At 39.9% G+C, this 144,179-nt stretch overlaps 4 protein-coding genes across 12 annotated transcripts; 3 read left to right on the top strand and 1 right to left on the bottom strand.

The window, feature by feature from the left end:
- The first annotated feature begins 7,695 nt into the window (after positions 1–7,695).
- Positions 7,696–19,940, top strand: rlig1 (RNA 5'-phosphate and 3'-OH ligase 1). 2 transcript variants are annotated; one of them, XM_088340452.1, is made up of 8 exons: positions 7,696–8,115; positions 9,346–9,463; positions 9,535–9,630; positions 12,434–12,550; positions 14,103–14,303; positions 17,714–17,883; positions 18,363–18,444; positions 19,373–19,502. In XM_088340452.1, exons 1-7 carry the CDS (start codon positions 8,026–8,028, stop codon positions 18,408–18,410), a joined length of 840 nt encoding a protein of 279 aa, XP_088196578.1. In that variant the 5' UTR covers positions 7,696–8,025; the 3' UTR covers positions 18,411–18,444; positions 19,373–19,502. The 2 variants fall into 2 exon arrangements, with proteins under 2 accessions (XP_088196578.1, XP_088196577.1); XM_088340451.1 differs by lacking the exon at positions 18,363–18,444 and having other exon boundaries at positions 7,698–8,115; positions 19,373–19,940.
- A 5,818-nt stretch (positions 19,941–25,758) lies between these two features.
- Positions 25,759–58,607, top strand: LOC148362866 (uncharacterized). The gene is made up of 36 exons (XM_088340447.1): positions 25,759–25,834; positions 26,920–27,041; positions 27,409–27,486; positions 28,488–28,545; positions 28,605–28,651; positions 28,722–28,856; positions 29,515–29,568; positions 29,768–29,914; positions 29,984–30,166; positions 30,944–31,036; positions 31,111–31,233; positions 31,324–31,447; positions 31,526–31,710; positions 31,841–32,003; positions 32,091–32,191; positions 32,249–32,315; positions 33,178–33,302; positions 33,374–33,581; positions 33,660–33,772; positions 33,918–34,091; positions 35,076–35,222; positions 35,814–35,918; positions 35,994–36,190; positions 37,768–37,981; positions 39,397–39,534; positions 42,313–42,525; positions 42,656–42,798; positions 42,870–42,968; positions 45,083–45,158; positions 45,218–45,373; positions 46,131–46,196; positions 46,324–46,385; positions 49,493–49,578; positions 49,653–50,112; positions 53,092–53,238; positions 58,453–58,607. Exons 2-34 carry the CDS (start codon positions 26,937–26,939, stop codon positions 49,730–49,732), a joined length of 4,065 nt encoding a protein of 1,354 aa, XP_088196573.1. The 5' UTR covers positions 25,759–25,834; positions 26,920–26,936; the 3' UTR covers positions 49,733–50,112; positions 53,092–53,238; positions 58,453–58,607.
- On the bottom strand, positions 52,746–96,920 carry cep290 (centrosomal protein 290). 6 transcript variants are annotated; one of them, XM_088340441.1, is made up of 53 exons: positions 96,811–96,920; positions 96,411–96,545; positions 85,124–85,201; positions 84,994–85,051; positions 84,866–84,912; positions 83,808–83,957; positions 82,990–83,043; positions 82,777–82,797; positions 80,695–80,841; positions 79,519–79,701; positions 79,362–79,451; positions 77,517–77,639; positions 77,311–77,434; positions 75,619–75,782; positions 75,296–75,458; positions 75,051–75,151; positions 74,919–74,985; positions 74,738–74,826; positions 74,167–74,245; positions 73,980–74,089; positions 73,649–73,801; positions 73,373–73,516; positions 73,184–73,299; positions 73,006–73,108; positions 72,345–72,575; positions 72,049–72,222; positions 71,653–71,955; positions 71,361–71,512; positions 71,177–71,288; positions 70,245–70,700; positions 70,004–70,168; positions 69,834–69,941; positions 68,571–68,705; positions 68,241–68,495; positions 64,779–64,886; positions 61,254–61,453; positions 60,135–60,348; positions 59,933–60,070; positions 59,638–59,850; positions 59,454–59,570; positions 59,225–59,367; positions 58,736–58,891; positions 58,463–58,577; positions 57,766–58,320; positions 56,449–56,577; positions 56,271–56,354; positions 55,973–56,131; positions 55,793–55,912; positions 55,422–55,591; positions 55,211–55,352; positions 55,062–55,123; positions 53,300–53,385; positions 52,746–53,233 (listed from the first exon to the last, which is right to left on the bottom strand). In XM_088340441.1, exons 2-53 carry the CDS (start codon positions 96,525–96,527, stop codon positions 53,004–53,006), a joined length of 7,713 nt encoding a protein of 2,570 aa, XP_088196567.1. In that variant the 5' UTR covers positions 96,528–96,545; positions 96,811–96,920; the 3' UTR covers positions 52,746–53,003. The 6 variants fall into 6 exon arrangements, 5 of the variants coding, with proteins under 5 accessions (XP_088196567.1, XP_088196568.1, XP_088196571.1 ...); XM_088340442.1 differs by having other exon boundaries at positions 74,167–74,242; XM_088340445.1 differs by lacking the exon at positions 57,766–58,320.
- tmtc3 (transmembrane O-mannosyltransferase targeting cadherins 3) lies at positions 57,494–136,831 on the top strand. Of its 3 annotated transcripts, XM_088340449.1 has the most exons (17): positions 57,494–58,416; positions 58,482–58,594; positions 72,360–72,568; positions 73,361–73,507; positions 99,342–99,554; positions 107,219–107,437; positions 112,087–112,186; positions 113,836–113,951; positions 115,224–115,396; positions 118,697–118,949; positions 121,338–121,486; positions 124,165–124,285; positions 124,345–124,456; positions 125,827–125,930; positions 125,995–126,164; positions 129,057–129,283; positions 133,905–136,831. In XM_088340449.1, the coding sequence occupies exons 5-17, from the start codon at positions 99,366–99,368 to the stop codon at positions 134,669–134,671; spliced, it is 2,700 nt and encodes an 899-aa protein (XP_088196575.1). In that variant the 5' UTR covers positions 57,494–58,416; positions 58,482–58,594; positions 72,360–72,568; positions 73,361–73,507; positions 99,342–99,365; the 3' UTR covers positions 134,672–136,831. The 3 variants fall into 3 exon arrangements, with proteins under 3 accessions (XP_088196575.1, XP_088196576.1, XP_088196574.1); XM_088340450.1 differs by lacking the exons at positions 57,494–58,416; positions 58,482–58,594 and adding an exon at positions 70,835–70,939; XM_088340448.1 differs by lacking the exons at positions 57,494–58,416; positions 58,482–58,594; positions 72,360–72,568; positions 73,361–73,507 and adding an exon at positions 97,173–97,304.
- The last annotated feature ends 7,348 nt before the right edge of the window (positions 136,832–144,179 follow it).

The raw sequence follows: 144,179 nt of genomic DNA, 5'->3' as shown, positions 1-144,179 counted from the left end.
AGAATCTGTCCATAGGACAACAATCAGTCATATACTGCACAAATCTGACCTTTGTGGAAGAGTGGCAAGAAGGAAGCCATTTCTTAAAATATCCATAAAAGGTGTCGTTTAAAGTTTTCCACAAGCCACCTTGGAGACACACCAAACATGTGGAAGAAGGTGCTCTGTTCATATGAGACCAAAATCGAACTTTTTTTGCAATATTGCAAGACGTTACGTTAGGCGTAAAAACAGCAAAGCTCATCACCCTCAACACACCATTCCCGCAGTCAAACATGGTGGTGGCAGCATCATGGTTTGGGCCTTCTTTTCTTTAGCAGAGACAGGCAATATGGTTGAAATTGATGGGAAGATGGATGGAGCCAAATACAGGACCATTCTGGCGGCAGTAGCTCAGGAGGTAGAGCGCTCGTCTTGGGATCAAGGGATCCCAGTTCGAATCCCGGCTTGTCCGTGTTACATGTCGAAGTGTCCTTGGGTAAGACACTGAACCCCTAATACCCCCAATAAGCAGGTTAGCGTCTTACATGGCTGCAATACAGGGCCGCTATTGGGAAATGTGAAGCAGACTGTAAAGCGCTCTGGGAAGTCATTGACTTGAAAAGCGCTATATAAATGCAGATCATTTAATTTCATTTCAATACCTGATGGAGTCCGCAAAAGACCTGAGACTGGGACGGAGTTTTGTCTTTCAACAAGAAATTGATCCAAAACATAAAGCAAAAGCTGCAATGGGATGGTTCACCAAAAAACATATCAAGGTGTTAGAATGGCCAAGTCAAAGTCCAGACCTCAATCCAATTGAGAGTCTGTGGAAAGAACTGAAAACTGCTGTTCACAAACGCTTTTCATTTAACCTAACTGAGCTCGGGCTGTTTTGCAAGGAGGAATGGGCAAAAATATCAGTTTCTCAATGTGCAAAACTTATAGAGACATACCCCAAGCGCTACAAAGTATTAACTCAATGGGGCTGAAACATTTTGCACACCCACTTTTTCATTTTTTATTTGTTAAAAAGGTTTAAAATATCTAATAAAGTGTGTTCCACTTCATGATTGTGTCCCACTTATTGTTGATTTGATTCTTCACAAGAAATTACAGTTTTATAACTTATATTTGAAGTCTGATATGTGGCAAAAGGTCACAAAGTTCAAGGGGGCCAAATAGTTTCTCAAGCCACTGTATAAATGACCTTAAAAGTTCAAATATTTGGAAATTTCTAACATTTTTCTTATTTTGCCTTGTACTCCATTTCAATATATATGTTTTTTTCAATTGCTATATTACTATATATTATTTTGTTTTATAATCTTCTGTCCTATGACTATCAATTTTAATATATTTTTGGGTGGATATAATATTGTTGGGCAGCACGGCGGCGCAGTGGTTAGCGCATGTTCATGTCTTGGGAACCTCCTGCTTGGGTTCAAATCCAGCTCCAGACTTCCTGTGCGGAGTTTGTATGTTCTCCCCGTGCTTGCGTGGGTTTCCTCCGGGCACTCCAGTTTCCTCCCACATTCCAAAAACATGCATTTCAGGTGAATTGGCCGGTCCAAATTGTCCCTAGGTGTGAATGAGCGAATGAGTTGCCTGTCCCTGTGTGCCCTGCGATTGGCTGGCAACCAGTTCAGGGTGTCCCCTGCCCACTGCCCAATGACTGCTGGGATGGGCTCCAGCACCCCCGCGACCCTACTGAGGAGAAGCGGTGCAGCTGATGAGATGAGACGAGATAATATTGTTGTTTTTTTTAAAATATTTTTATTAGAATTAAATTAAATTCTGCTGTGGAAAAGATGGACGAACCATAACTGAGATGCATTTGTAGTTAATGTAGTGCATTCTTTTCAATGCATCTCCACTCCCGTTGTCAACATCCACAGCATTTCAGCAAATAACTACAAGAAGAAATTTACCCCCATCCTCGATGTCTCGACGTATCGTTGCTTCTTCTCCACCTCTGCCTAACCATCACTCTTCCTCTCCCTCGTTGTCTTCATACCATGCTCTCACTTCTCATGTCATCACTTCATCATCTTATTTTCTTGTTCTCTATCTCTTACAATTACCTCACTCTCACCCTTGCTCATGGTTTGAATCAGCAGTGTGAGAGGCCCGCCAAGGCCCCTTTGAGAGGTACGGTATGGCCAAGAGAGAATCCATTTATGGCCAACTTTTATTGATAGGTGCGTGTCATATTCAAGTTTCAGTCATGCAGGTGACCCCAAAACGCTAGTGATTCGGCGATTGTTGGGCGGAAGACGTAAGGCAGCAGTCTGACGTCGAATGACAGGAAGCCAGAGATCAATACCAGTTGCACGAGCAGATATCGGACAGATGGGGTCGATACCGGACAGGACGGGACAGACAGGATTGATATCAGGCACTGGAGACCGATAAGAAGCTGGACAAGATAGACAGAAATGATACCAGACACTGGAGATCAAAATTAAACAGGACAAACTAGACGGGAACGCTACCAGACACTGGAGATTGATAACAAACAGAACAAAATAGCCGGGAAAGAAACTGGAGATCGATATTAAACAGGACAAAAAAAAGACGGTAACGATACTGGACAAGAAACACAGGCAGGAAACCGGACAGAGTCAAAACCCACGTCTTGCGGGTGCAGAAGTTCGTTGATGGATTGACAAAGCGTGAGTGAGAGCACTGATCTTAAAAAGGAGGAAGGCCAATCAGTCAAGCTGCAGCTGGCGCCAAATGGGCGGGGCCCATTGGTAACTGTGACAGTTTTCTATCATTTTCCTTCAAGGTTGGGTGCGTCATTTGAAGACTTAATGCTGCAATCATGACTTTAAGCCAGGGGATGGCGGCAGAGAATAACCCATTATTACATATTAATTGTTTGTGGATGAAAACGTTTCTTAGATGCGCTCAAATTAACTCTTACTTTTTTTTTCTTTTAGGGGGGTTGGGTTGGTGTTTGGACTCTACTAGAAGTGGGCCTTTTCTTACCTTTACCATTTTTGTGCTCCACTGACAAATCGGAAGAAAAAAAAATCGGCAGGAACGAGCATGACGTCTCTCTCCAGCACTCCACCAGCCCCCTTTCTTCAAACCTAATGTGTTCCGACCCGGACAAGGCTGATAAAAGTAAAATAAAATCAAATAGGAGCAAAACTAAGCATAAGGGCTCTTTGAACTCAGTTGGGCATTGTTAACAAATACTTAATAGAGAAAATATTTAGCTTTCGACTTTTTAAGGACACCTTAAACGATGCACTCCACCTTTAAAGCCCCAGTGTTTAATATTTGAACACTAGATGGTACTGCATTTGTCTAATGCGAACAAAAATCAGTGCCACATTGCACAGCATAGCAGCAAGTTGCCAGACAAACAGGGCGGCTGTCCTAGGTAGGGATTCTACTACGTGAAAGCAATACAAATTTCTCGAACTATATCTTTTCAAAATTAATAATTATATGATAGTACTGTTTTTTTTCCAAATACAGTGGAACCTCGGTTCTCGACCATATTCCGTTCCAGAACCCTGTTCGAGAACCGATTTGTTTAATCACCGAAATCATTTTTCCCATTAAAAATAATGTAAATCGTTTTAATCCGTTCCAACACCCTGAATGTTTACCATGAATGTTTACCATGAATGTTTAACGTAAACATGAAGCTAACCCAGGCTAATCGTACGTTCGCATTATCGTAATCTTCCGCACAAAAGATTACGCTAACATGAACGTGTAAAAATAAAAAAATCAGGTCGTTTGCAAGTCATTTAGCACCACAAGTGGCTAGCGCTTCATTGGAAAGAGGGCTCTGTTCCAACACCCTGAATTTTGGGCTCAGTTCCAACACCCTGAATGTTTACTTCGAATCATAAAGCTAACCCAGGTTAATCGTACGTTCGCGTTATTGTAATCTTCCGTACGAAAGATTACGCTAACATGAATGTGTAAAAATAAAAAAATCAGGTAGTTAACAAGTCATTTAGCACCACAAGTGGCTAGCGCTTCATTGGAAAGGGGGCTCCGTTCCAACACTCTGAATTTTGGGCTCAGTTCCAACACCCTGAGTGTTTACCTGAATGTTCAACGTAATCATAAAGCCAACCCAGGCTAATCGTACGTTCGCGTTATCGTAATCTTCCGTACGAAAGATTACGCTAACACAAAAGTGTAAAAAAAAAAGATAAAGAAAATAATTATGAATAGGATTTCTTACCTTTGTGGTGGTCAGCAGAATGCGCATGCTGTATTCCATAGCAAGATCGGAAACTCGCACACTTCTTTCATAGTTAGCTATTATGTCTTCCTTAAAGGTAATAGTTCTACGAACAACTTTTCTTTTTTGACCAGTCCTGCTTGCACCGACCTTCTTCGGAGGCATAGTTAGGGGCTAAAACACTCCGTTCACCGATATTAAAAGCGAAAGCAAAAAGAGGCAAGTGCGCACGTGATAACAGTTGGTCACGAGGGGTGGGGGCGATCTACACGATCTACACTCGTACGCCGCTCAGCATCGCACTCTAGCGTATGCACTCACGCATTACCGGCGTTCGAACTCCGAATTTTTGACCGAACAGCGAAGCAAGAATTTCTTGAAATTTTTGGTCGAACACCGATTTGTTCGAACTGAGAGGCGTTCGAAAACTGAGGTTCCACTGTACAATATTCCATTTTTTTTTTTTTTTTAATGAACAAGTTTTTTTTTACTACTGGGAGGCACTACACACTGTCTCTTTAATGACATTTGATGATATACTCACCTTTTCATCACAAACTGTCACAACCAGAACGGAATCAGGACCCAGAAAGAGGAAGGGCTGCGCCCACGATCCGGTGTTCGCTGGACACGGGGAGCAGGTCGCTCTCGCACTCGGATTGTGATCCGAATACGGAAGTGGATCTTCCGTAGCGAGCGATGGCGGTGTCAGGGACGGAAAAACAGGTCGGCAGCAAGGACTGGGAGAGCAAAACCGTGGTCGGATCGGAAACGAGTCATAAGCCATGACAGGAAAGTAGATGTAGCTGGGATCAAAAATGGGTCATAAGACGGGACGGGAGAGCAGACGTGGTCGTGATCAAAACAGGTTGTAGCCGGGGACAAACGGGGCCGGCGGGAGTCAGGGTCAAAAAAAGGCTTGCCTTGTACAAACAGAGATTTGCAGACGGACTGACAACAGGGGAGTGACAGGACTGGGTTTAAATAGGCTCAGGGAGCCAATCAGAACCCGCAGCGGTTGGCGCCAAATGAGCGGGCACAGGTGATTCACATCGGTAATCATGACACAAACAATAAACAATCAATTTTCTTTTTAATCATAGTGACAAAAACTGACAGATTTACCCTCAAGATGCTCAGTAGGTAGAAGATTTGAATTTTTTTCCAACAGTTTGGATGACACTTATTGTCTTCCTCATGGCAACCGCATCTGTTGTACTATGTTATCACTACAAATTGTAAGATTTTTTACTTTTATCATCTTGTAGGCATGTCAATTGTAAAAAAGAACATGTTGATATAGGCCAAAGGTAACCAACATAGTGGTAGCTTTTTTAAGTGGTTCTGAAAAGAACTCACCAGTGATGGGTCATTTAGGTTTTCTAGAAAATTTGATTTCTTACTGATTACTTACTTGCATGAATAATCATTGAATACATGGATCAATTCCAAATGTATTTTTTTAAACTATTTTATAATTTAAACAGGTAAAAAACTCACTGCCCTTATACCGTGTCACGACCAGCACACAGGGTAGACCCAATCGCGGGACGTTTTCTCACAATTTGTATTGAAGGAAAGAGGAAGGGCTGCGCCCACGATCCGGTGTTCGCTGGATGCGGGAAGCAAGTCGATCTCGTACTCAGATTATGATCCGAACACGGAAGTTGCGCTTCCGTCGCAACCGATGGCGGTGTCAGGGACGGGAAAATGCGTTGGTAGCCGGGACTGGGAGAGCAAGGCATGATCGGGGTCGGAAACGAGTCGTAAGCCAGAACGGTGGAGTAGACGTAGTCGGGAACAAAAATGGGTCATAAGCCGGGACGGGAGAGCAGAGGTGGTCGGGATCAAAACAGGTCGTAGCGGGAGACAAACAAGAGCAAAACGGGACATGTGGGAGTCAGGGTCGAAAAAGGTTAGCCTTGTACACACAGAGGTTCACAGACGGACTGACAACAGGGGACTGACAGGACTGGGTTTAACTAGGGACAGGGAGCCAATCAGAACCCGCGGCATTTGGCGCTAAATGAGCGGGCACAGGTGAATCACATCAGTAATCATGACATACTAATCAGAAACAAAACAGTAATTCTCAGCTTTAAAAAAGGGTAGGTTACTTCTGAGCAATATGAACAATTTATTTAGCATTGATTTTGGTGGTTGTCCTTCATCCATCTATCCGTTATCTGCACTGCTTATCCTCAGTAGGGTCACGGGGGAGCCGGAGCCACTCCCATCTATCTTGGGCAGGGGAGGCCCTAAACTGGCTGCCAGCCAATCCTAGGGAACTTCCTTTGTATGGACACATATTTTATAAATAACAATAAGGAATGACGTAATTGTAAAGTTATTAATAAGTTCCCCCCAAAAAAACCTTACCACTTGCTATTTTGTAACGTTTTAACCTTTAATTGCATTGTTTTTTTTGATTTTTTAAAAATGCTGTTATCAGATTTTTGTTTTTAAATTGTATGTAATACAAAAAATATATATTCATCTGGGGCAAAAATTGTGCCCTGTGTGTCACAGGCCACACTGATGTGGAGACTGAGATGTGAAAGCCCACCTACAGCAAGGTGGACCTGCATGGAGAAAAGGCAAGAGACGCAAAGCACTCAAATGACACCATGTTTTGTAAAAAAAAACGAATATGAGAAACAACACAATTTCATGAAAGAAAAGTTGGAAAGGTAAAATAGTGCATGTTGTTTAACTGTCACTGTCAAATAACTTTAACATCTGTATATGTTAAAAAAAACTTGTTTTCAATATGCATTTGCACATACTGTTATGTGATCTTATTTCTGTTCTATTTTTCTGTAATATTAAGTTTATTTTTCAAAAGAAACCGAATCAATTTAAATTCACTGCTTATGTCCTTACAGCTAATTTTGTTTGACTTTTCTGCAGCACTTTTTTGCAGCATTTTTTTTTTTTTGGTTTGAACAAATTTATTGACACTAATAACAGAAAACAATCATGACAATCTCAACAGCGATTAAGCACATTCACGATATTATATTTCAATATGACGTTTTTAACAGCAAACACAATGTGAGGTTTGAAAAACCCTTCTCGAAAATCTTAATAGCAATCAAGCATATTCACAATTTCATTATATAACATCTTTGTTAGTATCAATAGATCCGTCCAGGCCAAAGTCGATTGTCTTTGGTCCGAACAAATCCACCGACACCAACAGCAGCAAAACACAGCCATCAAGCATATTCACAATTTTGTTATATCTGACAATATGACGTGACGATATGACGTTTTAACATTTTTTCCTGACATTTTCAACATCAATATGTCGTTTCAAAGTGCTTCATAAAGAAAATGTGACTGTGTTGATTGCTGCTACGAATTAAATGCCAACCATATTTTTTTTAAAGCAATAAAGAGATGAAAACACATCACTGTTACGTTAATTTACTGCCCTAAATATGCTTTGACGTGTCCTGGGAGGGGGCGTGTCACTGTAAAATATGTGTGACGTGCAGGAAAGCGTACGTCATACTGTCTTAATATACAACACGATATTCGTGCTTCTTTGCTGCTGCACGTGTAAATGATTTCGTAAACAGTTTTTTTACAATTATTTTCAAATTTGTGAATATTGTACAAACAAACAAAAACTACCAAAAAACAATTATTCGCGAGAAGAAAGAACACTTTGAATCGTAGAAGAAGGAAAAGAACCACGTCACGTGTCCGGATATACAACACGCGTCGGCTTTAAATGAGCCCACGAAAATCATCCTCTCCTCTTATTTACTTTTCGTTCAAATATTACATTTCCATTTTTATTTATTAACAAATAAAGCAACATGAGACGGCTCGGCTCGGTCCAACAAAAGGTGTCGTGTGTTTTTATAACGGAAGTCAAGGAAGAACCGTCCAGAAAACGTGACTGCCAAGTGAGTGTGCACCACAAGAACGATCAATAGATTAAGCTGCTGTTAGTGGTTTCATTTCATTTGTCACTTATTCGCCAAAAATTTCCACTTTGATTACGTCTGATTTGAAAGCTGAATTTGCGTGTGGTTTCTGTAAATCGTTATGTGGCGACTCACGATTAACTGTGACAAGGTAACCTGCAAGCTAAGTAAAGTGTTTTATATTCCACCTATGTTCCCATCTATGCATCTAATGCAGCCAGGTCACTGGCTGGCACGCGGTAAACTTGTATCCTCTTAACATACTGAGGCTTTGGTTAAAGATTAAGCCTCTTTATGGTGCAATTTTTTTGATAAATATGTATAGTCAAGTCACATTTATTTGTATGGCCCTTAATCGCAAAAATGTCTCAAATGACTGCACAGGATTACAATGGCACCATCGCAAGGAAATACTTTAAACCTCAGCGTGAGGGAAAAATGAAACCTTGAGAAGGGGCCTCACAAGTGGCAATTCCCCCTTCCAGGATTACCAGGCTGGAATAGATTTATCATTGAGTCACAGTACACAAACATAGTAAACATCAATTTAAAAATTGTAAATGGTCTGCATTTATATAGCGCTTTAAGTCAATGAAGTAAAGCACTTTACCATTAACTTCTCCCTTTCACACACTAACTAACCGATAGCAGCGTCAGCCATACAAGGCAACTACTTGTTATCGAGGACATTAGGGATTCATTCTTTTGCCCAAAGACACTTTGGCATATAACTTGGAGGAGCTGGGAATCGTACCTGCGACCTTTTGATTCCAAGACCTCCTGAGCTAATGCCGCCCAAATATATTACACCTAACCCAGTAAAGTGGACTATAGTAAAATATCCCATATATATGTAGAATATCCTAATTGATGGTCACATCTCGATCCCATGTAATTCCACTTAGAATTAGAATTTTCTATTGTCATTGATAACAACATGATGAACATTGTTTACAATGGGAGTGTCACACTCCAGGCTAAACGTGTGTTAAAACTCGTAAGAGGGGAATAAGATTGAATAAACTATATAAAATGAGACAAGTAAAATTTACCGGGAAATGCTTGTAGACTGGCGGAAGCTTTAAGTCAATGATATTAGCAGCAACAAACTTCCCAAATAAATGTCTTAGCATTGTGGAAAGCGAAGGTTTGCATATTAAACCAATTGTCACTGCTCAAATGTTTTTGCGGTTGCTGTTGTCTTTTTAGCCATATAACATGGTTGCTACCCCCATTCTGAATCCTGCCGCGCTCGACGCGGACATAAACACCGCACTGGCCACTGAGAAACTGGACGGCACCTGCTGCTACATTACGCACTACAAAGGTGATAAATCACCACAACATATCTCAATTTAATATCGGTAAAATAACTTTTCCTTGCTTCCACCTTTTTAGGGAAATTGCACCTCTGGGCTCGACTGGACAGGAAACCTAATAAACAGGCAGAGAAGAGATTCAAGAAATACCAATACTTGCACAGGACCTCCAAAGGTAATTCAATAAGAAACACAAGTAAATGCTAATACTGGCATCGCCTTGCAACATAAAACAGATAATTTTGTAGTCGGGTTGTGTTGATTTAAAAGCGCTTCTTGCTCGGCCTGATCCGTCATAATCCGATTTGGAAAGAAGTCTAGAAATTGACAGAGGGAGCCACTTAGGATTGCCAAAGAGCTATTAAGCTCCAGCTCACAGCTAATATCCTTTAGCACAGGAGTCACTAACTCGATACCTGGGGGGGCCTCTCCAGCTAGGGCCTGGGTTAGGTTGGGCCCAATCTCGTTTTCCTCAAGAAAAGCTCCGATCAAAGAATTCCACTCCTTTTCTACAAAAAATGAGGTCTCCAAATAAAAAAAACATACTGAAATCAATAATTAATACACCAAATACTAAAAACTTACTAAACCAAATATTTTAATGTGTATATTAACAGTGTTTATTAACTTTCTGAACATGGCTGGAACTTTTAACATGAAAAGTGATGCACATTGCTTCTCGGAAAATAATTTGTCACATAAAATTATATCTGCTCTTTCGTGACTGAAGGCAAGTCAGACCCCTGTTTTCAATTCAATTCAAAGTGTTTATTGTCATATGCACAGCAAAGAACCACGTTTCCCTGCACAATGATATTCTTACTTTGCAGTCCACACAGTTTGCCACCTTAAAAATAGAAACCAAGAAACTATACATGTATACATGAAAAAATATTACGAATATTAAATAGATAAAAATACAAGATTAACTCAAGATGAGTTAAGGCAATAAGAGAAAAATAAGGTAAAACACAGTTGAAAGTGACTGTAGTGTTAGGTATAACGATACAACAGAAGTAAATACATGCAATTCCTGTTTTTTAACCATCGTCAAGAAGATAAAACATGTTCAACAAACTTTGTTAAAAGGAAGAAACTTACCAAAACTACTTTACAAGTTGCATCCACTGTTCGTTTAGCTTGAATTCAGCCTCCCCTACCCTGGCCCCGGCAGTCCTTGATCTGCTCATTTTTAATAAAATATTTTGTGATTATATTGCAAAAAAAATATTTATCAAATCCTCTTCTTTGTTAAGACTTTTAGCCTGTGGTGTGTACACACTGACATGGGTCAGACCAGGAAGTAGCTAGTGAATATTGCAGGGAGATGTGGATCGATCTCCAAGATTATCATGTGCTTACGGATCCCTGAACTGCATGGGTCATCACAGGTCCGCTTCCCGTGGTATGTTTTCGACAAGTACAGGGTTGTTGCACCCTCTCCAGGCTGTTTTTAGTTAAAACAGATAGTACTGGTTTTATCATCTGGCCACTGTTGTTTTTGTTGTAAAGCGGAGTCCTGCTCTGCAGAGATGAGTACCTTGCAACACACTTTACCCCCAAAGCTTCCTGGCACTGGTATGACGATACATGATAACCGATCCTTTTCCATTATCTCTGCAACTGGTTTAACAGAGCCGCACCCTGGCAATCGATTAAGCCAAAACTTTTGAACCATGCATGCTAGAATCATGATTCCGTTAGACTTCTTGGTCCGTGTTTCAAGACGCATAACTTTTGAACCATGCATGCTAGAATCATAATTTGCGGTATTTTGAAGTCAAGGTCAAAGTAAAACGTAAAAAAGTAACAAAGAAAAAAATTCAGTAAATGTCAATTGTGAGTTCAAATTCAAATTCAGTTTGCATTAACTTAAGTTAAAGTATTAACTTTCACAGCAGTACTTTACAAGGGGAAGTTGACCTCAAAATTGTCTTTACTGTTGGGAAGTTCTGCGTATTCTCGCCATGTTCTGGTTACTATTGCCCTTATTGCTTGTAGAATTCAAAAGAAAAACGTGTCAGCTACTTTTACAATATTGTGAAATTAAAACCCACATCCTTTGGGTAATGTCCACAGAAAAAAGTGCATTTTGGTGTCCTCCCAAATGCCTCATCAGTCCCTTGCTCTTGCATGTACAGACACTCCCCTACTTACGAACATTCGAGTTACGAACAACGGTAGATATGAACATTTTTTTCGGGATGTCAAAAATATCTGGACATTGCTGTAAGTTAGATTTTGTATTGTGTGCACCTTTTTCCGAGTAGAGGACAGTACTGTAATTCTTCTTTCCGCCACGTGGCGCTGTGAGAGGTCACCCAGCATTCACCACAAAGAAGAAATCCGGCTTCCTCTTCCTAGTTCGTGTGTAAACATTTTATACTGTATTCCCAGCGGGCTAAAAACTTTGAAGTTTTTATTTATTTTATTTATGTAGCACTGTTTAAATACTCTGTACAACACGCTACAGTGGGTATTAGCATGTCACATTGGGTATTTGTATATTGTATTCCTTTTGCTTTATTATTGTATTGTTCTCAGCGAAGGGATGCTGCTGGAGGACCTCCTCCAAAAGTAAGTTAAACTAAGCTTTATTTACCCCTATAGAGCATATTATTTTATGAAATGTTTTTTTTTGTACAATACAGGTTACTTATACAAGCTTTACACTCTTACAAAAATCTTAAACATACAAAATACAGCACTGAAGCAACTTACAAACAAATTAATCTTAGAAACGATTGTAAGTAGGGCAGCGTCTGTAGCGACATCAGGTAGCTGGTTTCAAGCATGCGACACTGGCTCAGTGTGTCCAGTTGGTGGGGCTCTGTACTCATCTCAAATTTGAACCCTAACAAACTTGCAGGGAGGGAGCATCCATATCAACAACGCCCAAAACTATAGTCTTGTAGGCCGCAATTGGACCATGATTCCTTAGCACCTTAATCACATTGTTGTTGTCAATGTGGCTTTAGGTTTCACATGGAATGTGGAAGAGGACTTTAAGACTGTGCCGGACTCGTGGATTCCGGCTCACCGTGTCAAATATCACAACGGTCATCCTGTACCTGATGAACACGGACACATTCCAGGTCTGATGATATTACAAACTGTAGAAGAAGAAGCTTTCACTTGTGTTTATTCTAAATTTATAGAAACAAAATTGTGCTCTAGAAGCTCCATGCTCCAAATCAGTTTTGTTTGTTTTTGATGAGCATGTATTTTCTTACAATTTCTTACATTATTTGAGCGCAGTAATCCCTCTGTTTATTTTTCACAGTTTCTCTACTTGACGGATTTGCTTCGTGCATTGTGTTGTGCATTCCGATTAGCTAGATAGTCGCCTGGCTACTCATTACTTGACGGTGCAGTAGTATCGTAAATTCTGGACTATAAGCCGCGCCGGAGTACAAGTCAGACCAGCCCAAAAAATGCATTGTTATGAAGGAAATAAACATAATAAGTTGAACCTGGGGTACAAGTTGAACCTGGGGTACAAGTTGGATTTGTGGAAGAAATGTATTTAATAAAATCTAACATCAAAAACATACATGTCATCTTGAAAGGCAATATAAAATTAGAATAAAATAGAGCACAAGAGGCATAATAATTTTACGGTATACGAACGTTAAATGATTGACGTGCCTGGTAATATCAGTAATGTCATAACATACTAAGAGTAATTGAAATAACGGTACCATAAAGAACATGCTTACCAACGTATCAGTTTTGCTCCAAATCACTAAATCCAGTGAAATGTTTTTGGCTGCATAATGCACCATTTGCAACTTGTAGTTTGCCAAATATAATTTTCTTTTCTGTGGATTTTTTTCCATCTCTTCTCATTTCTTTTTATGAATTACTAGTGTTGTTTTGCCTACAGAAAATTATTTTACAAGTCTGTTTATTTGTAAACGGGAACAATGGGGCTAAACGGACAGCTAACAACAAGCAACGTCCATCAATCAAAATTTCTTTTCAGCAGATTTTTTTGGTCTGCAATATCGCGTATTTTAGAGTACGTAAACATTTTACACGGTTGGATTCACGACACTTAGGGATGTAAGGGGACCATGGTTGCGTATTATCATTGAACGTGATGGCTGAAGGACGACATCGGCTATATTCTATTCGGGTATCTTGTTTCAGACTGAATGTAATGTTTCTGTGATGACCATATTTTTAAATGGTCAGCATATCTTGAATCCCAAGTGTTTAAGTTTACCAATGACATGTGGCATGACATATTTCAGTGACTGGTGACATCATACAGTCAGCGTGTCTGTATGTGTCTGAGAAACGTATTTGCTTCTCAACAGTCCGATAGGGTTTAATAAGTTTGACTGACCTACAGTATCTGACTGTAGCGACTTATAGTCCTTATGTATGGAAAATATGACAAAAGACCATTTTTGGGGGGTGCGCCTTATAGTGCAAAAAATATGATATTTAATTGTAAAGAAATAAGGGTTTCAACTTGAAAGATTTTGCCTGTCAAAGGTTCTTTATCGAGTGTAATCCCTACGATCAATGAGGGATTACTGTATTTACAGAAAAAGGAGGAACCCAAAGGAACTTATTTTAGGCTTTGACTCCACTAAGGATTTACTAAAGTTCAACACAATATTTTCCTTTGTATTTTAGGTTGGGTTCCAGTGGAGGATGGTAACAAGCAATACTGTTGGCACTCAAGTGCTGTGGATTATGGAACAGGAACCGTTCTACTTCTCCAACCCGTGGTGAATGACGACCACGAGTTGTTAGAAATTGCTGCTGTGCCTCTTAAGGAGCTCCAGGAACAAACGTTGGAGCTGATCGGGACAAACATCAATGGGAACCCTTACGGTAGTCCTTGGTTTAATAATGTTAAGTGTTACTGTCTTGGCCTGGGGTGGGCAACTATTTGAAGTAAGGGGCCGGATTGGGTTAAAGGATTTGGCCAAGAGGCCTTCAATCATAGAGACCAATCCAATGTTTTTATTTATAAATATACACACATACATCTCCATGTTATATTTCTTTTGAAATCGATTAATCTCATCAAATTGGTTTTGAAACGATCACAATTAAAGCAAAATAGTGTATTTAGGTCCCTGTTTTAGAGCCCCAGTGTATAATGTCTGACCAGCAGATGGCACTGTGTTGTCTGGTACGAGAAAGGGCCAGTGCAACAGTGCACAGCACTGCGGCTGGATGCCAGCCAAACATTGCGGCAATCTAAGTATAAATTCCACTGTGTAAAATAAATGTATTTATGTATTTATTTATTTATTTTTAAATAAAAATTAACATTGGTATAATAGTTCATGTGTTTTTTTCCTAGTATTCATGTTTCTTTTCTGAAAACTTTTTTTTGTAACACTAGGAAGCACTAAATATTACAAACTGTCCCTTTAAGTAATTGGTTCATTCAGTTTTCTACTATATCAATGATTTCCCGTGTCAGTTAGAAATCAAATTTCCTAGTAAATACAATGACCCATCATCGGTGAGCTATTTTTAGAACCGGTCCCTGGGCTACACATGTGTTTTTTTAAGAGTACTACCCGTTGGTGACCTCCTGATCTAAAGTTTGCTTTTCCTTGGGCAAGACACTGAATCCCTAATGACCATAATAAACACGTAGGCCTTGCATGGCTGACTCCCTATTGGTGTGTGTGTGTGTGAATGGGTAAGTGTGAAGCGCATTGTAAAGCGCTTTGGGAGGTCTTAATTGACTTGAAAAGCGCTATATAAATGCAGACCATATTATGGTATTTGTATTTTTTAGTATTTTTGTAGTATTCCTGAAGTTGTATTTTTTTCATACTTCTGTAGTATTACTGTAGTTTTATATTTGTAGCATGTTGTAATATTTCTGCAGTAGCATTTGCATAATATTTTTGTAGTATTTGGATAGTACATTTTTGTTGTATATCTGTAGTTATTTTGTAGCAATACCGTAGTTTTATTTTTGTTGTATTTATGTGGTAGTATTTTTCTTGCAGTAGAAATCTTTTTATATTTTTGTAGCATTTCTATTATAGAACTTTTGTTGTATATCAGTTGTATTTTTTGTGTTACAGTAGTTGTATTGTTGCAGTAATTCTGGCGTAATACTTCTGTAGTGATATTTTAGTTTTTCTGTTGTAACAGTTCTCTAGTGGTGTTTATTTTTCATTATAATATTAGTGAAATGGTATTTGTGTAGTATTTCAGTGGAATTATTTCCAAAGTAGTATTTTGGTATTCTCCATCCATTTGTACCGCTTCTTTCTGTAGAATTTTCATAGTAGTGTTTTGTCGTATTTCTTCAGTATTTTGAAATATTATTGTAGTTGTGTTTTTGTTGGATTTCTGGGGTAATATATCTGTAGGATACTTTGTGTTATACTATTACTGTTGAAGTATTTTTCTAGTATTCCTATAGTATTTTTTTTCTTTTTAGAATGAAAGCAAGACAATATATGTTTTTTTTTTTTTAACACTAAATTTGATAGTTTTGTCATTTTGTAGTATTTCTGTTTCTGTCGTTTTTTTGTAGACGCACAAAGGGATAATAAGGACAAAGTTCCATAGAGAAAACTAGTACTTTATTCTATTGGTGTGATATGTTATGTGGTCCACAGGCTGTAGTTTTCCCACCCTTTGTCTAGGCCAAGGGTCTCAAACTCAATTTAAGTGTGGGCCATCGGAGCTAGGGTCCAGGTGAGGCTGAGTCGCTTTAGGTTTTCCACAACATAAAAACATTTCACTCGCATAGGTAACTATTTCCCACACAAATACTCAACAGATATAAAAATAAATATTTTATTATAATTCACTATATACTAATATATACTAATAATAAGCAACATAAATAAGACGTATGAAACCAAAAAAAAACACTGGTGCGGGTTTGCACTAACATTCAACTTTCATATTGAGCAGCAAACTATTGAAACCACGAGTTTGACACCACTGCTGTAGGCCCGGAGACATTGTTATTGCTTTTGGAAAGCAGCATATAGTCTTTTAAAATAATCACTGATTTAAGACCAAATTCTGGCTATAGTAACTTAAGGGTTTGGAAATATGATCTGTAGCCCTGTATGGTAATATTCTACAGTATCAGAATTGTACAGATGGTCCTTGATTATTGGCATTTTATAAGGCATTCCAACTTTGATTTCCCTCTAAATTGTTGACATTTTATGCAACACCCATATGCAAAGAGCTTCAATCAATTTTAGTCATTTATGACACGACATGGACTTGTCTGTTTGCATCAAAGTTTAAATTTTCCAATTTTGTCTTATCTATATCTGTAAACAATTTCTGGCCACACTTTTGGACCCATAAACCACAATATTTTACTGATTTATGACCAAGGTAAATATGTTAATCCTGATTTAATTTCATTTGTCTCAGTACTATCAAATAATAACTGGCATTTCTTCGTAGTTTTGAAAGTAATCGATCACTTTTTTGGGAAGATGGTCATTAGTTTTTGACCACCTTCCCTAAGAACACTCGGTTCCATCCATTATCTGCACCGCTTATTCTCAGTAGGGTTGCGGGGGGTGCTGGTGCCCATCCCAGCTATCTTGGAGCAGGGGACACCCTGAACTGGTTGCCAGCCAGTCACAGGGCACACAGGGACAGACAATTCGCTCGCTCAGTCACACCTAGGGACAATTTGGACCGGCCAATTAACCTTTTTGGAATGTGGGAGGAAACCGGAATGCCCGGAGGAAACCCACGCAAGCACGGGGAGAACATGCAAACTCCACACAGGAGGTTTGATCTCACGACCTCAGAACTGTGCCGCACACGCGCTAACCACTGCCCGGCCGTGCTGCCCAACAATCTGTTCCATCAATCCATTTTTCAAATCCCTAATCTTCACAAGAGTGCTGGAGCCCACCCCAGCTGTCTTTGAGGATCTGGTTGAGTCAATTGGCACCCCAGATAATAACCAAATGATTTATTGGGAATATTTTGATTGAATTAAGCTCAGAAACAGTCATCGGCGAACATTTATTTTATTTTAGTATTCGATTTTTGAATGAATTTAGTGGGGGGGAAAAAAACATCTTTCATTTTTTAGTTTTAGGGACATGTAATGTTTTTCTCAATGCCTTGCTAATAATAAATGTTGCTGTTTTATCATTCCAATCAGATATTGATTTTTTTGAAAACCCCAAATCTTTACACTTTAATCTGATAAAATATGAGTAATTTTAACACTTATGTTTGAGCGGAGCAGTTTTAAATTTATGACCTCTTTATGACAGGCCTTGGAGGCAAGAAGCAACCCATCCACTTTCTGGTTTCACACGGAATTGTCCGCATCCAATACCCGCCACCAGTGGACTTCCAGCAAATCTACTCGTGGTTCCGCGGCAGCAGCGAGGGCCTTGTGGAGGGGATCGTCTGGCACTGCAGTGACGGATCTCTCTTCAAGGTGAGGCGACAAATTAAAAAATAAAAAATCTGTCCTGACCCGATCCCATGGGTTTTAAAGCCAGACCCATAAGCTTGATTTGCAGGACTGAGCCCCAAGAAATCCCCAAATTTGATCATTTATTTGTGAGAACTCAGGAGGAGGCGGGATGATTTAGATCATGTATGGTAACAAATTAAAGCTTGTCTTTTGTAACAAAAAAGTTAAACAAGACTGTATAAACAACTACATATTTATTTATATTTCTGGGTTACAGGGGTTACGTTAATTGACAATTTTCCATCACCGACGTTTTTTCAAGAGTTGACTGAAAAATTTTAATCCTTTTTTTTTTAAAATGTTTCTTTTAAAAAAAACTCATCCAAAGGCTTTGGAACTGCTGATCACTAAGTATCAAGCCTTTGGGAATGATTTCAGTCTGATAAATCACCTCTAGATAGCAGGAATGGCATTGATTCGGATCTTTTTTACACATCTAGGAGTTCCCACTTCCGCGTGTTGCTTTGCTTCCTCTATTCAGCAATTGAGAGAGTATGTGTGGCCCCCAGTGATCGAAATCAGGTGATTACTTCACTAGAAACATTGGGCACTGAAAGTTTCTTTCAAAGTCCATGAATAATTTCGGTGTTCTTCCAATAGAATGTTATTTTGCAGGCAAAGTTCCCTTGTGTTCATCATAAATGCAAAAAAACGCGCACAAAAAAAGATCTGCTTGAAATGCATCCTTTTACAAAAAGATGTTTTTTCCAGACTTTTTCTTTGAGATGAGTATTTTGAAGAAACTTGGCATTGTTCAACTGTTGTTTGCTAGACAACGATGAATGCTAAAATCATACTTTTTCCCTAATGAAAGATGAGGGTTCAAGTTTTCATTTGACATGTCCTATATAGCCAGAGCACTAAATCTTCTGTAGGCCTTCTAAAATGAGTAAAATTGGCAAAAAATGGCTAGCACCCTTCCCATTTGAAATATCTGGCATTGAATGAGTCTGTTGAGAATCCAGTGTGGGACTTTGAAGAGAGAGAGAGTGAGGCAGACAAAGAAGAACAATGACAGCCTGTTTAAAGTTTAGTAACCACTCATCATTTTTTTTTAACATAAATATAATTTACTTTTCAAAAAGTCAGCAAGAGAGAAACCCGGCCTATCCTGAATGTAACTCATACCATTTTAGGCCCGACTCGGTCCTGTTTAGGGCTATACAACCCCTAGTACGACAAATCCCAGGAAGCTAAGCAGGGTCCGGCCTGGTTACACAGATGGGAGACCGCCTGGGAATACCAGGTGCTATAAATAGGTCATCTGGTGCACTCTCTGCTGTGACAGCACTGACAGTACCTCCCTGGTACAGTCTGTGAAAATTAATCTCTTTAAGGGGACCAAATAAACTGAATTATTATAAATTATTACAGGTCTGACTCGGGGTTGGGCTTAAGAGGTTTCCTCTATTCAGTGCGCCATTTTATTTTGATGGCTTTTGTGTCTCAGATTCACCGCCACCACTTGGGCCTGCAGTGGCCAGCAGAGGGGACTCACCTGGGCAACAAGCCGGTAGTGGTCCGTGTAGGAGGGACAGCCGTTGCCGGGGGTGACAACAACAAAAGTCTATTTGTGTCCTTATCCCACATCAATGGACATCATTTCAACCGCCTGCAGGACATCCACTTTGACTTGTGATTGTCGTCTGTAACCTGTTCAAAGGTTTTGAAAACCTTAAAAAACATGTAAATACAATCCTTTTTTTGTAATGGCTAACCTTTGGTATTTTTGAGGAAATTTTTATTTGTGTACAGTATTTACGACTATTCCGCTATATGCTTGATGACATTGGGTTTGTTTGCATGCAGGAAATGACCCTATTGGAATATTGCTTGTATTGCGATTATGCAATGCTATTTAAACGCACACGATAACTTAATTAAAGGGACAGTGTTTATTATTTGACCACCAGATGACTCTAGTGAAGTGCAACCAAAAACGAGTGCTAAAAATCACAAGGAAGAAGAATGCAAACCACGGAGACTCATTGTGACCAAATAAACCATTTTACTTCTCATTTTTTTGCCTAGCCTTTTTTAGGAAAAAATAAAAATGCCCCAAAAAGCTAATTCAGTGCATTGTACTTCACTGGGGATGATTTGATGAAATCTATGAAATGATAATTATGCCAGAACCTGTGTCCCTTATCAATATAAATATACCACTTGAATTTTGTCTCCACTGTTACTTCAGAGTCCTTTTTCTAGGCAGCAGCTACTTATTAAGGAATGTACTAGTGCCAACTTTGCCAAGACCCAAGAACAGGCCAGGGACATTAAACAGTGGAGAAAGCTGTCCAGAGTTGCGTCCTAATTGGTGCCCCAAAAACTAGTTAAGTCATCCGTAAATCGTGAATGGTTTCAAAACTAGGTGCAAGCAAAGTTATTTGGTTTAAATGCCACAAAATATTGCAAAAGAGGATACAAACATATTTACCTACAGTGCAGAAAAAGCGTGTATGCAATGTGTATAGTTCCGCCCATTCATACCGCTCACCCAATCATATTGCTCTCATGTTTTTTGCTTGAGCTTCTGGGTAAAACAGTTGTTTGGGGTTAAGGCTTGTTCTGTGGCTTTTCATCATACAGTGTCTCAACAATTAACCTAGATTGTTTAAATAGATTCCATAAAAAGGATTATTTAGTGATTTATTGGTCTGTTGGTGTGACACCTCAACTGTAAGCTGTATTTCAAATTGTGTCCTATATATCCAGGACAGAACCCATTAATTTATGATAAAGTCTTGGCTTAGCACGAGTGTCGAAATGGCTTTATTTTAAGAATCATAATATAATCAAATTAGTATCAATTTTATTTCATAGCCATCTCAGTAGCCTAGATGGTAAGGCGCCCGCTTTGAGACTGGGAGGTTCGGGTTCGCGCCCCGGCCGAGTCATTCCTAAGACTTAAAAAGTGGTCGGCGGCGCCCTCTGTTGGCTGCGGCTGCATCGGCTCGCTACAACGGGTCAGGTGCAATCGACATTTCGTTCTGTGTACATTGTTACACAGAATGACAATACAAGGAAATTATTATTATTATTATTATTATATGGCTCACCAGCCTTCGATCCCCGACCCCGGGCTAAATAATTGTAAAGTAAGCTACTTTTAGTTATTGTGTATTTCTCAGACTCCTATGTTACAAATTAACTTGCTATGAAATAAACTTGTTTAACCTGTGTTTCTATTTTAATACACAAGTAATCATTCACACACACACACACACACACACATATATAGCCTCACTCAAAGATCCACGCATTTCAGTACTTTTCCATTGTATGTAATGCGCATGCGTAACTCTACAATAAATGCGCTACTGCACCCGGAAGTAGTTAGAAGGATCCGGACAGCCAAACGTGCCACGTTGCATCTCTGACGAATCTTTTTCCTACTGCAGTAGCAAAAACTTTATTTCTTGCCTTTGCCTGGATTCCTTGGTCAGCAGTTGGGCCGGGTCTGCCTCTTTTAGACCCGACAATAATACACACTGTCTTTTTATGGTCTAAGTCTGACTGGATATTTAGATTTCAATAAGAGGCTTAGTCCTTTCATTTTGCAATAAGTCCTGCAGGTACTGTATACGCATTCCAGTAATCTGTGCGCAGAAGCAGTTTCCTTCAAAGCACTGTGGACTTTGTAGTACGGAGACGAATGGTCGAGTCAAATTTCAGTTTCCCTACTAAAATAGCCTCATGTTTATTGGTTGACATCTCTTGGACATTTCCATCTATATAGTGGATGTCACACCAGCATCCACCCATGTATAGTGTCAGGTTTTTAGCTAACAAGGTACAAGCACATCTTGTAAACACACGCAATAAAGCTCACTTTTGGAACCACTGTACTTTGTTGAATTCTGTAAGCAACATAAATTAAATAATCTTTTATTTAATTTTAATGCAGAAACAATGCCGCTCCTGATATCAGAATACCTGCAAACTCCGGGCCCATTTGTTTGTTTCTAGGCATAAAAAGATTCATTCGGAATGCTCCAGAAATCAGATATTCTATTTCGGATTGAAATATCGCCCGCATTTAAATGCGGGTTATGTTTAAATGTATAGCCTACCTGTAGTGTACTTGCGGTAAAGAACAGTTTCTCAAACAAAGCAAGACATTCTTTTAGTTCAGCCTACTTCACTCCTGGATAACGTCTTTCAACACTTGGTGAACGCTTCAATGGATTTAAATTTTATCGGAATGAAAAATGAAGACAAATTCCCTCAAATCTGGTGATAAATTCTCTTTGGCCTTGCCAGATTTGAATTAAATCAGGTCTTTTTTTAAAGGTCAACTTGGATCATCTTGCCTTGGGAAAAATGTTAATGATCACTTGACATACACAGTTTTGATAAATCGCTACTTTGACAGGATCAGATAAAAGTGTGCCCCGGAGGCTTTAAAAATCTCTTTAGTGTAAAACCTTTGATATATTACCTCAAAAATCAGATACTGTGACTAATCCATCTGTCGGACTTCAGTATTACTTCTTGACCAAAAATATATTTTATGGACTGTGTTATAAAGGTGGGAAATCGATTACCAAGCTTGATGATCGCCTTGGAAACATCAAACTACCAAGTTAAAGCTGTTACTTCTCTGTTGGCAACTTTATTTAACGTTTGGATTGAGCTATATTTCGATTTGATTTAGAACTATGATCTTAAGATTGACTCTCTAGGGGGAAATTCTCCATACACACGCAAACTACTTTACCAAGTTTGCTTCAGAATATGCTTCCACAGTTTTCATTATACTACAAATATTTTTATAAAATGAAAAATATTTTCAATGTTAATTGCTAGGATTGTGCTAGGTAGTGATGTGTTCCTCTGTTCGAATCCTTGAAGCGTTGTCATGATTACCAATGTGATGCACCTGTTCCCGCTCCTTTGGCGCCAACTGCCTCGGACTCTGATAATAATAATAACAATAATAATAATTTCCTTGTATTGTCATTCTGTGTAACAATGTACACAGAACGAAATGTCGATTGCACCTGACCCGTTGTAGCGAGCCGATGCAGCCGCAGCCAACAGAGGGCGGCGCCGACCACTTTTTAAGTCTCAGGAATGACTCGGCCGGGGCGCGAACCACCGACCTCCCAGTCTCAAAGCGGGCGCCTTACCATCTAGGCTACTGAGCTGGTTGGCTCCCTGTCCCTATTTAAACCCTCGTCTTTCTGTCACCTGTTATCAGTCCGTCTGCAAACCTCAGTTTACTCTAGGCAAGCATTTCGACCCTGACTTCCTCCTGTTTTTGCTCCCTTCTGTTTCCCGGCTTCGACCCGTTTTTTTTTTTTTTTATCTTGACCACATCTACTCTCCTCTTCGGGCTTTCGACTCGTTGCTGATCCCGACCACGTTTTTTGCTCTCCTGTCACGGCTAATGACCTGTTTTTTCCGTTCCCGACAACGCCATTGCTCGCCATTGAAGTGCCACTTCCGCGTTCAGAGCCACCTGCTTCCCGCGACCAGCGATCACCGGATCATGTGTGCAATCCTTTCCTTTTTTCCCAATAAATTTGTGAGTCCTGTCTCCATTCTGGTCCTGACAAGCGTGGGACGAGTATGAACCCATATTAAATTAAACCTGTTTAAGATCAGGTAATTGTAATTATAATTGTGTGATTGTTATCATTTTTGTGATTGAGGGCTATACTGTAGTGCATAATGTAACAGAATAATTGGTGATGTGGGGATTGAAGCAAGAAAAACAACCTGGAGAGCTGTTTGGGACCAGAAAGAGTGTCTCTTTTTAGTAAGTCGAATTGAAAAGAAATGGTTCTCTATAAATAGTCGCAATTTTCCCATCTCTACAAGTAAACCCCAGTCAAAGACGTCACTGCGGTGTTTCATTTTTGCTCTGAAAATTTTGGATTCTTTGACATACAAAGTAAGGAAAACAGTTACTTGCTGTAGTAACTAGTTACTTTTATTATAGAGTACTTCAGTTACTAACTCAAATACCTTTTGGGTGAAGTAGTGAGTACTCTTCAAACCCTTCAAATATATATGTTATGAATGCACTGGAGGAAAGAGGTCTAAACGTAGTGGAAGCTCGAGCTCCTGTTGGCGTTAGGAATGAGTGGAGAGGTGTTGTGAAAGGATAGTAAGATGTTTGGACGCGTTCTAAGGGATGGGCAGGGCACCTGTATGATGCGACAGGGGTAAACCAGTGAAAGCTGTCGGGCCCTGCTGTTGAACAGAAGAGTGTGTTGTGTCACCCTGACCCGAGTGACACGGCCGCTTTCTTGTGTCCCGTTTCATCTGGAGGGACAAAAGCATGACCAACTTAGGTGCCGAGGTCCTTCACTTGTTTGGGTGTTTGAGTTGGTCATGGTAACATTTTTTGTGTTTTTGCCACTTTTTCCGTTTTAATTTTCTTTGTTTTTGTTTATGTGTTTGCTTTGCTGTCGTGTGCGTGGAGCACTTCCCTGCAGGGCTTTATTACTTAATGGGGCTTCATTTTCCCATCACTAATGATAGGCAGCAGCACGGCAGCGCAGTGGTGAGCGCTTGTGCGGCACAGTTCTGAGTTAATGAGATTGAAACTTCCTGTGTGGAGATTGCATGCTCTCCCAGTGCTTGCGTGGGTTTACTCCTGGCACTCCGGTTTCCTCCCACATCCCAAAAACATGCATGTAAGATAAATTGGCTGGTCTGAATGGTACTTAGGTATGAATGAGCAATTGTCTGACTCCTTTTCACCTGCCCACTGCCTGAGGATAGCTGGGATGGGCTCCAGCACCCCCGAGACCCTACTGAGGATAAACGGTGCACATGATGGATGAATATTGGTAGGCAAAAGCTTATCCCACCCAGAACATTTTTGGGACTGAAGGATTTTATACATTTAACTATAAAAGATTTTTATACGATTGAACACAAGTTACATTTATTGAGTGCAATGAAGATTTTCACCGAGTAGGCTTAAGTTCAATGAGCAGTGAAAGTTCCGGGCACCCTGGCCTGGTACGAAATGTTGTTTACAGGAGTGGCGGGAGCTGACGTAAGACTGATAAGATAATCAGCGTATCCAGACGCAGAAAAGGCCCTGATGACGGAGGACGGCAGGCATTGTTTTGATAAACGCTCTGCTGTTATGAGTTTTCCAGACATCGAGGCGAGGTGGTGGAGCCCACGTGGGGGCTTCCCTGGCACGCCCATGGGAGGAGCCGGCACACCAGCTTGCGGAAAAACGTGGGCCGAGAGGAGGAAGCGGGAGAACGAGAGAGAGGAGGCTTGACAGATACTAATTTGGCCATATTCGATGGAGTTCACTTGGTTAAATTGTTTAAGAAATGAAATCTGCCCCCGTGTGGAAATGCCGGTCTCTTGTCCATCTTTTCCACGAGCGCGCATTGTTATGGTGAATGTAGGTTGTTTTTGGTTAATGGAGTCAGATAACTAATTCGAACAATTAGGTAAACGGTACATTTTCATATTAAATTCCTAACAGGACACAGGATTTTGGGTCAAATATGTTTTAATAGTTTACTGGGACGTTTCTTTAAAAAGAAAGCTTCGCAATTCATTAGAGATGTCTTTTGGGCAGAACCATTGTCTTTTAAACGTCGTTTTGACCATTTTTTGTGATTGTGTTTCTTGGCTTTTTTTTGGTGCTAGTTGTGCATAATCACCCAGAGTTCCAAATACTTTGGAATTTTAAAGTTAAAAAATGTATTTAATTTCGGCTCTCAAGCAGCCGAGCTAGCCGAAAGTCTGCGCGCCCTTACATAATTTGAGGTGTAGTATGACTTGCTGTGATTGGTTATTCCGAATCGACCAATCTTCACGCATGTTAGTAGATCGTATACTGTATATATATCCTTTTTTTTTACATGTATATAAATCATTTGCTCTGATGAATTACCAGTTAGTTTCGCTAATGACTCTCTATTAAAAGGTACAGTAGTACATTTTTCATTACGGCTCGGTAATAAATATAACCAGTAAATATGTACATAATTTGAGTGAATCTTGGGCTTGAAAATATTATTTATTCTTTGTTTTTTTTTAATGGGAGGTAGGTGACGGGTTTTTGCGATTTACGAGAGCTCTCATTAGCTCTTCAAGTCGGTTATCGTTTTAATACATAATACTAATTATTTTAGTCCTCAAATTGACACTTTCATTATTATTATTGATTAATATTAATAATGACTATGACAGTGTGGCTTGTGAGATTTAACCTTGCACAAAACCAACAATAAGTGAGTGAGCTATAGGACTTCTTTATAAAAGCACTATTTGAAAGTCTAATAGTGTCAAACCCCAAAAAAACCCCATTCATAAATTTGTGGAATATACTAATTAAATTATTGCTTGATAATTCGCTCCATTAAATCAAAATAGTCTTTATTGTCATTGATTACAACGTAGTCGTGGTGTAAGGGATATACAAATAAACTTTGACTATATTGCTCACAACGAGATTTTGACGAGGTACTCCAGATAAACATGTAATAATGGCTTTGTACAAATTTGATACAATGTGACAGGATACACACATAAAATTATGATAGTTAGGCACTATTTACAAAAGAATTTTGAAGACTGGCCTAATTTATAGGCCAGCCTTCAAAATTCTTTTCGATAAAATAGTCCAAGGAAAAATAGTGCTAAACCGTAGCAGGAACATTGTGCAAAAATAAGAATAGATAGGAAGGCTAATTTCTGCACTAGCAATTTTGTAACTCCCCTCAACAATAACTACATGCTTGTAATAAGACATCCATAAGTATGAAAACTTGCAGGTCAAGTTACAATTGTACTTACAAAAAGGAGGCCGTTATTACTCAAGAGGAAGGGCATCCATTTTACCTACAAACCTCATTTCTATGACGTCATAAAGACAAAGACTCAATAACACAGGCACTACATTAGTGCTTACTGGGATTAATCAAAATTCAGAGCCCAAGTGAACAACAATTCAACAATGTAAAGAATATTTTAAAGTGGAATTTCATTTTCATTCATTCTCATTATCAGTGTTTCCAGGGCTCAAGATGCCCGCTGCTGTCGAATGGGGTTATATAAAGAAGCTTGTCCCCGAGACACTTCATGAACAATTTAGAGAGGAATTGGACGGTGTCATCGACCTTCTCACGTCGGTAACCGAACACACCCATGATTTGACAAATTTGCAATCGCACACACATCAACCACCATATTAAGGTGTGTACTTGCTCGCTGATAGCTGAGAACGCAATTAAAAGGTCAAAGCGATTCTGTGTGTTCATCTTGTCTCCAAGCTTACTTTTTTTACAAGTCTGCAGGAATTAAAAGGGCCATAAAAGTTTTTGTGGATCTGTGTGTTCATCTTGTCTCCAAGCTTACTTTTTTTACAAGTCTGCAGGAATTAAAAGGGCCATAAAAGTTTTTGTGGCATGTCGGTTCACCGGACATTAGCTTCTTTGGAAGCTTGATATGTGACCCTGAGCTTTCCTTATCTGGGCCTGTGTTGTGTTTGTGTTGCAGCCAGCAGAATGGGAGGTGGAGCGCCAAAATCAGGATGACATTGTCCACATTCTGCGAGTGTTTCAGTCCTTGCTGAAGGTCTTTTATCTCATGTCTCTTATTTATTGTGTGAACGCCTCATTCACACAGATTCCGGATTTTCATCTGCTGTGATACACTCCTAGCCTTGTTGTGTCATGTCTAATAGAATATAATTATCTTTATCGTTGTCAACTACAGCGTAGTTTACATTGTTTACAATGAGATTTGATATTGAAATCCAGGATAACATGTAATAAAAGACTTAAAAGATAAAAAATGCGGTATAAGAAGGATATTAGGATAGTTCGGTAATATTTACAGAGTAGTGCTTTTAGCATGGCCTGAATTGTATGTGCATCATAAAGCAGTGCATTGACATTAGCAGAAACATTCCACAAAAATAGGAATAAAGAAAGAATTATTTTATATGTAAAGATACAGTAATTTTCTTTTATGTCTAGGTCCTTGTCAAGGGCAATCTAAAGAAGAAACTCTCAGAGCCTGTTAGTCTTTGATTTAAGGGACCAAAAGCGTCTGCAAGAGGGCAGATGTTTAGGGACCAAAAGCGTCTGCAAGCGGGCAGATGGTCAAAGAGGTTGTGACTTGGGTGATAGGAATCCCTAATGTCCTCAATACAGAGCAAAGAGCAGCCGATGATTTTCTTGCCTGTGTTGATGAATCTCTGTAAGGTTCTCGTGTTTGCTGCTGTCGTCCCAGCATACCACACTGTGATGCCGTATGTCAATATGCGCTTCACTGTGGCTCTCTTGACGGTTACAAAAAACTTCTTTACCAGATGTTGTTTTCCTGAGCACTCTTGGGAAAGAAAGCCGCTGCTTGAGCTTTCCTCCTAGCGGCAGGGATAGAAAAACAGAACAAAACGAAGCTTATTAATGGGGTTATACCTTGACAAACAGGAATAATCAATTATTACAAAAAAAATTCCTAAACACAACTTCCTTTTTTCTTAGTTTCTTGTACTGTACATGGTTTTGAAAAGTGTATAAATAGGGTTTAATATTTTTTTCTTGTGCGTGCACACTTTTCTGTCTCCCCAGATCAAACAGCAGGAAGCAAATTTGGCTGAACAATTAGTTGAAGAACAAGAAAAAAATGGTTTGTATGCATGTTATCCGTACGGTCCTTTATCCTTACCGGTACTTTGTTTCTTGAAGAGAACGCGCTTCTTGCCAAAGTGTCCAGACTAGAGGAGGAATTGACGGTGAGCGTCATGAGGACTCCATTCGCCACCCATTCAGTTAATTTACGTGATGATGCTCTGTTCGACACAGTACGCTGGCACGGGCCCAGAAAACCGATTTCTCAGGGATGAGATCCGGCAGCTGAAGGGTCAGCTGGTGCGCAGGGAGGAGATGGTCAACCAACTGAAGAAGGAAATAAAGAGGGAAAAAAAAACAACGGAGAAGGTCGGGACAAAACTAATAAAACATTGATAGCACCTATATGTGTTCGTCCGAAGTTAACATTCCTGTTTGAAAAACTAGTAACTAGAAGACCTGGTAGAACGCATTAAACAGCTGAGTAGCCTGCAGACCTGTTCTAAAAACAGCTCACCAGTGGTTCATTGTGATTTTCCAGGAAACTCGATTTCTAACTGGTATAAGAAATAATTTAGATAATCAATGTCTTTAAAACCATGATAATGTATTCCCAATTTTTAAAATTAGCCTATAATGTATACACCAGTACATAAATCATCCATTGCTATTATACAACACAGATGTATGTATGAGTGGTTGATTTTGCCTATTTTAACCAACTCTACTTCTAGTAATAACAACATTGCAATGACATAATAACAATAGAACAACATAGTAATAACATACATAAAAGGTTATTTTAGAAATGCATATAAAACTGGAAGGTTTGATGCTAATCAGTCACCAAAAAATAGCCCTCAGCTTCAAAAAGGTTGCTGACCCCTGGTCTAGATATATTCTACTGTGTTGCTGTATGTGTCACCTCAAGTTGTTTTTCCCCCCACATTAAAAATAATATAATCATAGGAATCACAAAACACAATAAAACTGATATCCACCCTTTTCTTTATAACACCCTCTTCAGTTGTTTTTACGAGCCGAGGCTGCTGACGAGGACTTGAAGACGCTGAGAAGAGAGGTACAGCATACAGCATGGTTTACCTGTAACCCAATTCAATGAATGCCTTTTGTGAGTTAGAAAAACTTTACTAATAAAGTCATTGAAATGTTGGAATACAAAAGCCCCAGAAATACTTAACAATAAAAAAATGCAAGATTCATAAAAAGTGTTTTAGAATGTCACAATGTTATCTAAAATTAAATTTGTGCTGAGTCAGAACACACAGCTCCACCAGGATGTGGACTTTTATCACGGGGAGTTGGAACTTAAGGAGACCGATGTATCCAAAGAAGAGAACGCCGAGATTCAGAGAAAGCTCGTCTCAGCCAACCGCCAACTCTCGCAGTGCATGGATGACCTGCAGGTATCCCACCAATTTCTTTGAACTGCATTCTTTGCTGTTCGTTATTTATTCATTTTTTACTTTTTGTAGCAAGCAGAGGACGAAATTTCGCGCCTGAAAGAGGACAATCTCCACATGCAGAAATGTGTGATAGAGTCAACCAAGGAAATGGAGAAGATGACTGAACAGTATAACCAGATCAAAATGGCACTTCACCAAAACGACACTGAGGTGGACCAGCTGAGGAAAGAGAGGGATCGCGCCAACCTACAGGTAAAAAACCTCAAGTGCTTCACTGTATGTATTCCCTCACTTTTTATATTAATCCGTTTCATAATCACCCATGATAAATGAATTTCCGGAAAGTAGGAACCATATTTGTTCTTATGGGTAACAATGAATCTTTGTATTTGTGCGCGGGTATTTCGACACTCAAAGCACTGTGGAATTGAAGAACAGAGACGAATGATAAACACAAACACTGGCTTACTTGCTAAAAAGCCTCAAGTGTTATTGGTTGATTCCTTTGGGATATTTCCATTGTTTATTTTGCCCTTATAGCAAAAATGCCAAAGTTGTATACATCCATATATAGTGTAAGTCCATGCGTCTAGCAAGCCAAGTACTGGCACAATTTGCAAACAGACTGGATGACCCAATGGAGCAGACTTTTGAAGCGAGGACCAAACAAGCAAGGTACTTGTGGATTTTGGTGAGTGACACAAATGAAATGATTTAATGAAAAATGCAGAAACAACATCCATTTGCGTAGTGATGTCACTCATGCTTTCCACCCTGATCTCTTGCAAACCCTTCGCATACTGGCATTGGTTTGTCACTAGACATCGTTTCATTTGGATTTTTCCAATCCAGGCCCAGGAAACAATAAATAGTTCTCTTAAAATGCCGCCAAAATTTCGCAAAGTATATATAAATCCACAAAACTAATTTATATAAATAAACCTGCATTTAATCGAGGAGGAGAGATGAGCCATTATATAGCAAGGAAACACTATGTGCGTATTAATTTATTTCAATGATAACGTGTAGGTCAGAGAGCTAACGCAAAAGATGAAAAACTACATCACGGAAGAAGACGACCCAATCATGGCTGAAGTGGATGCTAAAGTGCAAGAATGGAAGGTTTGTTATTAACTCTTTTCAATCTGCATTGTGAAAGGTCGTTGACATGTTGACAACTTAATTTATATTGGCAGAAAGTGTTGGTTGAAAGGGATGAGGAGATACTGGTCTACCAACAAATGATCCGTGACCTTCAGCAGAAGTTGCGCTTGGCCAAATTGGACATGGACAAAAACAGCATTCTTGACTTGGAGCAGGTTTGCTACACACTAACTGTTGTGATGTTTTCTCTTGATTGTTTGATTCATAATTAAAAAGCCAAACCTTGGCAAATTAATCATTTCAAGGCTTTAGAGGAGAGAGAAAATCAAATCAAAATTCTGAGAGAGCAAGTGGAGCAGTATACATCTGAAATGGAGAAGCAAACGTTGCTAATGGAAAGTCTGAAGGTGCCCAAAAAGGAAAATATAAGTGAGTCATGCTATGATCTATACACCCATGTTTGAACATTAGATCCTAAGTAACTCATTATGATAACAATCAACGTAGGTGCCTTTCTGGACACTCAAGCAATGGCCCAGCACAGAAAGTTGGAGGAGCTCGTATCCAAGTGGGACTCTGCCGAGATGAGAGCAAGAGAAGCAGAGGAGGCTCTCAAACTAGCCGAAACTCACGCAGAAGAAAAAGATCGAGAGCTCATTGGCATGTCGAAGCGTCTCAAAGAGTACGAGCAAGTAAGTGGATAATGCCATGAGTCATGTAAGGCCATTGGCGTTTCCAATTTTCTTCGCGTTCGTGGAAGGCTCAAGATGTGTCGTTAATGTCTTATGACCATCATGGAGATTTTTTTTTTATGTTTTCCAGGGCATTTATGGCCTGGAGGAAGCCATTAATGATATGAAGGAGTGTAAAATCGAAATCCGAAGGAGAAAGTTGGAGTTGGAGGCTGTGACCAAAGATATCAACCAAGCGTATTTAATCATCAACCAGCTATCAGACGAAAACGAAGACTTCCGGGAAAGACTGGGTGATTTTTTTTTCTTTTTCTTCTTAAATATGATTTCAACAACACAGTTATGCAACTCTTCCGACTTGTGTTGTTTTCCCCACAAAGGTTACGAACCCACCCAAGATGTTAATCTCATAGAGTTCAGGCGAGCCAGAGGCCTTAAACAACGGCAGTACAAAGCTGAAAATCAAATCCTCACCAAAGAGGTAAAGCTACTTTTTTTGTATTAATTTTTTCCTCATTCAAGCTTACTCCCTGCTCAGATTGAACGGCTGGAAGAGGAACGACTGGAAATGAAGAAACAAGTCAGACAATTTGCCAAGCAGAAAGGTAAAAAAAAAAAAAAAAAGTACGTAACACATTTTCTGGGCTATGATTCGCGTTTTTTCTTATAGTTCTGCCGAGGTGCACCTTATACTCTAGTCTAGAGCGATTTATGTGTGACACATTTTTATTGGTAGATTATATCTTTTTACGCGTCATTTTCAGACAGCAAGAGGGCACTGTCTACTTTGTGTTCAACATTGACAGTATATTTTTAAGATAACTAAGAAGGTCTTAACAAAAATGGCATTGAAAATAAAATATTTTTCTGTAGATTACAAGTGGTAAAATGTATAGCCAAAAACAGTAATTGAGCAACACGAAGAAGTAGGTGTTTGGTGTGACACGGTTTTCGTAAACTTATTATGTTAACTATGCTATAGTTATCTGACTAACTCTTAATAAGTCATTTTAACATATCAGGTGTTCTCAGTGTTGTCATGTAATGTAAGCATACCATATCTGTTATTGTCTCTTTTCTGTTTATATTAATTGTCATTATAAATTAAATTATATGTCTGTTCTTGGTGTTGGATTTTAACTAATACAGTCACCCCCAAAATCTTATTTATTCTCCAATGCTACTTTTACTTTCTTTAATGACCATTGTATGGCTGATGTGATGTGAAATCCAAAGTGAATTATAGTCCGCCGGTTCGGGTACATTATAGAGTTAAACGTGAAACTTATTGTCCCTAATAATGTATATAAATATACTTTACATAAATGGATTACTGGATCCTACTCACTACCCCCTCAAATAGACACCTTTACAGTGTAACTAGCAAAATATACACTATTGATGTGCCAATGTGTGGTTTTAGTTTCTAAATAGTTTTATGTTCAGTTCTAATGTGTCCCTTTCCAGTGTTGCCACCATCCGTGTTGGAGGAAAATGTCATACGTAATGTAAAATGGCCAGTAACGCCATCTCAAAACAGCAAGGAGCACAAAAACATCCACACACAAACAGATAAAGAGCCCCAAGCTAAGGTTGGAACATGAAATGTAAATTTTTCTCCTATGTTTAAATCTGGAAAAATGAAACGATCTGGCGTTATCAGGTTGAACTAAAGAAAGAAGCCGTGACGACATCGAAAGTGAAAGACGCAGTGATTACTTCGAACTCGAAAGAAGAAGTGATACAGTTGAAGACAGAAGAAGTGAAGGTGCCAAACACGGAGAAAACTGTGACACTGTCAAAAATGGAAGAAGTTGTGGCGAATTTGAAGAGAGAGTCACAACTCAATATTAACCAGTTCCAGTTGAAATGTGATTACAACAATTTCCTTCTGTTTTCGCTTCTCTTGCTATCCTCTGTTTTATTCACGAATGTGGTCGTCTCCCCAGTGGAGAAGCTGTCCAAAGACAAAGAAGACCTGGAAGTTGCACTGAGAGACATCCTGCTGGCTTTGAAGGCTAAAGAGACCTCAAATATTCCCAGTCTGAAAAACCTGACTGACGTAAGCACCAAAATGACATGGGGCAAATACGACCTTATATTGTATAATGAATAACTCCCAATCTAACATAATTAAACAAGACTTTTAAAGTACAAAATTGACCAATGAGCTTCAGCTCTTTGAGGGGTTCCTATTCATTTTTTAGCAAAACCTAAAAGTCTTTGTTGCTGACATGTTGGCGAGTCTCCAAGAGGAACATACAATAGCCCTTCAGAAAAAGACACATGCTGAGCAGGAGAGCATGATGACCAAGAAGAATGTGGACAGTCAGGAGCAGAGGCTTCGAGAGATGACTGACATCTGCAGATCTCTGGAGGAGGTACAACTTTCACAGCCAGCTCCCATTTGTATTGATCAGGACAGAGGAAATTGTTTTCTTTTTTGAACAGTTGTCCAAAGGTCAAATACAACACAGAATTTTTTTGTGCTCAGATTTGCTCAGCTAAGTGTTTTACAGCTCAGTTAAAAAAAAGGCACCATTCACTTTTTCTATGCAAAACACAGAATTAAATAAACAACCAGAACATTGCACACTAAAAATAATCTCACTCTGTTGACATAAACTGTTGCTTATTTTAAGTGTAATTTTTGTATTATTTACCAGATTTTTAACCCGTTATTTTTCAAAAGAAGTACTTCAAAGTCTGCAAAAGTGGCCTCCAAAGTGTTTGGATTGTTTTGTTCATTTTGTGTATTTCTTCTATATTTTTAGGAAATAAATGCATTCTCTTATTGGAGAAACTAAACTAATGGAAGCTTAACATATCTTTTGAAAATTGTCTGCCAGTACAGTGGGACCTCGGTTATCGCAGTTAATGGGGACCAAAACCACCCGCGAAAGTGAAAATCTGCGAAGTAGCGACGCCCCTTCAAAAACGCTTTTTTAAATTATTTTATTCTATCAAATAGACCTGCGAAGCTCTGAACCACGAAGTAGCGACGCCCCTTCAAAAATGCTTTTTTTTTTTTTTTTTCAATTATTTTAATATTATTATTTTTTAGACCTGCGAAGCTCTGAACCGGCGAACATGGAACCACGAAGTAGCGACGCCCCTTCAAAAATTCTTTAAAAAAAACAATTAAAAAAAAAAAATTATTTGATTTTATTATTTTTTTTTAGGCCCGCGAAGCTCTGAATCCGCGAACGTCGAAGCGCGAAGTAGCGAGGTCCCACTGTAGATTGTTTTTACTACTTGTGACAAATTGATAATGAATAAAAATGTGTACTACAATGTAGTAAATGAATAACACTGTGTATTTTTAGCAAATAAGTAAGCCATTTGAATGAGAAATTTCTCTTCAGAAACTAAAAGACAAGTCCAGCTGTGAGGCAGACGTCCAGGATGCTCTAAATATGGCCCACAAGAGCGTCAAAGATCTACAAAGTCGACTCAACAATAAAGAACTCATGATTAAAAAGTATCAGACCCAGCTGACACAAATGGAAACGGTATTTTTAACACAAATATCATCCATGCCACATAAGACTACTTTTAAACAGTTTATTGGCAATTTCAAAATATTATTTGTTGAGGGCCCACCAAATGAATGCAAATTGACTTTAATAATGGTTAGAAAAAGTAAAATGACAGTGTCTCATAATTCACAGCTAGAGGTCGTTCTAGCTTAGAATGGAGCATGTGCATTTGAAGAAACACAACAGAAGCCCAAAAGATACCATTTGGCTAAGGTCGGGATTCTACCCACATGAGCAAAGTTTACCTCTAGTGAGCGACATTATACAAAAGCTGGTGTTAATCCCTGTGTGTGACAATAAACGACCGAGTGATCTGGATACACCCTAAGCAGCCGAGTGATTGTGAGGGACGAGCTGGAGTGGATCAGACCATGTATAATGGATGAACTTTACCAGCTAGCTTGATAAGATACTAAAAAGGCCAGTAAATGACTGAATTTGTCAGGTGCAGAGACCCCGAATTCACATTAATCAGCTGTTTTGTGGCGGACAATAAACTCTGAGCATCATATCTAGCTTGTTGAATTTGAATCTGTGTTCAATTTCTTATTTTTACATCAACAGGATCAAGAACAATTAATCCAGAAACACAATGAGGAATTGACGGTGTTGTATCAGAAGTTGGACTCCAACAACAACATGGCTTTAGATCGTCTCAAACAAGCAGCGGTACTCGTTACTACAGAACTGCAGTAGACCCATACTTGATGTGCCGGTAAATAGCAATTACACTTCAATTGGTAGGAAACCATGAATAATCCAGGCAGCGGCCCCACATCCCAAAAAGTGGACCGCTTGAGCGAGCTGGAGCAGCTGGTGGTCGAACAGGACGTGTCGCTGACGTCCGTCATGAAGAAACTAAAAATGGCCACCGCCGAGTGTGAGCGCCAAAAGGCGGCTATGGAAATGCAGGCCAAAAAACATGCTGAGGACATCTCCAGGTGATTGTCTGCACTAGTCTCCAAAAATAGCTTGCACCACTTATGGGTAATTGCAATTCTATATGAAATTTGATTTCTAACTGCCATGCAAAATCATTGACACGATCAGTGTCTTTAAAGGTGGGGTGCGGGATTTGAATAAGTATGTTACTCTCTCGGGCAGCACGGCGGCACAGTGGTTAGCGTGCGTGCGGCACAGTTCTGAGGTCATGAGATCGAACTTTCCTGTATGGAGTTTGCATGTTCTCACCGTGCGTGCAATGGTTTCCTCCAGGCACTCCGGTTTCCACCCACATTCCAAAAACATGCATGTCGGATTAATTGGCTGGTCCAAATTGTCCCTAGGTGTGAATGAGCAAGCGAGTTGTCTGTCCCTGTGTGCCCTGCGACTGGCTGGCAACCAGTTCAGAGTGTCCCCTGCCTACTGCCCGAAGATGGCTGGGATGGGCTCCAGCAACCCCGCGACCCTACTGAGGATAAGCGGTGCAGATAATGAATGGATAGATGCTACTCTCTTCCACCCTCTCTTGGGTATAAGTCATTAGGCCGCCTGTTCATGATGATAAACTCTTCTTTTTTACGTCTTATTTGGGGTTTGAGTTGGCATTTGGACTTAACTAGGAGCAGGCCTTTTTCTTCGTCTCCCCATTTTATGCCTCACTGACAATTAAAAAGGGAGGAACATGGCGTCTCCCGGCAAGCCCTCATTCCTCGAACCTAATGTGTTCCGCTCTGAAGAGGTCTGATAAAAGTAAGATAAAAAAAAGATAGGCACAATGGCATAAGGGCTCTTTGAATTCTGTTGGGCGTTAGTCACGTACACTTAATGGAGAAAATGTTTAACTTTTAACCTTTTAAGGACACCTCAAACGAAGCACCCTATCTTTAAATACCTTATCAATCCTTCCTAATTTATTTTTAAAATTAGCTTATCATTTATATATGTAAATAACTAATAACTTAGGCAGTTTTTTTAGTCATTGTCCAACCTAGTTACTATTATTGTACCATAATAATAATATGATAAGTTGTGATTTTACAGATGTGTATTCAATTAGTAGCCCTTAGATCTGCGTTCAGTTCCAAACCTATATATAAGTATAAGCCTCTCCCAATACAATTTTTAAAGTAAAATAAATATTGCACACACGTAAAACATGCTTGACTAGAGAAAGACCATACACAGAAAGAGTTTTCAAAGTTTTAATAACAAAAACCCACGTGGAAATGGCACCGGGACACATCAATAAAAGTAACACAGCAATAACACATCAGCTATATAACACAGCGCTAACAGGGCTGGTTAAAAAAACAACACTCACTTGTAAAAATTACTGAGATTCAGCAACACAAGTACCGTAACACATCAAAAACAGCAGCAACACAGCGCTAACAAAGCTGGTACCAAGTTTTTCTTCTATGGTGTTTTTTTGTGGTTGTGACTTGGTAGATCTCCATATAAACTGCAGGGTTGAAATTATGTGACAGAAGTTGCAGCTTATTGTTCGGAAATTCTGGTAATTGGTAACAAAAAAGTAGCTCCTTCTGTAGATGCTATCTTGTAAGATTTGTTCCAGGCTGAAGCGGTCACACGCGGCACAGTTGACAAACGTTAATTTTGGGAGCAAAGACCAGAGGAATGAAATTGAAGAGTTGAAGAAAGAGATTGACTCCCTCCAAAACGACCTGGAAAGTCAAAACGGGGCCGATGGTTCGTCGGCAAGCATCACCTTGAAGAGCACGGTGGAGCGCTTGAAAGCACAACTAGTCTACAAAGAGAAACAGATCAAGGTAGCTCTGTGAATTTGTTTATTGAATTGGGTTCTTGGATTTGGATTCAGGCTACATGATACAAAGTGACACTTTAGGAAAATAGCAAGGCAACTCAAAGAATAAATAAAGAAAATTAAAACTAAAAATTGGTTACGGTTGTCTAATTAATTCATGTCTTTGTTTTTTCGTCAATCCGTTCATTTCAATTTCCTGCTCAAGATTGAAAAATATATCTTATACATTCTCAAAGAAAATGTTTGCTGTTTTTAAGGACAAATATCTACTGTTGGAGAAAGAATTGCCAGCATTTTGATGATAAAATAATTATGCAGACAATTTGTTGATTGCCAAAAATAATTAAAGTCATTAACAACATACTGTACTCTAAAAACAGATTCTTGTTTTACTTGTAAATAATATTTTCCAATTTGTCTTATTTTGCTGATTTTTTTATTTGTATGCCTACCGTTACTTTCTTAGTTTTTTTAAAAACTAATTTAAATGAAATAAAAATAAACATTTTATGGAAGATCATTTAAGTATCCTTTTCATGATTTAATAAAAACATTTAATAGAAATCATCAAATAAGAAATGGTATATTTAAAATATGCAAAATAAGTATTTAACGTTTTTCACTATCACAAATCATTTTGTCCAATTTAAGTATACTTTTCTAATTTTGTTTTATTTTAAATTTGAATGACTAGCATTATTCTGTTAAAGCCCTGGATTTTTTAAAAATTTATATTTGATAAAATAAGCAATATGATTCAGCAGATCGTTTTTCTCATTCTAAGTATATTTTTTTTATTTTAAAAACTAATTTTAAAATAAATCTTCAAAGAATATAAACTATATTTGAAATGAGCTAAATTAATTGCCATTCGAACAATTATTATTTATATTTAACTTCACCCACCCCCCCCTCAATTTAATTACTGGTACTATAACTTTCTTGTGCTAAACTGCTAAAAATAATAAAATAAAAATGTAATTGATTATAACGTTCTGGATGTTTTTATTTAATGCTTAAATTCTTGAAATTACAACCTTAAGTCTGATGAAATAAATTGAAGTCAACTGATGCATACTATAATTATTCATGCTTTCGGGAAATTTGGTTGGAAAAAGCTTTTAGTGTCTTTCATTAGGCCAAATCCCCAATGTCATAATTTCATATATTTGTGTCTTTTTCCCATCCAATTTCTACTGGTGTTCCGTCCATGTTACTTATGGCATTGCATTGTTATTTTACAATTCAAAGTAACCAAAATACTTTATGATGACTCTTGTAATGTCTTGGAGTCATGTGGATTCACCTTAACACCGGCGATCCATTTTCTGCAACGAGTGAGGAGAAATTTTCAGCCAATTTGGCCTGGATTCTGACACATGCATTTGAAATTGTCCGCCACGATGCTTGTTTTCTTAGGCTCTCAGCAAACTTCTCATAGGAATACGAGCCCAGATGACTTCTGCTGCAGAACAACAAGTATTGGCCAACAGCACGTTGACTCAGGAGAAACTTAACATTCAGAAAGTGGTTGACAAGCACACAAAAGAGCTCCAGGTGATGTCATCAAATTGGGTTAGTTTGATTGTGTTTTTGAATAGTCCCTCTGGATGAAGGTCAATTTTATTCTCAGGGATATCAACTCATTCAATGCCAGACGTATCTCAAATGGGATGTGCGGGTGCCAGCCAATTTTTGCCGTTTTGACTCATTTTTGAAGGTCTACAGAAAATTTAGTTCCGTAGCTTGCAAAATAACAATTTATTGCAAGACAACTGAGCTTATTCATAGACTTTTTAGTGCCCAATGTTTCTGGTGGCGTGATCGCATGATTTTGATCACTGGGAGTCGCCCCACCATCTCAATTGCTGGATATAGGAAGTAAAACAACAGACGGAAGTGGGGGCTCCTCAATGTGTGGACAAAGATCTTATCAACGCCATTCTTGCCATCTAATGGTTGTTGATCATACTGAGACCATTCCCAGGGTCTCAATACTAACTGATCAGCAGGGCCAAAGTTTTTATAATAGTTTTTTTTTTTTTAAATGCAATAACATATTTATACGTTATGGCACTGGATGAGTTAATCAAACAGCAAGCTAACACTCCTCTTTTGTCCGAATGATGACATTATGTGATTTACTCACATTAGGAAATTATCATTCTGACTCATGTGATGCCACTCAGTTTGAGTAGGGGGACACTTTGTACCCAACACCTGAACAGTCACTAACACCTAGCAGTACTGCCATTATTAGTCCTTTCAGTCTTAAAATGTTCTTCCCAAAAAAGTAAGAGGTAATTTTAAAGAATCATTTACGCAACCCATAATGTAATTTTTGCATTTACCGTCACGGCATGGAATAATAAATACCGAGTGGAGGTGTCCCCAAAGTGGTGCCCACGGGCACCAGGAGGCCTCCCAAAGACACCTCAGTTGCCTGCGCAATGGTTCTGAAAAAAGCTCACCAGCAATGGGTCAATGTGATTTTATAGGAAATTTGATTTCTCTCTTGCATAATGCATTGGTTCAGTGTTTATAGTTGGGCGGGCCCCCCTGAGGGGCCACGAGGCCCCGTCAAGGGTGGTCTTTGGGCTTTTGACCTTGGGGAACTTTTTTTTTTTTCAACTTTCCAAAGAATCAAGTGCAATTGGATAGGCGGTGCAGATACTAGGGAGCAGGTGCACACTTATTTGCATTGTTTTGTTTACATTTAACCTCCACGCCATGCATATAGCACAGAGTATAAGCCCTGAGTATGAAGTGTAGATACAAAGTGGAGCAGAGCCTCAAGTGACCCCATAAAAAAGAATTAACCTGGATGAGGAGACAGACTTCTTGGGTGGGACCGAAAGAAAATAATTGAGAAGCACTGCTTTAGTGGTTGACTGACCCTTTTTTTAACCTATTTAAAAAAATAAAAATAAACCTGGTAATAACATAGTAACATAACATGATAATTGTTTTTTGTTTTACAAATACATCTCACACTGATATGTTGCATAAAAGTAGCTCTCAGCTTCAACAAAGTTGGTGAACACTGACCTGGGGATACCACTTATTTTCTCAACGACAACATAATAGTCAGTGATCCCAAATGCCTAAACTACTACTTTCTCACACATAAATCACCCCTACCTAAAAAAGATGATTCTGAAGAACTTTTAAGTTTTCCCCACAACGGCGGTCACGAACATTTTTGAATCTAAGAGCTACTTTTTCATTCATGATTAGAGCAAAGAGCTAACCGTTTCATATGAATTTGTTTAAAAAAAGAAGTTATTTCTATGTTATTACCAGGTTGAAATTATTCAAAGTAAGGTTTAAATGACACTAAAACATTTGCCTTGTATACAGGCACTTAGTGTTGTACATATATTAATTATATTTAGTATATAATCCATCCATCCATCCATTATCTGCACCGCTTATCCTCAGTAGGGTCGTGGGGGTGCTGGAGCCCATCCCAACTATCTTCGGGCAGTGGGCAGTGGATACCCTCAACTGGTTGCCAGCCAATCGTAGGGCACACAAGGACAGACAATTCGCTTGCTCATTCACACCTAGGGACAATTTGTACCGGCTAATTAACCTGACATGCATGTTTATGAGATGTGGGAGGAAACTGGAGTGCCCGGAGGAAACCCACGCAAGAACGGGGTGAACATGCAAACGCCACACAGGAGGATTGATCTCATGACCTCAGAACTGTGCTGCACACGTGCTAACCACCTCGCCGCCGTGCTGCCCCTTAGTGTGTAATGTATAAACTAATTTTAAAAATAATTATGAAAGAAATGATCATCTATTTAAAGAAACTGATTAGACCAGGCAGATATCAAATTCTTTAAAAATTGGCAACAAGCCATCATTAGTTATCTATTTTTAGGCCTAATCCTTGGGCTACTCGGGTGTTCTGAGGGGCTACCTAATGCACTCAGGCACCCTGTTGCCGACCGCTGCTATAAAACATGATTAAATAATTCCAATGCTTTTATTCTTCTGATATTGGAAGATATCAGCCCAATACACAGTCCCAGTACTTGCTCGTCCTCAATTTAAAAATAAATGTATATAGAATTAATGATTCACTTGACAATATTTTAGGAAATTATTTGAAGAGATTGTCTTCTATTAAATTTTAATATAGTTTTTTTTCGACATTTTGGCACAAAAAGTAATCGAGACTTTTACATTTCATTTGTCTTATTTTACTGTTTCCGTAATTGTTAAAGTCAGCATAATCTACACTTTAGAGTTGAAATTTTGTTTTAATCCAATCTAAATCCTGTAGTCTTACAAATCAACTAACAGTGTGCATGTCGCATATAGGTCCAGGTGCAGACGCTCACCGATGAACTGCAAAAGGCGAACGATTCTTCTCGAACAATCATATGCAAACTGAGGGCTCAGGTGGAGGTTCTTAACAAGCGGCTGCAAAACAGTCTCATGATTCAAAAGTCGCTCCGTGCTCAACTGGAGGAGAAAAAAGTGGAGTTGAACCACCTGGAGAAACAACTCAAGAACCGTGTTGACCCTGCTCAGGTTAGATTGTTACACTATTGTGGAATTGTACAGAATTTTGGATGAGTCCAAATCCATCTTCACACGAGTGCTTATGTTCCTCGGAACATTTTTGGGCTTTTATCTTTCTTCAAATGCTTTCATTTTTCAGAGCAAGGAAAAAGTAGTTCAATGGGAGGAATCTAAAAAGTGGCAGGCTAGATTGGACAAGCTGAAGAGCAATCTGAAGGACAAGGAGCAACAAAACTACTACCTGTCAAGGCAGCTCACTTCTATTAAAGAACTCTATGCCAAGTGAGTGTGGGAAGCGGCTGACAAGAGAAAGATTTATCCAAATAGTTACTAACTATTCAACCTCCGTTTAGGATCAGGCAAGAGCAAGAGAAGACCAATATCCACAGAAGGGCAAAAGCTAAGCCAGTGGCAGCTGAGCGAGTAGTGGAGACTCAGTTGATTGCCACAAAGTAGGTGTTAGTTAATAGTTACTGGTTAAGTGGGGACTGTCAAACTAATTTTAAAGTTCCTGTCCATTTTCTTCTTGGTGTTTTTCCTCTCTATTGCAGGAGTCACCAACCTTTTTGAAGATGAGAGCTACTTTTTTGGTTACTGACAAGCGTAAATTGCTGCTAGTTTGATACGTAATTCTAAAAAAGCTTTCTAAAAAAGCAACTTACAATGTTATTACTATGTTGTTACCATGTTATTACTGTGTTATTACCAGGTTTTAGTTATTAAAAGTAGGGCTCTAAAAGGCCCAGTCAACCACTAAAACATAATTCCAGTTTGAAATTATATTTCCTAGAAAATCACAAAGATCCATCAAGCTCTATTGGGTTAAGGTCTGGTGATTGATTTGTCCAGTCCTTAAACCTCTTTTCCCCCCTTCTAATTCCTTGATGTGGTGTTGTCACCAATGTGGTGCCCATGGGCAGTAAGTATCCTCTCAAGAACACCTCACTAGTGATGGGTCATTGTGATTTTCTAGGAAATTTGATTTGTAACTGGCATGATGTTTAAGGGGTTAACTGAACCTATTTTAAACGTACTTCAAAAATAACCCGGTTACAACATAGTAATAACAACATAGTAATAACACGATAACTGTTTTGGAGATAACTTTCAAACTGCGCAATAAAAACATAGCTCCAAGTTTCATAAAAGGTTGCGGTGACCCCTGGGTTAGAGCATTAAAAGATTTGAAAAGACAATACCAAAAAACACTGCTGATAAATATTGGTTTGGTCAGTTTTGTTGGTGTTGCTTGGTAATGTAATGTTTTGTATTTTCTTTTAATTATGATTAAGATCAGAATCCCCTTTTTCATCATTGTATTGCTACAACAAAATTACGGTTGCTCTCCATGTCACGATGACTGATTTGGATCACCTATGCCCGCTGGTTTGGATCCAGCCGCTGTAGGCTACCTGATTGCTTCCCTGTCCTTTTTAAGTCCTTTCCTATCATTTGCCTGCTGTCAGTCCGTTAGCGATCCTCTGTTTCTACAAGACAAGCATTTTTGACTCAAACTCCCGTCGGCCCCGCTTTTTGCACCCATTTTTCCACCCGTCCGTTCCTGATCTCCCCGTTTGTCTCCGGTTACGACCTGTTTTTGACCCTGACCACGTTTGCTCTCCTGTCCCGGCTATCGACCTGTCTTTTCTGTCCTTGACACCGCCATCTCCCGCTTCGGAAGTTCCACTAGCGTATTCGGATCACGATCCGATTGTGTGAGCGGCTTGCTTCCAGCGAGCACCGTAGCGTGGGCGCTGCCCTTTCTCTTTCTATCAATAAACTTATGGTTAATGCTATGCATTTGGGTCCTGATTCCGTTCTATTCGTGACACTCCAGTTGGCCAAAATATACAATATAAAGACTATTAAATGGAAAGAAGTATTCACCTCTAATATGCAGTGTTAACGACTAAATAAAAACTATACACAACCGGGTATTGCACTTAGAAACAGGACATTGCACTTTAAAATTCTTTTTCACAACTGCGGTTGTGCGTTAATAGCTTTGGGGAAGGAGCGATCCCTCAGTCTGTTCGTTTGGGTCTTGTGGGATTGGAACGGTCAGCCCAATGGTAGTAGTTCGTAAAGACAGTTGCCATGGTGTGAAGAGTCTTTCGGAATGTGTTTAGCTCTGCTGAGGTAGCCTGAGCTGGCAATGTCCTACTGGCTGGGCAGTGGGCAGCTGGTGATCTTTTGGGCCATGTTTATAACCCTAGGGCTTTCCTGTCCGCTGCAGAGCATCCTGCATAACACCTCGTGATGCGTGATGCATTATGTCAGGATGCTCTCTGCAATGGCGCTGTAGAAGTTCACCCGCAGCTTCTCCTTCTGGTTTTGTCGGTCTTTGACAATAACAATAAATATTCTAAACGAAATCATTGGTAGTAGAAAACGTATACAAATCTATTTTTCAGCTGGATGTCTGCTTTGTGGTTTCCTGTATTGCCTTTCAGTTCCTAATTAATTTCATGCTTGCAATTGATAAAACGATTGAAAATCCTTCAACTAGTGCTCATCTTTAATTCTATGCCCAATAGATGATCCATATTTTATGATAAACATTCAGGCAACAACCCTCTGTGAAGTCTGAGGTCGCCGAAGAGAAGAGCCATGAGGAGCAACTCATGCCCGACACATCGCCTGTGAGTTGTTGTTTTTTTCTTTTGGGGGGAATTTCATTTCCAAGTATTTGTGCATTTAGATGCTGCACCAGCCTCAGGTGCCAAAGAAAGTCACATTTAAGACTACACCGCAAAGTGAGCAGAAACTCAAGAAAGAAAACCTCAAGCTGGCCTCAGAGAATCTAGAACTGCGTCTCAAGCTTGCACAGGCCAACATAGAGTTGCCCATTTTTAAGGTACACTTAACAAATAGTCAACAAATCTACACGCTGTCATGATTACCGATGTGAATCACCTGTGCCCGCCCCTTTGGCGCCAACTGTCTCGGACTCTGATTGGCTCCCTGTCCCTATTTGAACCCACTCCTATCTGTCCCCTGTTGTCAGTCCGTCTGCGTACCTCAGTTAACACTAGGCAAGCCTTTTTCGACCCTGACTCCCACCTGTTTTTTGCTCCTGTCTGTCCCCCGGCTTCGACCCGTTTTGATCCTGACCACGTCTACTCTCCCATCCCGGCTTTCGACCTCTTTTTGTCCCCGGCCACGTCTACTCTCCTTTCCTGGCTTCCGACTGGCTTCCGACCCCGACTACAGTTTGCTCTCCTCTACTGACCTGTTTTCCATTCCCAACACTGCCATCGCTCGCCACGAAAGATCCACTTCTGCGTTCAGAGCGACCTGCATCCCGCGTCCAGCAATCACAGGATCGTGTGCGCAACCCTTTCTCTTTTTTCCAATTAAACCTGTGAGAAACGCAACGCAAGTGGGTCCTGTCTCCGTTCTGGTCTCGACACACGTAAAACAAAAACAACGTGAATTAGCTATTAAAATTCTAGATTTTTTTATTTCAGCAGCAATGTGAAATGTGAGCCAATGTGATTTATTCAATCCACCTGAAATGTAACACAAGGGCCAATTAATTGTTCTCATTTTGCAATTCACTCATAAATATGCACAAAAAAATTATCTTAGCTTTGTTCTTTTTGTTTTCTCAGCGTAAAGTTGCCAATCTGGAGGAGGAGTGCAGTGCGCTGAAGACTTCTGAAAGTTATTCATTTGAGGTACGTGGGAACAACTCGTGAAACATGATTTGGAGCATGATAAAGTTGTGATTACATTACCTCTCTTCACCTCCTCAACTCCAAATTTCCGAAGTGAGTAATGTGTTTTGTCTTATTTCACTTGCAGGCAGACACATTTAACCATGCTTACAATGTGGAATCAGAAGCAGACCTCATCGAAGGAAGCAAGTATGGAAATTATATTTTTGGAGGAAAATAACCACTCGTCGCCCTTCTTTTTTGCTTTCGATAAATGATGGATTTGTTACTACAATTTTGAGGAAACTAAGAGATTTCCACTGTAAATAAAATGTCCTCAGGCCTTCTTTTAGAATGCTAATTTATGACAAAGAAGAAACCCAAAATACTGGAATCAGGTTTTAGCCAAGAGGGAATGTGGCGGTGGTCAGTCTGTGTCATGGCATCTCCACAAACACTTTCTAGGACAAGGGTTACCAACCTTTTTGATATTGATTAGCACAAAAATGTATTTCTAAATTAACATATCATGTTATAATTATGCTGTCATTTTGTTATTATCAGGTTTTATTGATCACAAGTGGATTAAAAATAGCCAAAGTGAACCTCTATAACATCTTCATTGTTTTAGTGGTTGACTTCATTGTTTTAGTGGTCTTCATTGGGTACCTTAAAAAAAGTAGTGGGTCTCCACAAACTTTTTGACGGATGGCCATATTTTAGGCTTCAAACTTCAAGATGAAAAACTCTAAATATATTTTTAAAAATCAACAACATGTGAGACACAAACATGAATAGAAACCCAATTGATTCAACATTTTATATTGTCATGAGAAATATTTAAAAAGTCGGTGATTCAAAAATATTGTCCCCCTTTGAATTCAAACTATTTACAACCTCCTTTTGCTGCGATCACAGCCACAAGTTTTTTTAGGGATGTCTCTATAGGTTTCTCACGTCTACAGATATATTTTGCCTGTTCTCTCTTACAAAAAAATACTGCTTAGAAAACCGCTCAAGTTCCTCAAGGTTTGATGGTGATGGTTTGGTCACAGCATTTTTCAGATTTTTCCACTAATGCTCTACAGAATTGAGGTCTGCACTTTGTCTTGGCCATTATAACACCTTTATATTGTTAGTTTAAAACAATTTCATTCTAGATTTTGCTCTATTTTAAGGGTCGCTGTTGTGTTGGAAGGTGAACGTGTGCCCCATTTTCATGTCTCCTGCAGACTCCAACAGATCACCCTGTATTTGGCTCCATCCCATTAACTCTAACAATCTTCCCAGTACCGACTAAAGAAAATCCAGATTAAATCACGATGCTGAACCACCATGTTTGACATTGGGGATGGTGTTTTTAGGTTGATGTGTAGTGTTAATCTTACGCCAAATGTAATGCTTTGCAATCATCCCAAAAAGATCAATTTTGGTCTCATCTGACCAAAGCACCTGCTTCCACATGTTTTGTCTCTCCTATGTGGCTTTTTGTAAACGCCAAATGGGCCTTTTTATTGTATTTTTTCAAAAAGGGCTTTCTCCCATAATTGGCAGATTATCGCAGAGTATGACATTTAGTCGTCTTATGCACAGATTGTCCTAGCTCAGCTGTGTATTCCTGCAAGCCATCGAATGTGAACATGGGCTTCTTAGTTGCTTGCCTGTTTAGTTTTCTCCTTGTTTGGGCCTAAGTATGTTATTTCTCATCTCATCTCTCATCTCATTAGCTGCACCGCTTATCCTCGGTAGGGTCGCGGGGGTGCAGGAGCCCATCCCAGCAATCATCGGGCAGTGGGCAGGGAACACCCTGAACTGGTTGCCAGCCAATCTCAGGGCACACAGGGACAGATAACTCACTTGCTCATTTACATTTTTATTTTGTTTTGTTCTACTTTAACCAATGTGTCGGTATCACATGATTTTGGGTAGTTGGGCGGAGATAAGGAAGGGGATTTTATTGTCTTACTGTACACAGTTTTTATACAACAATTTATTGCCTAAAACAGTGCTTTACAAATAAACTTGTTTAAAGTTTAGAGGGACAGCCAGGCTTTGGTAGGTTTGAAGTGGTTTTATCATCGGGAGGTGTTTACTACTTTATCCCGGACCTGTGTTCTTTTATTCAAAGATATGCCAAAAAAAGAGAAAATCTTAGCTTTTTTTGTTTTTGATTTCTCAGTGTGAAGTTGCAAACATGGTGGAGAAGCGTAGTGCTCTGAAGTGTTCATAATGCCAGTGTCTCCTTTTACAGACCCCTGAGACCATCACAGAGCAGGTGCATTAAAACTGAGAATTAATGACAATGTGTTTGTCATTGTTAGTCATTCAGGTCGACATTGGATCACAAAGAGCCGAAATTTTTAACTGTGAGAGTCAAAGAGCCACACCACGCACTGACGTAACCTACGCAGATGGTTGTCAGTCAGTTATGTGTCCGGAGCAGCATAAAAACAACAAATCTGCCAAATTAATTTCAAAATATTATTTATTATTCTTTATTAACTCTGATGGATTCAAGTGTGTTTTAAGAGGGGAAAAAGTAAACATGAAACGAGGCAAAGAGTCATAGTATATAGAAAATATGATGAGGCATATTATTGGCCAAGAGCTGCGCGTTCGCCACTCCTTTTCTAGGAGTTCCCTCAATACTGGAAGGGACACTAAACATGCATTTGAATGCAATTTAATTCTCGTGCTTTGTACGAGGCATCCTCAGTGCATGGTGGGTTGAAAAACATTCTGCAATCCTTTATCCCTGATCAAATATTGCTGCAAGCGGGGTCTGCAAAGCGCATTTTTTTTGGGCCTGTCTGCTCTTTTTTTTTGTTCTGTCCACCAAAAAGTGAGCTGCACTTACTGTATGCAGCCACGATCCATTATTCCCAATCCCATACTGCTGCGAGTAGGTACAATCAGAAGGCACTCCGGCCCGTCTAAAATGAAATGCACGGTTTTGCCCGCGATCCATTATCCCCAGTCGACTTTTGCTGGCAGCAAGGTTCAGCAGAGCAAATTTGGGTCATACCCGGTGACTCTTTTTTTTTTCCTGTTCTTTCCATCTAAAATGAACAGCACTGTTGCGGCTGTGATTCATTACTCTGGTTGGCTATTGCTGTGAGCGAGGGCCAGCAGAGCGCATGTTCAAAATCAAAGGAGTTTGGGGGGGTTGCCTTGTGGATTTTCGCATAGCCCTTTGTATTTTGAGAAACGAATGATTAGAGTATACATTATTGATTCTTTTTGTGCAACTTTATATTGTCGTAAGAGAGAGGCACTATTTCTAGGGTTTCAATAATATTTACTTTGTGTGCTGCTAGCAAACTGGATAGAAATGACACAGATTTGGCACTAACGCCTGGCAAGAACAGCGATCCAAATGGAGGGACCCCAACAAGTGACGCAGGTTTCACTCCGCTTGTGCAAGAATTTTGTATTTTCCTTTTGAGTTAACTCTAAATTTTGGCTTGTTTCACTTAGACGCCGAGGAGCCAAGAAATTCTGTGTTAGCTGCCGAAGCTGACTATGAAAGGGACATGAAGGATTTCATTGATCTCTAACATGATAGTGTTAAGTATAATTGGGAATTATTTTTACTTTAAACTGTGATGACTGAATTCACGCTTTATATGAAAGTGTAAGTAATGAGTTAATGCTGTAATAAATTTGTTGACATGCTATTTGAATCTGAATAATTGTGAATTTAGTTCACACATTTCAGAAACCGTTATTTCATCATCATACTCACAAAATTGCTAGATTTGTTTAGGAAATAATCAGATACAAATGGGTTTTAAGTCAAGTTTTCCGTTGAAACCTTAACAACCCCTTAACCCTGCTGAAACCCCAATGTTCTGGAAAAACTGCTGTCAGCCATTTTGAGTCAACTTAAAATGATCTTGTTGGCGCCTTGTTCAGTGGGATTTTTGAAGAATTCATGGTAGGTGTCCTCAACTTTACAATCTCAGAATTTAAAACTCTTATGCTCCTCTAAAGAACCACACATAGTATCTGGGCAAAGTGACGTTTTAGCTTCACACTAAAACATAGACATAGACTGATGAAACTGCAAACCGACTCTTTCAATGTCTACTAATGAACAGGTTTTACTTAATACAGTACACCCCCGGGATACAACATGAATCCATTCTGACATGGATACGACAAAGTGAATTGGCCGTGTAGCAGGGGATCGAAATCTATGGTAATGCGCAGTTAATGCTTTCTGAACCCCGGGAACCCATATAAAAACATGAATATAACAATTAGTATATACTGGACTGTCTCAGAAAATTAGAATATTGTGATAAAGTTCTTTATTTTCTGTAATGCAATTAAAAAAACAAAAATGTCATACATTCTGGATTCATTACACATCAACTGAACTATTTCAAGCCTTTTATTATTTGAATATTGCTGATTTTGGCTTACAGCTGAAAAAAACACAAAAATCCTATCTCAAAATATTAGAATACTTCCTCAGACCAAGTAAAAAAAATAATTTTATAACAGCAAAACTAAATCAAACATTTGAAAATGTCCATTGATGCACTCAGTACTTGGTTGGGAAACCTTTTGCACGGATTACTGCATCAATCCGGCGTGGCATGGAGGCAATCAGCCTGTGGCATTGCTGAGGTGTTATTGATGCCCAGGTTGCTTCGATAGCGGCCTTCAGCTCATTTGCATTTGTAGGTCTGGTGTCTTTCATCTTCTTCTTAACTATACCCCACAAATTCTCGATGGGGTTCAGGTCAGGGGAATTAGCAGGCCAATCAAGGACAGTGATGTCATGGTCAGTGCACCAGTTACTGGTGGTTTTGGCACTGTGGGCTGGACTTGATGAAACACAGTGGACCAACACCAGCAGCTGACAGGGCTCTCCAAACCATTGCTGACTGTGGGAACTTCACACTGGATTTCAAGCAACTTGGATTTTGCTCTTCTCCAGCCTTTCTCCAGACTCTGGCGCCTTGACTTCCAAATGAAATGCAAAACTTGCTTTCGTCTGAAAAGAGGACTTTGGACCACTCTGCAACTGTCCAGTGCTTCTTCTCCATAGCCCAAGTCAGACGATTCTTCCGTTGTCTTGAGGTCAGAAGTGGCTTGACCATGGGAATACGGCTATTGTAGCCCGTTTCCCGGACACGTCTGTGAACTGTGGCTTTTGATACCTGGACTCCAGCTTCAGCCCAGTGTCTTTGAAGCTCCCTCAAATTCTGGAAGCGGCTCTTCTTCACAATTTTGTTAAGGCTGCGGTCATCTCTCTTGGTTGTGCAGCGTTTCCGGCCACATTTTTCCCTTCCAACAGACTTTTTGTGGATATGCTTTGAAACTGCACTCTGTGAACAGCCTGCTCTTTGAGAAATTTCTTTTTGTGTCTTACCCTCCTGATGGAGGGTATCAATGATGGTCCTCTGGACAGCAGTCAGATCAGCAGTGATTTAGTTTACTGAACCAAGCTGAGTGTTTTTAAGGCTCAGGAAACCCTTGCAAGGTGTTTCGAGTTAATTAGATGATTCAGGTGATTAGTTGAATAGCCTACTTGTATACTTTTTCATGATATTCTAATATTTTGAGATAGGATTTTTGAGTTTTCTTAAGCTGTAAGCCAAATTCAGCAATATTAAAATAATAAAAGGCTTGAAATAGTTCAGTTGATGTGTAATAAATCCAGAATGTATGACATTTTTGTTTTTTTAATTGCATTACAGAAAATAAAGAACTTTATCACAATATTCTAATTTTCTGAGACAGTCCAGTAGTAAGTCTGACTTATGTGAAAAATATGTATATGATCAAATAACATTATATCTATGTATAGTAAAAGTTACACTTTTTTTACTTAAGGAATGCCGCAACTTGAGCTGGTCGAGTGGAGTAGCGGGTGGATGCAGCGGGGATGGCAGATCAAAATCAAAACATATTTTAAACCTTACACTTCCAAGTATAATGAAAGATTTATTTGCTTTAGCTGCTTCTTTATTTTTTTTTTAAACAGTTCCGATCACCGATTGGTTAGGGCCAAGCAAATTAGCAAGCGTAGCCAATTTGCTTTAGCTGCTTCTTTATCTTTTTAAAAATAGTTCCGATCACCGATTGGTTTGGGCCAAGCAAATTAGCAAGCGTAGCCAATCGTTCGCCTTCTTAGTAATCCTTAATAAATGTTAGCTTTGTTTCTATGCTTATCATGTTTTTGCTTCTCCCTTTCAGCAAGTTTTGGGACGCAAGGTGAATAAATGCATTACAAAATATACCATACTTTAATTCATTACAAAACACAAAAGATTCTGAACTGAAAGATCAGATAGAAAGGCATTGTGGGAGATAGTTTTCCAGTAGTCGATATTTTCACAATGTCGAGACGCAAATCAATAGCACGGACACCGCAAAGTTTTGAATTTTTATGTATTCCGTCGTGCAAAATAAATTGTTATTGATATAGGGACATAAATAACATCTTTTTCCACATGTTAAATAAAAACATCGTAAGTAACCTGGGCGTCTATTACAGTAACTTGGAGTTTTTCAATCACCAAACTGAAGAAGAAAGAGCACAGGAGCTCAAGGAAATTGAATAAACTAGCTTGATGTTTTATTAGTAAATCCCTAGTAATTACACATGACAGCTGTACAAAAAGATGTGAACTTGTGAAAAAAAACCCGCTACATTTAAAGCTGCTTGCGAGAGAAACACGGGTAAGACTTTAAACAAAATTGTTAAAAAAGACACAATAAATAGATATTATAACGATACCAAGGCACAGGATGTTTCATGGACTCAGGAAAAATTCAAGACACTTAAAAATGGAATTTAAAAAAAGTTGACTATCAAATGAGGGTGGCTCTTGAAGTGCTGTCAAGAATTTCCTTCAGCTGTGCCTCAAGCATGACATTCTTCTTCACCTCCACATTGTAGTTGTACTTCAAGTCTTCGATCTCGTTGAAAAAGGTGGCGTCCAACTTGCCCAACTCTTCCTTCAGCTTTCGGACTTGAACTTCCAGTTGGCCTTTCTCTACCTCCGATGACCTCAAGAGACCTCTCAGCTTCCTGTTATCATCTTGGGTAAGAAAAGAGATTTTTGTTTCTGGTGCTTTAAGTGGAGAAGAGCTTTGTGTGGTGTCACCTGTGTCATATTTGGAGTCCCCAGTTGGCAGATCGCTGCGTTGGTCGAGTCTTCTTTTTAACTCCGTATTCTCTTTCCTCAACTCACTGTGGACACATTTTGATCAAAATTATTTCTGGAGTAGAAAGGGGGGCACACAACTGTGTGGGATAACAACCTTCTTGTATATTGTGGTGTCAAATTGTGACAGTGCCTTTTACAGTAACATAGACCCCCACTTTAAGGTGCTTTCACTTTTTGGTTTAAAATAATAATAATAATAATAATTCCTCATGCCATAAGGCTCTTGAAATCCACCCGGGGGAGTAAAAGCCCACATTAAAACCCACCCCCACATTTGCGTATTACCCTATTTTTATTACAGTGTGTATTTTATGTAGCACTATTTAAATACTCTATATCAACATGTTATATTGGGTATTTCTACATTCTATTTCTTTATTTTTCAACACAAGAATATTGCTGGAAGTGTGAATTTTCCTATGGGGATGAATAAAGTATCTATCTATCTATAAGATGTTTTTGGCCCCTCCAGATGGCATTTCCTCTTACTATATGACATCAACAACTTTAAGGTGTTTGTGCATATGACGGGTTATGGCTCTAAAACACCGGTCATCTATTGCTCAACGTCATTTAAAGTCCTGTTCTGTTATTGGTTTGGGTCACCATGAAAATGTTGATATGGCATTGAAAGAACTACCTCCCACAATGCTTTTCTGTTTTTTCGACCAGTTCAGAATCTCGTATGCCCCATCCCTGTAAGTTAATGCGATATTATTATTATTTTTTTTTTTTATGACCAACTTAATTTGTTAAGCTATGGATTCCAAGACTTGTAGTGACGCCAAGGGGAGAAGCAAATAGCATAACTATCGAAATAAAGCTTACGATTAACAAGAGATCAGAAGAAGGTATATCAGGGTTCTTACAGCTTAACAGCAAGTAAAATTAAAGACTTTTAAAGACTTTTTTATTGCCGCTTGAAATCCAATTTAAGACCAAGTTGACAAAAAAAAACACAAGGGAACCAAACTAAAAATATATATATATTACTTGCACACAATACATTGTGCCTCGTAGACATTACCTGGCATAGCTTCATCCATGGAGAAAAACATTTGGCGGGCAGACACTTGTCATTAAATTTAGTTAGTAAACCTTTTTAGTACAAAAAATACTAATCTTATTAATGTGATCACATTTTTAAGACTAATTGGATTTAAGACATTTTAATGCAAATGAAGGCTTTATTTTTTAAATAATGAATTCAAAACCTTTTAAGACTTTTCAAGAATCTGCAGGAACCCTGGATATGAATTGTTACCCATGCCAAGGAATATGACTGTAACAGATAAACAATCTGGACTATTATTAAAAATAAGGAAGCAATTAAAGCAAGAAAATCTGCTCAAGGCATAACAATCCTCACAGGTGGAAGTTTTTAAAATCTGTTTTATTTTTAACCCTCTCTTCCCCCATCCCTGCATCCACCCACTAACTATTGTCCCAGCTTTACTTTTCAATTCCATGTTTTCTTTAGATGTATTCTTATAATTGAATGTAATGATAAACATAGTAAAGACTATTTATGTGTAAAATAAAAGTATAGCGTTGTTTTATTGTTTTTATGTATCTGGGGTACTGGGAGTTCAATCTAATTATCATTAGAATCTCTTTGCAATGCCCAACTCAGAACGGATTAATGTCATATTCTGAGGGTCTACTGTAAAGAGTTAAACAAACAAACAAAAAATCATACCTCATTTGTTTGCAGTCTTCTGCTTTTGGATGTGGAGCACTTGCAGTATTCATTTTGTCAATCTTTAGCAATGATAAAATTGGATTATTTTAGCGGTGTCACCCAGGCCTAATGGAGACCATTAGCACTTTCTACTTGTCAAACTTTACCTGATCTTCGAGTCGCCTGATGCGGATTTGTAATTTCTCCTCAAGGAGGTTCGCTTCCCTCAATTGGTTTTTAAGTGTGACAATTCTGGAAGTTTTCATTGAGAGTTCATTCTCCAGTTCCTTCATCTTGTTATCAAACATCCTAGGAGGAGCAACAAGAAAACCGCAGTAAGTGTCAATTTTGTAACCGCGTGAAAGCCGGATTTCTTACCGAGTCACCACGGACATTTTGGCGGACTTTCTGTCAGTGACCTCAGTAGCAGGTTTTGACAGAGCCTCCCGAAGTCTTTGTTTGGTTTCTTCTAGCTCACTTTCCAGCTTCTCACAAGTGAGCTCCATGCTTGTCTTGGACACCCGCAGCTTTTCTGCAACTTCCACCTCCTGATGATCGAGGTTTCGAGTTTTCATTTGTGTTCTGCGACTTCATGGGTCAGGTGATATAGGATTCACAAAAAGCTTTGCATTTTTGGTAAAACCATAAAGTAGTAGTAGCTAATACTTTGTGATTTAAATTTAGAATTGATCGATAAATCTCCAAATTTGCAAAGGCCGGTTAAGCTGCGGTTCAAGCGGGTCATTTACCCTTTTGACTTGCTTTCTCAAACGTTCATTCTCCACGACAATCTTCTCCAGGCCTTGACATTTCGACTCCAATTTGTGAATTTCCGCTTCATGGTCGCTCCTCAGTTTGTTGTATTCGGCCTATTGGACAAAAGAAGATGTTTCAAAAAATGTTTTTGTGCCTCATGTGTGCACACCCACCTGTAGCTTTTTGTGGTCTTGCTCCAAAGCCTTGTCCTGACTCTTGATTGTGGAGCTTTTCTTTAGTGCCTCATTTTCTTTTTGTAATCTCTCCACAACCCTTTTCATTAAGTGGATGGTTTTCTCGAGTTCTGACACGGTTTTGTCATTGTGCCCAGCCTGTTGGCAATGAAGAAAAAATAGTCAAGTCACATTTATTTGTATAGCACTTAATCACAAATAGTCTCAAAGGGATGCACAGACTTGTGGATTTATTTATGTTCAGTGAGAAAACCTGCTTATTTACGTGGAAACATACTTTGATATTACCCAGCCTCTTTTGCAAATCTGCACGTTCCTTTTTCAAGACGTTGAACATCTCCTCCTGGTCTGCAACTTTACTCTAGAGAACGAAGCATAAATGATCAATTTAGATCCTATGAACAAATTACAAGGAGACAATACCCGCAGTGATATGGATGGAAAGCGCTGTGAACCTTAAGCCTTGGCAGGTCGATGTTGGCCTGTGCCAACTGGAGGCGCAGCTCCAGGTTTTCGGAAGCCAGTTTGAGGTTTTCCTTTTTGAGGTCTGTGTGTCCCGAGGTCTCTGCGTCTTTTTCTGATGTCTAGAGTATGGCAACAATAAGAAGTATTGGACAATATTCCAATGATTTTTGCAGGTAATCTGTTCAAGACCCACATATTTTAATTTAATTCAGTACTAAGTAACAAGGAATGCGTTTACTTACGCGCATTACTGCACAGTTTCCCTCATCCAGGTTATTTTCAAGGCACAATGCAATGAGGGAATTGGTTTCTCTTGGACATTTCCCTTTTATTTTCTTCCACCTCTGTGATAATGCTATGGTCCATATAGAGTGGATGCGAAAGTTTGATCCATTTATTTGTAGTGAAAGTCCACAGTTGCATCCATACATGTATAGCGGGCATCACAATTGTGTCCACTTTTTAACTTATATGAAGCTACCTTAGTTTTCTCTTTAGTCCCTTTTTAGGATAAGTAATGTCCTAAGGGGCAAGGGGAGGAATAAATAATTGTAAAAATATATGTGTATGCATAGGTTTGATGCCACTGAACATTTTAAGGGATTAGACGCCAAAAATATTCACAAATGGCTGAGTTATCCCATTTCAAGTTCAAGTCCAAATCATGTAAACTGACATGTATTGTGCAAGGTTTTGGGGGAAACTGCTATCGTCCCCCCCAAAATGGCATGTACTTTTTGACTGATTCAAAGCTCTAATCAGGCCATATGAAGTATTCACCAAGATATTTGATGTATATACAGTTCAGTTAGATTTCTTTATAACCACTTTTATGATAGATAATGTCCTAAGGGGTGGTAGGAGGGATAAATATATATAAAAGAACTATACGTGCATGGATAAGTCTGATGACACTTTCCATTTCTTGGTGTTGGAAGTAAAAATATTCATAAATGGCTGAGTTATCACACTTTTAAGTTCACGTCCAAATAATGTACACTGACATACATTGTGTAACCCCCAAAAAATGAATGCCACGAGAGTTAATTGGATACCAAAATTTGATGATGTTTGCAAAGATTGGAAGAACTAATCAATACAAAAAAACATTTGCAATGGAATAAGAACTCAAAAATGTAACCGGGATAGTGCGAGGAAACAAAAGAAAAATCTAGAGAAGTGTGGAACTTTCACCTTGGGACACCACAACAGAAAAGTAAACCACCTAAGGGGAGCACTCACAAGTCTAAAGCCGCTCTAGGAATTCTACGAACATACTACTGGAAGCCTACAGTGACCTGAAGTACCTTTGGATGAATCTGTGACCTGACTTCTGGCTCATGCAAAACATCATCCATTTGTTTCCAAATAGCGCTGTCTGGAATTTGGCTTGCTTTCTCATTTTTACTCAAGTGTTTATTATCTGTCGTTGGCTCGCCTGCAGACACTTCATCTTGCTCTGTCCCCACAGGCTTTTCTGTGCCATTATCCTTTCCCTCACCGGCCAATTCATCTTCCTTATTCTTTGTTTCACCTCCTTTTGCAGAGGCCAATGATTCACATCTTTCAGATGCAGAATCTGTGATTTCTGAACCTTCTTGTATGACTTCACATTCCCCTTTACTTCTCCTTTCGTATTTCTCATCTTCTCCTTTAATATTTTTTTTTTCCTCCGTCTGTTTTTCAAGGTTTGTATCGTTTTTGGCGGTTTGGTTTTCACACGCGGGCAGTTCAGGGTTGTTGGTGTTGATTTCAAAGCTCATGGAACAGCGCCATGGTTCATTGGGATGTTGAACTTCGACATCAAATGTTGTCCCTTTGAGAGCCTGCAAGTTTTTCCCCTTCACATGTGGCGAATCAGACTGACAGCAGTCAAGAAAGAAAGCAGATCAAGACATGGCAATACATACAGCAAGGCTACATCATAAACTTGGTGGTGGTGTATGAAGGAGGCCCATGTAAGAATGCTTTAAAATCTGGCAATTTTCCCACAGAAACACTCACAGGCTGTTTTGTGCCGAAGGTCTGGTTTTCTACAGCTCGCAGCTGTTCTTCCAGGTGGTGGTTTCTTCGAGTCAGATCTTCCACAGCAGCATCACGACTTAGAGCCTGTTGCTGCCTAGAAGATAACCGCAGGTCAGTAAAGTTGTCTGGGCTTTGCGCTGCTATTCCAAATCTGCTTTATAAAACACAGCTGCTTGTAAGAACTGAGGGCAGAAAGTGCATTTAGCCAGGTAATTTGATTGATGGGATTGGCCAGGAAGACATAATTCATACTTTATAGCGATCAGCTGAGTCTCCAGTTCTGCGTTATTTTTCTTAAGTTTCCCCAGGTCTTTGTCCAACTCCTCTCGTCTAGCTCCGGCTACCTGATCCGCTGTCACACCTCGAGCCTTTGTTTTCCTCTGTAGTACGTTTCTCTCTCGCTCCAGCCTAAATCAGCATAGTGATAAAAACAAGGTCAATTTTGGTTATTATGAAATATTAAGGCTTCTTCAGTCTTGTGGCTTTTTAAAGACTTGGCAAATTGGCAATACTGTATTTTTTCCCACTGTTTTTTTTTTTTACTATTGGTCCCAAGGCCTGCAATAATGCCAAGGGGAAAAGCAAAAACATGATAACCATGGAAATGAAGCTTGCAATTACCAGGAAATAAAGAGTTGGCACACGCATCCCCTGCCATACGAACATTTTATTTTGTGATCCCAACTCAGAACGGATGGACATATGTAGTCAAATATTTAACCGTTAAACCTCTCCACTGACCTGCTATAGAGGTCCTTAATAGTGCTGAGCTGCTTGGACAGTGATTCATTTTCTTGTTCCTTGTCCTTCAATGCATTCTTCACCTTCTCAAGTTTTGACTGCCACTTCTTACCCTCTTCCCACTGCAGTATTTCCTCCTTGCTCTGTTAAACGTCCATGTGAAACGGATTTAGGACAGGTGCAAATAAAACATTACGCATTTAGATTCAACAGTTCATATTTTGCTCACCTTTCCTATAGTGATTCTTTTGATCTCAGCACTCTTTTCTAAATCTGACTCCAACTTCCTGATCTTCTTCTGCAGATTCTCAATGGTTGGTCCCTTCCCCTCAAACACTGGTTGACTCTAAACAAAATCTTTCTGTATGTAACAAAAGTGTACAAGTGTTTTTGCACTTGATTTTTTTCCTTACCTGAAGACAGCAAGTGAGCCTCTTGACTTGCTTTTGCAGGGCTTCAATTTCTTGATCTCCCCCTTCTTTTTTAGCTTGAATGGTCCTCTGGTGGTTTTGGCTCTTCTGGAGCTCTTGGTTCAAACTGTCCACTTCCTTCCTGAGAGTATTTTCGTTTCTCCTGGCCAACTCTTTTGCCACTTGCAGTTCGTTGCTGAGCGCTTGCACATGAGCCTTTGTGGAGAGAACATGAGGCTGTTTTGAATATGTCCCGATTCCCGTCCTGCTCTGGTTGTTGTTATCCCACTTGTATTACCTTCAAGTCGTTTGTGTGTTTGTCGATTAATTTTTGCACATTGAGCCTCTCTTCCGTCTGGGCGGCGTTGGCCAAGACTTGCTGTTCGGCAGCTGAGGTCATCTGAGTCCGCAGTTCTAAGAGAACTTTGCTGAGAGCCTGAGGAAACGATCACTGTAAGGGAAACGTTCTGAGCCAAAAGTGAAACAACAAACATCACTACTTTGATCTGTTTCTCCTTGTGGACAAGCTGCAGCTTAAGCCGTTCCACCAAATTCTTCATGGTGTTGCTAGGGGACAGAATGTTGGCTTCTTTTTGATTCAAAAGCTCATTCTGAAGAGATTCAATCGCTTTCTTCAGTTCGCTTATTTCTCTCCTTTGGTCTTTGTTCTCCATGGCTAGATCTTCCATTTCTGCGACATGAGACTCTTTCAATCTGAGCACAAGGCATAATGTTCGTAATGTAGTTACATTTTTCAGTAAGGGGATTGATCTCAGTAAAGAACCCCTCCAATCAACCCAATCACCTCATTTACATGCAGGGAATGAACCGACTGGGATCGAAAGTCAAAATTCTGGGGCAATCCAAATCAATTGTTAGAGACAAATAAAGACCCCATATGCATGGCGTGTTCGAGTATTTGGATTACAAGGGTGAAGCGAGGCAATGTCAATATGTAAATAGTTGTCGTGTCTACATAAATCGATGTCCTGTGCACATTTAACTTTTGACATGAGTGATGGGATTATTTCATTAAAGTCACTTACTAAATTCAATGAAATGCTATGCTCATTTTCCCCGCGTTCCGAAAGTGAGCTTATAAGATGTGCTTTTACGTGGTTTGCCAAAAGGCCTACACTATATATGGATGGAGACAACTGTGCAGTCCACATAATATAGATCGATAACACCTGTGGTGTTTTTCTCTGCGGGAGCAGAAGATAAAATGGAAATGTCTCAAAAAGATCAACAGATACACATGTGGCTTTTTAGCAAGTAAGCTAAAGTTTGCGTGTATCATTTGTTTCTTTACTAGAAGTCCTACCGCTCTTTGTGGCATAAGAAATTCCCTCAGCACAAGTAATCAGAAATTTAAAGAATTAACCAAACCATTTCAACTGGAATACTTGCAGTCTAACTAAGAACTTTATCAAATTATTGTGTGTGTTTACATGGCTTTACACGGTTAAAATCCTAGCAATAGTCAGATTCCAATCAAAGTATTACCTACATGTAAACATATCCATTGACACTAGTACAAAAAAACTCGTCAGTCCACTTCAACAAGACCAAATACAAGAAGTGGAAAATGGCTTGTCAATTGAGGAAGTTGTAATAACCTGGACATTTCGTCAGCATGTTTCTTGGTCTGTGTATCCATGGCCATCTTCTTCTGCTCCAACTCTATGTCGGCTAATTTTAGTTTGTTAGTCAAAGAGATGAGGGACATATCCTGTTCAATCACAGTCTGCTCCAACTCGGCCATACGGTCCAAATGTTTGGAGTTAGGCACTACGATGCTGGGCTTTTTCATCATTTCCTGGGGGGAAAAAAGACATAGGGTGTAAGTCTGTAGGACATATTTTAGTGACAAACACTGATATTTTCAATTATGAGATTTATGATGATTAATCCATTAGAAATCTGACTTCATTTTTGCTCACTTAATTATTTAAAAAAAAAATTAATCCAAAAAGAAATTATTGAATGACCATCTCCTAATATTTTTTATTGGCAAAATTTGAAGGGATTATTAGATATTGTTTTTCTCTTTTCATCAACATTGAAAGTATATGGGGGGATGTAATTTAGGATTAAGAAAGTTATTATTTAACGTTTCAAAAAAGTTAATTGAATTATTCAACATTTGAAATCTCTTATCACCATATTTGCTGAAGAATTCACAAAAGCCCATAGAGAAAAACAAATTGGTTTCCAGGAAGTGTTTTAAATGTATTAGACCAGGGGTGGCGAACACGCGGCTCTAGAGCCGCATGCGACTTTTGGCCAATAAAAATGCGGCTCTTTGCCTCATCATATTTTCTATATACTGTGTGACTCTTTGCCTCGTTTCATGCTTAGTTTTTTCCCCTCTTAAAACACACTTGAATCCATCAGAGTTAATAACAAATAATAAATAATATTTTGAAATTAATTTGGCAGATTTGTTGTTTTTATGCTGCTCCGAACACATAGATAACTGCAAATCATCTGCGTAAGTTATATCTAATGCCGATCAGTGCGTGGTGTGGCTCTTTGACTCTCACAGTTCTTTGTGTCAAACTTGTTCGATGAAACTAGATCCCTTAAACGAGAATGCAGGAAATCTGAAAGAAAATGGCGCGCTACCAAGCTTGAAGTTTTCCATCAAATCTGGTGTGATAGTTTGTTGAAGTATAAAGCGGCCCTGGCCTCTGCAAAATCAGCCTACCTTTCGAAGGTGATTGCGTCACAAAAGAACAATCCCAAGGTCCTTTTCGACACTGTAGCATCACTAACAAGGCAACAGACTATCCCAGATAGCTCCACCCATTCTGCCCACGACATAATGGTCTTCTTTACTAAGAAGATCCAAAGCATACAGGAAGAAATTGCTAAAGACAGTATTAATTCAACACTTACTAAAGCACTCAAATCTCTAGATGCACGACATGGTGGCTGTCTAGGTATTTTGTCCCGTTTTAGTGAACTGTCACTCGATAATCTTAAACAGATGGTGAATACGGCCAAACCGACGACTTGCCAGTTCGACCCACTTCCAGGTTCACTTATTAAAGGTCTCTTTGGCGTTCTTGCACCTTCAGTTCTAAATATTTTAAACATATCACTCTCCTCAGGTGTAGTTCCAGCTGCTTTTAAGTCCGCCGTCATTAAACCCACACTGAAACGACCCAACCTAGATCCAGAAAACTTATGTAATTATAGACCTGTGTCAAACCTACCGTTTCTTTCTAAAATACTTGAAAAAGTAGTGGCACAGCAGCTGAATGATTTCATGTCCGAGAACAATCTCTTTGAATCAATGCAATCAGGATTCAGGGCTAACCACTCTACTGAGACAGCTCTGATTAAGGTAACCAATGATCTCCTACGGGCAATGGACTCGGGCGCATCATCACTTTTGCTGCTGCTGGACCTTAGTGCTGCATTTGACACAGTGGACCATATTATCTTGCTAGAACGGTTGGAAAAATGGATTGGTCTCTCAGGAAGCGTCCTATTATGGTTCAGATCCTACCACTCAGATAGGACACACTGCGTTAAATATGGCGAATTGACATCTGAGCCATTTAGTGTTACTTGTGGTGTTCCGCAGGGTTCAGTGCTTGGCCCCCTTCTCTTCAGCATTTATATGCTTCCACTAGGTGATATTATTCGCAAGTACAATATCAGTTTCCATTGCTACGCAGATGACACTCAACTCTATCTCCCGATGGAGGAATCTGCCACACTAAACTGTGGAACTTTGGAGGCCTGCCTCACTGAGATAAAAGAGTGGATGTCACTCAATTTCCTGCGTCTTAATCCTGAAAAGACTGAAATGTTAGTTATTGGTCCATCTAAGTCCCGTGACTTATTCTCTAAAACCGCAGTGAACTTGGACAATTGCCACATCACACAGAGTGACTCACTTAAAAATTTAGGTGTCATTTTCGACCCTGATCTGTCCTTTCAAACACATGTGAAGAAAATTACTAGAACCGCTTTCTTCCATCTCCGTAACATTGCTAAAATTCGTCCTATACTTTCTCAGTCGGATGCGGAAATCATAATTCATGCATTTGTTACCTCCCGTCGAGACTACTGTAATGCACTACTTTCCGGTCTTCCGATGACCGGACTCAAGAGTCTTCAGCTGGTACAAAATGCTGCAGCGAGGCTTTTAACAAGGACAAAAAAGTACGATCACATCACCCCAATTTTGGCTAACCTGCATTGGCTCCCTGTTAGCCTATGATGCGATTTTAAGGTTCTCCTACTACCATACAAAATCATACATGGACTTTCCCCCTCATATCTTTCAGATCTGATCTCCCCCTATGTCCCGGCCCGAAGCCTTCGTTCCGAGAGCGCCGGTCTCCTGGTGATCCCAAGAGCCAAGAAGTGTTCCGCTGGTTCGAGAGCGTTCTCCATCCGGGCACCGGTGTTGTGGAATGCTCTTCCCCCTGAGATCCGATCTGCAACCTCGGTGTAAATGTTTAAATATAGGCTTAAAACTCACTTCTACTCTATAGCATACGAGTAACCTAAACTTCTTATATGTAATAACTTGTGAAGCCCTTAGAGACTAATTGTGATTAAGGGCTATACAAATAAAAATGACTTGACTTGACTTGACTTGTTCACTCCCCCTGTATTAGACTGATTATAGTGGGAGACTGAGCCTGTTTAACCCTTACTTTTAATTATTAAAAGCAGGTAATAACATAATACTGTAGTAATAGAAAATGGTAGGTTGTTATTCGTCACACAGTGCAGAGGTCAAGGGTTCAAGTCCAGCTACTGGCCTCTCCGTGCGGAGTTTGCATGTTTTCCCCGTGTCTGCTTGGGTTTCCTCCCACATTACAAAAACATGCATGGCAGGCTGATTGGCCGGTCCAAATTCTCCCAAGAAATGAGTGAGTGTGTGAATGATCGTCTGTCTTTTGTGTGCCCTGCGACTCGCTGTCAACCAGTTCACGGTTTTCCCTGCCCAGTGCTCGAAGATGGCTGGGACGGGCTCCATCATCCCCGCGACCATACTTAGGATAAGCGGTCCGAATAATGGATGGATGTATAACTAGAAGCCCTCTGCACTAATCAGGAACAAAAAAGTAGCTCTCCTACTCCAAAAAAGTTGGTGACGCTTGTGTGTCAATCAGTACCGCTGCTTGCTGTTTGAGGCGATCCAGGGTCGAGTCATTGCTGGAGTCCAGCTTCTGATACAGCGTCCTCAGCTCCTCGTCGTGCTTCTTAATCAGCTCTTCTTGATCCTGAGTGAAATAAGCGCCTGATTTAGTAAAATACTTCAAGTGTTGGGCACGTTACTTTAAAAAAGTACATAGTGATAGTAATTACTCACTAATTCTTCCAAAAAAGTAACTCAGTTAGGAACTACTAATGCACAGTATAAAAAGGCAAACTAGGAACTGAGTTACCCAATAGTAAAATGGTAAATGGTCTGCATTTATATAGCGCTTTTCAAGTCAATGAAGACCTCCCAAAGTACTTTACAATGTGCTTCACACTTACCCATTCACACACACACACTTACACACCAATAGGGAGTCAGCCATGCAAGGCGCCTACCTCCTTATTGGGGGCATTATGGATTCAGTGTCTTGCCGAAGGACACTTCGACATAACACGGAGGAGCCGGGAATCGAAGTAACTAGTTACCAGGAAACTAACTTTTTCTGCTACTTAAAAAAAGTTGTAGTATGTCAAAGAATTTGACATTTTCTGAGCCGTATTTGAGTCAGTCGAATAGAGAAGAACAGACAGGCACCAGTGTTATAGAATCTGGTAATATTTATTGCAACTTACCAGCAACATAGTTATCCTACATTTGAAGTGCAACAAAAATAAACAGTAAACAATATAATATGGTAACAATCAACAGTAAACAATATAAAGTGAGTTTAATAAATTAAAACTCGAATTGTTTGTTGTAGAGATAATTCAGACTCCTTATAGAGAACCGGCTTTTTCGGCTTGGCTCAATAAAAAGTCTTCAAAATGGCTGATCAGGGTTTTTTTTTTTTGTTGTTTAATCCACATCTTACCATTTATTATGTATTATTATGAATGACTTAAAAAGGGGAAAAATAGAGCAAAATTTAAACTTAAAACATTAACATCCAAACATCCATCCATCAGCTACACTGCTAATGCTCACTAGGGTCGCGGGGATGCTTGAGCCCATCCCAGCTATCTTCGGGTAGTGGGCAGGGTTCACCCTGAACTGGTTGCCAGCTCGTCGCAGGGCACACAGAGACAGACAAGTCACCCACTCATTCACACCTAGGGACAATTTGGACCGGCCAATTAACCTGATATGCATGTTCTGGGAATGTGGGAGGAAACCCACGCAAGCACGGGGAGAACATGCAAACTCCTCACAGGAAGGTTTATTAAATATATATATATATATATATATATATATATATATATATATATATATATATATATATGTAGACTGGCCCAAGTTGGAAGTGTATCTATGTGTATATATATATACTGGACTGTCTCAGAAAATTATAATATTGTGATAAAGTTCTTTATTTTCTGTAATGCAATTAAAAAAACAAAAATGTCATACATTCTGGATTCATTACACATCAACTGAACTATTTCAAGCCTTTTATTATTTGAATATTGCTGATTTTGGCTTACAGCTGAAAAAAACTCAAAAATCCTATCTCAAAATATTAGAATACTTCCTCAGACCAAGTAAAAAAATAATTTTATAACAGCAAAACTAAATCAAACATTTGAAAATGTCCATTGATGCACTCAGTACTTGGTTGGGAATCCTTTTGCACGGATTACTGCATCAATCCGGCGTGGCATGGAGGCAATCAGCCTGTGGCATTGCTGAGGTGTTATTGATGCCCAGGATGCTTCGATAGCGGCCTTCAGCTCATTTGCATTTGTAGGTCTGGTGTCTTTCATCTTCTTCTTAACTATACCCCACAAATTCTCGATGGGGTTCAGGTCAGGGGAATTAGCAGGCCAATCAAGGACAGTGATGCCATGGTCAGTGCACCAGTTACTGGTGGTTTTGGCACTGTGGGCAGGTGCCAGATCATGCTGGAAAATGAAATCCTCATCTCCATAGAGCTTTTCAGCAGATGGAAGCATGTAGTGCTCTAAAATCTCTTGGTACACAGTTGCATTTAATCTGGACTTGATGAAACACAGTGGACCAACACCAGCAGCTGACATGGCTCCCCAAACCATTGCTGACTGTGGGAACTTCACACTGGATTTCAAGCAACTTGGATTTTGCTCCTCTCCAGCCTTTGTCCAGACTCTGGCGCCTTGACTTCCAAATGAAATGCAAAACTTGCTTTCATCTGAAAAGAGGACTTTGGACCACTCCGCAACTGTCCAGTGCTTCTTCTCCATAGCCCAAGTCAGACGCTTCTTCCGTTGTCTTGAGTTCAGAAGTGGCTTGACCATGGGAATACGGCTATTGTAGCCCATTTCCCGGACACGTCTGTGAACTGTGGCTTTTGATACCTGGACTCCAGCTTCAGCCCACTGTCTTTGAAGCTCCCCCAAATTCTGGAAGCGGCTCTTCTTCACAATTTTATTAAGGCTGCGGTCATCTCTCTTGGTTGTGCAGCGTTTCCGGCCACATTTTCCCCTTCCAACAGACTTTTTGTGGATATGCTTTGAAACTGCACTCTGTGAACAGCCTGCTCTATGAGAAATTTCTTTTTGTGTCTTACCCTCCTGATGGAGGGTATCAATGATGGTCCTCTGGACAGCAGTCAGATCAGCAGTCTTCCCCATACTTGTGATTTAGTTTACTGAACCAAGCTGAGTGTTTTTAAGGCTCAGGAAACCTCGCAAGGTGTTTCGAGTTAATTAGATGATTCAGGTGATTAGTTGAATAGCCTACTTGTATACTTTTTCATGATATTCTAATATTTTGAGATAGGATTTTTGAGTTTTCTTAAGCTGTAAGCCAAATTCAGCAATATTAAAATAATAAAAGGCTTGAAATAGTTCAGTTGATGTGTAATGAATCCAGAATGTATGACATTTTTGATTTTTTAATTGCATTACAGAAAATAAAAAACTTTATCACAATATTCTAATTTTCTGAGACAGTCCAGTATATATATATATATATATATATATATATATATATATATATATATATATATATATATATAAATAAAACGAAATGGATAAAATACAAACAAATTTAATCCTTTTATACACAACACATTTTTAGTCAACAGCAAAGAATCCCTGAAAATATGCATTTTGACCAATTACAAGAGAAAAAACGCGTCTCGAAGGGAATATCCTCTGGATTCCAATTCCGTTCATAGAGCCGTTTCAGTTGCCGCATTCCCCAGTTTGCCTTTTCATACTGCGCATTAGTAAATACTGTATTTGTAATCGCTATCCAATTATATGGTAGTCGCTATTATGAATGGTGACAAGAAGTAACGGAACCGGAGGAGAGTGAAAAACTGCACTGCTGAAAGCAGCTGGGACATGCCCCTGTTCTCGTTCTGCAGCCAAAGTATCGCACGGTTGTAATGACTGAGAAAATAACGCCATTATTCCCAACACTGAGGACGACAAATTATTTCACATCTCCGTACCTTTACAGCTTGTGTCAACTGGGTTTGATACTTCTTGAGGACAGCATCTTTCTTGTCCAATCGTCCTTGGAGATCTTTAATGGTCTTGTGGAGCAGTTTAAGTGTTTCTCCGTCACGCTCGGGAGCATCAGTCACGTGAGGCGCAGCACTCGAGACAGCAGTCGGCAAGCGGAGACGCAGCTCGTTAATGACTTTCTCCCTGGACAACACGTTCTTTTCGGACAATCTCAAGGCTTCTTCCTTCTCATTCAGTTTCTGCATTTGACCGAAATGATGCATTTCACCGTTGTGTGATTGAAAGGCGACACCGAAAAGACCAAAAAATGATACCTCCTCCAAGCGTTTGCAAGCGGTCTGCATGTTGGAGATGATATCAACTTGCTCACTGATTTTTTTCAAGGCAAATTGGAGTTGTTCGGTGAGAGCCAGATTTGTGTCTGGGAGGTAGCTTGGGGTCTCATGGACCTGAAATCAAATCTTGATAAAAGGATCTGAAAAGTTGCTGTTGTGAATAAACTGCTGAGTAGGCCATGCATGTTAGGTTTGAAGTAATGAAGCAGCGTAAAAAACAATTACAGTGAACAATCGCTATAATGCGGTTCACTTTCCACAGTCTATTTACTCAGCAATTTGCATTGTGTTCTGCATTATGATTGGCTAAATAGTCTTTCCTTCTGTTACTATTTGACAATACAGAAAATATATGTAAGAAAAAAAATGCAGTACTGTTTCAGTGTTCTCGTTTGCCCGCGTTCCTGCGTCCTAGACGCATAATTTTTGCTGGGGACGCATAGTCTCAAATCAACGTGCGTCCCCGGGACGCAACCTTTTTGCCACAAAATTGTCATTATTGCCCGATTACTTTTTTTTTCAACAAAGATTTACTGCACTCCAAACTTTTCGTCAGGCATTTTCATTTTGGTCTCGCGGTTCGAGTTTTCGCCTACACGCCGATCTTGGCCAACGAGATCTCGTTGTGGAGTGAAAGGAAGTCCGTCTTTTTTAGAGAACCGGCTTTTTTGGCTCAACTCATAAAAAGAGCCGGCTCTCAAACGGCTCACTTGTTTTGATGATTGATATTACGAATGATGTTGTATAAAGAAGTTAAGAAAAAAAGGAAGTATAAAAGGAGAAAATAAAAAAAGACAGGTTTGTGGTTATCCCTATAATCGGTATATTACCAACACTAATTTGATGCAGAAATGAATTAATAATTTTATGATTAAAACTGAATTAATATTTAGATTAATATTATATATTTGTCGCCGATTTACGATTTCAACCTATATAACACTACATTTTGGGGACCCATAGATTTTTGAGCATGCGAGTCCCCGGAACCCATCACTTTTCAGAGGTAAAATGAACACTGCTGTTTGTTCTTTTTGAGCCTGTAAAAGGTTGTTTTTTTGTTTCAGTAAATATCATTTGTGAAAAAAAAAAAAGGTTTGTACTTCATAGATTTTGCCTATCGCTTGTTCTTTTTGGAACATAACCTTTGCGATAATCGTGGGTCCACTGTTCTCTGAATTAATCGGTCTATTTTTAATTTATTTTACTCTCGATGCAGAATAAAAAAACATCAAAATAAACCTTTTCATTGACTTCCTGTAACTCTTTCTCGGGCTTTAATTGCTGGTCCAGTTGTCGCTCCAACTCTAACTCGCGCTGGTCCCAAGTTAGCTGTTGTTCTTCTTGCACCTTGATCAAAAGTAATTTAGTTTCAAAAGTGGCAAACACTTCACTGGCCGTCTCGTGCTCACCATATTTTGGTGCACGATCTCCTCGCTAAGTGAACGAATGTTTCTCTCCTGCTCCTCCACCATATTCTTGAGGTAGCGGATCTCTTCTTTCTGCAAAGCCACCTCTCTGCTTTTCCTCAGTTCCTGCAAATGTGCTTCTTCCATCTTCTTGTGCCACTCACGTATCTGTGTTTGGGAGGATATGGGATCTGTACTTCCAACTTTTGATTTTCTTGATTCTTGCTTTTGGAAAACAACTAACCTTCTGAGCCCCTTTGGCATCCTTCAACGTGTCACAGAGCTCCTCCAGGCCTCGTATCTTCATCTCCAGCTCCTCTGCCTGTGCCTCAGCCCTCCTGCGCTCCTCCTCTGCTTCCTTCCTCTCGAGGTACGCTTTTGCCTTTTCCTCCTGGAGTCCCACCAGAGTGGATGAAAACCTCTCTTGCTGCTGCAATGGCAGCGCGCCTGCAAACTGCCGGCGCAGCGACTGCACCGTGTGCCGCAGACGCCGACACCGGCTTCCGGCCTCCTGTCGGGCCAGGTACAGATCTCTCTCGCCAGCATCTAAACGCTGCTCGGTGCGCCGTAAAAGTGCCTCCAACTGGCGGACATGAGCAGTGGAGGCTGACAGTTTAGCCAAGGTGTCAGACTCGCTAAGTTGCAGAGCCACAATGTGCTGATGTAGTTTGGCCACCATCTCCTTCTCATCTGATTGAGACTAAGAAAGTAAATCAGAGATTTGACAAGTTCAAATTTGGACATCATTTTAGCCCCACTGCAAGACAGAAGAACCTTACAGAGAGTCGTCAACACAGCACAGCAAATCATCAGCTGCTCTCTGCCCCGCTTATGGGACATAACCGGCTCACGCCACTGCAGCAGAGTTGACAACTTTATTAAAGACTACTCAACCCAGCCACTAATTTTTGACCAGCTGCCTTCTGGAACTTGCTACAGGTACCTTAAAAAAACACTAACATGCTCAGAGACAGCCAACCAAATTTGCATCTTGCCTATGTATAGAAAGATGTATCTTGATTTTAATTATTTCTTATTTTTGCACCATGTTGCCTCTAATGTAATTGTACTATTTTCATTCCACTATTTTATGATGCACTTCCAACTTGGGCCAGTCTACAAACACAACCTTGTAAATATTAATACTGCCATAGCTAGGTAAGCTACCACACATACCTGGTAGTCTAAGATTTGTCTCCTCAGAGATTCCACCTCCTTGTCTTTTGATTGTTGTCTGGCCTGGAAAGCTGACGCTTGTTTCATGGCTATGTCGGAAACCTCCCGAAGCCTATTAAGGATATAGATTGACATAATAGTAATGATCAAAAACACAATGGTAATCTGTTTTCTGGTACTGTACTTTGAAAGCTCAGAGCGAAGTTGTGCTTCAATGTCTTCAAGCTGTGCGATCCTTGCCCGGTCAGCATCACTGGCTGCTTTGGTAACGCAGTCAGCCAGCTCATCCCTCAATTCTCGTTCAAGGGTTTGTGCTTCCATGTTCATTTTGGTCAGCTGAGGGTGGAAACAAAAACGGCATTCTTAGCCTATGGTCCCCATATGATAGCTGGCAGCTTGCCAACTCAGAAGAGAAATTAACATTGTCACAGTCTTCATTAATTTTTTTTATACCTACACAACTTTCTCTTCCCTACCTCAACAAACTTGGCTTCCAGCTCACAATTGCGCTCTTCCACTTTGCCGAGTGAACTCTTGAGCTTTTCATACATTGCGGTGGCGTGCTCCGCCCTTTGACGCTCGTTCAGCTCCTTCATCTCCAACGTGGCCATTCGCCGTGCAGCTGAAGCCCCCTCACCAGGGTTCTTCTCTGTATCGCCCGTCCCCATTTCCAACCTTGCATTCTCCCACGCATGCTCCAGCGTGTGCAGCTTCTCTTTGGTGATTTCCAGCTCCTTGTTGAGGGCGGCCATGTGTCCTCGTAGAGATGCATTCTCACTCTAAGGGGACGATAATGTTAATGTACTGGAAGTGCCACACTTTTATAAACAATGTCCTAAGAAAACAGGCTCCACAGTGGTCTGCTTGCATACCTCCATAACTTCCAAATCTGTGGTCCTCTTTACAAGCAAGCTGTCTCTTTGTAGCACATCTCGGTATTTCACAGTAAGTTCTGTGTACTGCTTGTTGGCCCTTTCCAAATCAGACGCTGGCACGCTTTCGTCTAAGGCCTTCTGCAGGGCTGTAATCCTATACGCTGCAGTTTCCTTTTTCACACAAAACAGGAGGGGTGGAAGCATAATTTATACATTACAGTAAATAACTTCAATGGGCCATCGTTGGAACATTGGACAGTGATCACTAAACAGGCCTCATACTAATTGTTTACCTTGTATCGTCGCAGTTCACCTATCCTCTCCGTGACCGCAGTCTGCATTTGAAGATCGGCATCCCTCAGGCGACAGTTTTCCTTGCGCAAGTGCTGTTCCTGCTCTGTCAGGGTGGTGCATCGTCGAAGCAGCTTCTTCTCGTTCACCTTGGACACGGTCAAGTTGCGCAGGGCCTCGCTCAGATGCTGCTTGACTTCCTCGGGTTCCTTCTCGAGAGTTTCAAGTAGGTCCTAGTAGTAGACATGAAGTGCAAAGTTAATGGGTATGTGACACCAAAATGGAGGGGACAAAGTAGTCATTTTCTTATGTGTGAAAGAAAATACAGCTATTTGTTATGTGACATTGACATTAAAGGACACATATCTTGTATTTCAAGCCGTTCCACTACAGGAATATTACAATTATACCTTAAATTTGATACAATTGATTTCATTTAATAATAAACACTATATTTGTTGGAGACGTTTTTCCACCGGAAGTAAAATACTTAGTTAGTGAGGAATTGTCATTTTATAATATCCCTAAGCTCCGAAATGTTGATTCAGACTAAAGTATTTTAAAAATGTCATTTAGATTTCAGCATTAAGTGTACACTGCACTCAAGTACGTTTGCCTCGCTGGGTTATTTCAGATAGTTTGCTCATGGTTTATTTGACGTACACTGAACTGTTTCAGTTTAACATCGTCCAACTGCTGTTTTTCCTCAAGTTTGGTTCTGGTGCTTGTCAAAGCTTCTTTCTCCTTCTGCCATTGTGACTTTTCACTGCACAAAAAAATGACATGAAAAATTATATTAAGACTTTGCACGAGAATCCCCAAAACATCTGCCTCTTCAAACCTGAGGTGTTCCTCATACAAAAGCCCTTGCTGGTGGCTAATAACAGCAAACTTTTCTTTGTATTCTTCTAGAGTTGCCATCAGCTTGTCTCGTGTGTTCTCCTGGTTCTGGATTTCCTGATCATCATCAGGGAAAAATAAATTACCTAATGTTTCATATATGTTTAATCATACACAGGCTACCACATACCTGAAGCAGACGAACTGCATACTCGTTCAAAGAGTTGATGACCTCCAAGCTGCCAACTTCCAAGCCCTCAGGGAGGTTTAATGGCTGGAAGGCGCCAGTACCTGACTTCCTCAGATGCTGCAACTTATCCTCCAGGTGACTCAACTGACACAACACAGACATTCACAATAGAGCCTCATCTTAAGTCAAGAACAACTTTTGGTTTATAATCAGTCCAACAAACGTGCAAATTAGTGAGAAAACAATGGTCGGTTCCTGCCTCAACCACATGCGTACCTTTTCTTTTGCGGCGGCAAGTTGAGCCACACTGCTAGTCGCCTCATTACGTGTGGACTTCAGTTCCCGTCGTAGCTCCTCGTTTCTACCCACTAGCTCGTGGATTTGAGACTTAAGGTCTGATCTCAGTTCCTTCCCCAGGGAAATCTCTGCCTATAATCAGACACAAATGGATGAGGGAAAATGAAAATAATGTGAAGCCGAAAAAAATGTGAAGCCAACTTGAAATGTGATATGTAAGTTTGTTTGGTGGCCCCCTTGGAGACAGTTTGTAGACGACAAAAACAGGTACAGTCTCAGGATTTAAAACATCGTCATGGAGATTACTCACATCCACTGAACCGGAAATAACAGAAGAACCAGTTTCCTTGGCCTTCAAAGCCTGATGGGCATCCTTGAGAGCAGCTTCTACATCCACTTTCTCCTTAGACAGCTGCTCCACTTTGAGAACATTTGCAAGTAATCTAATGTAACTGCCAACAGAGTAGGGGGAATAATTTGAATGATTCTCTGCTTACACTTAAGTTGGAACTGAGTCTTGTAGAGCTCCATTTCTCTCTTCTGTAGCTTCAATTCTTCTACCAGACGCTCATTCTGCTGAAAAAACACAGATCATTTTAAAATGCGGGACATGTAGTGCAGAGACAAATAATACACACAAACTTCAGTTTACTTGCTAAAAAAGTCTCATGTCATTTCTCTGGGATATTTTTTTTTTCGGACTCAACGGCAAGTATGCCACAGGTGTATCTCTATATAGTGTTACCATTTGCTTTTGGCATTTTGTAAACCAACTCGAGGTAGCAATAGAGCTCACTTTTCGAGCGCAGACGAAACAAGCACAAACTAAGTTGAATTCGGTGAGTGACATGAATTAAAAGATCCTTTATTAAGTGTCAAAAGTCAAATGTGGGGAAACAACGTAGATTTGCGTTATAATTCACCCTTGCGATCAGAATACTCTTAAACATCTTATATACAATGTTACTGTCTGTCTTGAGGCATATAAACAATTATTTTAATTGCTCCAAAAATCCAACTTCTGATCACAGTCGTCTATTCAGTCACTGTAGTCCCTCACGAGCTGACCTTGGCTTGCAGCTCCTCATCAGAGCAAACTGTCAACTTTCTTGTGCTGTGGAAGATCTCATCCTCTGCAAAGCTGGATGGTGGCACCCCTAAATACACACAAATTGAATTGATATAAACAACAAATCTGGCTGACAAGAACGAGAACATTTGAATAGGGATAAGGAAGACGCATCTGAACCTTTTTGTTTAGCCAATAGTCTGATTTGTTTCTTCATCTCCAGTCGTTCCTCTTCAAGACGTTCAACCTGAACGGGAAATGAGTGTCAACATTTCAGAAAAAATATGGCTTTAAACTTAGGATTGTGTTTACCTCTTTAGCGAGTATTTGATTTTCAGCTTTATACTGCCGTTGTTTAAGGATTCTGGCATGTCGGAACTGGCACAGGTCTACCTCCTGTTTGGGTTCATAGCCTTTATAAAAGAACACACAAAAGTCAGATAAATTACTGTGTTGAGCACAGCATTTGTTCCAGCTGTGGTTGTTGATAAAGTGTCACAGCAATAAAGATGAGTTGAGCTGAGGTAAAAGTCCTTAAATAAGGAAGGAAAAAATACCAAGTCTTTCTCTGAAGTCCTCATTTTCTTCTGTGAGCTGGTTGATGGTCAGGTAAGTTTGGTTGATCTCTTTGGTCACAGACTCCAACTCTGAATCTTTCCGCTGGATTTGATTTTTACACTCCTCAATCTCGCCAATGGCTTCTTCCAAGCCGTACGTGCCCTGGATCACAGAATGACTCTCCATCATAAGACATCTCCTGTGTTTGTGTGGAGCTTTTTTCACAGGAATTAGGAAGCGATTGGACACACTTACATGTGCTCCCATTGTTTTACAAGAACATTATATTTAAAAAAAAGTGTTTTTGTTGTCATCTACTTACACGCTCGTACTCTCTTAAACGCTTTGTGGCCTCAATGAGCTCTCTGTCTTTGTCCTCGGCATGAGCTTCGGCTCTTTTCAAAGCCTCCACTGCTGCAGTTGCTCTCGTCTCGGCAGCATCCAACTTGGATGTGAGATTGTCGATCTTTCTTTGCTGCACCAGTGCTAAGACAGGATCAATACATAGAGGCCTTATTCCTCAATGCATTTGCAAAACTCAAATCTCCTTAGCATCATGTATAAAAGTACTTGTTGCATAAGCTTTATGTTCCCAATAATTGTATTAGCAATACTTTTTTTGTTGTTGTCAGCACATTGGAGTTGTTATGATTAGAAAATACCACATATTGAAGCGGTTTGGCTTGGACCAAAAAAAAAAGTTAAAAAAACCTTGGGGTGCATCAAATTTCCAGCACTCAAAATGTTTTGCCCAAAATGGACCCCAAACGTGTATTTTCGTTTCGACCGAAATAAAGAATAAAACCCCAAAAAGGCTTCCAAAAGAACAATGTTGTGATGGTGACACATGTGAAGCAATCCTCACGAAGCTAGCTTTCATTTGGGGGAGAGTTAATGCACAACGCGGCCGCTTTTATTATTCACATGCAAGGAAATGGAGGACTGCTTAAAAAAAGATCTCTAATAAGATTATACCGAAAAGACATTTACTCAAAAGTTTAGAAGACCCTGCTGCGTGGGTGGGCAGCCAAGACAGTATAAGACTAGGCACTACTTCCGCATCATGGTGAAAAAGTCTCTACAGCTGTGTATTCAATGTTTCTGGCATCCAGTAAATAGTCCAAACAGAATATTCATTCTCCCTGTTTTTTTATTTCTAGTATAGCGAACATCTAAGATAGAAAAACCGGGCTGAGTTACAGGCCAACCTTTCTCACGAATAGTGAAAGTTAAGAAAAATATATATTTGGCAATTATGCGGGTGTGACTCATTTGTGGCATAACCTTTCTCTTGTTTTCTTATCACTATTCACTTTTATTTCCATGAAAAACTAAAATGCCCCAAAATGTGAACTTAAAAAATGGGGGGACCAGCATTGTGAACCAGGTAGAAGGTTTTTTTTTTTTTATTATGGCCGTTTTTGAAATTTATAAAACACTTAAAATGTCTAATAATTTTTAAAAACACTTGATAATTTGGCAGCACGGCGGCGGGGTGGTTAGCGCGTGTGCGGCACAGTTCTGAGGTCATGGGTTTAAATCCAGCTACCAACCTTACTGTGCGGAGTTTGCATGTTCTCCCCGTGCTTGCGTGGGTTTCCTCCAGGCACTCCGGTTTACCCCACATTCCAAAAACATGCATGTCAGGCTAATTGGACGGCCCAAAATTGTCCCTAGGTGTGAATGAGCGAGCGAATTGTCTGTCCCTGAGTGCCCTGCGACTGGCTGGCAACCAGTTCAGGGTGTCCGCTGCCCACTGCCCGGAGATGGCTGGGATGGGCTCCAGCACCCCCGTGACTCTACTGAGGATAAGCTGTGCAGATAATGGATGGATGGATGGACTTAATAATTTGTAATACATATAGTAATATATCTGTCATTTAGCTATCATTTTATATTATACCTTTTTAAGCAAAATCATTTTTATTCTCTGTTTCATTTTTGGTTTTCGACCAAACATTTCACGTTTTCGGATTTTGGTTTCAGACCCTGCAAAGAACCTAAAGCTACTCACGTCCCGTTTCCTTTTGGGGCACCTTCAGACCCTTCATAAGCAACGTTTGCTTTTCCATTTCGCTTGTAAACTGCTCCACTTGCTCTCGCAGCGTTTTTATCTGATCATCCCGCTCCTCCACAGCCTGGAAAGTGTTTGTTCACAGACATTTTTTCCATGTCAGTATCGGTGAAGCTTTTATGCGAGCACGCCAGTTTGGGACAAACCTGCTGCAATGCAAGAACGTTTCCTCTGTCCAAGTCCAACTGGGCCACGCGCAACTTGTGCTGAAGATCACGGATCATCTGCTGGTAGAGTAGAATCTCCTCGTCCTTTTCAGAAAGCACTTTCTGTGAATGAACATGAATTCAAAGACATCTTCAGTGTTGGTAAAGACAGTTGAGCTACTAAATAACTTGCTTCATTGTATTCATATACTGAGACATCCAGCAATTGCATCTCTACAACTGTACTGGGTGGGTGTGCCTGTCATTTAATAAAAACATCTCAAGGACAAAATTAGTCTTTTAACGATATTTGGCAATTGTCACAATGACCCCAAAGAGCCACATGACGGTTATTTTGAGAACGAAGCTTCTCCAAACCAAAATGTAAGAATTACCGTGTTTTTAGGCATGACCCGGCTGCTTCCAGTTTGTTTTAGGGTTTGTCATGTTAGATTTGCCTGTACATACAAATTCATGTAGCGATGTCGACTAATATTGAAGAGACATTTCAACTTGGCTCAAATTTAAGGCATGTTGCAAGAAAAAAGAAGGGTCAACCTTTTTGAAGCTGAGAGCTACCTTTTTGTAAGTGCACAAAGTGCTATTGTCACGGTTGCCATGGCGCCCAATTGGCCCCGCCCGTGTAGCACTAGCTGCGGCTCATTAACAGATTGGCATTCCGTCTTCTTAAGCTCAGTGGGCTCTCTCTTACTTTGTCAGTCCGTCAATGAACCCCTGCCCCACAAGACGTGGGTTCTGACTCGGTCCTGTTTTCCTTTTGGTATTTTCAGTTCGGTATTGTTCCCGTTTACTTTTGTCCTGTTTAATATCGGTTTCCAGTTTTGTTCCCGTCTATTTGACCTGTTTATTATCCGCTCCAGTTTTTGTTCCTGTCTTGTTTGTGCTGTTTATTTTTGATATCCTGTTTCATTATCTATCCTGTGTGTCTGTCCTGTCCTGTCAGTTATCGACCCCATCTGTCCGATATCAACTCGGGCAATTGGAATCGATCTTGTCGGTCTCGGGCTTCCTGTCTTTCCACGCCAGACCGCTGTCTAGCGTGGATGACTCCCCATTTCCCGTAAAGGCTTGTGTGAGAACGTCACACGTTTGGGTCCTGATCCTGTTCTGGTTCTTGACAGCTATCAGTTTTATATGTATTTCTAAAATAACAACTTATCATTGCTAATGTTATGATTAGGTTTTTCAAATAATTATTAAGGTATGTTTAAAATAGACACACTAAACAACTAAACATCCGCTTTGTATACTGTAAAGGCAGTAAACTAGAATTAAATAAAATTAGAATTGTCTTTATTGTTATTGATATCAACATTGTGACACACTGTATGCAACAAGATTATACATGGCCCTCCACATTGAAACGTGTAATATAGAGACTTTGAAGAGAAAAAAAGATAAGAGACTATCAGGATGTATAGGGAAAAAAGAACTCGCCTAAGTAATAATAAAAATAATGCAATAAAGAATGGTAAATTGTAACAACGGTGCAATGAAAATAAGTGCAATAACATTTAGCAGCTGCAATTTTTAAGAACCCAATATATTTAAGATGGGGCCATCAATTTTTCCAATGCATAAATTATAGGCTAATTTTAAAATGTCATTAAAGACAATGAAAATGTCAATATATCAGTTAGAAATCAAATTTCCTAGAAAATACAATGACCCATCAACGGTGAGCTATTTTTAGAACTGGTCGGTGGGCTACTCAGGTGTTTTTTTTAATCTGACTACCTGTTGGTGAACTCCTGATCTAAAGTTTGCTTTTGATAGAAATGACTACATTTACACAAATTAGCCACTACAAATTGAAATGCCAACCTTCCATTGGTCCACTTTAGCATCCACTGCTGCAATAATGGGGTCGTTCTCTTCCGTCATTTCGTTCATCTTCTGTGTCAACTCCCTCACCTGCACATGTAGAACAAGTCAGCAAAATAAAAACATAAAAAATTAATAATTTAAAGCCTTTCTTAACCTGCAGCTCAGCCCGATCTCTGTCTTTCCTAAGCTGATCTGTCAAGGTGTCACACTGATGGACGGCCATCTTGATCTGGTTGTACTCTTCGCTCATCTTTTCCATCTCCTTGGCTGACTCCATCACACATTTCTGCATCTGGAGGTTGTCTTCCTTCAGCTGTGAGATCTCATCCTCCGCTTGCTAAAAAAAGTCAACAGAAAGCTGGACGTTTTTGTTGGCCTAGAGCAAGGGTTGGGAACCTATGGCTGTTTTTACGTACGTGTGTCTCAGAGACAAAATAGTTTTGCTAATATATCCTCCATGTTGCTCCAAATTTAAATGATGGAAGACTATTGTGGTGCAATGAAAGGCGATGCAACGTTACTGCTTCAAATGGTAGTGGTTAGTATATATAGGGCACATTTCTAACAGCAGTTTACGATCAAGGAGTCACACCAAAAACCTCGTTTTGATTGTAAATAGCCAAGGAATCCCTTATATGGAAGCTCACTTAATAATCCATGTTCACTGTTGAGAAATCTTGCGATGAAAATCCACTTAACACACTGTAAATACACTAAAATGCCAGAGGAGGACCCATAGCAATTTGATTGGGTGAGCAGTAAGGATGGGTGGAGCTATGAAAAGAGCGCAAGCATTCACTCCTATCTCTTGCTCTTGTTTGCAGAATTTTGTAAACCATCCATCCATTATCTGCACCGCTTATCAGTAGGGTCGCGGGGATGCTGGAGCCCATCCCAGCTATCAGTGGGCAGGGGACACCCTGAACTGGTTGCCAGCCAGTCGCAGGGCACACAGAGAGAGACAATTCGCTAGCTCATTCACACCTAGAAATAGAGGTCAAAAGGAGCCTCAACGATTTTAAGGAATTGCGGGAGGGAGACAAGTTATAAGTGGTCTTTTTGTTGCTATTCGGGCCACAGGCTCTGGCATTATTCTTATTTCATACATTTTTATCAAATCAAATGTCACACAGTGTAATCAAATGTGGTGAAGAATAAGCTTTTTGTCTGGAGAGCAGGTTTAGCGGTTGTGTTGAATTTTGTCTCAAAAAAACGGTGTGGCTCTTTTCCAAAATACAATCAAATTATTTTGCTTTTATAGCTCTTTGAGTCGAAAAATTTCCCGACCCCTGGCCTTAGAAGATTGGATGGAGAAGCTGAGTGGGCGTACCTGCAAGTCGTCCAGGCACTGGGAAAGCTGGCGGTTGGCTGCACTCAGCTTCCTCAGAGTTTCTCCATTCTCCTCTCTGGAGGCTTCTGACTCCTTTCGTTCCAACTCTCCTTGATAGAAATCCACGTCCCGCTGGAGCTGCGTGTTCTGACGAAAGTCATGTATGCTTTAAGGATTGGGCTTTAAATTAGATTCTAGCTTGTTAAAGACCTTTTTTGCACAAATATTACAACAAAAATACCAGTATTTTGGGGGGCTTTACCATTAAGCTTCACTCAACTTTCTAAAATAGGTGTGAATAAAAATCCCAACCCAACATTTGTCTTTTGAGAGGGGTGCAAAATTTGTGTTGCGTGTAGAATAAATAAAGGTTCCCACAATGCTATGAATACATTCATTACTGTAATGATAACCATCTACCAACAATATCTTTACAGCTACAACCAGTTCTTAAATTTGCCTTCCCATACTCACCAACACTACCGCCTTACGCATCAGATTACCACTTTTTACCCCTTAAAAACTCCTAACGATTTGAGAAAAAAAAGAATAAATATATTACAGCTTTTCCAAATTCAACAACAGTTTTGATTGGACACTATCATTTTAGTCTACACCTGCTTTATTTGGAAGCGAGACTAAGTCTGTGCCTGATTAAACCGCTCCTACGATCTTATTATATTTCTGTTTTGATAGAAGTTTGCCACTTCCGGTTTTAAACAAGCACATTTTGTTTGTTTTTATATTCTGGAGACGTATTGTGTTTCGCACGTAAAAATCGAGTGTACGATCAAATCTCCTGCTTCTTAATGTCAAAAGGTTGGCATCAATCTCTTCCTCCAACTTTCCGACTAGGCCCTTATTTTTTCAATTCACAATTATAAATAATTCTTTTGTTTTCTAATTTTCTTTTTTTCCCTTTAAATAGTGATATCAGTTAAAGGTGGTGCGTGAGTTCAAAATATTGTACTGGCTGGAATTATCATTGCATTATCAGTGTCTGAAACTCATGACAAAAAGTTAGCGGACACCAAGGCAGAAAACTCTGAAAAGTTGCCTGCTCAGCCATAAAGTTTGCCTGCCCCATTTTTCACAACTTGAAACATAATAAGACGACTACAGTGGGACCTACTTAGCAGTTCCACGTTCGCGGGTTCAGAGCTTCGCGGGTCTAAAAAATAATACAATAAAATAATTTTAAAAAATAAAAATAAATTTATATATATATATATATATATATATATATATATATATTTATGAATTTTTTTAAGCATTTTTGAAGGGGCGTCGTTACTTCGCGGATTCTCACTTTTAGCGGGTGGTTTTGGTCCCCATTAACCGCGATAACCGAGGGATTACTGTAATAGCAAAAAAAAACCTTGTTGCCAAGTATTAAGGATTGATAATCAAAATATATAACAGAACAACACTTTAAAATTAAGTTTATTATAAATCTACTTATAACATTCATTGCATGTATATGACATCGCTGTTTTCCATCTGCCATCAGTATGTACCAGTATTTACTCATCTTTATTCATGAAATGTTTACGTTTCATCGTCTGCTACAAGCCCCGTGAACTCCTCTTTCCACAATGCTTTTAATGTACGTTTATGTTTTGTAGCGTCATCAATTTTGTTACCTTCTTTTGAATCTTTCTTCTGGGGCTGAGGTTTTGGCTTGATTCCTAACCACTTATCCATTTTTCTTGTGCTCTCTGTCTATTTTGGAAAACGATATGCAAATGTGCGACATTATTACGCTCAGGAAAATCCGGAAGCCCGTTATTCGATGCAGGCTTCTGATTGGCTGCCGAGTACGAACGAAGCAAAATTTAGAAATTTCCAAACCGAACAAAGATTTTGAAATTGGGATAAAGCAAACGTTTGATTTGAAAAAAAAAAAAAAGAGAGAAAAGAATGCTAAATCAAATTGTATTTGCTATTTTTAAAACAAAAATATTCCAAATTCCTTGCAAGCCAACGTGAACTAATGTTTAGCACCAAACAGGACATTTTTGTTTTAGTCGATAAAATCAGACGCTGTAAATCTAATTTTACGGTACGACCCATGAGTCTTACCTTCTTTTTGAGCTTTTTTATCTTTGGCAAAGAAGATCAGAGAGAACAGTGGGAAAGATATGAGGAAAACAAACATGGATGATAAATGATAGACAGTCAAGCAAGGCTGTTTTTGGACAGAGAAAATGAACATTAGATGAGGAAAAATAAATGGGGGGGGGGGGGGGGCTTGGGGGTATTTGCATTTTCATGAGTGTTAGTCAGGTTACGTACTTCTCTTTTCAGTGACTTCACCTCGTCTTCGGCCCCTTCTGCCCGCAGGACCAACTTCGGGAGAAAACCATGCACAAAAACATCCATTATAGTACTACCACTTCCTTTTTTTAACTTGATGTCAATCTATTGCCTCTTTTGGCACTTTGTGTTGAAACCAATGGAGGGGTCACCAAGATAGTACCTTAGAAGACCGAGAGTTGTTTCCTCACCTTATATCTTTCAGGACTTTCTCCATTTGTTTCCTCACCTTATATCTTTCAGGACTTTCTCCATTCTCTAACATTTGCCTCTGGTACTCCCAGTAAAAATAGTGTAATAATGATATAAAATCTAATGCCTTTTCATTCATCATTTATAAGAACGGTGGTCTAGTGTATGGAATTTGGCTCTCACCACTGAGACCAGGGTTCAATTTCCAATTCATCCAATATTTTGCGATTGTGATCAGCAATAATGTTCGACTGTTCAAATACGGTTTTGTGCATAATGCGCACCCAAACTAAGTTATTTTTTTAGGTAAAAAGAAGAAGTGCGTTATGCACAAATAAATACGGTATATATGAAAATCAGTCCCCTTTTACAAGGCTGATGTCTTTGTGCTTGACTGAGCCAATTTTAACTCTTTCACTAATTAAAAACCTGGTAATAACATAGTAATAACACAGTAACAAAACAGATATAACACGCTGTTTTGCAAATGTATAACAAACTGGTACCCCTTCGCACTAATCGGTAAAAAAATAAATAGCTCTCAAAAACGTTGGTGACCCCCGGACTCGCGTGTCAAGTCACTATTTCTCATGTCACGGTCCTACCTCCTCGATTGTCTTCTTGCTTCCCCCCATTTCCTTCTTCAAGTGTGTCACCTCCTTCTCTTTCTGTTCCAGTTGTGTCTCCAGCTGACGAATTTCATTCCTTAGGAAGCGATTGTCGGTCCCACCGCCAACGTCGGTGCTCCTGGCGTACTGAGACCAGACACTCAAAATAAGTCACTGCGATAGGAGGGTTTAATAGCTCAAACAGACATAGGATGTTATAGATGAGGCAGAGATGAACTTCTATTTATTGCCAACAGGTTGTGTAGATGGACTGTGGACAAAAGACAAAAGAAGTCAGACAAACAATCATGGCTGTCACTATGCTGGGAATTAGCTGTAATCCTCTTAAAGTTCTCAGCCAATCGCGATCCCCCCCATAGAGCAGGGGTGGCGAACAAGTTTGACACAAAGAGACGAAGAACTGTGAGAGTCAAAGAGCCACACCACGCACTGACCTGCCATGACAGACAGACACAAACAAACACACACAATTAAAAACATATTATTTGCCATGACACACTCCTCTCCTTACAATACAACAAGTATTGTTCTTGTGTTGATTTCAAGGAAAGTGTTCACCCTCAATACACACAAAAAAAACTAAACATGAAACAAGGCAAAAAGCCACAGTATATAGAAAATATGATGAGGCAAAGAGCCGCATTCTCATTGGCCGAGAGCCGCATGTGGCTCTAGAGCCACGTGTTCGCCACCCCTGCCATAGAGCTAAACATTCATCCGTCCATTTGCAAAATGTAGCACTAAAACATTAGCACTATCATGTGATGATGTGATGATGGCTAACTTGTTCATTAGTTGGCTATGTACATCCATTACAAACACACAATAACTGACATGTATCGCATTAAAAAGGTCATCCCAAAGAAATGTTTTTTTAAATACACTGATTTAATTTATCAAGATAAAAATCAGCTCTGAACGCACTTCAAAAGTACATAATGAATGACTAACGAATCGAGGCTGTTAATGGGACATATGAGGCCATGGGGATGGAAACCCCATTCAAACTTGCGCTCAAAACAATGAATCCTTACTTTCAGGTCCTCCTCGAGTCTTAACACCTTTGCTTGAAGCTTATTTTCTACGGAGTAATAAAATACAGGAAACAGAGTTCATATATGTTAGCAAACAATGTCTTATATTCAAAAAGGAGTCTCAAAACCATTTTTCTCTTGTTCTTCAATCAACTGCTCAGCCAGAGATGCTTCCTGATGTTTCATCTGAAACAAAACAGTAAATTCAGTATGTTTATTTGGCAAAACAACGTAGTGGTTAATGGTGCGGAAAAAGACCTTAAGCATGGCCTGAAACACTCGCAGGACGTGGACGACATCTTCCTGAGCTTGGCGCTCCGCCCCCAACTCTTCCGTCTGCAATCGAAAACAGACAAAACTCGTAAGAGCGGCATCAAAGATGGTATGGGAATCGGCCCTTTCACATGGAGAAACAATGAATTCCAAGATCACGCCAGCTATTTTTAACTCCAGATAGCAGGTTACTTAAGCCAGCCCAAAGATTTTCTTTGCTATCATTGGTTGGATGTGCCCCCATTAGTGTGAAAACCTTTTTAAAAATTAAATAGGTTCACCAACATGGTGTTCAGAGTCCCTTAACAGAACGTCGTCTGATCTGTACTTAAAAAAGTTTTAAGTACAATATTTTCTCTATCATGTACATGCTAGGGCAGCATGGCGGCGCAGTGGTTAGCGTGTTCTGAGGTCATGAGATCGAACTCCTGTGTGCAGTTTGCATGTTCTCCCCGTTCTTGCGTGGGTTTCCTCCTGGCACTCCGGTTCCTCCCACATTCCAAAAACATGCATGTTAGGTTAATTGTCCCTAAGTGTGAATGAGCGAGTGGGTTGTCTGTCTCTTTGTGCCCTGCGACTGGCTGGCAACCAGTTCAGGGTTGGGCTCCAGCACCCCCGTGACCCTAGTGAGGATAAGCGGTGCAGATAATGGATGGATGTACATGCTAACAATTCCAAACTGAGTTCAAAGAGCCTTCATGCTTTTTCTGCCATCACACCTTAGCTAGGAGGAATAGGAGTTTTTTCATGCTCCTCCACGCTTTTCTTCTATTTACTAGTGTGGCATGAAAATGGTGAAAAGAACAGTTTTTTCCAAACAAGTCAAAGAAATCCACAAATTTTTGGGTGCATCCTTGGGACACATGCCAGGAAAATGTACAGCTCCTTTAACTTATTTTGTGTAAATACAAATGTAATCAGAAAGCCACAGAAAGACTAAAAGGGAGCATGGAACATAATCCTCTGAAGATTTTTTTTCTTTTAATGGATTCCCCTTTTCAAATTTAACTTCAGTTGACTTTACTATTACCGCTAAAAATGTCAAATATGCCCGAACAGGAAACAGTGACTGTTTTTCGGTTAATTTTATTTTCCAGACTTTGATGCGCTTGTTTTGACACTGTGTCTCACAGTGGGGAGAACAAAACATAAAAACCATCTGAGAAAAATGAGAACAAACATTCAGTTGACAATGCAGATCGCCAAATTCCTTTATTAACGACATCTCCCTGATTTAATGGCTTGTGCCACGTATTTGAATGTTATTGTTTCGTTTTCAGTGTTTTTTGTTAATGTGTAGCATCACATCCCGCACTGATAAACAAAGCTTTGATGATAAAGGTTCCCCTTATCATGCCCTGTCATTGGAAGAACCACAAATTGGAAGAAAGAAGAACAACAGATTCTTGTGGCTCAGAAACCACACAAACATCAGCACTAGTTCAGTTTATGGAGACACAATAGCAATGATGAACCTACATAAGTCCAGACAAAGAACGGTTTTAATTGTCCAAACTGAAATGTAAGGGAAAAATAATCAAACAATCGTTAATTTGATGCTGTTGTGCTGAAACTAGAGCTGATTTGAGTTTAATTCCAAACAATTACAATACTTTCTTGCCATATTGCTACTTGGTGCATTGTAGAGTTTTTCCTATAAATTAGTTCTGTGGATTTTTGCTCAGATCTTTGAATTTCAGTGTCACTTTAAGAGTACAGAAACCAATCGGAGAATTGCCTTTTGTTTACTGGCCATTCATTGGAAGAATTCAAATGAATATTTTATCAATCTTAGTGGAAAAAAAACGTGTATATGTCATTGGTGAGTACAGTAATCCAATTTGGGGAGTAAGCACAGGCAACGTTTACAAGTTGTGCTGTAGACTTACACTACATATAGATGGACTCAACTGTTGCATCACTATATACAGTGTTGAGCATTCACTCCCAAGAACTTTTTGTCAGAATGCCACATTTCAGGCTTCCAATTTACAGCTGGAAAAACATTATTTTCTAAGAATCAACAACATGTGAGACACAATTATAAAGTGGTAAAAAAATATTTCAACAATTCATATCATATATATGAGGGGAAAGCGTCTCAGTTTTCAGTAGGTGTTGCAAAAATATTGTCTCACTGTTCTCTCAGCGCAGCAAACTGACTTAGAAATTCCATGTTGACTTATTCGTGATCTTATATTGACTTAAAAAAATAACAACTACAAACAGAGTGCAGCAGTGTCATCAAGTCTCAGTATAAAAACAACTGCTCTGTAGTGGGCTCAGAGGTCAGCGAAAGGAGCAATAAAGAACGGGCAAATATTTCTATTTTAAGACGTGCAAAACTAATAGAAACATACCCAAAAAGACTTTGGCATTGATCTCAGCAAAAGGTGGTTGTACAAAGTATTAACTGATAGGGGGGTAATATTTTGCAACGCCTACTCTTCAAATTTGTATTTCGTAGGACAAAGTAAATCAACCAATATACAAAGGGATTTTTCGCGAGTAAGGTGGCATTTGTGTGTATTATCCATTTTCGTCCCACGGTGCTTTGCGACATCAAAATAACCGAATGAGAAAAACTACACGTATATACTACATTTACTTAAAGCTGGTGGTTATGGAACTTATTAACTGTGAATATCAAGAGATTACTGTATGTAAAAAAGTAGTTTTGCTTTGCTAATTTAAAAAAGATAGTAAAAACAAAATTTTGGCATTGTTGCATTTTTTTATTTTGTCATTTGCTGCAATTTTGATGTAAACCGTGATCAAGGCTAGCAAAAACGTTTCAACGAAAGCTACCCTCATAGTTGTTAACATTTTTTTCAAATAACACATAGATGATTTAAACAACAAAGACTATAATGTTTCAAAGCAAATTATCATCAACTTACAGTTATCGCTTTCATTTATATTGTTCACCATAACTGTAAATATCTAAAATACAGCTTATGCATTTTGATAGCAAAGCACTGAAATTATTCCTTTTATGGTCCTTGAACTGAGCTCTAACACCATACCCGACCAACATCTGGTAAGGCGTTGGTATTTTTTGCCATGTTTACAATCCCTTTCTCAACTTGTGAGGTCTTACTGCTTTGTGACGTTAAAGGGGAAACATACAGAAGAAAAAGTATCAAGAACCCTTTGATGCAAACTGTTGGCATAAGGTTGGAATTCTTGGTGAGTTGTCCACGTGATGTTGAAGATGCAATCTGACAGCATCCATCCTTTAAAGTAGACTGTTCCTGTTTTTAAGACGCAACTTCAAAGACATATTTAGCATTTACGGGATGTACACACTGTGGGAAAATGGACTGCTTTGTCATGCCTTGTGATTTAAAGAGGCAGTATGTATTTTGCTATCAAGGGTGGTCGTCGTGAAATAACAGCTAACCGCAGTGGAATAACATCAAGTGCAGGTGTTTCTGTGACATATTTGTATTATCTATTGCATGGATGGCGGGGCAAGAGTCAGGGAACAGTTTTGGAGTTGAATATCCTAAATAATGGGGAGCTGTTGAAGTCAAAAAATAATAAAAGTGGATTCCACAGCAGGCAGCATGTCCGGTTTGATCCCAAACTGTAGCCGCCCTGTATGGCGCTTACAGTACCGTGAAAAAGTATTTGCCCCCTTCCTGATTTCTGTGTTTTTTGCACATTTATCACTCACAAAGGTTTCATTCAGATCATCAATCCAATTTTAGGAGCCGGTCACACAGCCGTTTGCGGCTGAATCATGGCTAAAATTTTGCGGGTTTTTTTTTGCCCGTGATTGCCTGCGATGGAAAATGCGCAAAATTGGCCAACCCGCTGTTCATCGGTGGTATGCCCGCAAAACAGACGCCGGCGTCATTTCCGCGTCATTTTCTCGTGTGGACCACGGGTATAAAAGCTCCGGAGCCGGTGTTGTGCCCAAATCCGACTCCTACATTCCCTAAAAGTGATATAAAAGTGAGATAAAACGAGGTAAAAGTGGTTGTAGTAGCGAGGGGATGCAAATTTCGGCAGGGATGTATTTCTCAGCGTAACACCGGGCTGTAGAAATCATAACCGCTCAAGACACAGTCCCGTGAAGATCAAGATTTCAAGCTATGGCACCGAAGAAGCCAATATGTTATTATTGTAATAGTTTTTCATTTTTATTTTATTATCTTGTTATGAAATGAAAAGAAATGTCAAGAAATAAAAATGGATTAAGACGAGGTCACTACGGTAACGGGGATCCATGTTCACCCCCTTGACGTCTCGAGCACAACTGACGTGTGCTCGGCAAATCGTGCTGTTTATACGCGGAGAAAGGCGTTTGACCGTCACACGCGTAACACGCTAATTTCACGTAATAACACCGCGATACAGGTGCAGAACATGCTATGACCATGCTCCACCCACGATTACCCGCTGAAATTTCCCGTCCTACCTATGTGTAACTACGCCCTGGCCGCGGCCAGAGCACGTCGTTCCGCGTCATTACCTCGTGTGCCGCCCGCGGTTAACACGTGCTCAAAGTTTTGAGCAGCTCAAAACTTTTTCGCGCGGCCAACCGCGTGTGAATTTCCGACCGCGAGTAAAGCACTGCTGTATCTCGTCTATATGGCGGTCTCAAAGCGTCCAACAGCGTCTGCTTCACGGCCAGAAATTCCTGGCCGTGGTTCAGCCTCGATACGCCCGTGAAAGGCTGTGTACCCGCGCTCTAAAGAATTGAGCATTTTGCGCTGCCACCCGCGCGCGAATTTCCGACCGCGTGTTAAGCACTGCTGTATCTCGTCTGTATGGCGATCTTAAAGCGTCCAATAGCGTCCGCCTCACAGGCAGAAATTTCTGGCCGTGATTCAGCCGCAAACGGCTGTGTGACCGGCCCCTTAATATCACACAGAGACGGCCCAAGTATGATCTGAAACCTTTGTGAGTGATAAATAATCAAAAAACACAGGAATAAGGTAGGGGGCCCAATCCTTTTTTACGGCAATGTACATGTTCTGCCTATGCTTATTTTTGTGTTTGACTGGTACCACAGCTAGCTCCCACATTCGAAAAATACTTCTGGCCTTCAAATTCTTGCAGAGTGTGATTGAAAGTGTCACAATCCTTTGCCTGTTTATGTATGCCCTGCAATTGCCTGGCAACCGGTTCAGGATATTTACAACATGGATCGTAACTTTGAGTTAGGAGAAGCGAGATAAATAATTTTTAAAGCAGTCTCACATAAATACCATCCATAGACAAGAAAAAAAGCCCAAATCAGGCTTTTCTGTACAGTAATCCCTCGCTATAACGCGTTTCACCTTTCACAATCTTACTGCTTCATTGATTGTCATTATGCGTTGTGTTTTGCATTCCGTTTGGCTAAAGAGTCCCCTAGGAGACTAGGTATTGGTGAAAAAAAATAAATGTTTACAGGTACAATATAGAGAAATTTAGTGAAGGAGGAATGGGCCTTTAATAATGTGTTATTTAATCTAAATGCGTATTAATTGTAAAAAAGTAAAAGGTTATTAGTTCACGAATTTCACACACACACACACACACATATATATATATATATATATATATATATATATATATATATATATAATTTTTTTTTGCGCAAGACCCAGTGAAAAGGGAAGGATTACTGTACTCGAGATTTCAAATAAAGCTAAAACCTAGGATTCAAACTAAAATCATTTTAATTTATGAACAATGGTTTGGACAGGTGGAGAGGATAGATGAGAGAATGTTGAAGAGAATCTACAGAAAAGAAGTAAATGGAAGGAGACCAAAATGAAGGCCGCGATTGACGTGGATGCATGGTGTTATGAGTGCACTGGAGGAAAGAGGTCTAAACGTAGTGGAAGCTAGAGCTCTTGTCGGTCATAGGAATGAGTGGAGAGGTGTTGTAAAAGGATAGTGGGATGTTTGGTTGTGGGCACCTGTATGATATGACAGGGGTAAACCAGTGAAAGCTGTCGGGCCCTGCTGTTGAACAGAAGAGTGTGTTGTGTTACCCTGACCCGAGTGACATGGCCGCTTTCTTGTGTCCCGTTTCATCTGGAGGGACGAAAGCATGACCAACTTAGGTGCCGAGGTGCCTAACTTGTTTTGGGTGTTTAGGCATTTGGGTTGGCCATGTTCAAATTTTGGTGTTTTTGCTACTTTTTTTTCTTTGTTTTTGTGTATGTGTCTTGCTGTCACTCACCCCTCTCAAGGGATATGACCAGGGTAGATGGATAGATAGAACAATGGTATTTCAAGAAAGTGTAATCATTTTACATTAAATGGATGTCAAGATTTAAAAAGCTATTAATCTTAATCAAAGTTGATATTCTTTAAAAAAAAAATGTAATGTAAATAACTATTTCATTTCTCTGGCAAAATGAAACAAAAAATGAATAATCAATTTAACAGGAATTTTTTCCCCCCAAGTTATAGTAAAAAACGGAAAAAAATAATACTTAAAAAGAGCAATGTTACTATTATCATATTTATTACACAACTTAGTACTTAAGGGAAAAAAGATATGGTACTCCAAGTTTGCAAAATGACAGGCCAAAATTATAACAACAGTTTGTTTCAGCACATTTTCCTCAATTTTATATCTAGACCTTTTTATATTTTACAAATGTAAGCGTAGATCAACGTTTTGTTAGTTTTGTTTCAGAATTGGGAGTGGGGGAATCTTTTAAAATCCTGATTGATTTTATATCCCCAACGGAAAACAATGTGCGCTAGTTAGGAGTGCATGGCTGAAACAAAAATATATTGCACAAAAAAAGTTTGAAAACAACCGACTTAAAATATTCCAAAGCATTGGAACAAATGAGGAAGCGGTTCAGAGGTAGGAAATCGAGAACAAATAAGCACAGAATCATAAAAATAAAAGATGATTAATGCCATAGTCTAAAACATGGTTGGGAAATAAATGCCAGTGTTACATCACAAAAATGGGTTCAAAACAACCAGCCAAAGTAATTACTAGACAATGAAAGAAGAGGTTTTGGGGTCGGATGTTGGGAACAGATAAGGTGCAGAGTTTAATAAAAAATAAAAAAGGATTGATGACATAGTCTGAAACATTTTGCATGGGGTATGTCATAAAAGAGTTGAAACAAAACTGCAGCAAGAACGTGGTTTTGAGGGAGGAAGTAGTAATAAAAAAAAGGCGGAATTAAAATAAAATAGGATTCAAACTGTAGAAATAAAATACAGATGATACTAAATCAATATTTTCTTGCCTTGCTATACTCTGGGATCAGAATGGAGATTTTCATTTTCAGCTGAAATAGCCAGGGTCCAGGGGCCGCAGGCCCCGGCCAGGTCCAGGGCGGAGCCCGGTGGGGGGCTCAGGGGGGCAAACCCACCCGAAGCCAACGGCATTTATCTTATTTGCTATGTGAAAATTGCACTAGAATGAATTAAATCCAACAAAACAGAAACCATGTATTTTTTTCAGTTTTAAGATGTTTAAAACAATTGGGGGATTACAATGTTACAACCATCACCATTGTTGTTGTGTTTTGATGATGAAGATGGACCTTGTATTTAGCTACTAATCAACAATATATATGAAAATATATACATTAATAACCATTCATCATTAATTTGAAAATAGAATGCACAAACTGAACATGCTTAAAGAAAATACATGTCAGTCTGTGACAGTCTTCTCCAGCCATGACCACTTAAATTTATTCTTGATTCCTTTATCAATCTCGGAGACAAAAGCCTCGTCTTCTTTTCTTAGTATTTTCATATTTACTTTTTCAAACACTCATTTCACCGTTTGAAAAGACCGGAAGGAGCGCCATGTTTGAGAAAGCCAATGCTCTGAACAAAAGCTCCGCTGATAGGTTCGCTGATAACCAATCGACCAATGGTAGGAGTCGATCTATTTGTTGTGTGTTATAGATCTAATGCGCTGCGCTTCTTTTTGCCGATTTTTCTCGCGATCTCTAACTGCTAACTTGGGGTGATGAAACAGTCACGTATCATACCTCACCCCCCCAAAATATTTTCTCATCGAATTTAGACGATTTACGGGAATGACCTTTGGGGTTCAAAAACAGCGGAAATCCGCGGATCCGCGGAAAATTCTGATCCCTATGTACTGGCATAGGACATCAAAGTGGGGAATGCTGGATGCACGGCAGCAGAGAGTGCCTTACATTGTGATATTTAAAAAAAGGCCAGAAAATCATCGGCTGCTCTCTGTCCAGTCTGGGAGCAGAGCCAACAACATTATTAAGGATTTTTTCTAACCCAGGCCACCACCTCTTTGACCTGCTAACCTCTGGCAGATGCTACAGATCCCTTAAAACGGGGGTGTCCAAACACTTCAGAAAGCGGGCCAGATTTCGTAAGCTAAAATGTGCAAGGGCCGAATATTCAGCCTGGCATTTTTGATCAGTCTTTAAAAAACATCACTCTATGTGAAAAGTTTGCAGAATTTTCATTTGATCTGCTGGGTCTCGTGAAAAAAATCCCTGCTGTGCCGCTAAAACAGCTTCCAGTTGCTTCACATTTGCACAGCATTCATTTCCATTCAGCTTCTTGTCGTCAGCGTGTTTTGTCTGGTCTTTTGATATCATATTCTTCGTTGTTTTGGAGTTCATCTTCTATGTTGTCCTGGAAGTGGCGTCCCTCACAGTCAACTCTCTTTTTTTCTATTAACAGTCGCCATGCAGGAAATGGGGTGGGCTAAAATTCTTATAGAAAGCTGAGGGCATTTGACCAAAGGACTACTGCCATGAATTGATGATTTTTTTTTTTGGTGCAAGTGTATTTTATAGTGCAGTCAACATTACTGGCAGGCCATCCAACCATAGCTGATAAACGTCATTGTACTATTTAATAATGAACAAGCAAATTAGGCCAGTCTACAAGTATTGCCTTGTAAATATTGCTTATCTATCCTAATATTATTTGTCATCTTATTTTCATACTAGATATTAATCCTGGAGTGTCACTTCTAATCCCGGTGTGAACAAAGAATGGATGTCACTCAACTTCTTTCTCAAAAGACCGAAATGCTAGTTATTGGTCCATCTAAATGCTGTGACTTGTTCTCGAAAACGGCTCTGAACACTGACAAATATAATATCACCCAGAGTGACTCCGTAAAAAATATAGGTGTCATATTTGACCCTGATCCGTCCTTTATATTACTAGAACAGCTTTTTTCCATCGTCGCAACATTACTAAAATTCACCCTATGCTGTCTCAGTCGGATGCGGAGATTATAATTCATGCGTTGGTTACCTCCCGTCTCGATTACTGTAATGCACTAATCTCCGGTCTCCCGAAGTCCAAAATCAAGAGCCTTCAGCTGGTACAAAATGCTGCAGCGAGGCTTTTAACTAAGACAAGAAAGTTTGATCACATTACCCCGATTTTATCTAACCTGCATTGGCTCCCTGTTAGCTTAAGATGTGATTTTAAGGTTCTGTTGGTAGTATACAAAATCATGCATGGACTCCCTCCTATCTTTCAGATTTAATTTCCCCCTATGTTCCGGTCCGGAGCCTTCGCTCTGAAAATGCTGGTGGACTAATGATCCCTAGAGCCAAGACGAGATCCGAAGGTTCGAGAGCGTTCTCCATCCCCCCTCCATTTCTACTCTATAGCATATGAATAACCTATATTTTATGTTGACAATATCTGTGTATTTTTGCCCTCATGTAGGTTTTGGAGGAGATGGTGTCATAATAGTCTGTGGTTTGCAATAATCTGTGGTCTGTGCAGCCCTCTGAGACTCTTTGTGATTAAAAGCTATACAAATAAACATGACTTGACTGACAATGTTCACTACATTGTTTTTATTGACAAAAAAGACAATTCAGAATCCAAAAAAATCAACTGGCCATAGTAATTACAAAGCAATGGGCTGGAGGAAGAGGATGTTCTTGGGGTCGTGATTGATATATGTTACTGTCCATATTTGGTCATGATTATGTATTTTCTTAATTTAAATTTTTTTCTCCATTTATTGAATCTTAATTATGTGAATTCATAGTCGGTGTTATTTAATAATATCGCCTTTTTGAGTGGAAACACAATCAAAGATAGGAAACATCAATTTAAGTTCATTAAGAAATGTCTAAAAAAAAACACATCTCTGAGAAGATCACGCTTATGTCCGTTTTAACAAAATACAATTGATTTTTTCTTTAAGCATTGAAAAGTTTGAGTAATACTTCCCCTCAGTAGAATAAAGCTTTCTTTAAAGAGATTTTCAATCAGCTTATGGACTGCCTTTTTGTGTAAGGATTCTTGTAAAACACATCAGCTTTCGCACAAGTGAATTGCTGCAGCCCTTGTCAGTCAGTTCATTTATGTCCAGAATATATTCTGTACATCAAACCTCCGAGGGAACTGCTCATCTGTTTTCAGCCTCTATTTTGAACACCTGCCTTTTTGGTATCCGGAACCAATGGACAAGCTAAGGAAAAAGCCATTTCTTAGCAAAAGACAGGAGCAAATACGGGCAGAATTACAGCGTGTGGATAAGAGAGTACTCAGTTGGTTTGGACATATGGAGAGGATGGATGAGGAGCGAATGTTGAAGAGGATCGACAGAGCAGAAGTCAATGGAAGGAGACCAAGAGGAAGGCCGCGATTGACATGGATGGATGGTGTTTTGAGTGCACTGCAGGGAAGAGGTCTAAATGTAGTGGAAGCTATAGCTCTTGTTGGTGATAGGAATGAGTGGAGAGGTGTTGTAAAAGGATAGTGGAATGTTTGGACGCGTTCTAAGGGATGGGCAGGGCACCTGTATGATGCGGCAGGGGTAAACCAGTGAAAGCTGTCGGGCCCTGCTGTTGAACAAAAGAGTGTGTTGTGTCACCCTGAACCGGGTGACATGGCCGCTTTCCTGTGTACCGTTTCATCTGGAGGGACAAAAGCATGACCAACTTGGTTGCCAAAGTGTTTAATTTGTTTAGGTGTTTGGGCATTTGGGTTGGCCATGGTCCAAAAATGTTTGTGTGTGTTTTTTTCCCCCGTTTTTATTTTCTTTGTGATTGTATGTGTTTGTCTTGCTGTCGGTCACCCCTCTTGAGGGATATGACCAAGGTAGATAGATGGATAGAACTAAAGGGACAGGAAAAAATAGAAGACTAAATATGACAGAAAAAGCAAAACAGATGAATAAAAAAATGGTTTTGGGGTGCAGAAGTGCAAGGTGGTGTTTCGGTAAATGGACATGGTTAGGGAAGAGTGATTAGAGAAACATGGATGCATCGACGCATTGAGGGGAAAACAAGCAGCAAAACGTATTTTGCATAGTTACCGATGTGAGATGCATGATAAGATCGTCCAATTCATCTCGGTCACGTTCATGGAGTGTTTGAGGCTCGATCTTTATCATCTGGTCCCACTCGAGACCAGCATTAAGAGTTGCGGCCATGGCGACGCGACACACAGCCTATGGTCGTCAAAAAAACACATGGAAATTCAAATAAAATAAGTTTAAAATACTAGAAAATGTTAACTTTTGCTCCTTAAACTTATTACTATATCCTAGCCGCACATCACATAGACGTTAACAGCATGCAGATGCAAAAACCGAGATGCGTTAGGTATTAGAATAAAACAGGTTTGTACATATATGCCTAAAAAAGCTAAATATTTTTCTCAAATATTGTTAAATACATTTGTTTCTAACGTTATTCACAAATATCTAACGGTACCTCTCTAGTGTACTTTAGAACGTCACATCGTCAAACGGGTTTTCATTTTATTCCGTAATAAGTTTAAGTTAGAAAAGTAAATATTACGGAGCAACCATTTATTTATGTTGTTGAATTTCTTCTACGCTATATTTATCTTCTATTGCATTGTAAGTTGGTGAGGTGTGTATCGCCTCTAGTGTTTTGGAGTGTGTATAGAGCTACCATTGGTTATATGTAATTGTTATATTTTGGATGGCTTTATTTATTCCAAAAACATAGTGTATGCAGAGAATCTTAACCTTTGGTCAAAAAACAATTTTATATTAGAAAAAATAGATATCTTGTCTTTTGACTTCTCCCCCGGAAGTAATTATGACGAAGCGAATTCAGTTTGCGCGTGCGCACAATGCGAATATCGCTGTCTTGCATAGTAATAGAATTCATAGATTTGTATTATATTCTGTGGTTTAAGTTCACGTCCTAAACTCCCCACTGATCCTCCTGGGTGCACGGTACGTGGTAACACAAATTGTGACATTTTAAGCAGCATACTTGAACAAGAGCATCGCTTATTAAGCGTGTTATAGTGCTAACTAGCATTAGCTTCGAAAGTGTCTCAAACGAGTTTAGCGGGTGAGCTCGTATCTAAGTATTTTTCCTGTCAAGTGAGTCTGACTGTATTTAATTGTATGTTTCATATTTGAATGGAAAATTGACATCAGAAACAAACGTTTCGTTGAAATTAGGGACTCAAATCCAGCGTGAGTTATAACCTAATCGTGTTGAGTGAAGCCGTCAAGCTTCCGGTTGCTTCTCCTTATTAGGCAGGGGTCACCAAGGTGGTGCCCGCGGGCACCAGGTTTCCCCGTAACAACACCAAAATAGCCCGAGAACAGGTATTCTGGAATTCCATCCTCCACTCACATTTCCTCCTATCCTCTTGAGACATGCACCCGTAGGCTCACCTGGCAGCATCAATTTTGTTTTATTTACACATGAAGTAAATGTAGCAACACTAAAACTCAGAATTATTACTAACAGAACATTTACTGAGGATGTAAAACGAGGGTTGGCATGCATACATATGTGTGTGGTAACAAAAGTCAACCAACACCGCAGGAAAAACACAAAGCATAAAAGTTAAGTCAGATAACAATATATTGAAGCAGTGAAAGAGTCAAATTAGACTAAAGACAATCAGAAATAGTTGGGTACCTACCACTTTCAAAGGTACAAATTGCTATGAGCTTTGTGGATGCTCATGCGCCCTGGGCATTGGTGGAAAGGAATGTGAGGGTAGGAAGCAATTTCAGAACACCGGTTCTGAAAATAACTCAGCAGCAATGTGTTCTAAGATGGTTTTATTTGTAAATAGCATGAGCAATCAATGACATGGGGGCGGCAGTAGTTCAGGAGGTAGAGCGATCGTTTTAGGATTAAGGGATCCCAGTTCGAATCCCGGCTTGTCCGTGTTACATGCCGAAGTGTCCTTGGGTAAGACACTTAACCCCCAATACCTCCAATAAGCAGGTTAGCGCCTTACATGGCTGCACAGATCACGGCCGCTATTGGGAAATGTGAAGCACAATGTAAAGCGCTTTGGGAAGTCATTGACTTGAAAAGCGCTATATAAATGCAGATCATTTCACATTTCACATGACTAATGTCCTAAAGTACATCATTTGTATGTGTAAATCACTCGGTGCCCTTAAACTAGGCACATGTTTTAGTGGTTTGAGTGAGCCTATCCTAACCCTCCCCTAATAATTACAAACTGTTTACAACATAATAGTAAAATAGTAATAACATATGTTGGTATTTCATAAATGCATTTAAAAAAAAAAAAAGTGTAGTCGTCCGTACAGATCAGTACAAAAAAGTACCCCCAAAAAGGTTAGGGATTCCTAGCAGAGACTATATATATCTTTCCGATTCATTGTTGAAAATGAGAAAAATGTTTTTACTTTGCGTACAGCTCTTGACCTTACTTTGTTGACACAGGTGAAAGAATTTGCCTCAGTTTTTAAATAGTTGAAAAATGACCATTCATGTTTAGCCTTGTTTTTAACTCTTTGGAATTGCATACTTAATCCCGCACACTCCTGTAAGATTACCACTTGTTAGGCCTCTTTTCAGGGTCTCTTATTTTCCTCGTGCTGAGATTTTGAGTATTTCCTTGCTCGCATGTTGGTTTAAGATCAGGGGATGGTGTAATTGTAACTTGTGCTCTCCTTTGGGAGATTTTGTGTTCAAGGGCTATACAAATAAACTTGTCTCGACTTAATCTTGATTTGTAAAATGCATAAAACTACTGACGTAATTCTTGACGTATTATTATAACCTCATTCACTGTCAAAATGCTCAAATATCATTCAGGTTTTTGATAAATCAAATCCTTCATACCATCCTTGTAAAACCACTTTAAGAGCCAAGTTCTAGCAGGCCACGTGTAGTAAAATACATCACAAGGTATTGAACAATAGATTAAAAAAAATTTATCAAGTTTCGCGATAACCCGACCGCATTGTAATGAATCTTTTTTTCGACAGAGCGATCCATGACGGGGCTGCGCCATGGCAGCCGTGTCGTGGAAAGAGGCGCTGCTGCTTACTGGTCTGGTGGCGGCATGCTATTGGAACAGCTTGTCTTGTGGCTTCGTATTTGATGACGTCTCAGCCATCCTCGACAACAAAGACCTGCGGCCCACCACGCCACTGAAAAATCTCTTCCTGAATGACTATTGGGGTACGCCTATGGTGGAGGTATGTCAATTTCATTGAAGTAAGGGTGAGTTTCTGTAGTATTTTTGAACAGCTGCTGCTGTCACACAGTATTAGAAAACCATTAACAAACTATTAAATATTAATAAGTTCGGAACTGAATACAGTAATCCCTCGGTTTATGGCGGTTAATGGGGACCAAAACCACCCGCGAAAAGTGAAATTTAGCGAAGTAGCGACGCCCCTTTAAAAATGCTTGATTTTATTTTATTTATTTATTTTTATTTATTTATTTATTTTTTTAATTATTATTTTTTTGGACCTGCAAAGCTCTGAACCCGTGAACGTGGCACCACGAAGTAGCGACACCTCTTCAAAAATGCTTAAATTAATTTTATTTAATTTATTTATTTTTGATTTTATTTTATTATTATTTTTTTTTAGACCTGCGAAGCTCTGAACCCACGAACGTGGAACCACGAAATAGCGAAGCCCCTTCAAAAATGCTTAAGAAAAAATTTTTTTTTTTTTATTTAATTTTATTATTATTATTATTATTTTTTTTTAGACCTGCGAAGCTCTGAAGCCGCGAACGTGGAACCATGAAGTAGCAAAGCCCCTTCAAAAATGGTTAAATTATTTTATTTTATAAATTTTTTTTTAGACCCGCTAAGCTCTGAACCCGCGAACATTGAACTGCGAAGTAGCGAGGTCCCACTGTATAGTATACAGGACTGTCTCAGAAAATTAGAATATTGTGATAAAGTTCTTTATTTTCTGTAATGCAATTAAAAAAACAAAAATGTCATACATTCTGGATTCATTACACATCAACTGAACTATTTCAAGCCTTTTATTATTCGAATATTGCTGATTTTGGCTTACAGCTGAAAAAAACTCAAAAATCCTATCTCAAAATATTAGAATACTTCCTCAGACCAAGTAAAAAAATAATTTTATAACAGCAAAACTAAATCAAACATTTGAAAATGTCCATTGATGCACTCAGTACTTGGTTGGGAATCCTTTTGCACGGGTTACTGCATAAATCCGGCGTGGCTGGAGGCAATCAGCCTGTGGCATTGCTGAGGTGTTATTGATGCCCAGGATGCTTCGATAGCGGCCTTCAGCTCATTTGCATTTGAAGGTCTGGTGTCTTTCATCTTCTTCTTAACTTTACCCCACAAATTCTCGATGGGGTTCAGGTCAGGGGAATTAGCAGGCCAATCAAGGACAGTGATGCCATGGTCAGTGCACCAGTTACTGGTGGTTTTGGCACTGTGGGCAGGTGCCAGATCATGCTGGAAAATGAAATCCTCATCTCCATAGAGCTTTTCAGCAGATGGAAGCATGTTGTGCTCTAAAATCTCTCTTGGTACACAGTTGCATTTACTCTGGACTTGATGAAACACAGTGGACCAACACCAGCAGCTGACATGGCTCCCCAAACCATTGCTGACTGTGGGAACTTCACACTGGATTTCAAGCAACTTGGATTTTGCTCCTCTCCAGCCTTTCTCCAGACTCTGGCGCCTTGACTTCCAAATGAAATGCAAAACTTGCTTTCGTCTGAAAAGAGGACTTTGGACCACTCTGCAACTGTCCAGTGCTTCTTCTCCATAGCCCAAGTCAGACGCTTCTTCCGTTGTCTTGAGTTCAGAAGTGGCTTGACCATGGGAATACGGCTATTGTAGCCCATTTCCCGGACACGTCTGTGAACTGTGGCTTTTGATACCTGGACTCCAGCTTCAGCCCACTGTCTTTGAAGCTCCCCCAAATTCTGGAAGCGGCTCTTCTTCACAATTTTGTTAAGGCTGCGGTCATCTCTCTTGGTTGTGTGTGTTTCCGGCCACATTTTCCCCTTCCAACAGACTTTTTGTGGATATGCTTTGAAACTGCACTCTGTGAACAGCCTGCTCTTTGAGAAATTTCTTTTTGTGTCTTACCCTCCTGAAGGACGGTATCAATGATGGTCCTCTGGACAGCAGTCAGATCAGCAGTCTTCCCCATACTTGTGATTTAGTTTACTGAACCAAGCTGAGTGTTTTTAAGGCTCAGGAAACCCTCGCAAGGTGTTTCGAGTTAATTAGATGATTCAGGTGATTAGTTGAATAGCCTACTTGTATACTTTTTCATGATATTCTAATATTTTGAGATAGGATTTTTGAGTTTTCTTAAGCTGTAAGCCAAATTCAGCAATATTAAAATAATAAAAGGCTTGAAATAGTTCAGTTGATGTGTAATGAATCCAGAATGTATGACATTTTTGTTTTTTTAATTGCATTACAGAAAATAAAGAACTTTATCACAATATTCTAATTTTCTGAGACAGTCCTGTACATCCAAGATATGACATTAATCCGTTCTGAGGTGCGGATTGCAAAGGGAAATTGCCATATAGCTGGTGATGAAAACCCATGGTGATGAGCTAATGTTTTACGAACTCCCAGCATCTCTGATCAAAACATTAAAGGTGGATTTGAGAGTGCTTATCATGTTTGAAATTAAATGTTTTCTCTATTAAGTATGTGTTAACAATGCTCAATATAGTTCAAAGATCCTTTATATATTTTATTCCCACTGGGCCTATCTGCTTTTATCTTACTTTTATTCTCTGTGTCCTGGCCACGAAACGCATTACCCAGTAGGAAAAAAGGCAGGGCCATTGAGGAGAAAAGAGTGATTTTATGCGCGTGTTGGCGGTTTTCTTTTAGTTTACGTTGAAAATGGTGAAAGTAAGAAAAGGACTTTCAAATACAGTCCAAACGCCAATCCAAACCATGAAAAAAAATACAAGTTTATTTGAGCGCGTCTAATAATTACACGTAGTGGCACGCGCAACAAAAGGAGCTGCAATATTCATTTCAGCCAGAAGAGGGTGGCAGCCAGTTCACTATTTTGAAGTTGCGGACTATTTATCTACCTTGGTCATATCCCTCAAGAGGGGCGACCTACAGCAAGACAAACACATACAATAACAAAGAAAATAAACATAGCAAAAACACACACAAACATTTTTGGACCATGGCCTACCCAAACACCTAAACAAGTTAGGCACCTAAGTTGGTCATGCTTTCGTCCCTCCAGATGAAATGGGACACCACAAAGCGGTCATGTCACTCGAGTCAGGGTGACACAACACACTCTTTTGTTCAACAGCAGGGCCCGACAGCTTTCACTGGTTTACCCCTGCCGCATCATACAGGTGCCCTGCCCATCCCTTAGAACGCGCCCAAACATCCCACTATCCTTTTACAACACCTCTCCACTTATTCCTATCACCAACAATCACTCTAGCTTTCACTACATTGAGACCTCTTTCCTTCAATGCACTCGTAACACCATCCATCCAAGTCAATCGCGGCCTTCCTCTTGGTCTCCTTCCATTGACTTCTGCTCTGTCGATCCTCTTCAACATTCGCTCCTCATCCATCCTCTCCATGTGTCCAAACCAACTGAGTACTCTCTTATCAACACGCTTGCTCAGTTCCACGACTACTCCAGTTCTCTCTCACAATTTCATTTCTCAATCCATCCAATCTTGTCACTCTGAACATACTCCACAAACACTTCATCTCAAAAACATTTAATTTCCTACTTAAATCTGCGTTCAGGCTCCAAGTCTCCGCACCATACAACACAGTCGGCACAATCACACTCTCATACAGTCCCCTCTTAACATCCATACTCTTGTTGCTCATCACTCTCCTCAGAGCACCCAAAACCTTGCTTCACTCTGTGCAATACCTCGCACTCCATTCCACCGACTGCAGCCACATCACAACCCAAGTACCTAAGCTTCCAACTTCTTCCAGCACCTGTCCATGCAACTTTTTTTCTAACGTCATGCCTACTTCATCACGTGAACACTTCATCATCTTACTCTTCCCAACATTTACACATAACTTATGCCTATCACATACTCTTCCAAACTCCGTTACCAACCTTCTCAATGTTTCCTCGGAATCAGCCACAAGCGCTGTGTCATCTGCAAACTACAACTGACTTACCTGCCACACCGTTCCACTGTTATCCATCATCTCTACACCTCTGCCAAATACTCTTGCATTCACCTCTCTCACCACGCCATCCATGTACACATTAAACAGCCATGGTGACATCACACATCCCTGTCTCACACTAGTCAACACAGGGAACCACTCACTTGTCTCACTCCCTACTCTTACACATGCTCTGCTTTTCACATAAAAACTCTTCAATACTTCCAACAACTTTCCACCCACTCCGTACATTACCATCACTTGCCACAACGCCTCTATCAACTCTGTCATACGCCTTTTCCAAGTCCATGAAAGCCAAATAAACATCCCTACCTTTTGCAAAATATTTTTCACACACCTGTCGTACTGCAAAACCCTGATCCACACATCCTCTTCCTTTCCTGAAACCACTCTGCTCCTCCATCACCACCTCATTTGTTCTTTCTCTCACTATCTTAATCAAGACTCTTCCATACAGCTTACCCGGCACAGAAAACAAACTGATACCTCTCGAATTGCTACATTAATACTTATCACCTTTACCCTTATACAATGGTACCACACATGCACTACACCAAACAACAGGAACCACACCACTTAAAGAGCATACATTCAACAAGCGTACTAACCAGTCAATCATAGCTGTGCCACCTTTTTTCAGGCATTCAGCAGTACAACCATCCAACCCAGGTGCCTTCCCCCCTTTCATTTCTTTCACTGCCTCTTGCACCTCCCATGCTTCCACAGACTTCACATTTAAATCACCCAACACGGCCATTCTCTCTATACCATCGATCACCTTGACTCTCACTTCTCTCCCATCCTCCACATTAAGCAACTCCTCAAAATACTCTGCCCATCACATCCTGACTGCACTACCGCTAACCAGCAATCTACCATCCTTGTCTTTCACTTTCTCTTCCTTTTCAGACTCACTGTTTCTTACTCTTTTCACTTCTTTCTAGAACACTTTTCTCCTTTCCTCAAAGTTCACTTTTATCTTTCGACACCTTTTATAATTTGCTTTCCTTTTTTCTGCTTCCACTGCCGCTTTTACCAACCTTTTCTTCACTTTATGCCTTTCATACGCATCGCCACTCTTATCTTGCAGCCACTCCTCAAAGGCAAGTCTCTTTTCTGTCACAGCCTCTGATACCTCATCATTCCATCATTCACTTCCTTTCCTAATACCTCTACCAACATTTCTCATTCCACACACTTCTTTTTCACTCCTCAACACTGCCACTTTAAACCACTTCCATTCCATTTCCACACTCTCCATTTCTCTTCTACTACTAATCCGTTCATACTCTTCACCTATCCTCTCTTAAACTCTCTTTTCTTTTCTGCCTTATTCAACTCTGACATTTTCACCTCTTCCCTCACACTTTTCTTATAACTAGCCCCCCACGATCCATCTATTCTCAGTTTTCCTTCCACATAAAAATGATCAGACATACCACTCATTTCACCTCTGTAAACATGCACATCCAGCAATCTACTTAACATCCCTTTCCTAATCACTACATAATCCATCAGTGCTCTGTCCACCAGCTCACCACCATCTGCTCTGACAAAGGTATACTTATTCACGTCCCTCTTTTTAAACAATGTATTTCCAAGCACCAACTCATTTTCCACACATAACTCAATCAATTCAATCAATAGGCGTGATGAAGGGCCTATCGTGGAGGAAGAACCGGAGCTAGCTAAGTGGCTAGTGGCGTTACCATCCGCAATCATGGTAAATGCGAACTCACTACCAAATGAGATCAACGAGTGCTGGTGGAAAACATCGAAGCGCACAGGGAGCGCAGTTGCTGTGTTTTGCGGAAACGTCGCTCACGTTTAGCATTCCGGACGCTAACGTGTAGCGGCCCGGAGCTACCCGGAGCAATCCGGCTTCAGCGTCGCTATACAGAGACACGAAAGCCTACGGGAATCGGAGAGGAGACGGACTTGCTAACACGAGGTGGTGTATCCCTGGACACAAAGAAAAAGATTTCCATCTGCCGCAGGGATGTCGAACTTTTGGACTGGCGTGTGACGTCATCCACTCCGCTACAAGCACCCCTAGGGCATCATGTTAATCTGTTAATAAACAACGGGGTAGACTGCTGGAAGTGTGAATTTCCCTACGGGGATGAATAAAGTATCTATCTATCTATCTATCTATCTATCTATCTATCTCTCTATCAATTTCTTCCCACTCTCATTTCTTCCTGGTACTCCATATCTACCAATCACATTTTCAACCATTCTATCACCCACTCTAGCATTCAGGTCACCTATTATTACCATTTTCCACCCTTCTTTCGCACTTGCCACACGTTCGGACAAGTCCTTCCAGAACTCCTCTCTTTCCTCAGCGCTTCTTTCTGAAGCGGGTCCATATGCACTTATAAACATCCATACTTCTACACCCCACTTCATCCTCACCCACATCAATCTGGAAGATATCTCTTTCCACTTCACCAGTTTTTCCTTTGCTTTCTCACTCACAAGCGCAGCCACTCCTTCTCTAGCATGTCCACCTGTAACTCCAGACTTTCTATCATACATACCTGCTAGCTGTATTTCACCCTTTCCTTTCATCTTTGGTTCACTCAAGGCTAACACATGAACCTTCCTTTTAGTCATCATCCTTCCGATCTCCTCTTTCTTCCACTCAAGTCGCTTTACTTCCACATCCTCTCACATTTAGTGACCCTATAACTAACCTATAACCTTTCGGTCTTTCGGCCCGCTTTCTTTGCCTTGCTGTCTCCTAGGGAGTACAGATAGAAAGGAGAGGATACCCAGTCCCCTCACTCCCTCCACTTTAGTCGCCTATTACGACACATGAGTAATATACATGCATATGATTAAAACATATTTCAAATAAGTATTCATGAAAATGAAAAATGAAAATCTTTTATGGCATGTTTCTTGAGCTGGTACTGTGGAATCAGTGGGTGGATGCAGAGCAGTAGGAAACAGCGGAAATTAAAACTAAAGTAAAATAACATTGAGTTTGAAACTTCCACTTCCCAGGATTACCGTGCCCTTTAAAGACTTTGTTTAGCCGCTTCCTTATTATGACTAATTGTCCCTATCTTCGATTAATAACGGCCAACAATGCCTGTGCCTTCTTCTTATTCCTGATAATCGAAATCTTCGTTTCCATCGTTATCATGTTTTTGTTTCTTCATTTAGCATCACTGCATGCTTTGGGACACATAACAAATAAAAAGAGTACAAAAAAGCAGTATTGGATCACCAACTTTCAAATTCTTTACAAAGCACAGGGGATTCTGAACTGAACAAATATAGACAAGCATTGTCTTTGTAGCACATGAGAATTTTCTTGTTGCTGTGACACATACCAGCATCTTGTATGACGTCATCCAATAATAGACATGCATCTTAGACATGTATGAGGCGTATGGTCAATACTGTGATGCGCACTAACACTGCAAAATTGAATTTTCTATGTTTTTGTGCACACAAGGAATTTCCTATTGCTGTTTTATGGTGCCTAAAATGCAATGAAGAATAGCTGAAAAAACATTTCACATTGTTCAGGTAAAACATGTAAAGCCGGAAAATAGTATCCAGGGGTCTACTGCACTTTAAAAAAGGAAATGAAATAATGGGCATTAAAGTAAATTGATGCTTTTATCTCGTGTTGTAAAGTGAAGCCGACATTTGGTGTCACTGTTCTAGGAACGTAGCCACAAGTCCTACCGGCCGCTGACTGTGCTCACCTTCCGTCTTAACTATCTGCTGAGCGAGTTGAACCCGGCGTCGTACCACCTGCTCAACGTGGCGCTACACGCTGTCACCTGCTTGCTCTTCCTGCGTGTGTGCCGCCTCTTTTTGGACCACACTTCTGGCTTTGTGGCGGCGCTGCTTTTTGCAGTCCACCCAATACACACAGAAGCTGTAAGTAGCTTTCTATATTCCCATTATAGCTGCAGTTATATTGGTCCTCGTATTACAATGGTTTGAAAAAGTATGTGCACATATTGGAAATTCTCCCATTTCCGCATGAAGTCACCAACAAATGCGATGTGAACTTAATCAAAATCACACTGATGAAAAAAAAACGTGTCTGCTTAAATTAAACCATCCAACATTTATAGGTTTTTATGTTAATAAAATGGACAGCATGCAAAAAAGTGGAATGATGCAACCCCCTGGCGTTATCTTTTAATCTACAGTGAACTTTTACCCATGGGCGTAACCAGCCTGTTTTGTCGGATCCTCAAGCACCCACAAATTTAACCCAAGCACCCCCCAAAATTATATCATTTTAAACTTTTTTTTTTCCTTGATAAAGAACATGATAAACATGAAAAATGTTAGATAAAAATAAAAAAACAAAACAAAAATGTGATCAACGCAGCGTCGGAAATACCCCCCTGCCTTGAAACTGTTCCATCCATTTAATTACTTGCAGTGCTATGGAGCTAGGGTCAGAGTGAAACTGGGCCAAATCGGATTTTCCACAAAAATACTTCCGATTTAAAAAATTCCACTGATGTCAAACTCCACCCGGGGGAGTAAAAGCCCACAATAAACCACACCCCCACATTGCATATTACCCCATTTTTATTACAGTGTGTATTTTATGTAGCACTATTTAAGTACTCTATATCAACATGTTACCTTGGGTATTTATATATTATATTCCTTTTACTTTATCATTGTTTTATTTTCAACACAAGGATACTGCTGGAAGTGTGAATTTCCCTACGGGGATTAATTAAGTATCTATCTATCTAGTATTAAATGTATAATGTATATTATCCGTAATTGGTTTGTTTACACACTTACATCTCTGACATTTAAATTTGATTGTTGAAGTTTGCATGGTGTGGATGAAAGTTATTTTATTTTATTGTTTTAAAAAATAATCACATAATGGTGAATTACACATTCACATATTTATACAGTTGTCTTTTATTTTTATTTATATATTTAGAAAAACCCTTAAGTCATGTACCCTGGATAGATCTTTAAAAAACAAAACCCCAAAAATATTTAGTTGTTAAAAAAAAAACATATTGTCAAGCTGTTGGCCAAACATGTGATGTTTTTGTTCTTACACTTCAAAACATCGGTCACGCCACAATATCACTTTCACTTGAACACTGAAGCTCCTCAGTTTAGCATTTTAACACGGGAAGGATCTATTACATGCTAAGAAGGGTGGTCTAATCTTCACCCCCACCTCTCAGCAATTATGACTTGTAATTGATCCTGGCATACATCAACCTGCATACACAAACACTTGAAAGCAAATCTTCCGTTCCCTCCTTCAATGACGGCCATTTTGCTCGACAAACCGTCTTTCAGCCGATTATCGCTGTCTAGCATCTCCCGCATCCAGCAAAAGGATCATTTGTTCCTTCCTTGTGAGGAGTGCATGTACAACGACTGCATTGTGAATCCTACGTTGCAATTTCAATTTGTCCTGGCCAACTCGACAGTCGGGCTGTTCTTGTGTCGATGCGCATTGACAATTGTATCCAAATCAGTTGACACTGTAAGTGTGTTGTTTTTTTACAAGTAAATAATCGTCCTTGCTGTTTAACCGAAATCCTGTGATGTTTGAATGGTTACCAAATCAAGATATCTGTATTCACTAATATTTAACAAAGTAAAAAAATGATAAACAAGCAATGTTTTCAGTTTTACATACATGCAATGATCAGATTGGAAAGGGACTATTTCCAGTCTTTCAGTTTATGTAAAGCCATGTAAACGAGCATGCAAATAAGGTATTAGTACCACTGCTGGTATTCCAATTGCAACGGTTAGGTTAGTCCTCTCATCTTCCGATTATTCTTGCATGTATGGGCATTCGAGTACAGACGCTCCCCTACTTACGACCATTCGACTGACGTAAAACGGTAGACACAAACATTTTTTTAGGACGTCGAAAAATATCCGGACATTGCTGTTAGATTTTGTGTTGCGTATACCCTTTTCCGAGTACAGGACATTACTATAGTGCTTCTTCCCGCCGCTACCGGAATGTGGCACTGCGAGAGGTCACCCAGCATCCACCCCGAAGAACAAATCCTCTTCCTAGTTCGTCTTTGACCATTCTATACGTTTTATTGTTTTATATCTCGTGCATCCATTTAATATGGTTGGGAAGAGCCGAGCCGTTAAAAATTAAAGTGGAATAAGAAAGCTTGATGCGGTTGAGAAAATGGGCAGAACGCTATTTTTCTGCCACTTTTTACCACGGAGGAGGAAGTCCCCTAACTCTTGAAGCGCATCTTCCAAAAGTAAGTTAAACTTGACTTTATTTATCTTTATAGAGCATATTATTTTACAAAATGTTTTTTTTTAGTACAAAACAATCCAGGTTACTTATATAAAACTTAAACATACTTGTATGTGCCCGCTTTGAGACTGGGAGGTCGCTGGTTCGCGCCTCGACCGAGACATACCTAATTGGTATAATGGCGGCGCCCTCTGGCTGCGGCTGCATCGACTCGCTACAACGGGTCAGGTGTATCGACATTTCGTTCTGTGTACATTGTTACAAAGAATGACAATACAAAGGAAATTATTATTATTATTATTATTATTATAAACCTTAAACATACAAAATATAGCACTGAAGCAACTTACGAACAAATTCAACTCGAACGATCTTCCGGAACCTATCTCGTTCTTAAGTAGGGCAGCTACTAGGTCTGTAATCTTATCGCTTATTTGCATATGCAGTTCCTCCAACCAGGATATTTATTTTGCTGCAAAGCACTCTGGACTCGTGTATTGGTAGATTTCCATTTTATTTTCTTCCCCCATTGTGAAAAAACCCACTGGTGTATCCGTCTATATATATATATATATATATATATATATATATATATATATATTCACATCACATTTGTGTCCATCCATGTATAGTGTAAGTCTTTACTTTTGGCAAGGCACGTACAGGCGCATCTTGTAAACACATGGCACGCATCAATAGAGCTCAATTTTGGAGCACTGAGAAAACAAGCTTGGTATTTTTAAAAAATTGATTGTCGACATAATTGTAATCATTCTTACTTAAGTGTCAAAACAAAAATGTGGAACCAACTTATATACTTTGCGCTAACCTTACGTCTGTAAGAAGAATACTTGCAAATAACACGTGTACAGAGTTATTTGTTGGTCTTTAGGCATGTCAATGATTCATTTAGAATGGTCCAGAAATCCGATTTCTAATCCAAGTCAGAGTATTGTCTGCATGCAAACATGGTCGTTGTTTATGCTAACACATTTAAGCTAGCACAGGATGTGAGGTTGGCCGCGCACACCACAACATGTGCATCAAGTTGACAGCAGATTATTTTGCGCCTAATTTTTTTCCCTGGAAAGAATTGAAATCATGGCCAACATCAACTCGGCACATCAAAGAAACACCATAAAACAGTCGGTGTTGCCACGTAACAATTACCTGCTTAGTTATTTTTAGTGACTTTCCAACCCAATGGTCAGCAGCTTTTTTTTTGTTTTAAATGACAAGTGAATTTAATTAAGACTAAAATGGAATAATAATAAAATCGTAATCTCAAACACGTTTTGCAGAGGTTTCCTTGCTTGGAAGCAGGGAGACGATCGGAGCGTTTGGAAGGTTAGTTCATTCAAATATCCAAAATGTTTATTTCAATTTGCTGTTTGTTTACATAACTTGTTTTGAGAAAGCTGACTTGTTCATTGAAGGAATTGTTGGGAGTCGGCACCAGTATGTTAACACTGTAAACCCCCAAAAATATTTATTGTCCTTTACCACAACCTGACGCTCTTGATGATGTTTTGTTGATAGTCATTTTGTCTTTTAACCTCCAAAGACTACTACTACTAAACAAAAAGAATATAAAGCCTGAAAAGATAACAAAAAGACATGTTTTTATTAATGCCACTGTGAGTTGCTTTTTCAGGCACTGAAAACTGATTGAAATTTCATTCAAGCTTTTACTTCATGTGAAATCAGTCCACATTTTCCAAGTTTTTTTTTTTAACTATTTTCGATTCTTTTGTAAAAGTAAGTTACGTTGAGGTCTGTATCCTGTGATGTCCCATTCTGCACTTGATACGTCCACATGAGGGCACTCAATAGTTTCAGCAACTGTCTGATGTGCCTTGTTGGCGGCAAGAAGGCTGTCCTCGTCCTCACTTAATGTTTATGCTCTGGCATGTGTCTGCATTGTCTTTGACATGAAAGGCCCAAGAAATAAGTCTTATCGCTTACTTTTATCTTGCAATGCAAAGCAGCGTCTACAATGCTAAATAGCCGTTTTCATATTTCATTTTTTTAAAGCCCGCAAGAGAAACATTCCATTTATGTTACTCTTTTTAAGAGTCGAGTCAACTTGTGTGTGCCAAAACAGCAAGCTTTGAAGGCCAGCAGTGGATTTGAGTTTCATGCGGTTTTAATAAACAGAATGGTTATAGCAGAGATAAGGCTACTTTGTACTGCTCTGCTAGTGCTAATGCACAACATAATATTTTGAACAGTCACCAAAGATGGAAAAACAACTGTCAGCCATTTATATTTACCCTGTCCCTTTACACACCAGGTAACCGGTGTAGTTGGCAGAGCTGAACTCCTCTCTTCCATATTTCTTCTGGCTGCTTTCCTGGCCTATACCAAATCGACCGGCCCTGACCAATCCATACGTGAGTTCGCTTTTTTTTATGCTTTGTGTCCTTTTTACTGGTTGTGACAAAAAGATGACCGTATTTTCCGCACTGTATTGTGCACTGGATTATAAGGCACAACCCCCAAAAAATGCCACCTATTGAGACTACAGTAAAAGCATCATTGTGTGTTTGTATATAACTTATAGGCTCTTTAGACACCTACAGCATATATAAGTGCACTAATCAGTCGATAAGTGTGGCTAGCCCAAATTGCAAAACATTGAATGCAACAGGTCTTGAACCATCATACTATTTTTAGTCATGGTGCAAGAAACAATTATATGCATAGTGCATTCAGATGGGTGAAACAGTCTCTACACTTCTTCACCAGTGTGTCAAATACATTGCGGTTTAATATGTATGCGTACTTAAAAGAGCTTGTATAGTATGTTGTTGAAAAAAGTTGTTTTTTCCATTGTCTTATTATATTTGTTGGTGAAGAAGTACTGAGACTGATGAGCAATCAGAATGCACTATGCAAATTTGTGTACCATGAAAAAACGTTTGATAATGAGAAGATCTAATACCTTATCTTATGTCAGCTGTACCACTGGTGGTTAGTGGTTAATCTTCTGCGCTCCAATAGGTTTCGATCCGGCTGCATTCAATGTTATGCACGTTTGGTCAGCGTAGTTCACTAATTACAAAAATACGGCAGTATATGTTAAAACCTTGTATGGTAATGCATGCCAATAATTACTGTATACACTGCCAATTTTATACACCGTATTCTGCGGTACAAGCCGCACTGGGTCATAAAGCTTGCTTACCAATTTCTGGCCAAACTCGAGTTTTTGGATGCGCCTCATAGTCCGGAAAGTACGGTAGTTGTTTTTTCTTTATCGCATAATGCAGTTTTCATGACATATAAAGGTCGCAACAGGAAATTGGAATTTAATAGAACAGAAAATCGAGGGTTATTGTAATTGTATAGGCTCAGTAGTTGCAACTTGAAAAGAGGTCAATTGCATCTGTTTTCTACTGGGTGTCATCAGTTCATTTGCTGCTGTGATGTAAGGTCTTTATTACATGACAGAAATCTGTAACCTCCCTTCAGCTATTAAGATCTTAGATTGTAAATTTGCCAAAACATTTTCAGCCCGTGACCTCAACGTCATACTTGCACAGGACAAGTGATAAACAATTTATTCCTCACTTAGAACTAATCTTTGTTCTTAATGTAGGCTCCCGTTGCTTTAAAATGAACCTTGTTGTTCGCCATTAGACTGTTAAATGATCAATCTAACATATAGTTAACTTAAATCTAAACGTCTGCTAATCTGACTTTTTGCACTACTGGCAGTTTTTTATAGCTTGCCACTCCTTGCACATTGCTCTCTGCACTATTGTAATTACAGCGTTATTGTTACAGTGTTAATGTTACTGTGTACCTGACTTGTTAACCTGACTGCCCATTTTGCACATCTGGTTAGCTACTCTTCTTGCACTATCGGCACTATGGTAAAATACTATACGTAGCCAAAATACAATACAACTTTATTTATATCTTTACATTCAAGGAAACTGTGGGGGTCAGATGCATCGACATTTCGTTCTGTATACACGTGTACTAGAATGACAATAAAGTAGATCTGAATCTGAATCTGAATCTGTTTGGTCTCTAGTGTGGGCTCCCATTGCTCAGACTGTCGTTCTGGTGGCGGCGGCGACTTTGTGCAAAGAGCAGGGAGTCACTGTGGTCGGCATTTGCTGCGTGTACGAGGTGTTTGTGGCACAGCGGGTAAGGCCTCAATTTTCTCAAATTAGCCGAATGAAACCACAAAATGTGAATGCATTTTGATTCTGTCTGTGAAGTCCTACAAATAAATGTTTATTACTGGTTCAAAATTTGTATTTACTTAATAAGTCGTAGATACTTATTATTATTTTATTATATATTTTTTGGGCGGTTGGACAATATTTCATATAATTTAAGTAAAAGTAAGTAAAACCAGCTTCTCCTGTTGTTATGCATCACATTCTACCCACTAGCCAGCTTATGCTACGACATGGGTTGGCTCAACCTGCCTGAGCCTGTTAATGCTTCCATCCCCAAAAATTGTATAAAAAAAATATATATATATATATATATATATATATAAGTAAGCTTAACATCAAAGTTCCCCAACCTTTCTGAAACTGCAAGCTACTTTTTGTTACTGATTAGCACAAAAGGCTACAGGTTTGGTTTGTATTCGTAAAATAACATACATAATATGTTGTTACTAGGTTATTATTGTTATTACCAGGTTGTAACTATTGGAAGTAGGTTAAGATAAGTTCAGTTAACAACGGAAATGTTTTCTTTGTATAAGGGTACTACATATATAAATTCAAGGATACTTTTGAATGTAATTTTGGAAGAATTGACTATGATTTTCAGGAGGATCACACAATTTGGAACTTATTGCTCGTAGTTGCCATCTTCTGTCTTGTGTCTTCATTGCATCCTCTGTCAAGCTCCTTATATTGCGCATGCAAGTATGTTTTTTTGTGGGAAGCGCTCAAATAAACTAATCTTTTTTTTTAGCTTTCTTGTGGTTTGAGTTAGCCTTTTCCTACGTTCACCCTTTTCATGCTACACTAACTAATAAAAATATAAAGAAACAAGGGGACGGGCATTCTGTTACTCTCCTTTCCATCCTCCCCATTTGGCCAACCTAATGTGTTCCGCCACGTTTGGCTTTGCTAAAAGTAATTTAAAAGCATATAGGCACATTAAATTTTTTTATAAAAGCTCTTTGAACTCAGTCAGGCATTGTAACACGTATTTGATAGAGAAAAAAATCACCTCAAACAATGCACTGCAACTGAAAAGACTGATCATCTGAAGGATTTTTCATGTCAAGTAGAAAATCACAATGATCCATCACTGTAGAGCTATTTTCAGAACCAGTTTATTTGCCATGCAGTTGTTCTTCGAGGGCTACACGATGACCCGTGCTTTACAGTATATACATGAATTGCAGTCTTGGTGATTTTTCTTTTCTTGATCTACTCTCTGCCCCGCCAGTTCACCTTACCTTTGCTGCTGGACACACTGAGTCAGGCTTTACGTGGTAAAGGAGCATTCCCGTATGCCGTCCTCCAGATGTTGCTGAAACTCATCATTCTGGTCATCAGCACGCTACTGCTTGTCATAGTGCGCGTCCAGGTCATTCAGTCGCAGTTGCCCGTCTTCACAAGGTACTTTCTTCTCCAAAGTCTGCATTTCCAAGTCTTGACTGAGTGGAAAGATGTCAGTAAAAACAAACAAAACGTGACAAATGACAATGCAGTATATAGGGATTTTTTCTTCTCATCATGCACGCACTTGGGTTTCTGTCTGTCACATTTTACGATTTGTTTTCCTTTGTATCATCAGGGTCCTTGCCGGTGCTTGAAATCCTTGAAAACGCCTGAGTTTTAATGTCGAGCTTTCAAGGATTAAAAAATGCTTGGATTTTTGTTGAAATGCTTGTGAATGCTTGAAATTGTTGCTTTATTTGTCAACAAGTCCTTCTAAAAATTATGCAGACACTGCTCTCTGGTGGCTTCCTTTTTTTTTTTTTTGCATTTCTTTTTCTCTCATGATTAACGGTAGTTAAAATTAGTTTGCATGGCATTGTCCTAAGAAGTGTCATTGGGTCCTATGGGTCGCACCCATGAGGACAGGTGCTTGCTAAACAGGGCACTATGAAATATGTATTAGTGCAAAGATTAATTAACAGTTACGACATTTATTTTGGGCCATGCAAAAAAACGAAGGTGGCGTTTCCCACTGGTAAACCCAACACCTATATGGGGAGAGATTTTTCTCAAAAACAATTAGATTTGCAACTTACTCAAGATCTAGAAATCATATGATGGATACAAGTTCGATTAAAAACTCATATGTAAATTGAAAATAGACATTTGGCTCTGCAAACTATTGATTCATAGTGCTAGGGAATTTGGCCAAATTGGCTTTGAAAGTCCTTAAAATTGCTTGAATTAGGCCATGAAAAGGTGTGCAAACACCTGTATCATTCCTAGCTCTTCACAGATCTAAGATTTGTGCCATATGGATCTATTCTGTTATAAAACAAGACCCCAAGCAAAAAAAAGATTAAAAAGATGCTGCCTTGTAATCCTCTTAGTCACTTGTTAGGAAGTTGTTCAGTCTTTTTGTCGCCGTCTACGTCTTCGCCAGCCATCTCACCAGCCATCTCACCAGCCATCTCACAGATAAAATTCCACAACAATTAGCCCGACAAGTGCTAAGCCGGTAATCCTTAAACTGTCTGTTTTTAGGAAACCAGAACTCCCGGGATAAGCGCTTCGAGCCATAATACAGGAGAATGATGAGTTGAGAGGACAGGATTAGGATAAACACATCCGTCGCCAAAACATGTTGAGAACACACATCAAAGTGCTTTTGCGTCATCAAACTCGCCTGTTGTGCTCTTCCCGCATGCAATATCGATCACTGGAAATGTTTCGCAATTTCGGTTACCCGTCTTTGTACTGGGTCGTGCGTGGTTTGGCTTTTGGTAGTCGTCACTCTGCATCTCTTGGCACGTCCTGTCGAATGATTTGATAATTAAAAGAATGATGCCCTAAAGTCGCTGCTTCAAACGACAATTGCAGATTTCCTGTGATGTTTACGGCCTGGCATCATGCGTTTTTTGAGTTATGTGTACTGTAATCTAAGTAGATTTTATTCATTGTGCAAAAACAGTTTGATATCAGATTGCCATCATGACCTCACATAATTTTCAAACTGCAGAGTAAAAACATGTTGAAAGAGACAGGTTTAAAGGAGGGGGAAAAGAAAAAAAAACTTTACTGATAATCATGTTTTCTTCTATTTACATCTGCATAATGGCTTTGAATTGGTGGACCATGTGCAACCTATTTCTTCTTGCATTCAAGGCCAGTAACTGAGCGTCCTGGTTCAATTAATATGCTTGGCTCCTACCGACTGTGCTTGGTCATTATGGAAATGTATCACAATAGTACACGAAACTGATTCACTTGGCAAGAGATGCTAATCGCTCTTAATTTTTTAAATTCTATAGTTTTAGAAAGTATTTGTGAGCCAAAACAAACATCCGAAAAGCCCACATATTGTGCTTGATGTGGGGAAACCCAGCCTCTATAATGGATTTTAAGTTCAAAAAATCGGAAATATGTCTTCAATTCACATGCTAGTAATGCACCACGGCTGCAACTAAGGACTATTTTAATAGGCAACTAGTCACCGACTATTGAAACAATTAGCCGAATAATTTTTCGTAAATATAGCATGAAGTTTAAATATGTGGCAACAAGAACAATGGATGTAATGAAAATTAGCATTTATCAAAAATGCTGCAAATTCATACAAAAATTAAAGAACAATGCCCGATTTAAAACCAAATAGGCACAGTGCTTGGTCAGTAAAGACATACATCTATTAATAAACCTCAGTCCATGTTTTTAAGAACAGGTTAGTGAAATAAAATCAAGTTAACATGTTTTATCCTTGTAAACAAAGAAAACGGGCTCATTGGCAGCAGTACAACAGTAAACAAAAACAATATGTGCGTTTTATGAAGTATATTTAGTGGTCAACTGCAAAGTCCAACAAAAGTACTTAACAATTATCAGCCGTTTAAAGTCTGTATTAACAACTGACGTTTGTTTTTGGACTGCATTTATTTATTTTTAAATAGATAGATAGATACTTTATTCATCCCCGTAGGGAAATTCACACTTCCAGCAGTATCCTTGAGTTGAAAATAAAACAATAAAGTAAAAGGAATACAATACATAAATACCCAATGTAACGTGTTGATATAGAGTATTTAAATAGTGCTACATAAAATACACACTGTAATAAAAATAGGGTTATATGCAATGTGGGGGTGGGGTTTAATGTGGGCTTTTACTCCCCGGGTTGATTTAAAGAGCCTCATGGCATGAGGAAGAAATGAAGGTTTGTCTGGCACAGTCTGTCATAATGCTCAAGCTCTCTTTTCCAGCGACCTATTTGCATATAAAATGTACAATGCGATGACAACACAAGCGTATTGGTTTTATCGTTACGTAAATCTTAATAAGGCGAGTCAGACTCCAATTTCGTACTGTACGTCATGCTCTTGAAATGTTCGTGTTTAACCGAGCTGCTCCCATGATGCTCAAGGTCTGCTTTGTGATTATTCTATTTAGTGGCCGTAACCAAGCTATAAAATGCTCCCAAACTTGTTTTGGTACGGGTACTTGATGTTGACACCGTCATTTCTGTATGTTTATGTTACCGTTTGAGAGAGAAAGAGAGACGTTGTTGCACAGGAGTGAGTCTCAGCAAAGATTTTATTTATGTTGCGATGCCCCACTCTGTTGGAAAAACGTGTCTGGCCATAAATGTCCACAATTGAATTCATTTTCGGTTATTCCTATTACTAACAACATGATTTAATCGTTGCAGCCGTATTTTACACAGACTAAAAATGAGCATTCAACAACAATACTATCCTTTTTCAGATTTGACAACCCGGCAGCTGTGAGCCCGACACCAGCCCGCCAGTTAACATTCAACTACTTGCTGCCTGTTAACGCCTGGCTGCTGCTCAACCCGTCCGAATTGTGCTGCGACTGGACCATGGGCACAATCCCTTTGGTGAACTCAGTTTTGGACCAGCGCAACCTGGCCACACTGCTCTTCTACATCCTTCTGGGCCTGTTGGCGTACCACAGCATCACCTGCTCACGCAGTTCGGCCAAAACAGTCGTCATGGTGAGTTTAAATCTTTAGTTACTGACAATCATTAGTTTTACAATTTTTCATAATACAGTAGACACAGGATATGACATTAATTGGTTCTAAAGTGGGAATTGCAAAGTGAAATAGCAGTCTATTGTGGGATAGAAACGTTTGGCAATTAGCAAATGCATTTGATTTTGGCGTCAAATATGTGAGGTCACTTTCTGGAGGAAAACTGGCGCCATTGCCGTCGAGTATCAAACATGTTTGATCATTTGATCATTGCGGAGCTCAATCGCCAAATCTTCAAGGGTGCGCTGCACTGGGGAAAACGGCAAGCTCTTTCCTACAATGCAAGCGCTTAAGATGCAAAACACCACGCCAACGTCTGGAAATATTTATGATGACTTTCTAGAGCAGGGGTGTCAAACTCATTCTAGCTGGGGACCACATGCTACAAAAAATATCTCACAGGGGCTGGACTAATAAGTTTAGGAGAAAGAAAGAAAGGGAGCGAGAGAGAGATAAAAAGAGAGAGAGAACAAGGCAGACAGTAAGAGGGAGAGAGAATGTAAGAGAGACAGAAAAAAGAGAGTGAATAGAGAGCACAATTAAAAGAGAGAGAGCACAATAAGGAGAAAGGGGAGAAGGAGAGGGAAAGACAGAGAGAAAAATAGGAAGAAAGTGAGAGAGAAAAAAATCAAAAGAATAAGAGAAGAGAAAAATACAGAAAGAAAAAGACAGAAAAAAAAGAGTGAGCATGAGAAAGATAGGGAGAAAGATAAAAGAAGGAACTAGTGAAAGATAAAAGGAGAGAAATGGAAAAAAGGAGGAAAAGAGATATGGTGAGAAATTACTGGAGAAAAAGAGACAAAGGAAATAGATTTAAGAAAGAGAGAAAGAAAAAGAAAGGGAGAGAAAGAAATACTACTACAGTTGCTTTGCGAGTGGTGACTGGCTTGGGTGACATCAAGTGGACATTTTTAAAAGTGCAGCTCATCTTTCTCTTGCGCTTCTCTCAGTGTAGTCTTGCGGGCCGGATTAAAACCTTGGTGTGCCTGGTCCGGCCCGCGGCCCGCCTGTTTGACACGAGTGTTCTGGAGGATAAATCCAATGTTTTTATCAACATTATTCATATAATATAACCAGAGCAAAACAGAAGGTTTGACAGTACTTAATTCAATTATTTAAACATATACATGATATTTGAAATTTTTTACACACAAATCAAGTCCTCAATTTACTCACCTGAATTGAACAGTTATCAAAATTGGGACACATCTTTTTCTTTATCATCGGCATCTATGTCAGGTCTCTGAAGTTTCCTTTCCTCAAGGAACAACAACAAGCAAATGCAATTTAGTCCATTACCGTGGCAACTGTCAATAACAAAAACCCAGAAAGATGACGTATTACATCTGTGTTGCAATCTGCCGCTTTTCTCAGTATGGTTCTCTGTCCTGTAGAAATATAGGGCTCGCATTTAATGCGGCACAGCCTTCATTTGCGTTTTCTTCCTGCGCAGGACTAAATATGCGATCATCTTCGTAACCTTTTTGAATAGTCGCATGATCTGAAAACACATGACCTAAACAACTTGAAAAAGACCTGAAAACGGCATCAGGTGTGCAGGGGGCATAGCGCTGTTGGTGTTCTGCGGCCAAAGGCGTCGACTTTCCCATGCTGCTGGTGACAAGAGTGCGCCGGGCTATAGATGAAAATGTCGTAAGGCGGAGTCGCCGTATCACAGGGATCCACCGTATGAGGCTGTTGGCATTTTTCCAATATTTTAAAAATGTTTAGTTCCACCTTCTCTAGCTTCACCAATGATCATAAAGAAGCTCATAATCAACAAATCAGTGGTGTCGATAAAGTTGCTCGGAGCACCCGCAATACTCTTTTAGTTTAGATTGGGGCAGCAGTGGCTCAGGAGGTAGAGCGCTCGTCTTGGGATCAAGAGATAGGAGTTCGAATCCCGGCTCCTCTGTGTTACATGTCGAAGTGTCCTTGGGTAAGACACTGAACCCCAATACCCCCAATAAGCAGGTTAGCGCCTTACATGGCTGCACGGCCGCTATTGGGAAATGTGAAGCACACTGTAAAGCGCTTTGGGAAGTCTTGACTTGAAAAGCGCTATATAAATTCAGATCATTTGATTTTAAATACTAACAAATTTGCACGGATCAAAGTCAGCCTTTTTAGTAATGAAATAGGACGGATGTGGTTGCAAGGCATGTTTGTGTCAGAAAGGCAACTAAATGTCCTTATTGTACCAAGTCTGCCTATTTTCTTGAAATCATTTCTAAATACTTTTCTTTGTTCTAATGTTGCACTTTCACCACAAGTGTTTGTCTCTCTGTGTAAACAACCACGTTTTTATTGAATGTTGTCTGCTCTGCTCTGTCTTTTGTTCCCTTCAAGGCTTTGTCTTTGATCGTCCTGCCCTTCATTCCAGCGTCCAACCTTTTCTTCCCAGTTGGGTTTGTCGTAGCTGAGCGAGTCCTCTATGTCCCTAGCATGGGTTTCTGCGTGCTAGTGGCACACGGATTCAAAGTTGTTTCATACAAAGGGTGAGTGGACTCGACAATTGTATAGAAACGATTGGCTGATTGACTATTGAACAACTCTGACTTTCCAATGGACCAAAGTGTACTTTGAAGACCAGATGGTCGAGGTCGATAAGTAATCACAAAACAGAGTTTTTCCTCAAAGGATATTGATTAATTCAATTCAAAGAACGAAACGTTCTATGTCAATGTTTGCGATCTGACAGCCATGTGTCTTAATGATATCAAGCAGGAAAATGATGTTTAGGTCCAACAATTTTTCAGTGCTTGACTAATAAATTCCAAGCCAGACGAGAACTAAAATCCAACAGAGGGAAGCGTCGTGTTTTGTTTTGAAAGTGCTTTTTTTCCTGACCATCTTGACTGCGTACAGGGGAATAAGCCTAACAAATTGCTTTTATAGAATTCTACCAGTGAATTCCAAAATGACCTTGATCATTCTAGAAGAGAGAAAATAACATCTTATCATGCTTAACTATCTTGTTACTAGGATATTATTTTATTACCAAGTTGTCATTATTAGAAGTTGGGTTAAAATAGGCACAGTCGCACACTAAAAAGTGCCTTGTGTAAAGAGTGATTTACTTGTATCTATTACAGGGTAATTTTGAAAAAACTTTTGAAATTAATCATGTATTCAACAGGGTTCGTAGGGCCCTTGACATCTTTAAAAATGCTTGAATATAAATGTATTTATAAGGACTGAAACCTTTGAATTTTGGTTGAAGTGCTTGTACATGCTTGAAATTTACAAGCCATGTTTCTCATCTAGTCTGCTTAAAAATGACGCTGAAACTGCTCTCTAGTGGCCTGCCTTGCCATTGCATTTATTTTTCCCTCGTGATTAATGGCATCTTGCACTCGATTTTCTTTTTTATAGCATTGTCTTATGAAGTGTCATTGCCTCCTACGGGTTGCACCCAAGAGGACAGGTGCATGCTACACCAAAACAGGGCATTATGAAATTTGCATCAGTGCAATGATTACGTATCATTTATGGATATTTATTATGGGCCATGCAAAGAATTACAGATGCTGCCCTACTTACGAACGAGACGATCGTTCGTAAATTGAATTTGTTCATAAGCTGCTTCAGTGCTATATTTTGTATGTTTCAGGTTTATTTAAGTATGTTTAAGGCTTGTATAAGTAACCTGTATTGTTTTGTGCCTAAAAAATAAACATTTTGTAAAATAATATGCTCTATAAAGATAAATAAAGTTAAGTTTAACTTACTTTTGGAAGGTGCGCTTCAAGAGGTCCTCCTCTGTGGTAAAAAGTGGCTGAAAAAAAAAATCTAACCATTTTCTCAACCGCATCAAGCTTTCTTATTCCACTTTGGTTTCAAAAGAGATTGCTCGCCTCTTCTTTACACTTTACACCAGCCATATTGAATGGATGCACGAGATATTAAACAACAAAAATGTCAAAGTTTTTAGCGCGCTGGAGATACAGTCTAGAATGTTTACACACCAACTAGGAAGAGCAAGCGGATTTCTTTTACCGGTGGGTGCTCGGTGACCTCTCACATTGCCACACGCCTGTAGCGGCGGAAAGAAGCACTACAGTAATGTCTTGTACTTGAAAAAAAGGTGCACACAATACAAAATCGAACTTACAGCAAAGTCCAGATATTTTTGGACATCTCGAAAAAAATCTTTATATGTACTATTTTTCGTAAGTCAAATGGTCATGAGTAGGGGAGCGTCTGTAGAGCATTTCTCTTTGGTAAACTATTATGGGAAAAAAATCCTGTAACTGTAAATGAAAGCTAATTTTACTGTGATTTTTACCCAACACCTACATGGGGAGAGGTTCATCTCAAAATATATATATTCGCGATTTACCCAAGATCAAAAAAGCATGTCTTGATAAATGCAGATACAAGATTAAAAAGATCATATGTAAATTAGAGATAGATTTATGGATGTTCAAAATGCATGATCCACACTGGATTTCTTATTATAATGGTGCTGGAGACATTGGAAAATTGGCTTTGAAAGTCCTTAAAAATTGGTGGAATTTTGCCATGAAAATGGTGTACAAACCCTGACTCAAATGCCCTGATCTTTCTCATAACAGTTAAAATTTAGTTAAAAGTTATTTTTTAAGTGTTCTTGGCGGTTAACCTGGAGCCCACAGACACCACGTTGATGACCCTTGTCAAGCACATCGAGGGTCAAGACGTAACAAAATCAACACGCGCCACAAAACCCAAATGTAGTCATCCGAAATGGTTTATTCTGTAGCCCCAATTCCCCAATGCTGAAATGTTTTTCAGTACTCTTGATGTCTGCATCTACATTCATGGAAGTCATACACAGCATGTGAGCTTCCAGCGCAAGTGAAGCGTGGAAGATGAGATCAAATGACTTGAAAGAAAGACATTGAGCCGACAATGTTTAACTTTTTCTCCAATTTGAGCTGCATTCCAACATTTAAAACCTCTGTTTTCTGCAAAGGGCGTGACAAGGAAAAAAATCGTCCTGTCTTGTTTTTAAAACGAAGGGCGCACACACACTACTGTGTTTGTCCCTCTGTGAAATTAAAGCAGTCTCAAAATTTTTATTTGGCTAAAGCCCCTTCCTACATATGTCCCTCTTGGTGCTTATGTTATGTTCTGTGGGTTTTATCTTGTACGGGTCATCTGTCTTTGTCGCAAAACTTGCTGTATTTTGAAGAAACCTGAAGAAAATCTCCTGGCTGGTGATTTGCTTGCTGCTGACAACGCACGCTGTCAAGACCTTCAACAGGAACTGGGATTGGGAGTCAGAATATACTTTATTCATGTCAGCTCTTAAGGTAAGACTCATTTGCGAAAATGACATATCTCTTCTTGACTGAGCTTCTTTGTATTTCAGGTGAACAAGAACAACGCCAAACTGTGGAACAATGTCGGCCATGCGCTTGAGCACCAAAACGATTACGGCACAGCGCTGCGGTTCTTTTTGCAGGCCACCTTTGTACAGCCAGGTACATTTAACACAAAAAATTCCACCGTAAGTTCAGTAACTACAAGTACAGTAGATTTAGAATTAGGAACTTGTTTTTTTTTTACTACAAGAGCACCCCAGCATACAGCCACAGCACTTTACAGTATTTTCCCTTTACTGAGTGGAATAAGATGTCTTTAGACCTCTCTATTCGTCATTTTCTCCACTATACAACATCAACAAATAATTCAAGTCTGCTCGCCCAAAAAGATTCTAATTTGACGTGTTTCTGTTTATTACTGTGCAAGTTACGTCTCTAAAATGCCTATTTTTGGTCAACGTTTTATGAGATACTGGTCTGCTTTTAGTTTGCTTTACAACCTCATGAAAATGCAGATATGCTATTAGCTGGATTAACTTCCACAATACCTTTTTATTTTTTTTCAGATCAGAATCTCATATGCTGTGTACTTTGTGAGTCAGTTCTAAAATACTTTATTTACTTACAATGGATCCAAAGCGCAGCCCCGCAGTACAGAGGTCCAAGGTTCAATTCCAGCTACCCGGCCTTCCTGTGTGGAGTTTGCATGTTCTCCCAGTGCCTGCGTGGGTTTCATCTAGGCACTCCCACATTCCAAAAACATGCATGTCAGATTAATTGCTGGGTCCAAATTGGCCCTCGGTGTGAATGAGCGACTAAGTTGTCTCTGTATGCCCTGCAACTGGCTGGCAACCGGTTCGGGGTATCCACTGCCGGCAGATGGCTGGAATGGGCTCCAGCACCCCCACGACCCTAGTGGGAATAAGCTGTGCAGAAGATGGATGGATAGATGGATCCAAAGGGTTGCAGTGCTAAATGTGTTACCAAAAACGTAATAACCGTGGAAACAGAGCTCGGGATTATCAAGACATATGAAGAAGCCACAGTAATCTCTACCCTCGCTTAATTACGTGGCAGTAACAAATCTATGAAAAGGACTATCTTTAAAAATTAGGTGATTAAAGTAAGGAAATCTTCTTAGGGCATGACAATCCTCACCTGTGAAAGTTCTAAAAACTGCTGTCGCCATCACCTCCCGCCTCTGTATCCAAAGGCTACATTACTCAACCGGCACAAGTCTCGTCGCTCCAAAAACTTTTTCCCTTAACATGTACGTACGTATAGACCTTTACTGGACGATGTATATTGCATAAGTAGTACTGACTTTTTGTTAATTTAATGTTTTTATCTAGGTTACCAAAGTTTCAGTAAGCATAAGCCATGCACTAACATTGTTTTCTATCCCCCGCTGTGGTGTGTTTTCACTTTGTGATACCTCCTCAGAACAGATTCATATCATATCCTGGGGGTCTATTGTACATTTAAAGCCCATTTGCTTCATGTACACTGTTTTATTTATACCGTCCTAGATGATATCGGTGCCCACATGAATGTGGGGAGAACTTACAAGAACTTGAACAAGTCCAAAGAGGCAGAAGATGCCTACTTAGTTGCCAAGTCCCTCATGCCACAGGTAGGTGAACCAAATGTAAGCAAGGGATTTGGTTGAAGGCGTAACGGTGCTTTGTCTGGGTCAGATTATTCCCGGTAAGAAGTACGCAACACGTGTGGCCCCCAATCATCTCAACGTGTACATCAACCTTGCCAACCTGATCCGCGCCAACGAGTCCCGACTAGAGGAAGCCGACCAGCTTTATCGACAAGCCATCAGCATGCGGCCCGACTTCAAGCAGGCATACATCAGCAGGCAAGTTTGGGTGATGGCAGCTGGAAATTTTTTGCAGATAGGGTTTTGTCTAAGGAGGAGTTTGGTTTTCATGGATAAACCCTCTTGGCAGGAACACTTGACGATTTGTGGTTGCTGAACCATTATTCAAACTTATTGGAGGAAAAGCATAATAACGCCATGTCAAAATACAGTGCTCCACTTAGCATGTTGTGGTCACTTATTGTAGCTGCAATCTACTTTGAAATGACATTTGTGGGTAAACAAAATGTTGTTTTGCTATGGCTATTCATTTATCACTTAAATATTTTTTATTAATACGCTAAGCTAATGTCATAATAGCAAATTTCTCTCAAAAATAAAGTGAGGAACATTTAAGTTAAATTGAATGGATTTCAAATGTTTTAGTCATAAACTGTTTTTTACGTTTATTTTTTAATGTTGGGACATTTTCTAGGCATACATTTGTAATATGAATAATATGATGATATGCATGTTATATATATTATGAAGAAATGTCTTTTACAAGAAAAAAAAGTAAAGTAATTTTTCTTTTTCTAAAAATTTAAAGGGGAACTGAATTCAATCAAGTTGAGAATCAATTTTAATAGAAAATCTTTGGCCTTCATTTTAGATTAAAACTCTTTAGAAATAATATTGACATTTGAAACACATGGACATTTTTTTTCCTCAGAATTATTTTTTTTGTGAGAAAAACAAATGGTTCCGCTAAGGTGTTGGCAATCCAAGATTTTCAAAGAACCATAATGGACCAAAAAACAAATATGTCAGTAGTAAAATTAAAAGCCTTACTTTTAAATTAAAAGTAAAGGTGTTCTAATTCGTCCCTCCGTACCTAAAAGCATGCATGCTCATTTTGAGAATAGCTTACCAACAATTAGTCAATCATCCTATCTGTGCCCCAGGAATGTCTATAAATCACCATAAGTCACCATGCTCTTGTGTTTATTGATGTCTGTTGCTGTGTCAGCCGCTGTTTTAGACAGTTCCCGACTGGCCTGCTTGCTGGCAATGTTTTTTTTGATTGGCTAGCTCCCCATTGGATTCCGGCCGGCCTCGCGTTGTTGCTGTAGCCGCTGCCGCTATTTCCAAAATATCTTGGTTTGCCTGCTTGCTAGACCTGGCGGCTGCCTTCTTTAAGTCGTTTTGGCCAGGGCTGCTGGGCTTCCCTGTCTTTCCCGGCTGACGGCATTGGGTAGGGCAGGTAGCTGTCTTCTATTTGGTCCTGCAGGATATGCACGTCGTGCAGGTAAGGTTTTGAGTTGCCTTCCCTGTTGTTATATACTACATGTTTGTTTTGTTACGAACATGGGCCACGTGCCGCCAAGTGTAGCTGTCGGTTCCCCCCTGGCAAGGGCACAGGGAGGGGGCTTTCCGCAGGATTGGCCAGGCAAGTTGCATCCGCCGGTTGGGTCTAGGGATCCCCCCTCATTTGCCTGCTGTCTCGCCCTGCTGGAGGCTTTATCCAGCGCCCACAGCGAGTGCGGCCTACACCCTTTTTGAACGTCTGCCCGTCTCTTCCACAAGCGAACTGAGGTTGATAGGCTGGCCGTTTGAAATCTTTGCCGGCAGCCGTTCAGTCCCTGGGCTTCCCCAGCTCTAGGCCCATGGGTGGTCTTCGTCCCAGCCCAAGGGTACAGTCTGTTGTTCCAAGTCTCTATTTGCCTTCTTGCCGTTGCCTCTTATTTGGTTAGGGGCTCTGGAAGCATCTTCCGGTACGCTGGTGCTGATAGCCTTTTTGGTCAGCTTGGACTTCTTCTATGCTTAGGTTTTCCATGGCCTTTTCCTGACAGGCGGGATCTGTTGTCCCAACGAGGGGGAAAAGTTTGGTGTCCCTACCCACACCAACTTCGTCCATGTGTTTAGCCTTTGAGGGGCCTGGTTCGGCACGGCTTTCTTGGTACCGGGGCGCCATCTGAACCATTTCTTCGGGTTCTTGGGCTCCGCCTGGCTTTCTTGCCGGGCTCCGTCTGGCTCTTTTGCTGGGCTCTATAGCATTAATATAGCATCTCCCACGCAGCTCTGCATTCTCTTTGGTCTTGCTCAGGTTTCTCATTGAAATTTGTTCCTGGGCTCCTTGTGACTACGCTGGTATTACTCATTCAATGATTAAGGCACCGCCTCTAGCTGTCATAAGGGAAAGTTACGACTGCCAGAGCATCTTGTCAATCTGAAGCCTCGTGTTTCATGCAACAAGATTCTAAAGGAATCAAGCCTTTAGTGAGACTGGGATTTATTGACATTTCTGGGACACAGGTGTGATGAATGACTAATTTTTGGTATGCATTTCTTTAATTGCACATCCGCGAAGGTAACATGCATTGTCTTTGTTGGAAGACAAGGAAATAATACCTCTAGGAAAACTGCCCAAACAAAGCTGACTTGGTATTTTTGGTATTGCTGCCTCAGCAGAATGGAAAACCCAAAGGCCTGATTTAAAACTCAAATCCTTAAACGGGGGTACAAAAATGGCTTTGCGTCTAACCGCTGGTGATGCTCTAATGGGGACATTTTAGTTTTGACTGTTTTGAATCGGCTGGAAAAAGACTGGGGATAGGGGCTTATATTTTGGTGAAAATTTGAAGGGGAAAGTATTTTTTGTGATTGTGCATTTATTTTTTTCCATTTTGTAAGAAGGAAAGTGGAAAAACAGCAGTAAAAAACTACAAAAGATAATTCCTCAAAATAATTTAGCTTTGTTCAACTGCTATTGGCTGGCAACCAGTTCAGGGTGTCCCCTGCCCACTGCCCGATGATTGCTGGGATAGGCTCCGGCACCCCCGCGACCCTAATAAGGATAAGCGGTACAGCTGATGAGATGAGATGAATTTAGCTTTGTTCAGTCAAGACTTAATAAAACAAAAAAGACTTTTTTTTGGTGTGTTTCTGCAGGGGAGAGCTGCTTTTAAAGATGAACAAACTGAACGAGGCCCGTGACGCTTACTTGCGCGCGCTGGAACTGGATCGAGCCAACGCAGATTTATGGTACAACCTGGCTATTGTGCACATCGAACTGAAGGAGCCCACCGAGGCGCTGCGCAACTTCGAAACGGCGCTGCAAATCAGCCCCCGCCACAAGTTGGCGCTCTTCAACTCGGCCGTCCTCATGCAGGAGTCAGGTGTGAGAGCTTCAGTTGATAATCGGCACCTGAAGATATGCAAATCATATGCAAAGTTTATGAGGCATACCAGCATACCAACCTCCATAAAGGAGAATCACTTACTGATTGATGGAGCTTAAACAAAACTCTCCATGAACTTAGTCAATGGGAAATAACTTTCATTAGGCCATGCTGCCCTACCAGAAAAACCAGCAGACGGCACCACCTGCTCCCTGCCAATGTGATCAGGGCGTGACAGTCATAATGCACAACGTGCCGAATGAACTCTGGGTGCACCTTTAAACCGCGGGCTTCTCTTGTTTGACTGACACACATTGGTGGGAAAAAAAACATTTAACGCGCTTAAAAGACTTTCACGCCACCGCTTTCTGTAAACTTGGCTTTATTGCACAGCAGCGTCAGGATTACACCGACTAAGGGAGGATTATTAGCGTTGAATTGTATCTCAACAGCTGCAACAAAGGTGGATGAGTCATTCACATAAAAGGCACGTTGTTTCTCGCCGCCACTCTCACCTGCAGTTTGCACTCTAAATTCATCAGTCAAAGATGTCACTCAAACAGCTACTGCTTCCTTTTTTTTTTTTTGCTCAGAAAAATCGAGCCTCCCAAAATTCCGTCATCAACACTGACATTTAGTATTAGTATTGTCTTTGATCACAATGTTGCATTCCACCAATTAAAGACATAAAAGAGAAAAATAAAATCAAAATATAATGCTAGGATTAATATGCAAATAGGTGCTTGGAAACTGTCTTAAGTTGTAAGTGCATCAGAACAATAGTGCAATGACATTTAGCAGCATCACATTTCTAAAATAAATCAGAAATAAGACAGGAATCCTATTTTTTTTATATCATTTATTGACATTTTATTTTTCTCTCTGTCCTCTCAGATCTAAAATTCATAACTTAACACAACTGGATTAAAAAAAAAAAGCATATTTCAGAAAAATTAAAGTATGGATTAATATAAAATCAGACAAAATTGTATAAATCATAATTCCATATCACACTGATTCAACATAATAACAAAATCTACCTATATAAATATAAAAAAATAACCATTACTCATAAGGTTTTTCCTATGTGGTATGTTTTAAACTTCAATAGACACTCAAAATGAATGAATTTTGAATTTGCAAGGAGAACAGGGGGAGAAGCCTTCAAATAAGGACTTCCTACCCATTCTAAGTTCCTTGCTTGAGCCGTCTGTTATTTATTATGTCTTCAAGCTCTTCAAAAGTAGATCAGCCCTTAGGGGTGTGGATATCAAAGAACAGAAACAGATTGTCCGATAGCAAAAATGATGTAGAGTACAGTGGGACTTCGCGCTTCGACATTCGCGGGTTCAGAGCTTCGCGAGCCTAAAAAATGATAATAATAAAATAAAATAATTTAATTTGTTTTTTTTTTTCGAAGGGGCGCCGCTACTTCGCCGATTTTCACTTTTCGCGGGTGGTTTTGGTCCCCATTAACCGCGATAACCAAGGTCCCACTGTAATGGTCAAAACAACAGTACGCAATAGTATTCAAAATAATACACTGGCATTCCTATAAAATCTCCTTTGCGGGTATCCTCTTTTAAAAACAATATACGTTTAACACAAAGAAACATTGTTTTAATTTGTCCCAAAATTATCATTACAGTAAAAAAGTAAATGGGTTATTTCCTAGGAATACTAAAATTTGCCTCTAAAATCAGCTTGCTTGCTCTAACACACTGGAGTTGGAATTTGGTCAATTGTTGGCTTGTTAGCGTTGACTTCCCTGGATGACATGTCAAATGACAAATGGAGGTTCAAGCAAAGGTTGCCGGGCTCTTTTCACATTGTAGTAGCTCACTGAAAGATTCAATCTGGCGGCGCTCGGCTTTTGAGGCCGGTTGATTTATTTAACCGCAGATAGCTAAGGCCTCGCCTGATGTGAATGAAATAGTGGTGATGACATATGATATGGAAGCAAAGACAAAAATATTACATTTTCTTTCGCTACCCCTCAATACTTTGAACAGCAGTCAGCATTTGTCCAAATTCAATATTTGGTGTATTGTATCTGACGACTTTTCGGCATCATGTTGAAGGTTGGCTGGCTCCCTTTTTTGACACCATTTGGGGTTTCCTGACAAATTAGGATTATGGGAATACTGTATTCCCTCGCTACTTTGCAGTCTTAGTGCATCACGGTTTGAAAAATATTAATTTGAAAATATAAGAAATACTAAACAAAAAAATAAAGAAGATAGTAGATTACTGTCATGCGTGGCAGCACTTTTTGTTCTGATACTTTCCACAAAAATTAAACAGCAGCCGTACGACAGCAATCATTATACATGACAAGAAGAGATATAGGTTATGTATCGGACTGACAAAGCCTAATATGACATTACAGTTTTCACCACGATATGGAAAATATACCCAATAATTTGTTACCTGCTGCTACACGAAACTAACCCCTTAATGTTCCTACGGCCTTCCAGCCTTATGATGAACAAATACGCGTCTGTTCGATGCCACCGGTCACTGAAATGCGTTATGCCACATATCATTGGAGAGCTTGAACTCTTGGAATCATAATGTGCTCATCACAGAAACATCAGCATCAGTCTGAAACAAGATACCCAAAAACCCCTAAATTCAGCGTAGCTCTCAAATTACGCCCCCCTGGCAGTCATTAAATAAGCTGAAGTCTGCAAAAATGGCTTTGTTACAACAAGAACCATCTAGAGAATCCAACAGTGTATAACATTTACTCCAAAACACACAATGCTGATAGATATAAAAAAAAAAATCCGCCTGAAAGCATTTCTGCATCCTTAGACGTTTCCTGTTGTAGTCCGTTTGTTTCGCCACATATTTTTCCGTTTTCAAATAGACTCGTAAAATGATTCCCAATGCAGCCGTTAGCCTCCTACCTTTTGATTGACACCAATAGCAGATTTTTCACGGTCCCAGCCTGGTTGATAAAACGTAAATCGTCTCCTTTAGCTCTGAATACGTTTAGCCAGTAGTAATCGATTGAAATGATGATTGACACACTGTTACCCAATGAAATTCCTAATACAATTTCATGCCAGAGCCAAAAATGAATGTACCTGAATGCAACCTGGGATCCATTTTTACACATGATCATCACGTGCAAGTATGCACAATCATTGATGGATTTCTGGAAAGAGCAGTCAAACATTGACAACTCTTTCAAAATGTCTAAAAATTGGCCAAAGTAAAATCCATTTGCAAAGATTGCATAGCTGTAAAGTCACCAAATGGCCACTTACGGGGAATGACTAGACTTACCCTTAGAAAAATAGTTCAATTTTGATGTTTAGATTTTCAGAATGTGATCAAATTTGACAAGGTACCCCATAAGGCTCAAAGCTATTGTCTCACCTGTATTCCAGCTAAGATGCCTATGTTACACTCATCTGCAGGCATTCGACAGCAAAATGAAAACAGACAGAGAAAAACTACTCCAATTTCTGTGCGTTCCAACTCAGATTATTCAATGTTAGTAGCACTTTCAGTAATTAGTTCTGTTTGGGGGAAAATCTCAGTGCGTTGCCTTTAAAAAGAGACCAAAACTGTCTATATTCTCCAAACAGTTCAAGAACAACATTCAATTTCTTTGGGTATGTTGTGGATTGGAATTTTCGGGGAATTTCCCAGGAACCTTAAGGGCTTAATCAGCCAATACTACTTGTTATAAAGATTCCAAGTATTTATGTTTAATACTTTTTCTTAATGTAAAACAGTAGGAGCAATACTTTGTCCTCATTCTCACTTTGTCATGTGCGCAAGGAATTGGAAAGCTTTAGATTAATTGCAAGGCTTAGCACGTTTACAGGCTTTTTTACGGGCTTAATTTTAGTCAGTCCAGTGATTTGTTTTGAGAATGGCTTTAATATGTTCACAGGAGGGCAACAAAAACAGTTTCATTAACATTGATTCCTGCTCTAGTTGATTATGATCAACACAGTCCACAAAGGAGTGCCCTAATCGTGTTGTTACTTTACTGTACTAAACATTTCCCTGCTGATCTTTTTAAATTTTAAGACATAGGCATAAAAGAGTTAGTTTAAATGGCTGGTAAACCCTCATGTTGTGCTAGGAATCGGCACCACTAACCGTTGTTAGCTGGTCTATTTTGACCCGGGGTCTAACTCCGTCTTGACTACCAAAAAGTAACACTTTATACAGTTAATACAATATACTAACAAACATATGCATCCATAACCATATATTTCCATTGTAATTTGATTTTATAGCCCCTGAGACACATCTATTATTACATTGTAAAAGCCTTGAGGCCCTGACACCACATAAGGGTTAAGCCTGCCGCTTAAAATCCGGTACAGCTTGTACAAAAACAGTTTTTTTTCCTCAAATTGTGCATGCGGCTCTTAATTATGTGCGCTCTTTAGTCCGGAATTTATGGTACTCGTTGCTAGAGGAAGGAGCTGAACAGAAGGAATAGGGGAGTAATTGGATTCAGCCTTAATCAGGACTAAAGTAACGGCCAATCAGGTTTTGCTTGTTTTCTAAAGCAGAGTTATCATTGTGCCTGAGCAACATTTTTGGACTGACGTGTGCTTTGTTTTATTTTTCCCATACCACTCGCCAGGTGAGTCCAAATTCTGGGCCGAGGCCAACCGCCGCTTCCTGGCCTACGTGGAGGAGGAGCCCCGAGATGCCAATGGCTATTTCAACCTGGGCATGCTGGCCATGGATGCGGAGCAGAATGCGGAGGCGGAGCGCTGGATGCACAAAGCCATTGCGCTGCAGTCGGGCTTCCGCTCGGCGCTCTTCAACCTGGCGTTGCTCTACTCTCAGTCGGGCCGCGAGCTGGAGGCTCTGCCCGTCCTGGACGAGCTCCTGCGCCACCACCCGGAGCACATCAAAGGCCTCATCCTCAAAGGCGACATCCTCATGAACCACAAGAAGGACCGAGCCGGCGCCAAGGCCTGCTTCCAGCGCATCCTGCAGATGGACCCGGGAAACGTGCAGGGAAAGCACAACCTGTGCGTGGTCTACTTCGAGGAGCGGGACCTGCCGAGGGCCGAACGCTGCCTAGAGGAGACGTTGGCCATGGCGCCCAACGAGGAGTACGTGCGGCGCCACTTGAACATCGTTCGGGGCAAAATGGCCGCCATGAGCGCGGCCGGGGAGCCTTTGGTGGAGAGGGAGAAGCCGGCAATTCCGGAGGAGGAAGGGCGGCGGAGTCACCAAGAGGAGAAGAATGAGAGGAAATCCTCGGCTGAACCCGAGCGAACGAATCTGGACGCTAGCCAGGCCAAGTTTGCTGCCGAACACGCTAGCGACATCGAGCAGAAGCGCGCCGCCGCTTTAAAAAGGCTTGAGGAGATCGAGCGCATTTTAAGTGGCAATTGATCACTACAGCTTTGACTATTTTTACAAGTGTTTTCTTTTTTTTTTTTTTAAACCTGACATTTTCACTGTTCACTGTTTTTCCCTAGTACAAAGTAAAACTCCACCGGGAACAAATGATAATATTGCTTATCAATCCCCTTATAGCCCCTTGCACATCTGGCGCCAACTGTGTGTAACGCCAAAGCATTTTGCTTTTGGCGTCTGGTGTTAGAAGGCACTTTTTGGAGGAAAATGGTACTGCGGCAATGGCGTTGAGTATCAAACATCTTTCAAAATGTTGCCGTATAGTTATAAAATTCTTCAAGTGTGTGCAGCATTGAGCAAAACGGCGAGCCGCCTTTTTCCACAACGCCTGCGATATAAATACAAAACCCGCTGAGGCTTCTTTTACTAGAGTTTCCTTTAATCTTAGAGAAATGATGACAGGTGAATGCAATTTGGTACTGCACCAACCACTGGTGCTGTCAAATATTCGGCTCACATTTTACGCCACGCAGCCCTCATCTGGGTTTTCAGCACAGTTGTATTGTAATTTCCAGACTACAAGATGTTACTTTTTCCCTACATTTTAAACACTGTGGTTTACAATGTGGCGCACATTCCTGGCAAGTCAGTTCGCAGCTGGATTAGAACTGGTGTCGACCAAGGAATGTTTGTTTAAAACAAAGCACCGCAATTTCTGCCAAGTGCCCAGAATGTCAAAGTTAGGAAATTCAGTAATGTGCAGATGCGCATGAATGGATGAACAAGATTCCTTGCAGTCCCTCTTGAGTAAGATTGCGCTCTTGGAAAGATAATTGAGGAAATTTTGCAGAATAGTAACACATTGTCCTGAAATTGAGATGCTCGTTTGCAGACTGTGTGTTAATCAACTAGCGCAGCAATTAATCTAAATTGAGTTTGCATTAACATATATGCGGGAGTGCGACAAAAACATTCTCAAAACAAAATTGACGTAAACCGTTGGTTAGTTGGATCCGTTAACCACTAGGGTCGTGGAGGCACCTTTTCATGGGGTGTGTCTTGGGCAAGTATAGCATGGTGTCGCCCATGCCTCTTCCAGGCCAACATACGTTTCCACTCGGTCTTGAACCAGGGACCATTTGCGTGTTGGGCGATTGTGCTAACCACTGCACTATGGAAACATGAACCGACATACATTCGGACGCGCATACAATCACAACAGCATGTAAAGACGCTGAGCCATGCAACTGATATTAAGCTCTCCCGTTCCTTGGACACAAATCAAAGTGATAGAGAGGAGACCAAGTATTGCTACTACTAAATAAAAAACTCAAAAATTCCAACTAGTTACCAACTAAGAAGGAGTACACGCTAATTATCAGGCTGACAGTTATCGGACTGACTACAGCCTAATTTGACATCACAGTTTTCGGGCCGATGGGAGAAATATAACCGATAATCACCTGCTGACACACTAAAATATTAAAACGGTTGAAACAACTTGTCAGATTCCAAGACTTTATGAGATTGAATCTCCTGTGTGGAGTTTGCATGTTCTCCCCGTGCTTGCGTGGGTTTCCTCCGGGCACTCCGGTTTCCTCCCATATCCCAAAAATATGCATGTCAGGTCAATTGGCCGGTTCAAATTGTCCCTAGGTGTGAATGAGCGAGTGGTTGTATGTCTCTGTGTGCCCTGCGACTGGCTGGCAACCAGTTCAGGGTGTTCCTTGCCGACTTTCCGAAGATAGGTGGTATGGGCTCCAGCACCCCTGCGACCCTACTGAGGAGAAGTAGTGCAGATAATGGATGGATGGTTTTGGGTCACACTCTAAATTGGCCAGGCAGTCGGCGCCAGGTGGGCTTATGAAAAGTTTTAATCATAAATATATCAAAAAATATCTTGCAACACTTTAGAACCATTTCAAATTCTTCTTGCAGTGTTACGTACGCAAACAAGACATTCATATGCAACCACGATTGTTGCTGTTTGAAAATCCTCATTATCAAATGAGATGCGATTCACTTCACCAAACTGTTATTGTCCTAAAAGGGAAACAGGAATCCTGTCCAGTAGTAATGCTTTTGTCCGCGGCTAACAATTCAAGGAAAGGTCGCAATAAGGTTATTCAAAGCGCAGCCACTACCTGTATTTTTGTCCTGCGGATATAAATAAACAATCTCCTGTAAAACTCGTCAGCGGTGGTCCAAAGGTATTTGTTTTATGGCCGGTCGTTATATTTAAGTGCCATGCATTGCCCACGTGCGACTATGAGAAATCGTTTTTGGGGTTCATCTTTTCAATATGTGCTTCAAAGCATGAAGCAAAATTCCAAGAAGAAAATCCCACGGAATCTGTTTAAAATAGGCTCTTCAAAGCCAAAGGAGACTTCCTGCTTATTTTGGTTTGGATCTCTAATTCCAAACTGAAACCCTAGAGTTCCCAATTCTCCCATTCCTCAGAGCTAATTAATTTCTCTGCTCTGCAGGAACCTGATGAACAATCCGGTTGATGCGATTCAGCTGTGTTTGATGAGGGACCTCGGAAAACGTGCAGAAATGCTGTCCTCGAGTGAATTCCGAGACTTTTTGGGTGTTCTACTCGGAATCGGCGGTCCTGGAAAATGTTATGGTTACCGAGGGATTTATTTCCAAAATGTCAGACGTACTGAGTGATTTGACTTTTTTTTACCCCACTAACACATAAATAAAAGTAATACAATCAAACAGTACACCCCCGTTATATGGCATTAATCTGTTCTGAGGTGGCGCTTGAGAAGTGAAATTGCTCTATAGCAGGGGGTTAGAAACCTACGGCCATTAGCTCTGAACACCTAGTACAACAGATAAAAATGTTCAAATAAGATATCCATCCATCCATTATCTGCACCGCTTATCCTCAGTAGGGTCGCGGGAGTGCTGGAGCCCACCCCAGCCATCCTCAGGAAGTGGGCAGGGCACACCCTGAACTGGTTGCCAGCCAGTCGCAGGGCACACAGGGACAGACAACTCATTCACACCTAGGGACATTTTGGACCGGCCAATTAACCTGACATGCATGTTTTTGGAATGTGCAGTCCACGCAAGCACGGGGAGAAAATGCAGTTTGGGCCTTATAGTCCAGAAAAATAGTCCCAATTGTTGATTGATTACAGCCATGCGATTTAGCAAAGGGAGCCATTTGGGTGCCATCACCGTATTTATTGACCATGGCAAACTTTGTTTCCATGTTTTGCTTCTTTCTTTAGCATCATTCCACGCCTTGGGAGCCGTCGCTCATAAGAACAAACACATCGTTTTGCTAATGTACAAAGTCTTTACGAAGCACATGAGATTGTGAACTGATTGAACAAAGAGAAAAGTATTTTGGGAGGTAATTCAGACGATAGCATAAGCGTATCGTGAACTGATTGAACATGGAGAAAAGTATTGTGGAAGGTAATTCAGACAATAGCATAAGCGTATTTTCATGATTATGCAAACCAATAGCAGATCTGCATCTTGGAGACGTAAGTAGTCATAGGCACAAACAATGCATATTATAATTTTATACATTTATGGGCACGCAAAATTATTTGCTGGTTTCTAGTGGACAAAATGACACACCGTAAAGTAAAAACATCCTAAGGCGGGGTTACTGTATCCTGGGGGTCTATTGCATTAGCAATAATCACCAGCCAATGATGAATCCTTATTAGACAATCTCTTTGGAGTTCAATTGCACGCAAATAATCCTCACGTTGTTCTCTGGCCAAACCCATAAAAAAATCCCCTAAACTTAAAATAATGTGACTTTTCCGAGATTAGCAGTAGGTGAAATATTTTTATTCCCGTTTCCGTGTAAACTGTGTACAAAGACGGTCCTTAAAATGAGGATTCCCTGAGGGTCAAATGCGGAGGACTAATTTGTGCCGGATTACCGCTCGATAAAAATAAACCTGAAAAGCCGCTTCAAAAGTACAAAGTTCTCTTATAAGTTTGACCCTAACGTCCGAAACTGCTCTTTGCACAACAACGTCAAAGTTTGTCGCAGCGTGACTCCCTTTCCCATCACACGCACACGAGCGTGAGCACAATTCCAGGAAGTAGCCACCATGGTTGAGGATTATGATTTAGGCCTCGCCTTGAAATGGAGCAAACATCCTCTGCCTCATCCACGGTCGTCTGCTAATCTGTATCGATCTCTTCCTGCGTTTCCTGCCTTTTCCATCATTGCCATTAGCGCTACTGTTCTGGCCCACCCCTCCCCCGAAAGAGAAAAACACTCAGTGAAATAAATTGTACAGTGGCGAGGAGAAGTATGGTTTCAAGGGTTGTTGCATATTTATCACTCACAAGATCTTCAAACAATTTCAATATCACACAGAGACAACCCAATTGGTTACAAAATGCCGTTGATTCGATTTTTTTAAGGCACAAAAAAAATCATGGCCCTTAGTGAAAAAATAATACCCCCCCTAAACCTAATAGCCTTTGCCAAAGGTGGTCCAACTCGCTAACAGAAATCAGACGTTTATGATAATTGGTAGTCATTCGCTATGATGTGAAGAAACTTTGGCCCACTCGTCTTTGCAAAATTGTTCCAAATCTGCCATTTTGGAGGGTTTTCTAGCATCAACTACCGTATTTTCCGCACTATATGGCGCACCGTGTTATAAGGCGCACCTTCAATGAATTATATATTTTAAAACTTTTGCCATACATAAGACGCACCCCATTATAAGGCGCTATAAGTGCATGCTGGTTTAAGATCAGGTAATTGTGCAATTTTGTAATTGTAATCCTGTGCAGTCCTTCGAGACATTTTTGTGATTAAGGGCTATTTACGGTAAATAAATGTGACGACTTGATACAGTAGAGAATGTAGTTATGTTATGAAACCTCTAGATGTTGCCACGCTAAAGGGAATGTCAACAAAACATTCAAAATGGTCAAACTTTATTGTTAACAAACAAGCTTTCCACAACTCCATTCACTCCCGAAATAAATAAACAGCCGTTTTATTATTTTCTCTGAGGTAAAGCATTTTCGTGACACATCTTTAACATATTTGAACAACATCAAGGCATATCATGTTACTTTTCCTCCATTTAGTCAACATGCACAAAAAAAAACCCGTCTGATACTGTTATTTCAAATGAAACGTTAGTGCAATTGCAATAAAGTGACACTCGTAATGTGCAAAAACAAGTGCAAAACAATAACAATAAAGCAATAACATAATAACTGTAAAATGTAAAACGTAAACACACAAAAGAAAAACAAAGATCACTCTATAAGCTCCTCATCGACGAATTCTCGAATTCTTCTTCTGCAGTGTTCGAATTGACCATCTCGGTGAATGGGCCATCCAACACGTCCGGCTCCGTTTCATCAAGGTCGTCATTAATTGAGTCAGTGTCGCTGATGTTGTCTGGCTGTTCGGGGACAATTCCCGTCTTCTTGAAAGCTCGGACCACAGTTGAGACTGATATATCAGCCCATGCATTTACGATGCACTGACAGATGGTGGCGTATGTCGCCCGGCGCTGTCTCCCCGCACGTATGAAAGAGAATCGTTGTTTAATATTTCCCAGTATGCACAGCGCGAAAAATGGAGTCGGCGGCTGTTTCTCGTAGTTGCGAGACCTTGCGAATTTAATATTGAGCCAGATATAAGGCGCACTGTGTTATAAGGCGCATGGTCAGCTTTTGAAAAAAATTTAAACTTTTAGGTGCGCCTTATAGTGCGGAAAATACGGTAGCCATTTATGATCACATGATCCAATTGGACTGAAACCCAGACGTTGACTTGGCTCTCCAGAACCTTCATTTTGTTTTGGATTATAAGCCATTGAGGGTCAGACTTGCTGGCGTGTTTCGAATTGTCGTCCTGCTGCATGATTCAAGAGCGCTTGAGTTTGAGGGCATGAACTGATGTCCAGATTCTCTCCCTTTTATGATCTTCTGGTAAACACCAAAATTCATTATTCCATCAATCACAAGTTGTCCTGGTCCAGAGACAGCAAAGCAGCCCCAGGCCAGCACACTGCCACCACCATTTTTTACAGTTGGCATCATGTGCTTTTTATCAAAAGCTGTGCCACTTTACGCCAGATGTATATGCCTGCACATCTTTCAAAAAGTTACATTTTTGACCTATCAAGCCACAAAATGTTTCTCCAATAGTCTCGAGGATAATAGAGATGCGTTATGGCAAGACGACTCTTTGTGTTCTTTTTTGACAGGAGTGGTTTTTGCCTGGGAACTCTCCCAAGGATGCCATTTTTGGCCAGTGTCTTTACTATTGTGGAGCTGTAAACACTGACCTTAAATGAGACCAGACAGTTTTGAGGTAATTTTGTAACCTCCTGGACTAGCCGTCATCAGGAGTAATCTTAGTTGGTCGACCACTCCTGGGAAGGTTTCCCAATGTTCTCCATTTGTGAATAATGGCTCTGACAGTGGTTCACTCAAGCCTTACAGCCATGGAAATGGCTTTGTCACCTGTTCTGGACTGGTGAGATTTTTTTCTCCCAATTTCTTCTGGAATTTTCTGGGGATCGTGGCATGTCTGTTACTTACTTTACTTTGTCTTACAGATTCCATTTGAGTGATTTCTTGTTTCAACACTGGTGGTGGCGGCAATACATTTTGAGTGTGCACTGTGGAATAGAACTCAGTTTTCCTAAACTTGTGGATAGTCACAGCTAGTATGTGATTTAACAAGAGGGAGCAATTACTTATTGACATGGGGACAAGTAGGCCTAGAGTTTGGTTTCGTGCCTTAATAAATGGAATCAATCAACAGGTCGAAACTGAATTTTGTATTTATTTGGGTTGTCTCTGGATTTTAAAATTGGTTTGACGATCCGATAAAAATGAAAAAAGAATTCAGGAAGGGGGCGATTATTTTTTCACACACTAAAAGTATTCACCGATTGAAAAGTCATTATTTATTGTTATTTTTGTATGCAAGCTGTGACTGTCAGCATTACTCACTTTCACTTGTGTACCAAATGAGTGTTAAAACAGATCAAGGGTACAATTTGATTTTACTACTTAATGCCTGCCAATGGCTGCTTTTTATTTGAGCTTTTACGAGACTGAATTTCTGTTGGTGGTGGTTAAATAAAAGGGGATGAAAACCATTACTGCCGTCGTGTGTGAAGAGTTCGAATTTTCCAGGATGTCAGTGAAAGGTGCAAAATACACGATGAAATAAATGTATAGTCAGATTTTCCTCTTATAATGGCAGATAATCCAAGCACTACAAGGCGCATGGAAATACAATTACATTAAGAATACATTTAAATTAGAACATCTGGTTTCATTACTAACATTGTAAAATGAGTAGATCATTTTGGACAAAGCATTACAAGTAACAAAACATTTCAAGTAATCATAGTACATTTTATACCTGCAAAGCTACAAAAGAAAATTGCGATAAGTGTTTGAAAGAGAATATAAAATGCTCTTGTACCTGGGGATCTCCTCTTGGCTCTTAGGATCACGAGAAGAAGCATTTTCAGAGCGAAGGTGGAACATAGGGGGAAAATTAAATCTGAAAGATATGAGAGAGCAAGTCCATGTATGATTTTGTATACTACCAACAGAACCTTGAAATCACATCTTAAGCTAACAGGGAGCCAATGCAGGTTAGCTAAAATCGGGGTAACTTGATCAAATCAAACTTTCTGGTCTCGCTGCAGCATTTTGTACCAGCTGCAGGCTCTTGATTTTGGACTTCGGGAGACCAGAGAGTAGTACATCACAGTAATCCAGACAGGAGGTAACAAATGCATGAGTTATAATCTCCGCATCAGACTGGGACAGCATAGGGTGATTTATTCTAGTAATATTCTTAACTTGTAACTGGAAGGACGAATTAGTGTCAAATCTGAAACCTAGATTTTTGACTTAGTCACCCTGGGTAATATTACATTTGTCAATGTTGAGAACATTGTTTGAGAACAAGTCACGGCATTTAGATGGACCAATGATTAACATTTCGGTCATTTCAGGATTGAGGTGCGAGAAATTGAGTGACATCCGTCTTTCTATCTCAGGCTGGCTTCCAAATTTCCAGTTTAGTGGGACGGATTCTTCCATCGGAAGATACAGCTGACTGTCATCTGCGTAGAAATGAAAACTAATATTATAATTCAGAATAACACCTAATATCACGTAAGCATATAAAACCTGAAAAGCAGGGGAACAAGTACTGAGCCCTGCGGAACGCCAGGGGTAACACTAAGAAGCTCAGAGGTCAATTCATTATGTTTGAAGCTTAAACTCGTGGGAAAACGCTACCTTTGTGACCCCTGTATTTGAATCATCGTGGAGACCTTGTTGAAGTTGGGGTTACCTGATGTTAGCATGCAGCTAGCCAGTGTCTCCCTACATCGCTTTCTTACCCTGAAAGGAGAAGCCTTACAGTTTCATGATACATTTCAATAATGACAGTGAAGACTATCCAATGCAATTCTATTTTTATCGTTGATATTTTGTTACAGTTGTATAATCTCAGTCAGTAATGGCATCCTCTTGAGGTAAGTTTGCGTGTCACTATGTTTAATTTCTCACAAAAACGAAAACTAGCACATAAAATGCATATTTCTTAAAGTCAAAAATCCCATTCACATTGCATTACAAGTCTGAAAAGTCGCAATTAACTTGTTGGGTTAAATGTAAATGGTCGTAAGGTAGGAACGCTGTATCCTGGGGCTCTACTGTATATGAACATGTAAAAAATGGCTTGATTTAAGACCCTGATTTAAATGCACAGAGTATGCTTGAAACCGCAATTACAGATCCTAACGTACAAAGTGATTACTCCATATCTGTTGGTTGTCTGCTCTCTGTACAGACTCACAGCAGAAGTTATGTCGGTATGTGAATTTTTCATTTTTAACTGTCAATCATGCGATTTAGCTAACATCTTGACCTCCGTTTATGCACCTCAAAAAACGCCGGGTGATTTAACACCTCGTCTCCGGCGAGAAGATGACAACTTTGAGTGCGGGCTGTTCGTTTTTTCTGTCAATTTTGTCCAGCTGCTCTGAGTCTCATTCCACTGTCAAGCACTTATCCATTATCCACACTCAATTTTTACCCCAAAAAGCGGTCCATCGATTTTTATGAACCAGACCGATTGAACTTAAAGGTAAGATCGGGCCTAAGAAATACAGCGTGACCCAGCCAGCAATTACTGAAACCCGACCCGAACCAGACTAATTAATTTGATTGACAGGACCGCGCCCAAAACAAACCCGAAATGTAATATTTTACATTTACTAGATTTTGCAGGACCAGCCCCAAAAAACCCTGAAATTTCATATCTTATTTGTGAGGACTCAGGATGTAAAAGTGTCAAAAATCTAAAAAAAAATCATGGCAAGCAGTTCTTAAGTGTCACTTTATTCTGTTGTATTTTAGGCAGAGGTTAAAATAAAGTCGATATTTTTTATAAACACAATAAATGCATTTCAACAACGAAATAACGCTGGGACACAGAATAACAGCCAGACAACGAGAACAAAAGAGGGATCTTGATGCGCATTTGCTT

The sequence above is a fragment of the Urocampus carinirostris genome, chromosome 7 (genome assembly GCF_059441175.1).
Source record: "Urocampus carinirostris isolate Australia breed hairy pipefish chromosome 7, RoL_Ucar_1.0, whole genome shotgun sequence".
NCBI lineage: Eukaryota > Metazoa > Chordata > Actinopteri > Syngnathiformes > Syngnathidae > Urocampus > Urocampus carinirostris.
The sequence above is the reverse complement of the archived record's forward strand: the minus strand, read 5'-3'. Positions and strand labels throughout refer to the sequence as shown.

Excerpts from the sequence above, each read along its gene's own strand:
- LOC148362866 (XM_088340447.1), top strand. The coding sequence starts at position 26,937 with ATGCCCGCTGCTGTCGAATGGGGTTATATAAAGAAGCTTGTCCCCGAG. Across the intron at positions 33,773-33,917 it reads GTCTGAAAAACCTGACTGAC|CAAAACCTAAAAGTCTTTGT; the intron begins GTAAGCACCAAA and ends TTCATTTTTTAG. Across the intron at positions 39,535-42,312 it reads AGCACACAAAAGAGCTCCAG|GTCCAGGTGCAGACGCTCAC; the intron begins GTGATGTCATCA and ends TGTCGCATATAG.
- rlig1 (XM_088340451.1), top strand. The coding sequence starts at position 8,026 with ATGAGACGGCTCGGCTCGGTCCAACAAAAGGTGTCGTGTGTTTTTATA. Across the intron at positions 9,464-9,534 it reads CTACATTACGCACTACAAAG|GGAAATTGCACCTCTGGGCT; the intron begins GTGATAAATCAC and ends CCACCTTTTTAG. Across the intron at positions 14,304-17,713 it reads CATCAATGGGAACCCTTACG|GCCTTGGAGGCAAGAAGCAA; the intron begins GTAGTCCTTGGT and ends TCTTTATGACAG.
- tmtc3 (XM_088340449.1), top strand. The coding sequence starts at position 99,366 with ATGGCAGCCGTGTCGTGGAAAGAGGCGCTGCTGCTTACTGGTCTGGTG. Across the intron at positions 124,286-124,344 it reads TATTCATGTCAGCTCTTAAG|GTGAACAAGAACAACGCCAA; the intron begins GTAAGACTCATT and ends TTTGTATTTCAG. Across the intron at positions 126,165-129,056 it reads AAGCAGGCATACATCAGCAG|GGGAGAGCTGCTTTTAAAGA; the intron begins GCAAGTTTGGGT and ends GTGTTTCTGCAG.
- cep290 (XM_088340441.1), bottom strand. The coding sequence starts at position 96,527 with ATGGCCGCAACTCTTAATGCTGGTCTCGAGTGGGACCAGATGATAAAG. Across the intron at positions 59,571-59,637 it reads GGCTCACTTGCTGTCTTCAG|AGTCAACCAGTGTTTGAGGG; the intron begins GTAAGGAAAAAA and ends GATTTTGTTTAG. Across the intron at positions 58,321-58,462 it reads CCTTCGGCACAAAACAGCCT|TCTGATTCGCCACATGTGAA; the intron begins GTGAGTGTTTCT and ends GACTGCTGTCAG.